The following is a 144,179-nucleotide window of genomic DNA, read 5'->3' as shown; positions in this document are numbered from 1 at the left end:
TGTTTGGGCCAAAAAGCCTAAAGTAACAGCTTGGACCCACCTACCTCAACCAACGAGTTCTACAAAGAGCAAGATGACAAGGCAAACAACTCAAATAGGAGAAAGAAAAATAAAAAAAGGCACAAGAAAAGACCTTTAAAGCAAGCAACACAAGAAATTTGGGTACCAAAGTCAGACCTCAACGAAGCTACCCAATTCAAACTGGTGCAGTAACGGATTTCCAGTCAAGGTACTTGAAGTGCAAGGATTTTATGAAGGTAACACTCAAATATGGTTACCAAAAATTGTAGCTCAATATGGAACAAGTAAGAGAAATCATGCAGCACAAGCTTCTACCCAAAGGCAAGCAATGACAACCAAAAGCCAGCAGAAGCCAATTACAACCAAATCTGCTGCAATCTGTAGATGAATACCTCGTCATCAACTATAGAATCAGGGCTTCTACAACGGAAACAATCAATTATGGATATCGAAGCCTAGTGTCCATCAAGTCAACAAGCAAAAGGAGAAAATACAAAAGACGGTCACACAAGGTCCAAAAACAAGATGGGTTCCAAAATCGCTCGTGGAAACTCAATCATAGAGAACCCATGCAAAGATTCAACTGCTTCATAAAGCAAAGGCTCCGTTAGCCTCTACAACATTTGAAAAACTTGTTTCACAAAGTAGTGACAACATACAACAAGCAAGTCAAGAGGAGCCAAAATATGCCAACCTAGTCGACAAAATGGTGGCACCCAAAGACCAACGCAATGGAAGAGGCCTAAATTTTCAAAACTTATGGAATTGCATTTCTGGCCTTGAATAGGTAAGTCCAAGTCACCATTAAAAATACATGGCATAAAAGTTAGAGTTGGGAAGCTAAGCCACTAAATGAGCGAGGCTTTAGTCCCAAACCTTCATGTAATATTCTCTGTGGTCTAAGCATCTTAGTTATTCTAGGTACTGCTCAAGCTGGAAGAGTTGAGCATAATTATGTTGTGTCGCTCATGCTGGTATAGGTGAGGATAAGAGTCAAAGTCATTTTAGTATAGTGGTAAGTGAAGGAGGAAGTCCAAAGGACACTCACACACTCAGCACAGTGAGGAATGAGTGGAGAAGCTTCTACATTGAAAACCCTTCTTGGAAACGTGGAAGCTATTGAGACGTCCTTTGATGTCACATGTGCTACATTTGTTCCTTGAAGCACCCATCATCTCCATCTCTTACACTGCATGCTTTTGTTCTATAAATTTTCATATGCATATAGAGTGTCTCATAATTGGCAGTTGCATTAGACACTCTTTCTTTGTTTCTCCAACGCACTCACCTTGCATGACAGGTACTTCAAGTCCAAGTGCTCAACTCCAATAAGAGCGTATACCAAAGAAACTTTTTTCCCACTGGGTTTTTTCCCTTTGGTCATCCAGGTTTTAAGACCCTAATCTAGAAACCCTCATCATCAAATTCTTGTATATATTCCTTCTACATCAACAATAAGAAAATAGCTACCCAAATCAATCGACAACAACTTGGAGCAAACACAGCAGGTCTCCATATGCTTATCAAGAGCATCTTTTATCTTCAAGGGTGACAAAAAGCTCCATCAAACATGGCAAGTCAAAGAATGGCCTACAACGACAAGCAATGAAAAATTCAACAAGTGAGCTATCCACAACAACCATACGTAGCTCACACAGTGCTTCAACATTGGCTACCTATTGTGGAAAACTCAAGTTACAGTGGACCTTGAAAGAAAATCCATCACAAAGTCCACGCCCCAAAGAGGTTTGGTTCTACAAGCTCAGATACATCAACATCCATCTTCTCGGTGGCCAAGACATTTCTGGCATGTTTTGTTGCAATTTTCAGGACATTTCTGGTATCAACAACACGCCAGTTATGAATCACTCTACGAAGGGGGGAGAGTCACCAATGACAAAGCACTTCCCAACCTGAAGTCCAATCTTGAAGACAAAGCTGAAGACAACCCTATGACAAGGTCATGTCAAGGGACGACAGAAATTAGGAAGGGGGAAATGTTTGAGAACGGATCAAACAGGCGTCCACCTGAACGGACACGTAGCTGGACACCACATTTGTAGTCTATTAATTGTCCGAGCTAGAGTAGTGATACTCTATGTAAATACTAATTCTAGAGTTGCAGGTCAATTCCCTGAGTTGTAATGATGTCATGATAATTGTAAAGGCCCGTGTGAGCCGGCCACTGGCCATTTAGAATGCCCTAGGTATAAAGGTCAATAACTTCAATGTGAAAAGAAGGCTTATCTTTAGAAGAAGAAGGGAGCTCAAAAAATGTACGCTCAAGCTACGAGCTGCTCCAAACTTGTAATCATCACAGCTAATGATTTGGTAATCCATTTTTGATTCAAAAACTTGCATTGTGTTCCTCTCTCTTTGCTCTTTAATTCAAGTGTAAGCATTGTCAGTTTTGTTGAGGTTCGTGACTACGTGTCTGTGAGCTGTAAATGCAGATTTGAGTGCTTGGATCATTGTTTATAGTCGTTTTGACCATAGAAGAGTATTCTGGACGACATTTCTGGCATTTTTTGTTGCAATTTTCAGGACCTTTTTCATGATGGGTCGTGATTTTGGTACCTTGTTGGATTGCGACCAAATTTTCTAGGATAGTGCCCCTAGGTGTCCTAGACATCCTCCTAAAGTTTCATTGCATTTCAAGTCCGTTCGAGTGCCGAAATGGCGTGATGACCTAGAGTTTTGAGAAAGGACATAGGCAAATTTCCGTGATCATTGAGTGTTGGTTTGCTTGTAGAGTTGTTGTGTTTGCTTGTTTAGGTTCACTTCGTCAGATTGACAATCTCATAGAGTCTCCGGCCCCATCCGAGTCACTTTCCCTGAGTATTGACATTATGTTAGTGCTAGAAAGCTATGCTGCAGATGTCCCTCGCGGCAACCCGCTAACACTATATCCTATGCATGTGTCTGAGGTTCGAGACAATGTAGTCTTGGTTTTATTGTTGGCATGCTTTGAGCGAGAGACGAGATGTGTCTCTTTCGCTTCATCATGCTCATGAGACAGAGAATTTGGTTGTGCAGGACGTGCCAAAAGATTATATAGAGACAAAGATAAAGCGGCAGTGCTCTCTTGAGACACAACAGGTGCTGTCAGACTTTGTGCAGGTAGAGATAGAGCAGGTCTCCTCCCTAGAGGCACATGTAGAGCTGACAGATATAGAGTTCTTTGATATGCTCATGCTAGAGGCTGATGAGTGTTGAAGATGATGAAACAGGAAACAGAAGGAAGACAGCAACTCAGAGTAGGAAGAAGATGGAGAAGGAGAAGACACAGAGCTTGTGTACGAGATCTCTGTAGTCTCTCTCTTTGTATTGGAATAATAATTGTGTGTATACAAACTCAGAGCTACAAAGCTTATATGAAACCCTAAGAGATAAGGTGTCCTTTCACACCAGATGTCCAGGGGGAAAAACCCAGTGGGAGAAAAGTGCCCCTGGTGAAGCGCGTATACACACTAACACTACTACATGTCTACAAATCCCCCCTGTAGTGATAGTGTGAATCCGTACAAGGTAGCAGATCATCATGTGTATGAGAGTAAGCCCAAAGCTTTTCGGAAAGCTTCAAACTTTTCTCGTGATAACGCCTTCGTAAATAGATCTGCAATGTTATCCTGTGTAGGACAGTAAGTTAGTGTGATCTCCCCTGCATGTAGCCTTTCCCTGACATAGTGGTAGTGAACCTCTATGTGCTTTGTTCTTGCATGAAATACTGGATTCCTTGCAACTGCAATAGCACTCTGACTGTCAGTGAAAATGGTAGTGGGTGCCTGTTGACACTCACAAAGATCTGCCAATAACCTGCGTATCCATACACAATCAACTGTTGCCGTGAAAGCTGCCCTGTACTCAGCTTCACAAGTTGATGTAGCCACTGTGGGTTGCTTCTTGCTTAGCCAAGATATACATGCATTTCCCAAGAAAAAACAATTGCCACTTGTGGAATGTCGTGTGTCAAAATCACCAGCCCAATCTGAATCGCTGTAACCAAGAAGCTGCATAGAACTGTGCTTTCCATACATATCCCCCCTTGGAAAGAACATGGCAAGATTAGGGGTACCTGAAAGGTAACGAAGTATGCGCTTCACAGCCTGCCAATGATGCATACCTGGGCTGTGCATAAATCTGCTTGCTTGTGAAACCCCAAATTGAATGTCTGGACGAGTGTTGCCTGCCAAATATATCAAGCAACCAACGGCTGCTGCATAAGTATGTACATCAAAAGGTTCTCCAGCATCATGCATGCTCAACTTTGATCCAGTTTCTACGGGTGTAGAGATTGGCTTACAATTTTGCATACCAAACTTGTCCAAAATTTTATGCAAATATTTTGCCTGCAACATGTATATGCCATCCTCTGATTGCACAAACTGAATACCCAAGTAATAATGTAGCAAACCAAGATCAGACATCTCGAAGGTTTTTCTCAAAGCATCTTTAAAGGCTTCAATTTCATCTGCACTATTGCCTGTAAGAAGCATATCATCCACATAAAGTGTTAGCATAATGAGAACTCCATCTCTCTTTTTGACATACAAAGTACTTTCTGTTGGACTATTCTGAAATCCCTGGCCAATCAAATAAGTATGTATCTTCTCATACCATGCTCTTGGAGCCTGTTTGAGACCATACAAAGCTTTACGCAATCTACATACCTTTTGCTCTTGACCTTTTACAACAAAACCACTTGGTTGACTTACATAAACTTCTTCCTGCAAATCACCATTCAAAAAAGCAGTTTTGATATCCAACTGATGCACTTTCCAACCATGATGAGCAGCAATTGCAACTAGTGATCTAACTGTGGACGCACGAGAAGTAGGAGCAAAGGTTTCATCATAATCTATGCCTTTCTGTTGCGCATAGCCTTTTGCCACAAGCCTTGCTTTGTACCTGTCAACAGTACCATCTTGTTTCCTTTTTACCTTAAAAACCCACTTTGTACCAATAGGCTTTTTACCTGTAGGCAAGTCCACTAGATCCCATGTATGATTCTTATGAATAGAATCAATTTCTTGCTGCATAGCATCTTTCCACTGAACACACTCTAAAGCTTGTTCAAATGAATCAGGCTCATCTGCATCACAAAGAGTACTAAAGCAAGCCAAATCTACTTGCTCTCTGCCAAAAGTAGTACCAGCACGTGTTTTTCGTGGCAACGGTGCATCCAACTTGCTATCCTGCAAAGTTTTCTGAACCCATTTAGGCAAGGTTCTTTCTTCCCTGAGAACTTCTTGCTCTTCACGCACAATTTCCTCTACATCATGAGGTGTCACATGCTGATCAAAAGATTGATCAAGATTATCAACCTGTTGTGATTCTTGATTCTCCACAAAAGAAGGAAGCAAACCTTCAAATACATCATGTGTCTGCATATGAGGTACATCAAAAGCAACCATAGGTTGAGCAGTAGTTTCTGCAAAAATTACATCACGACTTTCAAAAATCTTGTTTGTAGCAGGATTGTAAAGTCTATAACCTTTACTTCCACTACTGTACCCCACAAATATACATTTGATTGCCTTATCATCAAGCTTCCCACGTAATTGCTGAGGGATGTGAGCATAAGCAAGACAACCAAAAACACGAAGATAACTGACTGAAGGTTTTTTGTCATACCAAGCTTCATATGCAGTAATGGTCTTCAAGGCACGAGTAGGACACCTGTTCAAAACATGTGCTGCACAAGCAACTGCCTCCATCCATAGCTTATGAGGCAAACTCTTAGCCTTGAGCATACATCTAGCCGTCTCCATTAAAGACCTGTTCTTCCTTTCTGCAACACCATTCTGTTGTGGTGTGTACGGCATAGTGCATTGGTGTTTAATGCCTTTCTTTCCCAAAAAATCCTTAAATGCACCTGACATGTATTCACCTCCTCGATCGGTACGAAGAGTCTGTACTTTGCAACCTGTTTCATTTTCAACCATGGCGACATAATGTTGAAAAACTGCAAACACATCTGACTTTGCTTTGAGTGGATACACCCAACAAAACTTGGAAAAGTCATCAATGAAGGTCACAAAATAAAGGCTGTTTCCTATAGATGGCGTCCTCATAGGACCACATACATCACTGTGTACAAGCTGCAACTTTCTTGTCGCTCTAACTGAACCATCCTGCGAAAATGCAAATCTGTGCATCTTTCCAAGAACGCAACCTTCACATACATGTCTTGGTGGCATCTCCAATAAAGACAAATCATGCACCATATTATGACGTTGTAAAGTCATCAAACTGCCATAACTAACATGCCCAAATCTAGCATGCCACAACTCAGCATCCTGCATGGCCTGAGTCTTTGTTTCTGCAATACATACCTGAATCTGCTTTTCATAACGATCTAGCACAAATAGTCCATTTTCCAGCGTACCTGTAGTGATAAGAGAATAACCATTCTCTCGATCTCGTACAACACATCTGTCATCCTCAAAAATGACCCGAAGACCATTTTTTGCAAGAGAGGATACAGACAACAAATTCTTCTTGATCCCTGGAACATATAAGACATCTGGCAAGCATAAATCTGAACCATCTGAAATGGTAATCAAAATCTTACCAACGCCTTTGATTGGATAAGAAGCATTATTTGCACATGTCACCTTCTTTCCTGCTGGAGTTGCATCCAATGAACAAAACAAATCCTTCCTTGAAGTAATATGCCTGGATGCACCACTATCAAAGTACCAAATCATTTGTGTCTTGTCAACACTGTAAGCAGAAAAATTTGAACATACTACAAAAGCATAAGAATCCTGCACAAAGTTTGCAGACTCTTCTTTAGCTGTAGAAGAATCACCAGAAGCTGAAACAACCAAACTTGACTCTTTCTTCTTTTCTTTAGCAATTCGCTTTTTACACTCACTAATGTAGTGACCAGGTTTCTTGCAGTAGTGACATTTACCTTTCTTCTTGGACTTGTCGGAATCACCTTTAGACTTCTCTGAAGATTGTCCTGCACTAGACTTGGAGTGATGAGCACTCTCTTTACCCCTGTTTTTGTTCTGTACAACAAGAGCATGATCCATACCATCCACCTGTAAAGACTTGTTCTTACGTGATTGATCCTCCTGCAATAGCAAAGCCACTAACTCTTCAAAATGAAGAGGGTCAGGATTAGCTCGCAAAGACAGAGTCAAAGAAGTCTGAAAAGTCAAATAAGATGGTGGTAGTGAATTGAGTGTTTTGGAAACCAAGTCCTTCTCTGGAATCACTTCATCAATGCTAAGCAATTGCTCTTTAAGATCCCTGATTTTTGTAAGATGCTCGACAATATCGTCACCTTCGTCCATCTGTATTTTGTCAAGTTGTTTCTTCAAAAACTCTATTCTGGCAGCGTTTCTTCCTCCAAACATAGCTTGCAGAGTGTTCCAAGCATCCTCAGAAGTTCTGCAAGATCTGATATGTGGTGTGATTGTCCTCTTTATGGTTAAGGCAATCACAGCCATAGCCTGTGCATCTTTAGTATCCCATCTCTTTTGCTCTGGAGTGACTTGTGAGGGTCCTGCACCAACAGCTGCACCACGACCAGGCGTGGCAGATGCAATGCTACCTGGACGAACTTCATCTCCAGATACATAATCCCACAATCCTTTACCAACCAAAACATTTTTGGCCATAAAAGACCAAAGAGAATAGTTGGTACCATCCAATTTGTCTTCGGATGTAAACGCACCAAAAATCTCTTTCTCCGTAGATTGAGCCATACTGTAGATGCACACAAGAGAGCAAAAGAACCTCCAAGAGATTCACAAATCTCCTCTCCAATCCAAGCAAAACTCTACACAAAATCTCAGCACAAAGCTAAGACAAGCTGCTTCCCAAAAGAACTGTTTACCTGAAGAAAATCTGTCAGAAAGCACACCCTCTTGATCTAAACGCCTCGGAAAAGTAACTTCTGCTACGCTGCTCAGAACGAAATTCTGAGGGCTCGAACGGCTTCGAAAGGGGGGTAAAACCCCAGGTCGCCTGTTCAGAATACTCCCGGAACGTCGAGGATGCTCCCACGAACAAATTTTCCGAAAACTGCCTGAAAACTGCGATTGCGCGCGCGGACGCGAAAACGCAAGTAGAGGCTCTGGAAATCACCTTGCTCTGATACCAATTGTTGAAGATGATGAAACAGGAAACAGAAGGAAGACAGCAACTCAGAGTAGGAAGAAGATGGAGAAGGAGAAGACACAGAGATCTCGTACACAAGCTCTGTGTCTTCTCCTTCTCCATCTTCTTCCTACTCTGAGTTGCTGTCTTCCTTCTGTTTCCTGTTTCATCATCTTCAACAATGAGTTGGTACCAAGACGCATAGTTTTGCCTGTGGATGAGAGGGACGTAGCTTTCCCAGTGTTGAAGTTGACACATCTATACGCGATGGGTAGTTCTGATGATGCAGTGATTGTAGATAGTGGAGAGGAGGCAAGTACAACCAGGTTTGCATAGATTTTGTCAGTGTTCTGGTATCTCATGTTCGACTTGTTACTATCGAGGCATGATCTAGCAACTGCAGTGGGAGCATTTGCAATAGAAATTGTCAGTCGTACGGTGGTTGACACTAGCTTGACACTTTGTGGAGCTTTGCAGACTATATAGAGTTGTTTGCAAGATTTACATGCAGGCTCTAGCATGGGCACGGACACTAGCCTACCACGGAGCCGATACGACTATATGTAGATCAACAGAGTGAGCCAATTGGCATAGGTCGAGAGACTCTTTCACCTGTTTCCTTGTACATACTAGTAATTTAGCTAGTAGGTCTCACTTATCACCGTATCGCCTTTAAGTAGGAGATTGTTGGGGTAAAGGCGCTCCACCTTCTGCCCGCCCAGACGTCCAGTGTTCAGCCGCCCGCCCAAGTGTGTACACCAGAGCCGATACGACTGCGTGTAGATCGACAAAGTGAGCCAGTGGACATAGGTTAAGAGAGTCTCTCACCTAGTTTTCTTGTACATACTAGTAGTTTAGCTAGTAGGTCTCACTTATCGGTGCATCGCCTTTAAGTGGGAGACTGTTGGGGTAAAGGAGCTCCGCCTTTTGCCCGCCCGGACATCTAGTGTCCGCTTGCCCGCCAACGTGTGTACATACCCTTATTATTCATTACATATGAGAATAAGGAGCTCCTCATCATTAGTTCCTGAGACTGCTCCACCCACATCATGTGTTCTCTCTCTCTCTCTCTCTCTCTCTCTCTCTCTCTCTCTCTCTCCGCGCACACGCACCGCATTTGCGCACTCACAGGAAGAGAGCATCTTGCCTAAGAAAGTTCAAGGAAGGAGGTAAAAGCATAACCTTCCTCTCCTTTGATGGAACTTTTGGCAATGTGGACAAATTTCTAAGCTTTATCTAGCAATTTGGTGCAGCCTTTGGCAATGAAATTTTTTGGAATCATCCAAATTCCAACATGTTGCTATGCATCTCTAGAAATCAACCCGTCAATGGTGGTCAAGCCTACGCTCCAAGGGAGAATCTTGAAAGACTTGGGAAACATGCCGAGTTACTATCATGAAGTAATTCTTATCTAGTGGGTCTTTCAACCAAGTGTTGATGGCATGGTGAAGCTTGAAGCTTGATGATGGAGAGAACATGCAAAGATACGTGGAGAAGTTTTGGGAACTACATCTCAAAGCTACATTATACAAGCACATCAACTACTCGGGCAAAAGCAACAATTCTCTGCTGTGCTTTCTCAAGATTGGAGAAACTATATAAATACACAATGATTTTGGACCATTTTGGAGGTTATCCACCACGCAATGGTAGCCTCCAACATCAAATTCCAAGATTTGAATGAGGGTTCAAAGCCAAGAATGGGAGAGACAAGCCATAGGAGGTTATCCACCATGCAATGGTAGCCTCCAACATTGAATTCCAAGATTTGAATGTTCAAAGCCAAGGAATGGGAGAGAATGCCATAAGAGAAAGGAAGAAATTCAAATTAGAATGTTCCTACCAAAACTGGGAAGCCTAAAGAAAAAATGATATCTATTCAAGAAGAGGGATGTCTTCCACCTAGAAGTCCCTTATAATGTGCATGGAAAAAAGTGAGAGAACACGATGCACTCATCTTCTTTGATTCTTGTTCCACAAACAATTATATCTCAGTGGATTAACATTAAAGCTAGGGATACATACTAATGGAATGGAGAAAACATATGCTGATGAAGGATACTTTGAAGGCCAAGAGACTCCAATCACACCTTTGATTGGAGAATTAAGGGTTCATGTTCAAGGGTATGTGGACAAAGAGGATTTTTTTGCATCTCTCCACTCAAGAATGAGGATGTGTTGCTTGGAGCACCATGGCTCAATCGTATGGCTGCTTCCATCAAATTCCTAGAGATACTGGTAGCATTTTAGCACAAGGGTAGAGACATTACTCTGTGAGTCAATGAGAAGGGGCACACCATTCCCATTGTATCTCATGACTCCTTCACAAATCAATAAAGAGTTCTATTTCGCTTACATAATATTTGTCAAGGATGTTCCTAAAAATAATGTCTCTTCTAATTGTTCATTAAAAGTAAAAAGTGATCTGTATTTATTTCTAAATGAACATGTTGATCTTTTTATCGATGACATCCCAAGAGAGTAACCTCCTAGAAGGGGGGATGACGATCATAGGATTGAACTCATACCAGAAAACTTTCCTCCTAACAAGCCTCCTTATTGAGTCTCACTGGCTGAACAAGAGGAGATTATGTCACAAGTCAACGAAATGGTAGTACCTAGCTCTTTGCCATTTTGTTCTCCAGTCTTATTAGTGCACAAAAAGGATGGTACATACAAAATGTGTGTAGACTATCGTGCATTAAACAAGATGATATTAAAGAATAGATTTTCACTCCAAAGGATTGAGGGTTTGCTCAAAAAGCTAAAGGGATCAACCAACTTTAGTACAATAGACCTTAAAAGTGACTATCATCAAATACAAATTGTACCAAAAGATATTTACAAGATAGCCTTTAGGACTACCTTTGGTCGTATGAATATCTTGTCATGCCCTTTGGGCTAACAAATGCTCTAGCCACATTCAGTCGAATGATGGAAATAATTTTTTTGTGTACATAGGGCTTACACTAGAGCATTCTTTGATGATATCATAGTCTACTATAAGTCCTTATAAGAACACAAAGAGCATCTCAAAAAAATCTTTCAAGAACTGCAAGAGAATAAGTTATTCATTAATCACAAAAAGAGTGAATTCTTCTTAGAGAAGAGTCAATATTTAGGTCATATTATCTCAAAGGATGGTATCCATACGGATCTACAAAAGCTTGAGGTGATAAATGAATGACTTGAATCAAGGAATCTACATGAACTATGAAGTTTTATTAGAATGTGCTCATACTATAGAATATTCATTGCAAAATTCTCACCCATAGCAGGACCATTACACAATTTGACCAAGAAGACTGTCAAGTATGTATAGACTTAAAAGGAGAGAGAAGCCTTCACTAAGCTTAAAGAGAGAGTCATGCCTTAACCTGTCTTAGTGCTAGTAGACATCTCAAAGCTATTTGATGTCCATTGTGGTGCTAGTAGTGATTGCCTTGGAGTGGTACTACTTCAAGAAGGGCATGCCATAGCATATGAGAGTCGCCAATTGCACTCTGATGAGATGATTCTTGGAATATATGAAAAAGAGCTTCTAGTTGTCTTACATGCCTTAAATACATGGAAGTATTATGTGGGACACCCTTCATCATTCAAACGGATCATCAGAGTCTCAAGTGCTTCATGACACAAACCAAGATTACTAAAAAAACAAATGAGGTGTGCAAATTTCCCTCACATTACTGGCAAGCACAATCAAGTAGCTAATGCACTATCATGTAGACCTCAATGCAATGTTGTGTCAGTACCCTCTCACAAAGATCTAACCTCTATGGTAGATGAGTATGCTACTGAACTAGATTTTTGAGATGTTATGTCGGCCCATAGCACTAGGGAAGATGTAAGAACCATATGTGGTTCAAGATGCCTATCTTCTCAATGGCTCTTGACTATGTGTTACTAAAAGCTTAAGAGAGAAGGTCATGTATGAATTGCATGCTCTACCATATGCCCACCATATGTTGGGCATATAAGGATTCATGCAACAAATGCAGTTGAGACATATTTCTTTTGGCCTACAATGAAAAAGGATATACAAGAATATGTGACTCAATAAATTACTTGCCAAAAAATCAAATATGATCATGGGAAGCAACGTGCTTTGCTCCAGCTATTCCCAATTCCTAATTCTCCATGGGAGAGTATTGCTATGGATTTTATCTTTGGCTTACCAAAGTCCATCCATGGGAATATAGGAATATGGACAATAATAGTATACATGTTTAGTAAGCAAGCTCATTTTATACCTATCAAATAGACTATTAAGGCTCCACATATGGCACAACTATTCATCTCTCAAATATTTAAGTATCATGGTTTGCTACCAAGTATTGTCTCCGATAGAGATCTTTAGAGAGACTAGTAATTTTTGGAAGGGACTCTTTTAGAATCTTGGAGCAAAGCTCAATTTCTCTTTAGCCTATCATCCTCAAACAGATGGGCAAAGTGGAATTGTGAACTCCATCATGCTTCATCCACTCAAAGCTTATGTAATAGAAGTAGACCAACACAATTAATGGGAGAAGTATCTACCTTTAGTAGAACATGTATACAACAATACTGTGCATTCTTCTACAGGTGAAGCCCCTTTTGAGGTAATCAGCTATCTTTATTGCACAACAAAAGCACAAGGCTAGTGTTGACAAGCATAGAGAACTCTTCAGTTCAAAGAGAATAATTGGATGCTCTTAAAGTTTCCCAAAGCTCACTTAAGGCACACTACGTGAAAACGTTGGCATGAAGAACTTACAGGTCATCAAAAGTACTATGAAAGATTAGCGCACAAGTATTATGGACCATTCTAGATTTAATGACCAAACAATGAAATGGATTATCAACTTAAGATACCCTCTCATTGACTTATCTATAATGCATTCCATGTAAGTCTACTAAAGGGCTACAAGGGTAGTAGGGGAAGATCCTCCAGAACTTGAAGGGGCTGAAGAGATATTGCAACCCAAGCATATCATCTACGATGAAGACAAGGTGCTACGCAATGGTAAGGTACTTTCTAAGTATCTGCTTTTCTTTCCCTATGATAGTTGCAAGTGCTTCAAACTCCTTGGCAACTTTGGTAATCCTTAGTGTTTGGGAGCACATTGCCAAGTAGTAGTATCTTCTAGACCCAGCCACATCCTAAGTTGAAGTAGCCTGAGGTTGGAGAACCAATCTCTTGGACTATCATCGATGTAAATAAAGAAATGATGAAAGGATTCTTGATGACGAGTAAGGTAACTACGATCAATACTCCTCCAATATGTTGTGTTTCCTGTCATTGCAAAGACTTTGGTCCCGATTTCTAGATAAAAGAGTTCCCTCACATCCCTCGATAATTGCGTTGCCATATTGTTGAATACTATAGCCAAAACCTTGTTTCCTTTGTTAAAGCATTTAGACGTCACCTTAGGAGCCATTTGTTACTACAAAACAAACATTCAAATAAATCCTTAATAAACTTGAAGAATACAATCACTTCTTCATAACTTAAGACCACATAATCCCATACAAGAAGAAAAGTGAAACAGGGATCACCAATCGATGTCACTTGTAGATGCATCATGAATACAACATCCTTTCTCAAGCAGCATGCATGAATGCATGCAGGATGCATAGCTAACCCAACTAGTATCAAGCTTCATGATATCCCCATAACCTTAAACAAATGCTCTGATACCATGTGAGAGATACCCCTCCCCAGGGGTCTATGCACAAAATACAAAATTTATATTTTTAAAATAATTTTCAATATACAATCCCAATATACAATAGAGTTGTGGAAGCATTTGCATAGGGAAGGAGTTCTCAGTGGCCGACCTAGCATGGAGTTTTTAGGCCATGAGATGGACTATCTATAAAGGCACCTAGCCACTAGTGCTATCTCTGAATGAGTGATATGAATGAAAGCGTACTCAAAAAAAAAAACGTACTCAAGAAAATTAACATTGTGGAGGGTGAATATATGTGTACACCGCATTGCGAGAGAGAGAGAGAGAGAGAGAGAGAGAGAGAGAGAGAGAGAGAGAGAGAGAGAGAGAGAGAGAGAGAGAGAGAGAGAGAGAGAGAGAATAGAGGAGGATAAAATAGAGTACACATAGACACAAGAGAATGACAAAAAAGAATCTTTAAATGTCCCATCTAAATGAAACAAGAAACTGTGTATTAATGCACTTACAAAATTTGGATATATCATAGCATCAAAATATAACAAAATGACTAGCAAAGCGCCGACCCCTATGTAGGGATCAACCAGTCCACCCATCCACTTTTGCTCTACTATGGACAAAGAGATTTTCATTTCACCGAGAGTGAGCCAGAACACTTCCAACCTACGTGATCCAAACATAGGTTGAGGTGGATTTGCCTCCCTTCACGAACTCGAGCTATGAAAGGATCCCAAATAGTAGTAGGTGGTAGGGTATCATTAGCAACCATACCAGTTTAGGCACCATGCCTCTTCGATACCCAGCATTGGGTGTGGGTGTTTAGGCAAAGTCAAGGAAACCCCCAATCCAACAAAGCCCCATGTCAATGACCCTTATATCTGAGGCTAAGCGATGTAGGTGATCATAGTCTTGTAGCGATGTAGGTGATCATAGACTTGTAGCGATGCTACCATGAGAAACAGAACACATGAGTCCAATCGCAATAGCATCTTCCATATGCACAAACAATCTTTTCCAAGAAATCAGACTGTAGAGGGTCTCTACTCTTACACGTCCACCATAAACCATCAAAACCACTTTATGACCCAATCCAAAACCATAAACCAAAATCCAATCACATCACATGGGTGAGCTCTCCACCCAACTCATAGTGATGCACACCTATCCCTACAAAAACCACTTTAGCTAATAACATGGATGGAAAAAATTTGGCAGCATAACCATATTAAAAAAAATATCCAAAAGACACTGGCTTCCATAATCAAAACCACAACCATAATCCATGAGGGATCCTAGCTCTTGATCATAAACCATATTCCATACTGAACCAACTCCCACACTTGGAGGTTGACATATCCACTGCAATCAAACTCAGTTCACAGACATGGCCCTTAAGACATGAACCTTCTATGCATAAAATAATTTGAAATAGCGACTAAACATGCTGTCAAAATCCAATTCTGACAATATTTGATCATGTATAAGTGATGCACTATGGCTATACCTCACCCCCCCTAGCACATAGAACTAGTTTTGACCTAAAAAGGATGAAAAGCAACATACACATGCACATGAGGAATCCACTTCCATCCATGAGGTTCCACACATCATATGGCATCATTCCATCAACATAAACATGATGCAAAATAGCTCAAAAACTTGGGTCGACCATAAACCATAACTTCACACATATGCAAAAAACAACTTTTTGCCATTTTCGGGTGCATACAAAACATGCAAATGAAAGTGCTTGACCTAAAACCAATGGATCAAGCTCAGATCCATAATATTTACTAACACTTTATCACATCACTTTTCCCATATGATACTCATGCAACAAACGATAACACGAAAAGAAAGCCACTTCATCCATATCTGTCCGTACTGACCATATATCCTCATATAAGGTTATGGACATCTAACACTTGAAATTAGCTCACCAAAAAAACCCATAAATCATATATAAATAGCTCGACTAACTCATGATGTCATATGGTACTCCCCTAGGTAGCACCCCTACACGTAGGTAAACACGGTTATGGAATAATTAATAACTTGCACTCATGAAGTGGTTACGAAGACTTAAATACATTTATCATCAAGTTTAATCAAGATTTTTAGTTGGCTAAGTTGGTTTTCTCATTTGATGAGTCTATATAGTGGTTCTCCAAGGAGCTTGGGCTCCCAAAATTTGACCAGTGTAGTGGGTAGCAAGCTGTTTTTTGACCATAATTCTTAGCTCATACGAAATTTTCACATAACACCCAAGAGAGAAAATGTTATAAATGATGTGTTTTATGTCTGCTATAATTTTTTTGGCTTGATTCATAATGGTGTGTGAGCTATGATCAAAACAACGTTCCTACCATCTACGTGATGTGAAAGAAAAGCGTTTTTTTTGTTGGAATTAGGGTTGCAGAGAAATGCACACAGCTTGGAGAAGACAAAGGAAGCTCAAGGCACACAACTGAGAGTGTGTTACTTAGTGTGCAATAGAAATATGGATAGCCCTAGAATGAATGGGCGTATATACAATGCATAGGGGAAAAAACCTCCTAAAGAGGGAAAAAATGCCCCAATGGTCCTAGTGTGTTGACACACATCACTACCACATATATATGATAACAAATCCCCCCTGGAGTGATGCGGTGAACGAGAGCTGGCACATGAATAAAGGGAAGTGCCATGCCCTGAGGACATGATCAGCCCACAAAGGGGAGTAAGCCCAAAGCTTTGCGGAAAGCTTCAAACTTCTCACAAGACAATGCCTTTGTGAAAAGATCTGCAAGGTTGTCCTATGTTGGCACATAAGCCAAGCTGATCTCTCCTGCTGAGAGCCTCTCCCTGTCATAGTGGTAATGCACCTCAATATGCTTTATGCGAGCATGAAAAACTGGGTTCCTCGCAACTACCAATGCGCTCCGAATGTCAGTGTAGATAGTGTTGGCAGTGTCCTGTCCAACACCCAAAACACTTAACTGTAGTTGTGAAGACTGCTCCGTACTCAGACTCACAACTCGAAGTGGCCACAGTCCGTTGCTTCTTGCTCAACCATGATATACATGAACTACCAAGCATGAAAGAAAAACCACTTGTGGACACTCGCGTGTCAAAACAACCAGCCCAATCTGAGTCCGAAAAAGCATGTAAGTCTGGCAGCAATGATCCCCCCTTGGGATAAAACAAGCCAAGATGTAAAGTGCCACTAAGGTAGCGGAAAATCCACTTGACAACTTGCCAATGCTTAGACCCGGGGCTATGCATAAATCTACTGACCTGTGAGACTGCAAACTGAATATCTGGCCTCGTGTTGCATACATAAATGAGGCAGCCAACAATAGTTTGGTAAAGAGTGACATCAGCAGGATTGCTAGCATCATGTAGACTCAACTTCAAACCTGTTTCCATGGGAGTGGCAATAGGTTTGCAATCCTCAAGTCCAAACTTACATACCAATGTCTCTATGTAACTTTTCTGACACAAGGCAATACCACCATCACACTGCTTAAACTGTATGCCCAAATAATGAGATTCAATAGCCCTAAATCTTTCATCTTGAAAATAGCATTCAAATCAGCCTTAAATGCAGCAATATGTGCCTCATTGGGACCAGTGGTCAGCAAATCATCCACATAAAGAACAACAATGAGAATTCATCGCCCTCACACTTGACATACAATGTGCTTTCTGTTGGACTGTTACGAAAGCCTCATTTGACCAAATGAGTGTCAGCTTTCTCATACCAAGCACGAGGAGATTGCTTCAACCCATACAAAGCCTTCTTACATCTGCACACTTTGTCCTCTTGTCCTTTCTTGACAAAACCGCGAGGCTGCGCTACATAAACTTCCTCAAATATGTCACCATTCAAGAAAGCAATAACAATGTCTGTATGATGAACATCCCAACCAAAATGAGCTGCCAATGCACATAGAAAATGCACAGTGATCATACAACAAGTGGGAGCAAAAGTCTCTTCATAATATATGCCTTTTTGTTGTGCATAACCCTTTGCAACAAGTCGAGCCTTATGGCAATTGATCTCACCATCCGGCTTGCGTTTTAACTTGTAAGCCCACTTTGTACCAATGGCCTTTTTGCCAGGAGGCAAATCACATAAAGTCCATGTGTCATTTTCTATAAGTGCATCATCTTTTGATTGCATGGCAGCCATCCAATTTTTTGAATTCCGTGCTTCATCAAAAGACAGAGGTTCCTCAACATCATGTAAGCTAGACACAACCAAAGCATAACAATCTGATGCATAAAATGCATGGTGAGAGCCTGAACGAGTACGACTAGACAAAGGTGCATCCAATTTACTGTCATGCAAATTATGCACAACCATTTTGGCATACCTCTAGCTTGCTCATTTTCAGCCCTTTACTCATTAAGTACATCATGTACATCTGCATTAGTAATAGGCTGATCTGTAACATTTTTGAAAACCCCCATAGGCTGTACATTTGCCTCATTGGAATTTACATTCGAACTTCCACCACTGAAAAGAGGCGACAAAGTGTCATAAATGTCCTGTGAGCTTACATTACTGTCTCTAGTACATGACAACAAGGGCTGAACATAATCTTCCGCAAACACTACATCCCGTGAAACCAAAATACACTTTGTTTGCAGATGATACAACCTGTAACCTTTGCTTTCAACACTATAACCAACAAAAATACATTTGATAGCCTTATCATTCAATTTTTTGCGTTGTGTTTGTGGTACCAAAGCATATGCCAAACATCCAAAAACACGCATGTTCTCAATAAATGGTTTTCTATCATGCCATGCTTCATATGGAGAATAGACTACAAAGCTTTTGTAGGACACCTGTTAAGTACATAAGTGGCACACATGATGGCCTCAAGCCAAAAAGAATGCGGCAAAGCTTGACTTTTGACCATACATCGTGCCATTTCTGTAAGTCACCTATTTTTTCTCTCAGCAACACCATTTTGCTGAGGCATATAAGGCATTTTATGGTGGTGTTTTATCCCATGACTAGCCAGAAATGCATTAAATTCATGAGACATATACTCCCCCCCTCGATCAGAACGGAGGATGCCCATAGTACATTTCGAGAGATTTTCAACCATAGCCAGAAATTGTTTGAAGCACATAAAAACTTTGGACTTTGCTTTAAGAGGAAATACCCATGCATGCCTGGAGTAATCATCAATGAAAGTCACGAAGTATAGGTAATTGCCCAAGGAAGGAGTTTGCATGGACCCATAAACATCACTATGCACAAGCTGCAACCTGCATGTGGCGCTAACTGAACCATCCTTTAGAAACTTAGAACGCTGCATTTTACCCAGAATACAGCCTTCGCAAACATGTTTGACAGGTGCTTCAAGAGGTGGCAAAGAAGCAACCATATTAGATTTCTACAAACGCAGCAAACTGGCAAAATTCAGATGACCAAAACCTGCATGCCAAAGTTTTGAATCTGAAATAGCCCTTGAATCTGCAATTGCATTTGCAAAATTTTGTCCACCCTTGTATACAAAGTGAGCTTATACAGCCCATGTCACAAAAGGCTAGATGCAACAATTTTATCACCAAAACTGAGATCATGAATTGTACATCTGGCATCCACAAATTTGACTACAAGTCCAAGTCTAACAAGTGCAGATATAGACATGAGATTCTTCTTAAACCCAGGTACATAAAGTGCATCAAGAAGTATGAAGAAACTGCCATTTGCAACAGTAAGCACAATCTTTTCAACTCCCTGAACCGGATAAGAGGCATTGTTGGCACAAGTGACTGAATTCCCATGAGGAACAGACTCAAGAGATGTGAACAATTCATGATGTGAGGTAATGTGCTTTGTAGCACCACTGTCAAAATACCACACATGTGATTTTGCAGCAACTAACATGCATGCATCATGGACAACAGGATTGTAAGTGTACTCTGCGCTAAAAGCCCATTCTGCATCAACATCAACAACACAGTCTCCTTTCACAGAAGACTAAACAATGGTTGCATTTCTATTGGAACCAGCATTTGCATTGGAACCACCCTCTTTCTTCTTAGTCTCTTTGGCCTTCAACTTAGGACATTGTTTGATCAAGTGATCAGTAGCTTTACAATAATGACAATGCATCTTCTTTTTGCCCTTATCACCAAAATTTTCAGGCAAATTGCTACCAGTAGAAGCATTACGAACAGAAGTTTTGCCACTTGTAGCAGAACCATAAGAAGTGGCTGCATTGCTGTTACCACCCTTTCTTCGAGAAGCTATAAAAGCCTGTTCAACTGCACGTTGCCTAGTCTTGTTTTTTTCTAGAAAGTGACTCTTGCAACAACAATGTGCATAATGCATCAAACTTGATAACATAAGGATTTCCTTGAGTCATAAGTCTCCAAGTACTAGAAAAAATCTGGTAAGAATCTGGTAAGGCATCAAGAACAATCTGCACAAAGGAACTGTCTGAAATGACTTCACCTACAGAAATAAGTTGCTCATTGATATCCTTGACACTGGCAAGGAAAGTGTCCATATCATCTTCCTCACGCATAATCTTCGACTCCAACTCTTTACGCAGCAAAGCAATTTTAGCCTCATTGCGACTTGCATAAAGACCAGCCAAAATATCCCAAGCCTGTTTTGCAGATTTTGCTGAACGAATGTGACGAACAATGGTGTACTTCATAGACAACACAATCAATGCATGAGCGTGTGCATCCTTTACATCCCAACGAGATTGTTCTGCTGTAGGCAAAACAACTCCTAATAGCAGCAATTCTTGCAGCAAGACTTGCAGCATCCTCAACATCGCCTGCATCCTCAGAACCTGGACGTACATCAATGCCTTGCACAACATTCTAGACGCCCTTTGACACAAGAACATGTTGCATCATGTAAGCCCACATAGGGTAATTGTCCCATCCAATCTGTCCTCAGCAGCACGAAACATCTTGAACACATGTGTGTTGTTGTTAGCCATGGTAAATGTTGCACCTGATGTGAAAACTGTCCCAAAAGAGGAGAAATGAAGCGAGAACAACACGTGCTATATAGCACAAATGGTAGAAGACTGTAAGACACCTGTTATGCACAAAACAACACTGACAAAAGTACTGCACAAAATGACAAAATTGCCTGTGCAGACCTGCCTGTAGTGAAAATGGAGGCCGAAATGATCCCGAATCAAAAATCTGAGAACGCTCACCAAAGCTCACAGAAATAGAAGAAAGTGAGCAGGCGTGTGCTGGAGCTGCTGATGACTAAGCCCGGGAGGATGCAACCTGCTTTGATACCAATTGTTGGAATTAGGGTTGCAGAAAAACGCACACAGCTTGAAGAAGACGAAGGAAGCTCAAGGCACACAACTGAGAGTGTGTTACTTAGTGTGCAATAGAAAGATGGATAGCCCTAGAATGAATGGGCGTATATACAATGCACGGGGGAAAAAACCTCCTAAAGAGGGAAAAAATGCCTCGGCGGTCCTAGCGTGTTCACATACATCACTACCACATGTTTGTTTGTCCTTGTATTGTTGTTTTTTTGGGATACTTGTTTTGGGAAATCAAAAAGTTTCTCCAACACTGTTTTAGACTCAATTTATTGACCCTTTGATCTCTCATCATCCACACAAAAGTCAAAATTTTCTAGAGCATCCATAGTTTCATTAAAAGACTCCTCATCTTGCTCTTTATTCCCATCTAGAATACTTCTCGTGTCATAACCCATGGTAAGATCCCTATTAGAAATTTCATTTTGTATGTGAAGACATTGCACACTAGTCTCTAGGTACAATGCTACACCATCATCCATTTTTTCTTCATGGTTGTCTTGTTCTTGAATTTTGTTTATTATGAAAAATAGAATTAATTCTAGACCATTTGTCACAAAACTTTGTCAGGGTGATCTCATTGACACACACATCTAAGGTGGCCAAAGTTTGAGTCCACTCCAAGGGTTTTGTTCTTTCTTATGGGAAAGGTTTAGATATATAATCGCAGTCTTCAAATGACCTATATATTTACACTCCTCTTTTGTAAGGTTTTCACATTTAGAAGCTCCACATATCCATAGGGGAGATTTAGAATTCAACCATGCTGGTATTTCAAGTTTTGTAGCTTTGGCCAAATCAAATTCTTCTACCGGTGTAAGGTTCCCAAATTTTTTGTAATAAAGAAGGGATATACAAAGCCAATTAAAGAGCCTTAATTTTGAAAATCAATAAGGACTTCTCCAAATATATCAATAATTAGTATTTTTATAATCTTAAGCACAACTTTACTTCAACCAAAAATTTATGAGTCAAATTTTAACAAAAACCGACCCTTGAATCCTTACTGTAAGTTTTCACGATCATTTTGATAAAATAAAAAAATTAGAGATCTTTGACAATTATTAAATCACATGACTTTTCACATGGCCAACTAGGTATTTTTCCACATGGACCAAATAATTCCAGCTACAGTAGAAAATTGAACCGAAGGTAGCAAATTTGAGAATTTAAGTGGAGCAGGTGCTAGGGGTGATATTATGAACCTTCTAGGGACAAAAAAAGCAATAGGGGTTGCTAGGGGCAGTTGGGAGATTGCTTGGGAAGTGGGAAACTGCCAAATGCAGGTGTTAGGTGCCATAAAACCTAAAATAGGTCCCTAGGATTCACCTTTTGCATCAAACTCAAAGATCCTGGAAAATTCTCTCTAGCGTAGAGAGAATCTCTCCAAAAATAACTAGAGAGAAAAAACTCTAAGTGATTAATTAAGGTAATTAACGCTATTCTCCTTAGATTAGTGAAAGACATATTAATATATGCCTTTTTTTCTAATTATCTTATTAATTATGAAGCAAATGTACAAATTTCTTTTAAATGACCAATGTTTTTGTCTTATAAGACTGTGCACAACTTTAAGTAGTATGCATGCTTAGAATCATGTTTGTGATGACGACGTCTCTCAAACACCAAGTAGAAATTGTCACTCTACTTTGGGAGAATAAAATGGACTAAAGAGGAGACATGATTGCGACAGCTATGTCTACCAAGCACCAAATGGTTTAGTCATCCATCTTGGAAAGATGTCGTAGGGTAGAAAGGGATCCTCTACCCACTAAGAAACATTGACTAATGACTAAGTCTTTATCTCTTCTACCTCATAGTCGAGGACGACTATGATTTCAAGAGAGAGATAATGTCATAAATTCTAGTATTCAACCAACCCAAATGATTTTCTCATATTAAACTGATCATTTAATGTGGGATAATAGATAGGAACAAGGGTTAGAATATAGACATGTGCTTATGGGTCTATCTCAACACGGGGCCAATGGTAAAGGGGTCCAAATAAGAGGTGATCTGTCAAAGAGCAAGGCTAGCCAATGGAGATTATAGACCTTAGGGTTAGCTTCAGTGAAGACCTACATAGGTTAGTGGTAAAAGTTCTTTGGACTTAGTTAAGCTAGGGTTGTGCTTGAGGTGGGAACTCAAACCAAGATTGAGGTGCTTGTCGTGCTTGCTGACTAAGGTGCTTGAGGTGCTTAATGACTAATGTGCTAAGGTGATCCATGACTAAGGTGCTTGAGGGGGTAAGGTGTTCAAAGTCAATGCATGTCCTACACAAGGGGGCAATCCCTCATTCTAGGGGCTAGAGAGAGAACACACAAACCCTCACACAAGGCAAGCTTGGTACCAAGAAGGCAAATAGGACACTTGTCAAGCTCCTCCTCATGTTGCCCTCATAGTGTGCCTAAAGCCTATTGGTTAGCCTCCCATGGGGTCCAATGATATTTTAGTTGATTTAATTAATTGTTTTGCATTTATCAAGTCCTCTCTCTCAAAGGGGAAAGGGGGACACTTGTCCCAAGACTACCCTAGTTGATTGATATGCACTAAGCCTTTGATTGACCAAGCTTGAGGAGGTCCAATCATATGCAAGATAGTGCTAGAAGTGGGGGTTGACCAAAGCAAGGAGGGGGGTTGCTTGGGAGGTATACTCCCCCCCCCCCCCCAACACACACACACACACACACACACACACTCTCTCTCTCTCTCTCATTGTGTGAAGTGCAAAGTGCAAGAGCTCCATCTCCTTCTCCAAGCTAGTAGGGAAGTTGAGAGCCTACACCAACACTCTTGGCTATGGAATGCAAATCCAACCAAGAGCCATGCTTCAATGCTTAAGCTTACCATCTTCTCCAGCTTCATTACTATGCTATTATGTATGCTAGCAAGAAGAGTGATGATAAGTGAGGAACTATTTCTTTCTCCTACGAATATTTCTTCTTCCTATTTCCTACCCTCATTCCCCGCTAGCTCTCTCCAACTTTGAAGGTATTTGAGGCCTTGGGACTAAGGTTGGGGATAATTAATGCTTTTTACAAAGTCTATGTTATGCTTGTGATGCATGAAGCTTTCCATTTTCATTGCATTACCTAGGTCACAAGGAACACAAAGATTGTATTGTACCAAGTCTCTCTTGATGGGGGAATCTATAATACAAAAGCCTATTGGAGGGGGGATCAGCTCCACATAAATTTGGTCGTCAACTATTGTCAAGTTCTCTAAACTTTCTATCTGGCAAAAGTATTGTTCATGCCAAGTTAATTAAGTACTAAGATTATGTTGCTACTGTCAATTAAGTTTGCCTTCTATGTTCTCAAAGTAGTCTCACAAAAATGTTTCTTTAATTCTCCTAATTCCACTATTCTCAAAGTTCATAGGCCATTTACATATATCAAAATTTTTAACCTAATTTTGGTATTTATACTATCTATTTTTAGTCTAAATTGACAAAAAAATTAGAAATATAACTTAATAAATCATGAGATAATTTTCAAAGGTAGATTATAGTGTTTGTAATGGAATTAGGCTATTAACATTGATTGTAGAGGAAATAGAATAACAATAGTGAGCATTTCATTAAGAGAATTCTTTATGAAGATAGAGAGGGAGTACTTGATTAAAGAAGCAATATAAACATGACACTAGTTAGCTTGGCATGAACAATACTTGTAAAAGGGAGAAAATTAGAGAAATTGACAACAGATGAGGACATGATTTACTTGGAGCCGGTCCCTCCTCCAAAAGGCTTTTGTATTATATATTCTCCCATAGAGAGAGACTTGGTACAATACATTCTTTCTGTTCCTTGCGACCTTGTTGATGCCATGAAGATGGAAATCTTCATGCACCAATATTATGCCCAAAACAACAATTAAACTTACTTAAAATAGCATAAATTTGTCCCCGGCCTCAATACTAGACCCCAAACACCTTCAAAGGTGAAGAGAGAGAGCAAGGAGTGAGCAAAGTGAAGAGGAAGAAGATGTAGCATACGAGAAAGAAGTATTCTCCTCACCATAGATTACTCTAAGAGCTTAGCTTAGCATAGTAATGAAGATGGTACAGAAGATGAGCATGCCATCAAAGCTTGACTCTTGCTTGGATTTGCATTCCATAGGCAAGAGGTGTTGGTTTAGGCTCTCCACTTCTCAAGCTTAGAGAAGGAGATGGAGTTCTTGCTCAACACATGACTTGTGTGAATGTGTGTGTTTGAGTATGCTAAAAATGAGAGCCTCCTCTTCCCTTGGCCGATCCCCCCCCCCTGCTGCTGCAAATACTCATACTTGCATCCTATTGGTCCATGCCAAGGTTTAGCCAATGAGAGATAACATCAATGTGTGTAGCCTTGTGACAAGTGTCCTTCTTTTCCCTTTAGAGAGAGCTTATATAATTATTTAAATGAAGCTAGATTCTTATTGGACCTCTAAATCAATTGGCCAATAGGAATTAAGCGAGCTTATGTGGGCTGCTTAATTCTCATTAAACCCCTTAGTAGACTGTCCAATAGGAAACATGATGGTCTCATTTCTCGTTGGTCCTTTTAATAAGATTTTCTAAAATGTTAAAGCTCAATTTACACAAGCTTAATTCTTGTTGGTTCTTGCCATAGGCCATCCAATGGGATTAAGGCTTCATTGGGGAGCACCCTGCCTAAGAGATTGACATGTGTCCCATATGCCTTATGTAAAAAACAGGAGCTCTTATAGTGTGTGTGTGTGTGTGTATTCTCTCTCATCCCCTACAAAGAAGGCTTTCCGCATGCAAGTGGGAGTGTCCACTTGGCCACTTGCATCCACTTGGTGACCATAGTCCAAATTTACAAAGGTTTAAAATCCCTACCATAGGCAATAGTCACCCCTTTGGTCATAGTCTTAAAGGCTTTTAACACTAAGCTTTGGAGGCTTTAATGAAGCTTAACCCAAGGACTTTTAAATCTCTATCAAGTGCACATTTCTCTTTGGTGGACCTCTCCCCTTTTGGACCCCTATTGAGAGGTAACTATCCCTCCTCCTCTTGGCCCCTTCCTGGGATAGGTCTAGCATCACATATCCATATTCTAACCCTTGTTTCCTTCTATATTCCCATATTAAATGATCAATTTAGTATGAGAAAATCATTTGGCATAGGTAGATATTAGATTTTATGACATTACCTCTCTCTTGAAATCATAGTCGTCCTCAACAATGAGGTAGAGGAGGTAAAGTCTAGCCATTAGTTCATGCTGTCCTAGCGCGTAAAGTGTTGTGTGCATAGTGCGCGAGTGTGCAAGAGAGGAAGAAGAGAATGGGGAAGGGGATGATACACAGATAGTCTCTGTTTGGGTTAGTGGAGAAGAGTCAACACTCTCTCTTTTTCTCCCTATATTGATTAGGTGACATAAACTGTACAAGGGTGGTTTCCCACGGCCACCTGGCCTACACTCCAACAACCTCCCACTTGAAGGTCATGGTGGCCAATAGTGGCTTTAGTATAGTTAGTCTGTACAAAGTTGATGAAGCATCACTGAGGCTTCATCCTACACCCATAAGTTCTATACAATGTGTAAATCACTCCGAGGCTATGCTCTTTGTGAGAGCATCTGTGGGTTGTCATCAGTGTGAACCTTGACAAGCTCGATCGCTTGCCAGCCAATGCATCTCGTATGACATGCTATCTGACCTCTATGTGTTTTGACTTTGAGTGAAACACCGGATTCTTTGCCAAAGCAATGGCACTCTGACTATCACAATGTAGTACCGGAACCTCGTGAATGCCCAAATCTCCCACTAGACGAGCCAACCATATGGCTTCCTTGCTGGCGTCAGATGCAACAACATATTCTGCCTCAGTGGCAGATGAAGACGTGCAATCCTGGAGACACAATCTCCAAGAGAGAGCTGCTCTAGCAAACATGAACACATAGCCATATGTGGATCTTCTACAATCCACGCAACCGGCATAATCCATGTAACCTACAATAAATGATCACTATTTTCGAAGCGTAAACACTTGTTAGTTGTACCTTTCAAATATCTGAGGATTTTCTTCACTGCTTCCCAATGCTTCTTGCCAGGGTTTGCCATGTACCTACTACCCACTCCCACTACATGTGCAATGTCTGGTCTTGTGGCTACCATAGCGTACATCAAACTGCCAACTGCTGAAGAATATGGCACTTTTGCCATTTCCTCTTTCTTAGCCATTGTCTTGGGATAATCTTCCTTGCTAAGTTTGGAGTATGCTTGCATTGGGGTACTCAATGACTTCCCCCCCTACATACTAAAACGTTGCAATACTTTGTGGATGTACTTTTCTTGAGATAATTCAAGAATTCAATGTTGCCTATCTCTGTTGATGTGCATACCAAGAAAGTGATTGGCATCTCCCAAATCCTTCATGGGAAACTGAGTGCTTAGCATCTTTTTCAACTGATTGATCTCATCAATTGATTTTCTTGCGATAAGCATATCATCTACATACAAGATCAAGATGATTGAAGAACCATCATTCAATCTTTTTGTGTATAAGCAGTGATCCTCTTGACTTCTTATGTAACCCGGAGACTGCATGAATTTGTCAAATTTTTGATACCATTGCCTTGAACCTTGCTTGAGGCCATAGAGTGCCTTTTTAAGTCTACAAACCAATTCTGCCCTCGTTGGCTTTTGGGTTTCACATACGAAGCCCTCTGGTTGTTTCATGTAGACATCCTCATCTAGATCCCCACGAAGAAATGCTGTGTTCACGTCCATTTGGACAAGTTCCATGTCATGGATAGCAACCAAACCAAGCACAGTGGAAGTGTAGTCATCTTGACTACTGGAGAGAAAATATCATCGAAATCCATACCTTTTTAATGCTTGAAACCCTTGGCAGCTAGAGGAGCCTTATATCTAGGCTCGAGATCCTCCGCTATATACTTCTTCTTGTATACCCACTTGCAAGGTAAAAGATTTTTGCCTTTTGGTAATTCAACCAAATCCATGTCTCATTAGCCATAATCGAATTGTATTCTGATTGCATAGCGTGCTCCCACTTTATGCTATTAGCCATTTGTACAACTTCTTTGTAGCAGGTTGGCTCTCCAATGTCAGTGACCAAAATATGGTGTATACCCGGCTCAAACCGCTCGGGCGCACATGATACTCTCTCAAAGTGTCTCAGTGCCTGACTGCTGGACTCTGCTCTGTCTAAAGCAATAGTAGTATCTTGCACTTGAGGAGTAGGTGCAACACTACTAAATTGAGTTGGTTCGGAGGCTACATCCTCAAAATGAACGCGTCTGTACTCAACTTCTTTGATGGGCTTCTTGTGCATTTTTGATTCATTAAAAATCACATGTGAGCTATGAATGACTTTGTTTGATTCTGGGTGCCAGAGACAATATCCCATCTCTCCATTTGCACCATAGCCGATAAAAATCATTTGTGTGACCTGGGGTCTAACTTGCGACAAAGTTCTTTCGACACATGTGCATTTGCCTCACCTCCAAATACACGTAAATGCTCATAGCTTGGCGTTTTGCAAGTCCATAATTCCTTTGGAATTTTGAAATTCAAAGGAGAACTAGGTGACCTGCTGATGATGTGCACTGTTGTTAGAATAGCTTCCCCCCAAAACTCTGGAGTAAGCTTCGCCATAGATATCATAGAGACAACTTGCTCTTGAATCATGAGATTCATTCTTTCAGCTATCCCATTTTGTGCAGGTGTGCATGGAGCTGGAAACTGCCGCCGAATGCCTCTTCTATTGCAAAAATCCTTGAACTCCGTGGAGATGTATTCTCCACCATTGTCCGTGCGAAAGCTTTGAGCTTTTTTTCTGATTGGTTCTCAATTATGGCGAGGAATTTATTGGAATGTCAAAAAGACTTCTTCCTTACGCTTAAGGAGATACACCCACATCTTTCTAGTAGAATCATATATGAACGTGAGAAAGTAGTTTGCCCCCCCTAAGAGTTTTATGTGGTATTGGACCACACAAATCATTGTGCACCAAGTCTAGAGGTTCGCCTAGTTTCTTATTCATTGGTGAAGATGTCAATCTAGTCTGTTTGCCATATAGACAATGCTCACACAATGGAAAGTCCGTGTAATCTAACACAGGTAAGTAGGCAAAACACTGAAGTGTTTTCATTCCCTTTTGGCTAATATGCCCTAGCCGGCTATGCCACAACTCAGTAGATGACAGCTTGTCAACATAGATAGAGTGTTAATCGACACTCAAAACAAACAAAGAGTACAGGGATCCGTTTTTACTACCTTTCATCATGATAAGGTTGTTCTTGCGTATCATCCAAGAACGATTACCAAAAACTGTAGTGTAGTCCAGATCATCCGATTGCCCTATAGAAAGCAAACTCTTTGTAAGCTGCAACACAAAAGTAGTGCCATTATGCATTTGAAGTTTCACATCGTCAATGCCAATAATGTCAAGCTCATAGGAATCACCAAGCTTGACTATTCCATGCATGGATGCATAAGAGGAAAACCACTCTCTATGTGGTGTGACATGAAAACTTGCACCAGAATCAAGAATCGAATTCTGTGCATAACCCTTGTCCTGTGCAACTAAAGCATCTGAAGTGAGATCTGAAGTGAAAATAAGAACATGTGAGGCATCTGCTATCACCTCGGCATGAATCTCTGTGGGCATAATGATCATCATTGGAGGAGTAGCATCCTCTACTACAGTGGTAGGTATGGGAGACTCAACAACATTGAGCTCTTCAATCTTTACCGTGCTTTTGCCTTTGCCAGTATTATCCTTTTGCATGTTTTTTTGATCTCTTAGGAAACTACGACAATCCTTTTTGTAATGACCCTTCTTGTGGCAATAGTAACACTCGACATTTCTGGTATTGTGGTATCTACTTTGGTTACTGTGTCTGCTAGGACTACGAGTACTTTGCTCTCTACTTTTGCTTTTGTATTTGTTCTTGTCATGGCCTCTTGCCTTTGTTGAACTGCTAGCTATATATGCATCTCCATGGCTAGCACCATCAAGAGATTTACAACGAATCTCTTTAGTGAGCAATGCATCTATGACAGCAGTGAACTCTAACTTGCCATTCATAGCCGAATTGCTAATGGCTGTGCAAAAGATATCCCATGAACTGGGTAGAGAGCATCACAAGAATATTGACTTGAGTTCGTCGTCAAACTCCTTAAAGCCCTGAGATGTCAGCCGACTGAACAAGGGGTTGAACTCATTTAAGTGACCAGAAACTGTGCTACCTTTTTTCATGTTGAGCTTCATAAGCTTTTTCATTAGAAAAACTTTGCTGGATGCACTTTTGCTCTCCCATGCTGAACATAAGCTATCCCAAAGTTCCTTGGTTGTTGTCTTCCCTATGATAGTGAAGAACACTGATTCGGCTAGATGTAGACGTATTGTAGCCATGGCTTTCGCATCCGAAAGCTCCCACTGAGCTTGCGTATAGTCATCATCCTCTGCACACTCTTTTAATGATTCTGAGAGGTCTTTGTTTATCAAAACATCTTTCCTACGCTCTTTCCACATGATGAAGTTGCTGCCATCGAACTTCCGAATGAAATACTCTTCCTTTTCTGAAGAAGAAGCCATAACTAACAAGAGGGTTTAAGAGGTGCCGAGCTATGGCGAGAAGCTGCAAAAATTTGGGCAGAGTAACCTTTGTATCGGGAGTAAAAGCTCAACCGAAATAGACTCAAAAGTGCCAACAATGAAAGTCATGACTCGCGGGAAGGAAATCCGACAGAGTCTGCTCTGTATGAGGAGTCAAAACTCAACTCAAAATACACATAAATGTGCCAACTGCACTAACTGGGCATCTGCTGCACAAAACCACTACTGTGTGACCACCAACTCAGCGTCAAAAGCATAAATAACCGTCCAGATACATATCCTATGGTGAGGGTATCGTAACGGGGAACTCCAGCTACTTGTATCACCAAAAGTGTCTCAACATTCAAGCACACCCCAGCTCAAAGAAAACCTCACGCTATCGACCCTCCAAAGGCTAATGCAGACACAAATGGACTAGCCACAGTCTCATAAAAGGCCTCTTCCGGTCTGAGTCTCAGAAACGACCAGGAAACAAAAAATGGCTCCACACGTAGTACAATGGGCAGTGTCCGCAACTCAACATACATGAGTAAAACCGTGCTCAAATAAGTGCCAAGAACTGTTGCATTCAATAAAAGTGATCCCTGGGGGGATATTTGCTCTCAAAAGAGCTCAGTAACACTAGGTGTGCTCACAACAAAATACATCTGTCAACGCATCTGTCTGCAGAGAATCTACTGTCAAAATGATTGCCAAATTGTCGTGTCTGGTAACTTGGAGAATTTGTGAGTGAATGGGTTGAAAAACCCCTTGTAACCTGTAACTTGCGTGTCGGTGTCGCTATGTGCCGATCTTTGCCGCCGACAGAAATATGCTAGTCGAATAGCCACCAAATGTGTCATATCCGTAAACTTATGTCGTACAGTGCGCTCGGTGCGCTCGGTGCTGATGCCGTGTGTCACTCCTCTATGATAGAGGTACCTCATCCGCGCATGTCACAAGCATGATCGTCGATCGCAAGAACGTGCTCGTCTGGGGAAACGCCCGGTGTTTTGGTCGGATGTTGGAGATCCACCGCAATGTGTAAGTAATGCCGAGCCGGTGCGCTAGAAATGGTGTGTCGATGCGGAGCAGCAAATCGTAGATGTCGATGACGTCTCCCGCCGCCGAATGGGAGTGGCTAGCCGGATAGCCTCGAATGCCTATGCTCGAAGCCGGTGTCTAGCCGTAAAAGTCAAGTCGGACTGGTGTTGAAAAACCAATGCGCTAAGTTCTCAAGACTCAAAGCGAAAGCCGATGTCAGCCACTCTCATCGATTTCGATGCCTATGTCAAAGTCGGTAAGTCCTGTGCTCTCTCTCTCTCTCTCTCTCTCTCTCTCTCTCAGGGTTAGTCGTCGAGGATGTTGAAAGGGTAGTCGGGGCTGTCAAAGGCTTTTGGTGGTCTCGTGGGACCGATCCTTTGCAGACACTTAAAGTGTGCAAGCAAAGTTTAAAAAAATAATCAATTGCAATCTCTGTTGAATGCTGGCTCTGTCTGAGGAGCGTGCAAAAAGGACGAGCTATGTGTGTGTGAGAGAGATCGACTTTCCCTGCTTGCTACTTCCAGCGATGTCAGAGTTGCTGCTCGGCAATCTCAATCGGCTGCTGCCGATTCACTTGCTGCCCGGATGATCCAAGCAATGTTTGTGATTGCTTGCTTATACACACACACACAGAGAGTGTGTGTGTGTGTGTGTTTTTGCTTGCTTCAAGCCTCGCTGCAGCCGATTGCCCTCAATACCTTCTTGATTGAGCAGCACTGCTTGCTATTTGTATGCTCGCATTCTTTGCTACAGCCCGATTTGCCCGTCTATGCTTGGACTGCCGACTATTCCCACTGTCATGAGTCCTGCTCCAAAGCTCGTTGCCAATAGGCTCTCAAGCTTGCAAGCCTTTGCTTGATTCTAATTGTGCCTCTGCATATGCTCAAAAGCTCCAAATTTGCTCAAGGTTCCTACTTGCCTTGCTATCGGCTGCCCCTTGCTCGATGCTCTGCAAGCTCAATTTTTTTTTGCTTTCAAGCTTGCTTTCGAGCTCTTGTTCAACATGCAGATCTTGCTTCTTTCCTGCTCCGATTCTCAGTGAATCTTTGAGATCCCCTCTATCGGACTCCGCAAGGCTACACTTGTAAGCTCATTGCAAGGTTTTCTTCAAGCTTTTGTTTCCTGCAGAGCTTCAAGCTCTACCTTGCCAATCTTTCCAAAACCCGATAGCGTTCGCACGTGTGCGATGAGCCGGGGCTCGGGGTTGGATGCCCTGAGCTCTGATACCAGTTGTTGTGTGCGTAGTGCATGAGTGTGCAAGAGAGGAATACGAGAATGGGGAAGGGGATGATACCCAAACAGTCTCTGTTTGGGTTAGTGGAGAAGAAAGAGAAGAATCAACACTCTCTCTTTTTCTCCCTATATTGATTAGGTGAAATAAAGTGTACAAGGGTGGTTTCCCACGGCCACCTGGCCTGCACCCCAACATAAAAGATCCCTTTCTACCCTACGACATCATTGCAAAATGGATGACTTATTCATTTGGTGCTTGAGAGACTTAGCTTCCGCAAGCATGTTTGCTCTTTAGCCCATATCACATTTCCAAAGTAGGGTGGCAAATTCTACTTGGTGTTTGGGAGATGTCGTTGCCACAAACATGATCCTAAGCATGCATACTTGTTAAATTTTTGAACAATAAAAGAAAAAGAGAGAGTCTTATAAGACAATAACATTGATTGTTTAAAATGCATTTACATTTGCTTACTCTAGGGTAGCATTGTAAGCATTGACAAGGTTCATATTATCATTAAGTTGTGCTCCTTGCATCATCGTCAGATAATATTACAATGTCTTAGCACCTTGTCTTCATGTCAAAAGATGGATTCGAGTTGAAGCACCTCTTCTTGATCCTCAATCTCTGGAGGGGCTTCATTTATTCGTTTTGTTGGTGGCTCTCTTTTGTAAGGCTTGAGTAGGCTCACATGAAAAGCATTGTGTATGAGCCAATTATTAGGCAACTTTAGTTGATAGTACATCTCGTTGATGGGCTTAAGAATTCAAAAAGGACCGTAGTATCTTTTTGCTTCTTATTTAGCATAATACTTCTGGTGGCCCATAGGATTCTTGCCCGTAGTGTTCCTTAGATGAGCCTTGGGGAATTTTAGCAAGACCCAACCATTTTTCTTAAAAGCTAAGGCTCTTCTATGCTTATTAGTAGCAGTCTTTTGCCTTTGTTGTAAGATGGAGGATTTCACAAAGGTGTACAATGATGATGCATGGACTGATGCAAATGGGGTCTATGTCGATGACGACGATGATGACTTTGGGGCTGAATTGGGTCTTCTTCTATCTGCTGCCCACAAAGCCTCTTTACTCTTTCAAAAAGATTCTTGTAGATCATGGCTATACTCAATAGCCAATATCTTCCCATGTACCTTAAGTCACAAGGTACTTTTAGATATTCCCTCTATGACCTCAACAAGTACTTTCCCTATAGAAGTGTGTACGGTGTTATTGTATGCATACTCTACATACTTTTCCCATTGTGAGAGTTGATCTACTTTTGTGACATAGGTTTTTAGTAGATCTAGGATTGTAAGGTTAACTATCTCACTTTGGCCATCCATTTGTAGGTGATAGGCCAAAGAGAAATTTAACCTTGTGCCTAGGTTCTCAAAGAGACCTTTCCAAAAATTACTGGTGATTCTAGGATCTCTATCCGACACTATAGGTATTCAAGCAAGACATGGTATTTGAAAACTTGAGATATGAAGAGGGTTTCCATTTGGTGTGCCTTAATAGTCTTTTTGACAGGTATAAAATATGCTTGTTTGCTAAACTTCTCGTTTATTGTCCATATTCTTGTATTCCTATGAATAGACTTGGGTAGTCCAAATATAAAATTCATGGATATGCTCTCCAATGGTGAATTAGGAATTGGAAATGGCTTGAAGCAATCCAAGTTGCTTCCCTCTATCATACTTTGTCTTTTGGTACACACACACATTTGAAAACATACTCTTGTATGTCTACTTTTGGGCAAATATAAATAGGCCTCTACTCCTTGAAGAGTAGGTTGAATCCCTTTATGTCCTATTGCATAAGGAGGAGCATGGGACTCATACGTTACTTTCTCACGAAGTAAGTTAGTAACTCATAGCCTATTGCCATAGAGAAGGTAACCATCTTGCAAGGTGAATGGTTCCTCTTTCTTCCCTAAAGAAAGAACTGAAATCACATCTTTGAAATTGAGGTCAGTAGCATACTTATCTATCATGAAAGATAGATCATTGTGAGTTGCTATAGATACCGCATTTGCTCTTGGCCATTGTGATAGTGCATTGGCCACTTGATTGTGTTTGCCAGCAATGTGAGCACTATGAAAATAAATTGCGAAAGAAAATTTGCCCACCTCATTTGTTTGTCAGAGAGCTTGGTTTGTGTCATAAAATACTTGAGACTTTGGTGATCCGTGCGTAGGATGAATGGAGTCCCTAAAAGATAGTGCTTCCATGAGTCTAGGGCATGTAGAATAACTAGTATTTCCTTTTCATATATGCCCAATACTCGCTCATAAGAGTTAAGTCTTTAACTCTTGTATGCTATAGCATGCCCTTCTTGAAGCAAAAATGCTCCAAGGCAAGTGCCACAAGCATCACATTGGATCTCAAATGGTTTTGAGAGATCTGGTAGTGTAAGCAGAGGTTGAGAGATAAACTTCTCTTTAAGCTTGTCAAAAGCATTTTTCTCTTTTGCAGTCCATGTATAATTAATGTTCTTTTTTGTTAAGTCATGTACTAGTCCTGCTATTAGCGAGAATTTCTCTATGAAGTGTCTATAGTATGCACATATACCAATAAATCTTTGTAGCTCGTGTAGATTCCTTGGATTAGGCCATCCGTTTATTACCTCTAACTTTGATGGATCCATTTGGATGCCATCTTGAGAGATAATGTGACCTAAGTATTGAGTCTCTTGTAGGAAAAAATCATTTTTCTTTTGATTAATGAAAAGTCTATTCTCTCTCAAAACTTGAAAGATTACTTGGAGATGTTGCTTATGCTCCTTGATAGAATTGGAGTAGATAATGATCTCATAATGATATCATCAATACTCTAGTAAACTTACGATAGGGTCTAAAGATTTTCTCCATTCAACGATTGAATGTGGCCGAAGCATTTGTCAAGCCAAAAGGCATGACGAGGTATTCATAAAGACCAAATGTCGTGCAAAAAGCGGTCTTTACGATATCTTCATTGACTACCCTTATCTGATGATAGCCACTTTTAAGGTTAATCCTATTGAAGTAGGTAGAGCCTTGTAATTTATCGAATAAATCTTCTACCATGGCACGAGAAATCTATTTTTGATAATGATTCTATTTAGTGCTCTACAATTGACACACATACGATATGTGCCGTCTTTCTTTTGTACTAAGAGAACCAATGAACAAAATGGTGAAGAGCTAGCCCTTACTATCCCTTTTTCTACCAATTCATGGATTTGCCTCATGATCTCCTCTTGTTGAGCTTGTGAAACTCAATAAGGAGGCTTATTAGGCAGTGAGCTTCTTGGTAGAAGCTCTATTGCATGATCATCACACATCTTCGAATTTACTTAGGAGATTTGACAACTCTAATTCCTCTTGATTGCGACTATTTTTAACTAGTAAAACATTAGAATCATTTAAAGATTCTGTAACAAAAATCATGTACACAAAAATTAAGCTTTTCATTGACTTATCAAAAGCAAGCATATTTACAACGGGGATGGTGTTACCCGACTCATTAGCATCTATGTGCATGTTCTTTTCCCTATACTTGAAATATATTCTCCTTTCAAGGAACTTCATATTGGCAGCCATGCGATGGAACCATGGTGCCCCTAGGATAACATCTTCATTATGGAGATGGGAGATGAAAATGTCCTCTTTGTCGATGTAGCTTTGGACATGAAGCCTCAATTTCCCAATTAAGGGAGTAACAGAGGTGTTTTGTCCCTTGAAATCCCCATTGACAGTCACATTGTCTCCCATCTCAAACGCTTGTATGCCTATAAAACTGTGAGTTGAGCTAGGGTCAAAAATGATAAAGGCATCATGCTCTCCCACTTTTCCCCAAGCATAGGAAAGGGAAGATCCTTTGCAATGAGTGGCCCCTTTTGGAGTTTCAATCATAGAAACTCTGGGTGGTTCATTGCATGCGTTTATTTGGGGGTAAGTGTGATAGCCATGTCCTTGCTCCCTGCACTTGAAGCACTTGTTGTCTTTGCAAAAACTCTCTAGCTCTTTAGGGGAAAGTCTATTCTTACCTTTGTAGACCCCTTTCTCCTTAGCTTTTCTGTTGTTGTTGCTAGAGTTGCCTTTAGAAGAATTTTGAGCATTATTCCTATCTTTAGGCTCATTTCGGTCTTTAGTTTCCATGTGCTTAGAATTCCTCTTAGCCCATTGTTAGAAATTGATTCGTGAAGCAACCATAGTATGATGTATGACCGTAGAGATGGTCCTAGGCCTTTGAGAATTGACATATTCGGCCATGTCTTCAGATGGACCATCACAAAACTATTGTTTTTGTTCTCCAAAGCCTATCTTTTTGTAAATAGTGGCTTTGATATGCAAATTCCAAAACTTGTCCACATACTTGTGGTGGATAGACTTATAGGAATAAAACTTCAAAGTTTGCCAGTCGGCAAGAACTTTGTCTTCGGCGTCACTTGTAAGAAACTGCTTCATTATGGAAGCTCTTAGGGCTTTCCATGTCCTTGGAGCTTTGTCATTAGCGTATAGACTAGTGCACCATTGTCTAGAGGACTTTTCAAAATTCATAGCTACATGTTGTAGCTTAGAGGACTTTATGAAGCCCTCATCTCCAAAGGCCACATCAAATTGCTGGTTGAAGGCTAAGACTTTGTCTGTAGCACTATAGGTGCCATCATAGGTGAGAAAAGAGATGTTCTTTCCTCCCTCCTTGAACTTCTTGAGCTTCTTGGACCTTTTCCAAGCAGCGTAAGACTTTCGATGCCCTCCTTCTAGGCTCTTTAGCGGATAAGCCGTTACTTTCATCAGAAGAAGAGGAAGGTCATGAGGATGAATAAAAGGGTGACCTCTTTCTCTTTGAAGAAGAAGGTGATGAAGATGGAGAAGAGGGTAACCACTTGTTCTACTTTTTCTTCCTTTGATTCCTCTCTTCCTTATTTGGATTGCAAGGAGAAGGACTATGCGATGATATTTTCCTCTTAGCTGGAGATCTTTGTTGACCACCATCGTTGTGGAGCCACATCTTTCAAAGGGTTAACGAGTCACGTCTTTCTCTTTTTGTATGGTTTCTCCTCTTCTCTCAGTGGAGAAAGTCTTCTTTGGGAAGTCTCCCTAAGAGGCTTTCTTAGTTCTCTGTCTTCTTGGGAATTTTGGAGAATCCCATGGGTGTGAAGGTGTTGGGGACAACGCCACCTTGTAGATCGGGGTTGCCTATGGCTTGTTGTAGCTCGGTAGCAAGATAATTCACAATCATAGGGTCATCATTAGTAGCACCTTCATGTGCAAAATAAAAGTCATCAATATTCATTCTACTCTCTTTATTATTGCAGCCATGCTAACAAATTTTAGGTGTATACTAACTTATTCTTTGGTAGCTTAAAAACCTCTTGTAAAAAGCTTTTTAGGAACTTTCCTCTCAAACAAGAAAAGAGAAATCAATAGCTTTGATAGAAATGTAATGGAATTAGGCTAATAATGTTGATTGTAGTGGAATTAAAATAACAATAGTGAGCATTTCACTAAGAGAATTCCTAATGAAGATAGAGAGGGAGTACTTGATTAAAGATAGCAATATAAACATGACACCTAGTTAGCTTGGCATGCACAATACTTGTATAAGAGAGATAATTAGAGAAATTGACAACACATGAGGATAGGATTTACTTGGAGCCAGTCCCTCTTCCAAAAGGATTTTGTATTATATATTCTCCCATAAAGAGAGACTTGGTACAATACATTCTTTGTGTTCCTTGAGACCTTGTTGATACCATGAAGATGGAAAGATTCATGCACCAATATTATGCCCAAAAAAAAAATTAAACTTAATTGCAATTGCATAAACTTGTCCCCGGCCTCAATCCCAAGACCTCAAACACCTTCAAAGGTGAAGAGAGCTAGCACGGAGTGAGCAAAGTGAAGAGGAAGAAGATGTAGCATACAAGAAAGAAGTATTCACCTTACCATAGATTAATCTTAGAGCTTAGCTTAGCAAAATAATGAAGATGGTAGAGAAGATGAGCATGCCATTGAAGCTTGACTCTTGCTTGGATTCCATAGGCAAGAGGTGTTGGTGTAGGCTCTCCACTTCTCAAGCTTGGAGAAGGATATGGAGTTCTTGCTTAGTACATGACTTGTGTGAATGTGTGTGGTTTATGCAAAAAATGAGAGCCTCCTCTTCCCTTGGTCGACCACCCCCTCTTGCAAATACTCATGCTTGCATCCTATTGGTCCATGCCAAGGCTTAGCCAATGAGAGATAACAAGCAATGTGTGTAGCCTTTTGATAAGTGTCCTTCTTTTCCCTTTAGAGAGAGCTTAGATTATTATTTAATTGAAACTAAATTCTTATTGGACCTCTAAATCAATTGGCTAATAGGAATTAAGCTAGCTTATGGGCTGCTTAATTTTCATTGGACCCCTTGGTAGACTGTCCAATGGAAATTAGGAGGTCTCATTTCTCATTGGTCCTTTCAATAAGATTGTCTAAAAAGTTAAAGATCAATTTACTCATGATTAATTTTCATTGGTCCTTGCCATAGGCCATTCAATAGGATTAAGGCTTCATTGGGGGGCAACCTGTCTAGGATCTTGACATGTGTTCCATATGCCTCATGTGAAAAAGGGGAGCTCTTGTAGTGTGTGTGTGTTTGTGTGTGTGTGTGTGTGTGTGTGTGTGTGTGTGTGTGTGTATTCTCTCATCCCCTACAAAGAGGGCTCGCCCCATGCAAGTGGGAGCGTCCACTTGGCCACTTGCATCCACTTGGTGACCATAGTCCAAATTTACAAAGGTTTAAAATCCCTACCATAGGCAATAGCCACCCCTTTGGTCCTAAGCCTAAAGGCTTTTAACACTAAGCTTATTGAAGCTTAACCCAAGGTCTTTTAAAGCTCTATTAAGTGCATATTCCTCTTTGGTAGACATCTCTCCATTTGGACCCCTATTGAGAGATAAGTGTCCCTCCTTCTAGCCCCTTGTTGAGATAGTCTAGAACCACATATCCATATTCTAACCCTTGTTCCCTTCTATCTTGCCATATTAAATGATCAATTTAGTATGAGAAAATAATTTGGGATAGGGAGATATTTTTTGACAATGTTAGAAACTCAAAATTATTTGTATTTAATAGAAAATTAAGTAAAATAATTAGTAAATCAGCTTAGGAATTAACGGGATAATTTTAAAGATAGACTAAAATCTTGAAGACTTGTGATAATTATGTCATAATTATTTAATTAGTTTTCCTAATTACTGTTGCTTAAATGTTTTGTTTTTAGCAAAGAAATAAGTAAGATAATTAGTAAATTAGCTTAAAAGTTAATGGGATAATTTCTAAAGGTAGGTTATAGTGTTCGAAATCCATGAAAATTATCTCATAATTAGTTAATTAGTATTTATAAGTAACATTTTTGAAATTCTCTAATTTAAGCAAAAAATTAAGTAAGATAACTAATAAGTCAAATTAAAAGTTAGTGGGATAATCTTCAAAGGGAGATTACAATGTTAGGAACCCGTGATAATCATCTCATAATTAGTTAATGTTGGACGGATACGCCGCGACAGACGGTCAGCACAGCGAGAACTCACCTACCAGATTTGTCAGCTAAGGACGAAGCTCGACCCGCAGGCGCCTGGAAGCAAGCATAGGGTGTCAATCTACACTCGACCGACTCTCGACTAATTCCTACAGAGGTCTCTACCCAGTGTCTAAGCTACAGCCTTCAGGAGTGCATAAGAGGAGATTTCCTACAACGCTTCCTAGAGCAAACACCCGTCAAATAGTCTCGAAACGCCATAGAACTTGAAGGAGACCCTACTAACACCAATAGGTCGCTCTCCCTAAGGTTCATGAACCAAAATCCCAACTAAACACCCGGTGCAAAATCACGTAGGATGTCTGGCCAAAATTTATAGGTCATCGTTTTCGAAATCTAAAATGCATAATGTGTATCTCTACTCAATGCGAACGCGTGGATATGCTGAAATGCAAAAACGGATAACGTATGCTCACTGAATCACCAGATGAAGCTCGTAGGTCGAGCTCGCAAAACCAGACCGTACACGACCAATGTAGGTATCGGCATGTAGCTCTCATCGGGGTCAACACGCTGCACTTCTCCGCACTCGATTTCGACCAGCGGTGCGCGCGTAGCGTCAAGATGAAGCTCTCACTCTCTCTCGTACACAGTACGCTCACTCAAAGACTTCAACTTTTTAAAAATGACAAAGGTCTTTCATTAAGGTCAAAAAGTGGTATATATACCTTACAAAAACCCTAATGTTCCAATGTAACCATCTACTCCATCTAAATGTCAAAACTGGGATACAATCTGGAAACTTCTGTAAGCCCTAATATTTACAAAGGTGAAATGTCGAGTTTTCTCAATAAATGAATAATTATGAAAAATAATAATCCGCCGAGCAGTCATTTTTCATAGGGTGTGTCCAGCTTCTAACACTCCCCCCCTCAATAAATGAATAATGTCGAGTTTTCTCAATAAATGAATAATTACGAAAAATAATAATCCGCCGAGCAGTCATTTTTCGTAGGGTGTGTCCAGCTTCTAACACTCCCCCCCTCCTTGTTCATGTCGTCCCCGACATGGCTGTTGAGATGCTTCTTCATCGTAGGCTTTCTCTCATCTTGAGCAGTGACTCATATCTTGCATGTTGAGCTAGTAGCATCGGGCCCAATATGTCAGTGCTGATTGTGAAGAAGCCGGTGTAGAAGGCTTCTTCAAAGGCCTGGAGGTGATAAGATGGCAAAAACATGATCCTTTGATACAATGCATGTATCACCTCGTAGGAAGGTTGACCAGACAGATCGTATGCACATCTGTATGTATCTTGAAAGAAGAAGATACTGCCTGTCGCCTGGCCTGGTTTGAATGTCTCGAAGACTGCCAAAAGTGTTTTGCAAATCTTTCTCAGCATAATGCAAGATAGGTTAGGCGAGCCAGTGAACAATTTCATGGCGCCCGTTAGGGTTTTCACCATGTATTGCTCAGTTATTCTCTCGCCTGCCTTCGAGCCTGGCAGCTTTGGGTAATTTAGCCAAGTAGGTTGGCTTCTTTGCAATAGCTCATGGGCCTTCCACGTCCGCATCCTTGGTAGAGGGTAGGAACTTAGGTTACCTCTGATGACTTTAGGTGCCTCTACCAAATGGATTAGATACTGTGGATACTTTGTCAGCCATGCCTTTCTCCACCTGGGTTGAGAGTTGACTATCAACTTTACCCCTTCAGGCTTGCAGATGTCTGCTTTGTACATTGGCACTGTTGGCTCCTCTAGGATCCGCTTGTTGATTGTGGCAGCTGCATATTTCAACAGAGGATATGGGAGAGAGGGCTGTAGCCATTAACACTGAAGGTTGCTAGCATTTATCTTCTGAATAGTCATTGATTTAAAGACCCTCTGCTCCCATTCCAAAGCTTCTCTGGCTGTGTCTTTGACTGCTGCTTCTATTGCCTTTTGCAGCTTCTCTTCTTCTTCTTCCTGTGTCAGATCATGTGGCTCTTGTGAGGGTCCTACAAGGATTTCCTCTTGCATGGTGGTGTCCACTGGATCTGCCACATTCTCTATGTCTATTCCCTCCATGGCTACTGGCCCGGTGCTAAACAACTCTTCTGTTTGCTGCTGGCCTCTCAGCTCTTCTTTTGCCTGTGAAATGTCTTCTTTTCTGCTTCAGCTTGTTCTCCCATATTCACAAGGAGGTCGTTTAGATCCGCGTTTATCTTTTCCGCCTCCTCGAGCTTTCTCTTGATGGCTTCTAGCTCATTCTTGATGCCTGTGTTTTCTTCTTCCATGCGGTTTTGCATAACCACTGAGCCCTCAACCAACATCAGTCTTTGCCGCTTCTCCAGGGTTAACTCCTTTTGGAGCTCCTTCATTTGCTCTTCATATAAATCCGTTCAGAAGTAGTGTGAGTCGAGCTAGTAGCTCTGACTCTGGCAAGAGATGCCCGTAGCTGTTGGATGGTTTGATCTTTGACTTTCATCTGGTCTTTAAGCTCTATTACCTCATCCTGGCTCGCCTCATTCTCTAGTTCTACCTTTTCCTTGGCATTTCTCAGTGTTTCCACTTCCTTGGATTCTTCAGCAAGTTGTAGGGTTAGGTTGTCCCTTTCCCTCTCTGCATCTGTCAATGCCTTGCTGAGTTTGCTATATTCTTCTTTAGCTCTTTGCAGCCTTTGAGCTGCTGCTTGATTTTCTCGTTCCATCTCCTGGCATCTTTTTACAATGTCGTGGCCAGACTGGCTTGCAGCTCTGCTTGTTTCTCTATCTGCTCTTGGCTCTGTCTTTGTAGTGTGTCTACTTCAGATTTGATCAGAACTTCATTGGCTTTGAGATTGTCAATCTCACTTTCCGTGGCCAATGATTTTGCCCTGTGCATCACCACGTCCCAGTCATTGGTGGGTGGCTGTAGGTCCATAGTACCAGTGGCCATCTCTTTCAGTTCCACTAATCACACGCTTTGCATCTGTTCTTTGGGCCTCGTGCTTGCCAGCTCAAAGGCCACTGTAGCTGCCTCTTCTCTTGAGTAACCCGCAGCTAGTAGATCAAGGAATGTGCTAAACTTTGCTTCCTCTGGCTCTGGCTGCTCATCTTTGGGCTTAGCTTCTTCTTTTTGCTCTTGCTCTTGGATCTGTTCTTGCCTTGAATCTTCTTGACATCAGATTTGTCTAGCTCCTCCTTTTGTTGGGTTTGTGGGGTGCTACGAGGAGGTGGTGATGGCGGTGGGCTGGACTCCGGGCTTGACGATGGAGTTGGTGGCTTCTTCTTGAAGTCCCGGTCCGCCTTGGTCTTCCGCTCTCTTTCCTGGCCTTCTTGCTCTTCTAGCAGTTGCCGTCGTACTTCATCCACTGCTTCTTCTGTAAATTGGATGTTAGGGATGTTTTCTGAGCATCCAGGATCTCAATTTTTTTGATGTAATCTTCAAACCTATTTTGGTGCACCCTTTGGGATGATCCTGACATTGCTTCTAGTGAGGGCTTCCACAGCTCGCTCAAATCTCCTTTCAGTGCTCTCTCGGCTCTGAAGCTTTCCATTAATCTTTCAAGCCGTGCCGCTTTCTGTGATTTGGTTTCTTTGATAGGCACTTGTACGCTTTCTTTCTTTCCTTTCTTCGGCTCTGGCGGCTCTTCTAGCACGGTCTCTAGCCGGCGCTTCAACCTTGTGGCAACTCTGGGTGCTTTGGGCGGTTCCTCTTCTTTATCTTCTTTGAGCCTTAGCCAGTCATTTTGTGATGGAGGGTCAGGCCAGTTTCCTTTGGCGTGCAATGCCCGATAAACCACTTTTGTTATCAGCTCACCTCGCACAATGTAGGTGGGATTCTTGTTTCCCATCTTCACCAGATTGTCATGTATATAGGCAACATAGTTGATCAACTTCGGCTTGTTCTTCTGCATTGCCCAGGTGAAGGTTGTGGCAATTGCTCCAGGCGGCATTGTGTACTTCTGTGGCCGCTTTGTACACATGTGGAAATACTGGTTGTAAAGCTGGCTCATGATAGCCACTTTAGGGTTTACAATGTCTTCAAAGGTGTAGTTGCTCTTCTTTTCAGAGTACACCTTGACTTCACCTCTTCTTTTGGTTACACTATCTCCCTTGTTGGAGAGGTCTAGTGCGGCTGCCACCACTCTCTCTGTGCTTACAATCATAGTGTCTGGCTTTGCCCTGCAGATCAGTAACCCTGGCAACTCCATCTTCTTTGATAGTAGTTACAAACTCCCAAACTCTTTTGATGTCGATTCCTGCTGGCAGAGCTTCAAAGTAGTTATGGAGATCTATCTTCTCCAGGTACTCCCCCATCTTGCTTCTGACAAACTCATTGAGCTCCCAAGGTAGCATGGGTAGCTCTATTGCATTTCATTCAGTATCTTTGAACACGCCTTGGTAGATCTTTAAGTCATTGGACTCTAGCAAGTCCTCCTGAATCCATGTGCTAGTTGGCTTCAGTGTTCCTTCTGGGATGACAAACGGCTCTACTTCTTCCAAATAGTCTTTTATTGTCATTCTCTTCTTCTTTTCCGGTGATTTTGCGGCTGCCATGGATCCTGTTGCACTCAGTAGTCTGAAGTTAGCGTTTTTCCCTATCAGATGAGAAACTGAGTTTTAACTATCCAAATGACTTGAAAATTGAAAATAAAACTTAAAAGGACCTTGGGAAACCCTGCATGTGCTCACAGTGGATTTTTGGCTAAAATTTATCATTTAGACATCCTACGCGTAGGATGCCTTTTTCATCAGTTTTTGGTGAAACTTGGCAGGCTGGTGGCCCTTGGCCTGTGCAACATGGATATATGATTGGAATTGGGTTTGAGCATCAAAAAGTGCATTTTTGGGCAGATTTAGGCTTTAGGCTCACAAATTGAGTAGGATGTCCACAACAGGTGGCAAATGATATTCTAATGGGTTGAAATTTGGTATATGGGCTCCTTGCACCATGGTAATGGCTCCCATGAGGTCATTTCTTGCACAGTAGGTCAAAATCATGCTGGAGACATCCTACGTGTAGGTTGTCTTTTTCATCAAAATTGCTTGAGATTTGTTCTGTGGGTAGCTCTTGGCATGTGGAACATGGTCCTGCTCTTGGATTTTGATCTGGACAAGAATTGGTGTTGGTAAGACCATGTGTAGTGTTTTGGGGCTCAAAAAAGTGTATCTTGGAGGGGTTGGGGGCCAAAAGTGATGGGAATGGCTTGAAACTTGATATATGAGCTCTTGTAGGTGATATGAAGAGATCTGGAATTGAAAAACACCATCTGTGGGCCAAAAATGTCATTTAGACATCCTACGCGTAGGATGTCTAGTTCATCATTTTTTACATGTGACCACACAGATAGGTTGGCACTGTGCTCATGCATGTATTGTGCAAGCTTCTTATGATTTGGACACGTTTTGGTAGGTCTATGGCCCATTATTGCCTCTATGCCCCGACTTTGCATTTTTTGGTGCACATGAGGTCAATTTTTGTCCAAATGTGATGAAACTTGGTGGCTAGCTTGTACAGGCTATTCAGAAACTTTGTGTGATGAGAGATGTTGGGGTTGGTGCCCAGAAATGGCCTTGAGACATCCTACACGTAGGATGTCTCCTGATGAAATTTTCATGGTGACTGCTACTGGTGCCTGTCCTTAGTCCCCCTGAGTCCCTTTTAAGCCCTATTTCAACAAAAAAGTCAAATAGATAGAAAGTAACTCCCTGTGTCGATTTTAGAGCCTCCGAGCCGTTTTTTGACTTTTGGAGTGCTTTTCGGCGATGAAATTTCTTGATGTTGATCTCCATAGCTTCCCGATCCCTTGGGGATCCTTGCCGTATGGTTTTTGTCGACTTTGGCTTCCTCGACTTTGGCTTCATCGGAGCTTTGTTTGGCAATTAGTTGCTCTAGAAGCACCCGTGGTTGCGTTTACATGTCATCAATGACTTGTGGTGGTCTACTACCATAGGACTTGGTTGTTGATGGTCTAGGAAAGCCGCTCGTGAAGTTTGGTGGCAAACGGACATGCGGTTTGGCCGCGAGAGCTATTTGACGCTTTGTGTGTCTGATGCCGTTTTTGAATTTTAGTGCCGCTTCGGGTCACCGTATGGTTATGTGGGCTATATAGACTTGTCGAGCATCTTGAGATGCTCCTACCCATGAGTTTTGGTAGTATTTGGGCGCCTTTCCGCCGATTTCCCATTTGGTGGCTTCTTGCGGGGCTCTAGGAATTAGGGTTTTTCCCGATGTTTTTCTACTGCCTTTGGTCATCCAAAAGTGGTCTCCTATGCTAGGGTAAGCCGCCGATGAAGTGTCATTGCTTTTGGGTTAGCCGTTAGGTGGTCACTTCTACTTGTAGGTGTCTACTGCTCGCTTTCTCTGTGAACCCTACGCTAGTTTTCGCGACAAAACGACAAACATGCACGAAAAGCTCAAGGTGGTGAGCCTACCTCTCATGTCTGGAGCCTGTCGGGTAGTCGTGCGTGTCTAGAAGCTGCTGGAAGTTCTGTTCGCTCTAGGTGGCAGAAGCTCTCTCTCAAAAGTCAATAGTGGAAATGAGCTTAAAATGAAGTGAAAATTTCTTATAATGGGGTTCCCCGAACCACTTTTCATGAAATTTGACATGTGCTCCCAACTTCTTGCGAGATGCGGTTTAGGCTCAAAAATTTCTTGATTTGGACTCTATTTGCCCAGTTTTCGAGAAATTTGACGTTTCGGTCAAAATCTGGTCAAATCACGCTTTCCGCTCCATTCACATAATTGCACCCCCACTGTACCATAGGTTGTCCTATAGTCACTGATCATCCCCATATTTTTTGTTTTTCATTACGACCGTTTTTCACCTGCTTTTTGTATTTTTGAAGTTTTTATGCCGAAAATTAGTAATATTAAAAGAAAAATGGCAAATTAAACCCAAAAAATCCCCAAAAATCATAATAAATAAAAAAAATCACTGCAAAATGTTATATACACTCACATGCAATTTTTATGGCCGGATTTCTCTGTTTTTTCAATATTTTGCTCGAAAAATGGCTATTTTTACTTATATACACACACCTAGGGGCTTGATTTGGCGTTTGGTCCCATATACTTGTAGGTTCATGTTGTATAAGGACATATGTACTTGGGTTAGTCAAGAAAATTTCACAATCAAACGACAACCCTTAAAAATATTCGAAAAACATGCCCTTTTTTGCTCTTTCTGCCATTGGGTCCGCATTTGAGAATGCCTCCCCCCCTCCTAGCCGGAGTCCTCCCGGACGACAATGTATTGCTTTGGAGTATGTGCCGTGCATGGGTTGTAAAATTGTGCTAATTCTTGGTCGTGTAATGTGGCCCTATAGATGCATACTCGGTCAATGCATGGAAAAATTAATGCTGTGCAAGAGGAGGGTATAAGCAATATGCTTATTGGCATTCGCCATAGAGGTTTCCTGTTTGTTGTTGATTTGGTCAGCAGATTTTCTTTGCAAGTAAAAGTTGTAACTCCACCGCTCTCTGTTTGATCGTCTTTCTTGCAAAAGTCACTTGGTTTGCCGCTATTGTCGATATGGCCATAGTCGTCTCCTTGGAGAGAATTGTCGTGGCAGAATTGGCCATAGACCTTGTCTCTTTTTCTTTCCATTGGTAGCTTTGCTTTGCCGGTTTTTGTACGTTTATTGTTACTTCCGCGGTTGTCAGTGTGTTGTTGCTGATTGGCACCCACATAAATTGGTTGGCCGGTTTCTTGTTGCTTCGGTTTCGGGATCCAAATGCGAGTAGTATTTAAGTTGTTGCTGAGCATTTTCTTTGGGATCCATATCTGTTTTATTCCCTTGGTGTTTGGTTGAACTATCTGCTTCTATTGACTTCTTCTGTTGTATTGTGGTTTGTCTGCCATGTCACTTCTATCCTTCTTCACCCATACTTGTTTTTCTCTTGTTGCTAACTCTGATCTCTTCACTGCGGTCAGTGACTTTTTATACTTGTAGTGAACATGGTTGGCATGTTCCTGTTTGTTAGCCTTGGGTATCATGTTGTTCTTTAGTGTCACCCTTCCTTTTGGCTCTTTATCCAGTGATTGCATTGCTGGCAGCTGATTCTTCCGGGGTTGCTAAGCAAAAGCTACCACCTGTTGTTCTTGTGCATGCTGAATTTTGACTGCATCCGCATTCCAATCTATCTGTACATTGTACTCTTTTTACCAAGGTTGTCCCAAGAACATGGGTGTTGTGTGCTTTCATCCTCGACCACATAAAACTTGTGTGGGTAAATATATTGAAGTACTTGTACATGCAATATAGTCCAGCCCAATGTTTTTAGCGAATGTGATGTACTACTCTTCAGCACTTGTGGAGTAGGATGTAGCTGACCTGTGGGCTTGAGTTGGTTGTATAATCTGTAAGAGATTAGGTTTGCTTGAGCTCCAGAATCAAGAAATTCCGTTGATTCAACTTGATTGCTACCTGCTTTGACTGCAATTATTGGCTCCACTGTGTCTTCATGAAAATTCGCTAGTCGAATAGCATTTATTCGTAACGGTGATCCACATTGTTGTTGTTGTCGTAGAAGCCTTCTTTTTGCAATGCGTTCTTTTGCTTATGCTTGGGCTTCTTCTCGGACCCTTTGTTTCTCCTTCATCCGTTGTTTTTCTTGATGGATTTGTTGAAGCATATCCTGTGTTAATGGTAAATGATATTTCTTTAATCGACACCCACTGATCCATTTTGGCATTTCTTCTCCTGCTAATGTAGCAAGCTTGATAGCTCCGCTTTGTGATAGGTCACTAATCACAAAGGGTCCCATACCGAGCTCGCTTCTTAAGTTTCTTGGCATGTTGCTTCAAGGTATAAACAAGTACATAATCACCTGTTTTGAACTCTTTCGTGCGTACATGCTTGTCAAAAAACTCTTTTTGTCTACTCTTTTTAGCATAGATCGAAGCTACAGCTCGTAAGCAAAGTTCATCTAGCTTTTCAAGATCATCTATTCTTGAAGAGAGCTCATGCCCTGTCCATTCTAAGCGTTTCGCTACTCGTAGAGTTGGAATTAAAAACTCTATGGGTAATATAGCATTTAGGCCAAACACCATGTTGTACAATGTTGTTCCTATTGATGTTTTGTAAGCTACCCTGTATGCCCATAGTGTTGAGTGCAGCTGCTGATCCCAGTCTGTTCTTGACTCTGATACAATTTTAGTGAGAACTGTGCATAGTGTTTATTTGTGGCCTCAGCTTGTCCATTTGCCTGTGGATGATATGGAGCAGATTTTCTATGTATGACCATGAATTCCTCTAGCAGATATTCAATGACTTCATTCAAAAAATGTGTTCCTCGATCACTGACAATTTCTATTGGTAAACCGTATCATACAAAGACATTCTCATATAGAAATTGTGCAGTGGTTCGTGCATCTGCTTTTTGTGTTGCCTTGGCTTCCGCCCATTTTGTGAGATAGTCCGTAGCCACAATGATATATTGGGTATGGGTGCGATATGCAGGGGGTGAAATAGGCCCCACAAAATCAATGCCCCATTTTGCAAATACCCTTGCTTCCATCATGGTCCATAGTGGCATTTCATCTTTCTTTATTAGCACCTTGGTGCGCTGACATGCGTCACAACGCTTTACAAATCCTTTAGCATTTATATGTAATGTACGCCACCATATTCCTACGGTCAAGACAATTCTTGCCGTCTTATCGCCTAAAAAATGGCCTCCACTTATTCCGCCATGTGCGTGTTCTAGAATCAGCAGGTATTCACTTTTACTTGCATAGATTCTAAGTTGATTGTCCTTTCCTCGCTTATAGAGTTGGTTCCCAATTAAATTATAGTCGCGACCCTCCAGCTCTATAGCCCTTTTCCGTGCTTTTCTTATGTTTTCTGGAAACGTCCTTGTGCTTAAGAAATCAATGATATAATGACTCCATGCAGGTGCAATGTTTACCTGAAACAATGTCGCGTGATCCACTGGTCGTTTGGCACTACCTATAGTACAATTGTTAACATAAGCATGTGTGTCAGCGTACATAGTTGGCCAATAAACCCCTAACTATTTCAGTCTTTGGTGTGTTTTCATTGTTGAACAATAAAATACACAATCCTGGACATGTGCTTCTTCAAGATAACACTCGAAATTCCTCTGGATTTATACATAATCGTAGAATTTGGTCCAATCCAAGATAATACAGCCGTCCTGCAATCAATTGGAGTTTTTTGTTTGACAAATTTTTTGCTGTTTGGATCTGTCTTCCTTGTCATCAAATCTAGCTCCAAAGGAAAGAATGCTAACAATTTCCTGAGACCATTTGGGTATCATTTCAATATTGAAGAGATACGCATCAGGTATGTCATCATCCACTCCTTCAGAAGCTTCCCCGTTTTGCAGCCTTGAAAGATGATCCGCCCATAGATGAACTTTACCCTTTTTAACTACCATTGTGAAATCAAACTCTAGTAATATAATAAACCAGCATACAATTCTCCCGGTATTGCATGGTTTATTTACTAGATACAAAAGAGTTTGATGATCTGTGAAGAACACAAATTTGTTTATGAGCAAATAATGCCGAAATTTCTTTACATCATAAATCATTCCTAACCCCTCTCTTTTGGTGGTTGTGCAGTTCTTTTCTGCACTGTTTAACTGTCGACTTGCATAACAAACTGGGAAATCCATTGTTCCGTCTCCAGGTTGAGCCAGAATACTCCCAATTGTATATGCAGATGCATCAATGTGTAATGGAATATCTTTTCCCAATATGGTGCCTTAAGTACCGGTGTTGATACAAGGTTTTCCTTCAGCTTTTGGAATGAAGTTTCACACTCCTCAGTCCAGTCAAAACTGACTAACAAACGATACAGAGGTCGTGCAATGACTGCATACATATATATGAATGTTTGATAATATCCGTAGTGTCCCGTGAAGGATTGCACTTGTTTCGCATTAGTAGGCCTGGGCAGGTCTACTATGACTTTGATTTTATCTAGGTCAGTGGTTATGCCATTTCTTGAGACAATGTGTCCTAAGATGCGGCCTTGCCTAACCATAAAAATGCACTTTTCCGGGTTAAGATAGATTCGATATGTTATGCACTTCTCAAATACCTTTTGTAAATGGTCAATATGTTCATCTCGTAGAAGAGGGTGTACACAAAGATCATCCATGTATATTTCTAAGAATATTCTCAGGTATTCTTTGAATGCGTGCGTCATTAACCTTTAAAAGGTAACTGGGACATTAGTTAAGCCAAAAGGCATAACTCGATACGCATAAATTCCCCATGCTGTGGCAAACGTTGCTTTGTGTTGATCCTCTATTGCAATTTCCAGTTGGTTATACCCTGAAAACCCATCTAAAAAGGAATAAGCCCGTTTCCCGGCCACCCTCTTAAGTACATGTTCTGTGATCAGCAAGGGATAATAATACAGATTGGCTGCGTTTACCTTTTTGAGGTTCACACACACTCACAACTTTCTGTTCTTTTTGGGGACAACCACAATGGGTGACATCCAATCTATATGTTCGATTTCATAGATGAATTCAACATCCATCAGCTTGTCAATTTCCTCTTTGATTCGTTTAGCAAATGTGTCATTATATGTATAAGGACGCTGTTTGCTAGGTTTGGCATCTGATTTCAAAGGAATTGTATGTTGGCATATGGATGGATCAACTCCTTTGAGGTCTTTGTAGGACCATGCAAACACATCTTTATACTTCTTGAGAAGTTGTGTTAGCCGTTCTTCTTCTTCAGGCTCTAAATCAGTTGCAATATAGACCGCCTGAGGCTTCTCACCTGGTTCAGCAAGGTCTATCCGTTTTGCATTTTCCGGCCCATCGTAAGATTCCTGGTTTATTCTTTCGCTGACTGGTGGTGTCATTATGATTTTTCTATCCTGGATGGTGAATTTCCGATAGTGTGATGGTACATTAATGTTTCCTTTTTCTGACTCCTCCTTACCATCACTTTCTCCCTCAGTAGTCCATACCTCTTGTAAAGACCGTTTTAGTTCTTGGTATTTCTTGTTACGTTCCAATTTGGTCCACTCTAGGTCTTTTGTTGTTCCTTGTTTTGATTTTTGAGATTTGTTTGATTTTGTTTCTATTTAAGCTTTCCGTACTTGTTTTATTTGCTCTTGTGTTCTTTCCCTTCGCACTCTTGAGAATCTTCGTGATATTTGGTCTTTTACACAATCCTCTGATTTGACAAGCATTAGATAGTTAGTTTTATCTTTTATCCTGGGCATCAGGTTCTCTCTCTTTTTGTTTTCTGCTCATTTTTTCCTATAGCATTCCTGGCGTCTAGGGTGTTGATTGGCAAAATCATAGAACTTGATATCCGCTGTTTTCTCTCCATGCTCGCTTGAGCTGTCTGAACACTCATTATCTGCATCGTCATTTACTTCCAAATGCTCAGGGGAGTTATAAAACTCTTCTTGTTCTGGTGGTGCTACAATCTCATCTCCTTCTGGTATAAGGCTTACCATATAATAGGGTAGCACATCACAACCATCCTTATCGCAAAATTTTGTCGTTGGGCTATCTGTAATGGTACAGACATCCAATGTTGCTAGTATGTGTTCCCATTCTAAAGGTTCCAAGGCATCTTCAAGAAAAGGCTCCGGAATATAATCCTTGTCCTCAATCGCTCTTTCTAAGACGCATTCCTCTCTTTTTAAGCTCCCACAATGTGAATTTCCGCACATCCATAGCTCTTTCTGTTGCCCTAACCATGCTGGGAGTTCGGACCCTGCTAGTGTAGCTTAATCAATTTCTTCCACAGGTGTCTGGTTCACATCTTTGTAACTATGGTCTTTCAAGTGAATTTTGGTTGTAGTCTCACCATGTCTGAGGTATATGTGATCGTAACCCCAATCCTGGACCATTTTTAATTGTCTCATGAATGGTCTTCCCAAGATGATCTCATAATTGTTCTTTTTGTCGAAATCAGCCATTGCAAATGTATGCTCATACTTGATTCTCCTTGAAGTGACAATTTCTTTTTCTAAGAGTCCTAGAGGCTTTTCCATGAACCCATATGCCAATTGCAATTTCATTCTGGTAGCTCTCAAAGCCGGTTTTTCCCATTTTTTCCAGATTTCCTTGGTGGCAATAGCGACTCCTACTCCACTGTCAAGAATAGCTTTGGAAACTACTCCTTGGAATTCTATTGGTAGCGTGGTGTTTCCATCTTCTCCCTCGCAATATTCTCCAACCTTGTTTAAAGGTACTGGCCTAGTGTTTAGTTGAGGCCTCTCCAATTCTCTGATCCCTTCTTGAAGCTTTGAGGTGGGGTCTTTCACTCCGAATTTCTCTAAGCATTTGCCTACGGTGGTCCACATGTTTGGTCGTAACCTTAGGAGTTTGGCTAATGTCATTGTGCATGCCACAGGGGTGGACAATAACTCAATCAACCCTTGTGAATCCATCACTTTGTTAGAAGAAAGTTTTTGAGATGGGATTGCTCTCACCTCAGACTTGGCTTCATACTCTCCTAGGTAAGAGGGTAGAGTTTTTAGTGAGCCTGGTTGGCTGTGCCCCGAACTAATTGATCCATGGTCTCCCCCCTGCAAATGTATATCAAAGTTCATTTGTGATCTTGCCTCAAATTCTTCAATAGGAGATAAGATCTCATTTTTCTCTTTTCTCGTGCTGTTCATGTGGTAACTCACCGTATTAGCTTTGTTGGCATCACGGATTTGCTTCCGCATGTCATCTAGATCGTTACAATCCTTATCCATTTCTACCAATGTTTTAGGGTGGAACCCGTCACTTGCCTCATCTGTTGTATTTGGCATTATGATAGGCTCTCCCATATACTCAGAGGCATTCGTGAGTCTTTCCTTTGTTTCTACTTGTTTTTCTAAAGTTGTTTTGATAGGGGTTGGAGCTAGTACTTCATGCCAACTTGCAGGTTTACCAAGCGGATTTTCTACCAAGGATTGAGCTGTTTCAATCATCTTTTTACACATTTCCAACCCCTGTTTTTCTATTTCAGCATATAGATAAGTCATCCATCTTTGCTCTTGGGTTTGGTTGTTTTGAGCCTGGCTTCGTAAGCTTTTAAAAGTGCGTGTAACTACTCGTTTACCTTTTCTGCCAGCATTGATCCTCCTGATCCTGCACTTTTGGATTCTGCTATTTCCTTGGGTGCTATGATTGCCGCACTGTGTGAGCTTAGACTAGCTAGATCTTCTAATCGCTCTAATCAATCCTTTGTGTGTTTTAACTCCTCGGATAGTGCAGTTTGCTCTCGTTCTCTCCTGGCTTTCATACGTGCCTTTCTAGCTTTCCAAGTGCTTCTATGATTCTTCACTTCTGAACTTGGGGCATCCGTTTTTGGCTCTTCAATTATGGGTTCGTTCGTCATTCTTTGAGCTTGGGCTCGTGTTACTGCCTGAATAGGTATTATTGTCTCGTTTTCTAATCCTCCACTGGAAGGCACTGCTTCCAGCATGTTCAAGGTAGTTTTTGCTCCTTTACTCGAGTTCTTAGGGCAATTCGGAATCAAATGAGTAACTCCACACTCGGTGCAATATGCGTTGACTCTAATGATTTAATCATGAGGACAGTCTCTTAGCCAATGGTCTTCACCACACTTGTAGCAGGGTCCTTTAGGCTGTTGAGGTGCTCCTTGAGCTCCTCTTTGTTGGTATGCATGTCTTTGCCCACCCATGTCTCCGTTGGCTATGAACAACAATGTTCGTTCATCCAAGCTATATCTTCCTTCTCCTGCTGCCTATGCAGCTGTTGGTGGTCCTGCACCTCCTATCATGCTCCATGGTTCTGGCGTTGAGGGTGGGTTCTTCCGGTGGATAATAGACAGGATTTGCAGCATATCCATTGGGATCTTCGTAATATGCATGCATAGGCACCAAAGCCTTCTTTTCTGATTCGGTTACAATTGGTGTGTATCTTATGCCGACTGGTCGTAATCCTGGTAGGGGTGGTTGTTTCCCCAACACTGGTTGTGGTCTTTCTACACCTACAGGTCCTGGTAGGTTGCCTGCTTGATACCTAGGCATCGGTGGAAGTTGAGGAGATGCTACCTGGGCCTGGGGAGCATAAGGTCTCTCTCGCACACCTCCCTTGTTATAATAACATTCCTCCATCCCATGGTTTGTCCATTTTTATTCAATAGCATACCATTTTGGCAGTTTTGCCTGGGGTTTGGCGTACAAGTTAATCTTCCTTAGCACTTCCTCTACAAGCTGCTCTTGGCTTACACCTACTTCTCCTTTCGGTGCTGTCTTAGAAGACTTGCTTCCACTTTCTTGTGAGGATGAATCATCGTCGAGATCCTTGAATTCACCCTCCTTGTAGACCGCACAATTGTCTACAAGATAAAGAGCCTCCTTAGTCAACTCATTTAACGTCGTGCTCCTCTTCCTATGTAAGTCCTTCTGGAGATCTTCATTCCTTAGTCCTTGAATAAATATGAGCATATCTGGACTAAGTTGGCAATTCTTCCACATGATAGAACTTAACATATCTTTTTAGTTGCACAAATTCCCCTTCTTTCTGTTTGAATTTATGGATTCGTGAGACTGTATTATGAGCTATCCCCCTTTGTGAGAATTCCTCAATAAACTCATCAAACACCTCCTCCATAGACTCAAAGTCTCTATGCTCTACAGAGTCAAACCAAGTAGCAACATCATCCTCTAGGGTTAGTCCAAACCCTGCAAATGGGTAGGGAAGTCTAACACCTCTTCAGCTCTAATTACACGCACAAAGGCTGTTGCATGATCTCTAGGATCTCTGTTTCCCGTGTATTTCTTGTTTACCCATTTTTGCACTTAGAAGGTCTAATTCTATGATGGTCTACAAATCTCATCATTGGATCTCCTCGTCCCAATCTATATACTTCCTCTGGCCTTCTGTAGTAGGCGGGTTCCTCTCCCAGTGGTGCTCCTAAGCCGTAATTTCTGACAGTTCTTGCAAGAGATGGTTCATCTCTTCGAACTCGTTCTATGGGTGGTCTTCCAGGCTCTGTTGACCCTTGAGTTTTTGGCTTACTCTCTCCATGATACCGGGAATTGAGAGGTGGTTCTTGTACATCCCTTAGCCCTCGTGCGGCTTGATAACCATCTCGATTTCGGTCCTATTCTAATGTTGCACTCTGTCAAAGCCACGCCTGCAATGATGGCTGAGTTGCTGGTTGGTTTTGGTTGTTGAATATCTGCGGTTGGGTAGAATGTGAGATCGTGTCATACTCTTCTGAAAAGGGATTTGTCGACTTGCTGGGGGTGTAGGTGGCTCTTGGCACTTCATCGGGGGCATATGTTGATGCTTCTGGAACTGTTGCCTTTTCTACCTCCTCTGGGAGAATACGTTTGTATTCTCGCCCGTACCTATCCACGAAAACAATATCCTTCCCCATAGCAATCTGATAAGAGAATAAGTAAAGAACCTTGTCTTTGCTTAATTCGTTTGTGTAGGGTTCTTTGCAACAGAAGTAAGAGACTATTCCCTCGCTCTCATGCTTGTAAATTCCCACATTCTCATTATAGGTTGATACCCTGGTTGTTTTCTTATCATACATAAAAAGCGCTCCACATCGATCAATGTTTGGTGGCGGTTCTTGAGTTTCTGAAACCATTTTTCCTTTGACCACGTTATCTCCATATCTATTGTAATCCTTAGGGTTACTAACTATCAGATAGTGGTTCCCCTTTTTGTCTCGGAATCTATCTCCATCATCATAGACTCGAATTATCTCCAGTCTCTGAGCCGGTCTTTCTTCAATACATATACACTTGCGTCCTCGATAGTCAGAATAAACTAGGGCTCCCCTCGAGTTTGTTCCTTCTAAGAAGATTACAGTGAACTTGGAATCGTTCAAAGGATTTAGGGAGGTGCTTCCTCCTGGCATTGGTCCGTCATAGGTGAAACCTCCTGGCTGTTGACTACCCATCATGAAGAAGGACTTATTTGATGAAGTGTCAGTATCACACTACCCTCCTCAATAATCGGTGCTAGTGGATCTAGCCTTGCCTGAGTTACACTCTCCTCGGTAGACACTAAGCTACCTTGATCTCCTGCCACATTTTGGTCTCTAAAAATGTGTCTTCCTGATCTTAAATTCATCAAACTTAGCAATGCAATTTATCACAAATCCAACCACTCACTTGGCAAAGGATCAGTTCTGCACAACTTCTTGCTTTGCCGTTGAATATACATGTACACAAGCGTTTAATTTCGGCAATCGAATCAAAGCATCTAACTGCTAGAGGTGATTTTAGTAATGATTGGTATAACTGGAGAGTTAACCTCAACCACTACTGTATTTTATACACTTCTGATGTTTTGGATTAGGTCTGCTAATCTGGAACTGTACTTCCCTCGGATGTTGGTCAATTTACATGAAAAATCTTAATTCCATCTTTGCTCCGTCAAAAGGTCAAACAAGGTCCAAACTCACTTCTGAAAGAAGTTCTGGAACTCTTAAGCCAAATGGAACATCACTGTATAACCTCAATCAAATTTTCTCTTCACTAAGCCCTAGTAGACATCCTACATGTAGGATGTCTCCTACTCTGGTTTGCTTGGTTTTTTGCACTATGGATTCCCCTTGATGTGCTGAGTCCACAACTGTTTTTACTTTTTGATTTGGACACCTATAAGCTGGTCAATGGATCAAAAATCTGTTCCGACAGCCTGATGTTGGTCTGACCAGTCAAATCAACTTCAATTTGGACCAAAATTGACTAGGAGGTTTGCCTCAGGCTATACAACACCCTGCTATGCCTACAGTCAGTTTCTGGCTTCTAATTCATGCTTTAGACATTCTACACGTAGCATGTCTAATTGATCAAAATGGCTTCAAATGCAAAGTACATACTCCTCTTGACGTGCTGATCACTTTGGTATGCTCAAATCAGGGTTTAGAGTGCCAGAGCACCCAAAACACATCCTACGTGTAGGATGTCTTTTTGGCCTGTTTGACCCCAGACTTGACGCACAGCTTCCCCTTGATGTCAGCACCCAGTGGTATGCTTAGATTTTGGTTTGGATTTCAAAAGTCCCCAATTTTAGCCGTTCTAGCCTTTTTCAGTCAAAAGTGCTAAAGTCTGCTTAGAACCCAATTTTCTCACCCAATTGAAATGAAACCTCTCTTAGTCACTCAATATATCATGCAGATCATGCTCATGCAGGCATCCTATGGTTTTGGTCTTAAAATAATGCCTTGGCACAATTTGGGTAGGATGTCTGGCAATTTCTATCTATCTGGCCTTATCTTGCCAAGATATGGTCTAATTTCCACTTTCCAGGTGAAAGTAGGGTAAACCCTACCTTCTGAACACACTGGTCAACTCAAAATTTCAAAATTTCCACCAGATCACCTTGTAAACATCCTACGCATAGGATGTCTCTTGGCTTAAAATGTAATCTTTTTCCTGACAAAAATGCTCCTGATGCTTTGCAGCTCTATCAGAAACACTCACAGTAACTTTTGAACTTCACTTCAGCTTTCAACCACTCTTTTGCAGCTTTTACAACCTTGTGATGAACCTAATAAGCAAGTACAACATGCATGAAGTGCTTTAGATCATGAATCATGATGTCCTACTTACCCTACTCCTACTCATCATGTGAAATGGTGATAATGATGTTTTGGTTGCTTCCTGGCCTCTCCGGACTCTCAAGCTCTCCTTTCACCGCTTCTACTACTCAAACTCCTACTCTCTACAAGCCAAAAAAAATGTGGCAAAGCTTGATTCTTGTCATACATCATGTCATTTCTATAAGCAACCTATTTTTGCTTTTAGTAACACCATTTTGTTGAGGTGTATACGACATTGTATATATGTGTTTTATCCCATGATTAACCAAAAATGCGTTGTGCTCATGAGACATATACTCCCCCCCTCAATGTAAACGGAGGGTGCTCATAGTACATTTAGAGACATGTTCAATCATAGACAAAATTTTCTTGAAGCACATGAACACTTCAAAATTAGCTTCAAGCGGATACACCCATTATGCCTAGAGTAATCATCAATGAAAGTCACAAATTACAGGTAATTGCCTAAGGAGAGAGTTTGCATAGGCCCACAAAAATCAGTATACACAAGTTGCAATCTGCATGTAGCCCTTACTGAAACATCCTTTGGAATCTTTGAATGATGCATCTTACCCAAAATACATCCTTCATAAACATGCTTTGAAGATGCTTCAAGAGGAGGCAAAGAGCAACCATGTCAGTTTTTTGCAAGTGCATCAAACTGGCAAAATTTAGATACCCAAAAGGTATATGTGAAAGTTTTGCATTTGAAAAAGCCTTTGAATCCACAAATGCATTTACAAAATTTGGCCCACACTTGTATTAAAAAGTGAGCTTAAAACAACCCATGGTACAAAATGCTAGATGCAACAATTTCATCACAAAAATTGAGATCATGAGATGTATATCTATCATCCACAAATTTGACAACAAGACCAAGTCTAGCACCAAGTGCATACATAGACAAAAGTTTCTTCTTGATCCCAAGTACATAAGGTGCATTAAAAAGTGTAAAAGAAATTCCATTTCGACAATAGTCAGCACAACCTTTCTAACTCCGTTAATTGGATAAGAGGCATTGTTGGCACGAGTGAGTGTATTTGCATGAGGAATAGACTCGAGAGAGATCAACAAGTCATGAAGTGAAGTAATGTGCTTTGTAGCACCACTATCAAAGTACCACACATGTGAATCTGCAAGAATTGACATACTTGCATCATGGACAGAAGGATCATACGTGCACACTGCACTAAATACCCACTCTGCATCTACATTGGCATCACAATCTCCTTTCATAGAAGATTCAACAATAGTTGCACTTGTAGTGGAGCTAGCCTCTTTCTTCTTGGCTTCTTTTGCCTTCAATTTAGGGCATTGCTTTATCAAGTGATCATTAGCCTTGTAATAATGGAAACGAAACTTCTTTTTGCCTTTTTCACAAGAATTCCAAGACAAGGTGCTGCTAGTAGAAGCATTGGGAATATGTGAGTTGCTATTCACTCAACAACCATGAGAAGTGGATACATTGTTGTTACACCTTTTCTTTAAACAGGAACAAAAACCTGGCCAATTGCATGTTGTTTAGCCATGTTCTTTCTTTAAAGTGTCTCTTGCAATAGCAATGTGCATAATTCATCAAACTTGATAGCTTGAGGGTTCCTTGGGTCATTAGTCTTCAAGTACTAGTAAAAGTTTAGTAAGAATCTGGCAAAGCATCAATAACAGATTGCACAGGTGAACTCTCAAAAATGACTTCACCTACAAAAATGACTTGCTCATCAATATCCTTGATATCAGCAAGGAAGATGTCCATGTTGTCTTTCTCATGCATAATCTTTGATCCCAATTCTTTACATAGCAATACAATTTTAGCCTCATGGCGACTTGCATAAAGAAAACCAAAATATCCCAAGCCTATTTTGCTCATTTAGCTGAGCAAAAGTGAGAAGCAATAGTGTGTTTCACAAATAATGCAACCAATGCATGAGCTTGCACATCTCAACATCCCAATAAGAATGATCAGTCATAGGAAAAACAACTCTAGTAGCAATAGACTTGCCACTAGAACAACCTGCACCATCCTCAACAGAGCCTGTATGCATAGAAGGCAGGCGTACATCAATGCCCTACACAACATTCTAAATGCCCTTTGAAAGAAGAACATGTTGAATCATGTAGGCCCCCATTGGGTATTTATCCCCATCCAAGCTATCCTCAACAATAAACATCTTGAAAACATCAGTGGATTGGTAAGCCATGGCATTTTACTGCACCTAATCTAGAAACTGTTGACCCAGTCAAGAAAGAGGAAAAATGAAGTAGGACCAACATGTTTTGCATAGCACAACCAAAAGAGCATTGTAAGCGACTTGATCTTCAAAAAATTACACTGAAAACAATTGTGCACAAAAAGACAAAATTGCATACACAGTACTGCTTGTAATGGAAATGAAGGTTGAAATGCGTGCAAATGAAAAAAATTGGTTGACCAAGCTCTATAAGCACCCTAAAATTATTTTCTAACCTACTCATGATCACCAATGCTCACCCAAATTTTAAAAAAATAGGTGGATACTAACGATCTTGGTGACTATGCTTGGAGGACATACTTGATTTAACACCAATTATTGGAATTAGGGTTGCAGGGAAACACACACAACTTGGAGAAAATAATGGAGCTCAAGGCACAAAGTAAAGAATGTATCACTTAGTGCACAAGATGGAAAGATAAGTTATCCCTAGAATGATGAGCGTATACACAATGCATGGCGGGAAAAACCTCCTAGTGAGGGAAAAAATGACCCGGTGGTCCTAAGTGTGTTCACACACATCACTACCTTGTATGTGATAACATAGTCTATCATTTCAAACATCTCAAATCTTTGTGTGTGTGAGTATCCAAAAAAGCATGCAATTTTCCAGGACAAATTATCTTTGAAGCATCAAATGAGCACCTGTGTCCAAGAAAAATTCAAAAATTGAATTTTCGGAGTTCTCTTTTTTTCCTCTTTTTTTGATATGGTGCCTCTTTCAAATTTTATTAAGCACATATATGGTATGCATTCTATTTTTTTCTTAACAATTAGAGTCAACAAGAATATGACCTTACTATCACTAAGTTTCTTGGCTCTTGCACAAAAACTATGCTTCCTTTTGCTAAAAAACATCTTCTTTTTTGAAGTTGGCATCTATTGCTATTGGAATCTTCCAACAAGGTGTATGCTCGCAAATTTCAAATACACAGGCATTTGCAAACCAAGTCCCTACTTCATACGTGAAGGAACACTTGTGGTACACATCCCAATGTCTCCAAACAAGCTTTTGTAAGAACTTCGATAAAACATGGTAGTATGCCTTTACTTTCTTTTGACTACCTTGAATAGGCTTAAAAACATCTTCCCACTCCTTCTCAAAATTGTCATTGCTCCATGTAAAGGAACAATGATTGACCCTCTCCAATGGAAATTCCCAATGTCTCCACACAAGATTTTGCTAGAGCTTCAGTAAAGCATGGTACTATTCCTTCACTTTCTTTTGACTACCCTGAACAACCTGGAAGACATCTTCCCACTTCTCCTCAAAAATTTCATTGCTCCATGTAAAGGTACTAGGTGAACACTCTCTAATGGAAATTCATGCTCTGTATAAATTTCATTGACAAGTTGATAGAACTTTGTGTGCACAAGTGGTTCGATGTTCTTGACCGCTACTTGCCTGAATTAGGTTCCTTGAGGAAGGTACCATTATGTAATCTACCTACACATGAGACAATTAGTTCTTGTATAATAATGAGACATGGTGTGGCACACATGCACAACTAAATGTAGCAGAGAGAGGTGTGGAACTTATGAAACTACATGCAACAGAGAGGGGTGTAGAGCTTGTGCAAAAGACATGCAACAACCCATACCCTTGTAGTAGAGAATGTGCATGCAAGTGTGTATAGAGGGAGACATACCTTGTAGAGAGGGGTGTAGAGCTTGTGCAAAAGACATGCAACAACCCATACCCTTGTAGTAGAGAATGTGCATGCAAGTGTGTATAGAGGGAGACATACCTTGAAGACCTACAACAGAAGCCCTTTTCCCCACAACCTCCTTGAAGCATAGTAGAAAAGTTGTTCGGCCTCAAGCACAATAGCTCACTACAAATCTAAAGTCCTTCGATCATAATAGTGGGCATAGGTATTTGAGCATGTTAATTGAGCTAATGTTAGTTAACAGAAGCTATTAAAGACCAAAGCCTTGCAAAGGCATATCAAAGACAAATTCAAAGAATCAATAAATATTGGAGTTAAACATTTTCTACATTTTTCTAAAATGGCAATGTATTGTAAATTCTTGATTTCTTCCAAGCCATTGTAATATTTATAATGTATTATGGGCTCAATGAGAGTTCCAAGATGTAAAGAATAGGTCAGTTAGTGTGCTTAGGTTGTAGATTCTGTAAGTTGTGGAGCCTTAAAGGCCTTGGGCACCCAAACATTGCATATTTTTACCTTAGGTATATAAGGCAATGTGAAAGAAATTAGGATTGTCAGTCTCATTTGTTGAGACCTCTCTTTGATGAGAGCTCATGAGATGTACGGTTATGGAGTTCTTGAGCTTCTCCTTGCTCATGTGACTTGATTAACACTAATCAAGGCTTAATTCTCTTTCACTATGCCTCTCTTATACTTCTTTGTGATTGCTAATGATGCTTTGATTAGCTAGATCATATCTAATTAGTGTTTAATCCCATTTTAATCTTGTGTGATTTCCCTCTAATCTTTGTGTGTGTATGTAGGTTTGATTGGATTGCGGATGCTCAATAGATCCATGTGTGTGTGTGTGCTTGTGATTAGTGTGTTGCATGATAGATTAGTGATGTGTGCGTCTTTGCAATCATTGGTGTGTGTGATTGGGTTGATTTGAGGTGAAGAGAAGTGGACGTGGAGATTGCCAAACATTGTGGCTTAGCTCCTCCATAGGCCAAGAAGCCCACTTCATAGAGTTGTTGTTCATGTTGCCATAATTAGCTCACTAATCGATGAGTGTTTCCATGCCCTAACTAGGTAGATCATCCCTCCGGATTGACAATTATTGTTGGTCATTGAAGCTATGCTATGATGGTACACCCAACATTTGGCACCATTGCTGGGGAATTGCAAAATTTCTTTGACACAAGCAGTTTTGTCAAGTCAAAGCAAGGGAAATTTGACAGTGCAACAATAGCATATTCTAGGAGATAGTTTCAACAGACTGAGCCCGCATGGACTCAAATCAAACCAAGAGTTCAAGTTGAGCAGAGCTAGCCAATAGCAGTGGAAACATAGACAAACGTGCACCAGAGCAAATTTTACAACTCTATGGCTACAATGGAGATAAAGTCTTTTATGCAAATTTAGAAGGCCATAAGTATTTGATGAGTAGCAAAAGCAACACAATAAGCCAAGATCCTATTGATCTGAGTAAATCTAGATCCAAAGAACTTTCAGATGTTCACAGCATTCAATGGAGCCAGATATTGCAAGCTCAAAGATGAAGTGCAAAAATAGACCCAAATGTTTATCTAGAATTCTACCCAAGCCAGCAAACCATACATTTGGTGCATATGCAATCAAGGTCATTTTACATGGATTATAGTGGTCGAATCTACAGTCAAGAGCCAAAAAAGGAAGATCCAATAAATCAATTGATAGAAGCAAGTCTAATTAGAGAACCAAATCAAAGACTATATAAAGGTCAAGATACAGCCTGATGCTCAGTTTTTTGAAAGAGGTTGTCAACAACTTGGCAAGTACATAAGTAAATACTCCTCTACAAGAGTTTGACATGACAAAACCAAATAAAATACCACCAGTCATGGTGTATTGATCAGATTGTGGAAGAAAAGGTGGATATTTTTCCAAGGATTGTCCAAGAAATCCAGCCAACAAGGACACAGGAACTGCAAAGCAACACATGGAGCAAGTTGAAATTGCGAATCCCAATGTAAGTGTATTCTAACTCGTCAATTTTGATGCAATCATATAATTTTGCATTACCATTAGAGGCACCAGTAAAAGCACGACAAAGTCAGAATTTGCATAAATATGCACATGCACTTGAAAAGCCTAAAATTGATCCTTTGAACAACAAATTCCTGCATGAATTTGGTCAAAGTGTCAAGATATCACCTAAGGTTGAAAAGAGCATTAGGTTTGCAAATGATTTTGCATCCACTGCTATTAGTGTAAAATCATTCACGAGTATGAGTAACACATCAATGTGGATGATGTTAGCATTGCACGATACACATAATTCATATGCACACTATGTAGATTGAGAAGGGAAATTGTACAAAAAGGATCGATCAGTGTTTGAACGGCCCGCATACGAGCTCATAGAATTGTGCCCAGTGATAGATCAGAAAGGATGGTTCATTTTAAAGGAAAGAATCTATTATACCCCATCCTCTCTAGAGCTGAATGAAATTACACCAATGAACCCAAAAATATGTTTAGAGCCAAACTCTCCTCCATTGGAGATCAAACTTTGACTTTTTGATTGGATGAGCATCTACTTTGACCAAAACAACTGAAGATATAGATAAGAGTGTAAAATCTATGATGCCTTGGGTCCTGAAACCACAGAAGCTCATAGCATAGGAGACCCATGGGATAGACAATATTAGGGCGAGGAGAATGCTATTTACAGCTTGACTTGGGGAATCATATGTCATGTTTCATAGAGATACATAGAAAATTATGCAAAAGGCTTACAAGTACAAAACATCATTAGTGCTACCCACAATGTGCCTTCACAGTCCCAAAAAGATGAGATCAAACCAAATTCACACAATCTTGAGCCCAGCTCATAAAGAAATCTTTAGCGATCACACTAGGAAGGGGGGAGCTGCAAACCCATCAAGCTTAGCTCTAGTACCAGGAAGTGTAGCATCAGCTAGAGTACCTAGAACTTCTAGCTAGTAGACCCCTTCAAAGCAGAAACCATTGAGAGATCATATGGTTGTTGGAAGTTACCACTTGACTTAGATTCCATCAAGATCTGATGAAAATGCTTCTATGAAGATCATCAAAGGACAACAATTTTAGTTGATCTCCAAAACTCAAAGTCAAAAGACGACAAACCTGATAGTGTTCAAACAATTTCATGTAACCAAGCTCAAACATGCATACATGAATATAGATGGCAATGAATATCAAAAAGTTCATGACCTTGTACAAACCCCTATGGATGGCTAGACTGAAGTCAAAGATTATCTCAAGATGATGCAAAGCCTCAAGCTACCAAAACATGTGAAGCATATTTCAAATTCAACAAAATCTAAAGCTTAGAAGGCTACACAAAGGTCCACTAGAATCTCCTTCAAAGAGACAGATTCTACCAGAAAGTACAGTGGATCTTCTAAGATCAAAGGTTACTCTAATGAAGGTAGGCAATGCTCAATAATTGCAAGCAAAAAGTATAGTATTACAGCCAATGGAGTCAACATTGACTGAGGTAGGTGATCAAAGCAAGAAAGTTACAGAAAAAGTTCAACCCAAGGACACAACCACAACAAAGTGAGTCAATTCAGACACAAATCTTGAGAAGATCAAGTGCAACGTTACTAGTGAAAATGAAGAAAAGCTATCAAGTAAAGTAAAACTAGATTTTTGGCTAGATAAGAACCTCATGTCTTTTTGCACTTGGAAGAAATGTGGCCAACCACAACTAGAGAATGCTCCTGAATTCATTAGCATATATGTAAACAAGCAAGGAAAATGCTGGGGTATCATCTTCACCACCATTGAAGTAGGTTCACAGATCATCATAGCCCAATTTCATGTGATAACAACAAAAGATATACCAGATAACATCATATTGGGAATGTCAATGACCCAGAAGGTTTTAGATACAAAGTTCAAACAAAATGGATTCGTCATAGAAAACAAAGAATAAAGACCGGGACTGGTCAGACGACAACACAAAGTCCTCGAGTAAAACTCAAATGGAGATCGATGCCAAAGCAAAGATTATTGAAGACGATTCATCTCTATTGAATGGAACCTCAGAAGAGCTTAAAGCAAATCAAGCAATAGCAAGTGCAGATCAATCAGAACAAATGGTTACCATGAAAGCTATTGGGTAGAGAATGCCACCAAAGCCAAAAGTTAAGAAGATCAAGATTGTAGACAACCAAGAAGCACTAGGAAGTCCAAGGATGCCAGTGGAATTGACCGATGGAAGTTTAAGTGGAACTCAAAGTCTCAAATCACCTTTCACAGAGACACAATTAGATCAAGATGACACCATGGAAAAAGTAGGACAAAGATCTTTAATGGAACCACCAATGAGAATAGCTATAGTCCTCAGTAGTGAAAATGGAGCTAGTGTCAGATGCAATGCTCTACTGGATAAAGAAGCAAAGTGAAATATGGTTTTAGATAGAATCCAAAGAATGCTCGAGATCACTCTAGGTAAATAAGATAGTAAAGCAATGCTAAGTAATGCTACACGTCAACAAGAAATGGTTACTACACTTAGCAACCGGAAGCATGAAGAGCAGGTAAAGTTTCAAGTAAAGTCTTCAAAATACATGCTTGCAGATGTCATCCTTAGACATCAGTGGCTAGATCTACACAAGGCCTACACAGAAGAAACAATGCTACTACTCTACTTTCCAAGAGATAGCAAGCAACAGATACAAGTACCATTGATGTTAGATTCAGACTTGCAAAAGTCACAAGAAGCAAAGAAAATTCTTGGCGAAAAAGGTAAATCCAAAGTGGACCTTCCACCCATTAACACAAAAGGTACAACATATACCTCAACATCAAAAAACCCTCACGGATCAGCTTCTTCTAGCAAATCAGGCTTTCAAAACTTCAAGTCAATTGCTGACCCAGCTGAAACCTCTAAGGAGACACCCAAAAAATCAAAGGTATATCAGCCCAAGTACTCAAGAAAGCAAAAGATATTCAAGAAAGTGTTTGTTCTGAGTAGTTTAGTAAAACTTAGTGATCAAGTGTGGATTAAAGACAATAGGTCAACACAAAAAGACAATGGGATGTATAGCATAAAAAAGGAGCTTAAAAGAACATGAGTATTATAGAGGTAACAGACATCTATGGGTACCAAAACTGTAGATTGGAGCATATGAAGTGAAATCAAGAACCTCCCAAGAAAGAAGGCCCATGCTAGGATATCCAAGAAGCAAGTGTACAATAGAACAACATCAAAAGCTGCTAAAGTCTACCACTACTTTCAAGAGGATACATAACAAAGATGGACTTCAAAGAATCTTCCTATCCACGCGCCATATGAAGGTTTGGATACCAATCAATCAATGACCAACTACAACTAAAATAGAAGTGCATGAAGATCTCAAGAACTCAACAAGACATAGTGCCAAACAAAGTCAACAAAGAAGCTATGAATGTAGAGATTTAGACTCCTAAGTCTTCCAATTCTCCAAGTCAAAAGCCAGATGTTGACATCAAAACAAAGGCCTACAACAACCTCAAAAACTCCTTAGAACATGCCTAATTGGAGAATCAAATGGACAACGGAGTCTTCACATTCAAAGAAGGACAACTCAACCAACAAAGCTGCAAATTCCAAGATGAAACATGTATGGCAAAATAAACCTTCAATGCCAACTTGGTTCTTCACTAATCCACTTTTTGAGGATTCAAGCTTACTTTTACCTGAAGAAATGTTTGTAGTAAGCTCAAGAATGTAAAGTCAAGTCTTTGGGGTGCAGAGAAAAGTGTTAGTCCCAAAGCTTCAAGTCTAAATAAACTTTGTGTTATGAGTCATATTTATTAGGCTTACACTCAAGCTGGAAGAGTTGAGCATATCTAAGTCATGTCTCTCATGTTGGATGAGATGAGTATAAGAGTTAAAGTCTATTAACTTAATCGTGGTGGAGTGACATAGAGTCTAATACTCACGCATAGTGCACAATAAGATGAGAGCACATATCCTTGACAACAAAAAACCTTCTTAAAGGGATACGAGATTGTAAAGCCACATCATATGCTTTTATAGATACACCTTCTTACTAAAGAACCCCTAAAAAATCTTTCTTGCATAGCATACTATTTCCCATCCATTTTTGTGTATGTATATATAGGATGTTCCATCATTGGACTTATGCATTAGACACTCTTTTTGTTTCCACCTATGCACCTTGAGTGGACTACATCATGCAAACCAACTTCTTAATCATGCTACCCTCTGGCAATTATGTTGGAGATATTTTCTAGCCCTTTAATTCTATATCACTCAACAAATAATCCCTTTAGTACTTTATTAATATTTTCCATGCTAATAAGTACTCTAATAATGCATGTATCCCAAAGGAACTTTTTTCCATTGGGTTTTTTTCCTTTGGTTACCCAAGTATTAGACCTTAATTTAGATCCTCATCATTCTAATTCCCTTGTACATACTCATAATAAATAAACAAAACCTCCCCATATGTTGCCACAACGGACAAAAACGACATATCTCTCACATTGGAAACAAATTTGGACAAATGCAGATGCTACAGTAGATGGAACCTCATCAAAAAAATCAACGACACATGAAACCATACAACCCATAAACAACCAATCAAAAACCTTCCATAGCCTCCACGGACACTTTTCAATAGTGCTTGAGGACGGGTACTATAATCGGAAGGGGGGAATGTTAACTGAGCCAACGTCAGTTAACAGAAGTTGCTAAAGACTAAAGCCTTGCAAAGGCATTTCAAAGATAAATGTGAAGAAGCAATAAAGATTGGAGTTACATATTTTCTACATTTTTCCAAAATGAACATGTATTATAAGTTCTTGATTTATTCCAAGCCATTGTAATATTTATCATGTGTGAAGGGCTCAATGAGAGTTCCAAGTTGTAAATATTAGGTCAATTAGTGTGCAAAGGTTGTAGATTCAGTAAGTTGTGGAGCCCTAAAAGCCTTATGCACCCAAACGTTGCATATTTTACCATACATATATAAGGTAGTGTTAGCGGGTCGCTGCGACGGACATCTGCAACATAGCTTTTTGGTACTAACATAATGTCGATATGCAAGGAAGTGCCTCGGGATGGGGCACGGAGACTCAATCAGATTGTTAATCTCATTGAAGTGAACCTAAAGGACTATTCATATGTCTACAATAGCAAATCAAACACTTCCTAGTCAAAAAATCAGTCTATGTCCAATCTCACCGCTCTAGGTCATCACGCCTTTTCAGCATCCAAACAAATTTGGAATGCAACGTAACTTAAGGAGAGGTGTTACAATGCCTAAGGGAATATTCATGCCAAGTTTACAGTCGTCTGGGAAGGTACATAAATCATGATCCATCACAAAAAATGTATAGAAAATTAAAATAGAACTACACGGAAAGGTTCCCTTTAAGCTTAGAAACACTCTTCCAAGGTCAAAACATATAAAAAAACCATTTAAGACCTCAAATCAATGCATTTAGCTCACAAACAAGATGTCATGAACTATAACAGAATTGAGAATGGTTACGCTTAGATTAAAGAGCAAGAGACAAGGAACACAATGTGCTATTTGGAATTGAATCATGGTTACTAGACAAGGAGAAAGATTGATTACAATTTGCAGCAGCAATGAAGCTCTCAATTGATGTCCAACAATTCCCAAGATAATGATAATGTGTGTTACAAAACTAAAGGTTTTGACTTAAAAACTTGGGACCCTTTCCCACGGTCATTCGGCTACTTACATTGTTTGTAGGATCAAAGAGACTAAGAGGGACTGATAGACTATATTCCAATTTGAGAATCATAAATAGTAGAATTACACAGCTTCTTTTGGTAAAATGATTGAACACAGTAAAGTTTGGTGTGTATCTGGCTTTTAAGTGACATTCCGATGTATCCACCAAACATTCCCCCCTTCCTATTCATTGCACGTCCTCGTGAAATCTGCTTTTGACTGTCGCCTTTAATAGTTGATCAGCCTCTTTTCCAGCATCCCTGTGTGTGGCCTGAACCTTTTTGCCCTTGCCTTGATCTCTATCTTTGTTGCTAGCTCTCTGAAAGGATTATTGCTAAGAGTGTTCTGATAAGCGATATGCCGAGCTAGTAAATCTTTGGTCATGGGATTAAATATGGAGGAGTCAACTTCAAAGAATCCTGTCATGAATGCCTCCTCAAAGGTTTGTTGGTGGTGGGAGGGCAAAAACATGACTCTTGCATACTATCCCATGATGATGTTTTTGCTGGGAACCTCTGTTTCCATATTCCAGCATAGTCTTCTTGTGCCTTCCACAACGACCTGCCAAGGATGCTCTGCTGCTTCTATATCATTGAATGTCGTTATGCAAATGTTAACATCTTTGCAATTTTGACAAGCATCTAGCATGCGAGATCTGGTATATCTTTCATCATGTTGATGACTCCTCTGAGCGTGTGAATCATATATTTTTCCAGAAGGGAGGATGCTATTGCTTGGCTTGGTTATGACCGGGTAGTTTAAAACTACTGGTCTCTTACTTTGCCATGAATAAAAGCTTTCCCAAGATTGTCGTCTGTTAATGGGATGATAGGTGGGGTCGATCCGGAGATGCTGTGGAGCATTTCTATAATAGGTTTCATCGATGGGGCACTTCTCAAACCATTTCCTTCACTAGATTGGTTGATTATCTTTAATCATCTGTACCTGTATGGTAGTGACAAGAACATCCCTGTAATCTTCTTTTGGGTTGGGCTCGAGGGCAGGTAGCATTTTTCTTTTCCATAAAAGAGCCTCCTATCTCATTAGTGAGAGTGCTATCATTCCATAAAAGAGCCTCCACCTCATCAAGAGTGTTCATGAGGAGAGCAGCTGACTTTAACACCTTTGACTTTTAAAATCCACCGTTGAATTTCATCCTTTACAGTGTCAAAGATTGACGTCATGGCTAGATCTTCAAAGTTGTGCAGTGCCGTTTCTGTGCTTGTACCTGGCATATCTGCATGGTGAGCTTCAAAAGTGAACTATCCTGTCCTTCTGTTTTTGTGATTTCTACAGGGATTGTTTGTACTCACTTCATTTGAGTTTAGCTTTGAGAAATCAATTCTTCCTTTTACTCTGTCAGTTGCTTTCTTAGATTTTTAATCTCCTCATTGTTAGCTTTTTGCAAAGCTCTGTGCTCGGCTGTCATGATTTGCCTGTCGTACTACTCTTGAGCCAGGGCATCCTTTAGATCCTGGACCTCTTTTTTCAGCGAGGTTGGTTTAGCTAATGTGCTTGCAAAAGTTGGCATTCCTTGTAAGGCTAAAAGCTGTGTCAGAGTCTTGATGACCATTGAATAAGACTCTAGCAGCTTCTCATTTTGTTCCTTCTCCCTGGCTAGCTCTTCTTCTAACCTCTATTGCTCAACCTGCATATTTGTGTTCAACTCATTAAATGCTTGGACTTCTTTCTCGTAATTCTTGTTCTCTCTATAATTTTGATTGGAGTTGTAGTTGTAGTTTCTCCAACTCCTCTATCTTGGCTTGTAGCTTCATTGTGTTTTAAACCGCTTCTGTTGCCTCTTGTTTTGTGTACTCCAACACTAATTTTGGCAAGCTGTAGAGTGCTCTTTGGCATTGAAACTAGAGCTTGATCTGGTCTAGATGCACATCAATGTCAAAGGACTTAATCATTTGTGCTCCTTCCTCTACCACAGCGTGCAAATGAGGCAACCTTGGTTGTTTTTTACTTCCTTATCCTTGGTCAAAAGTACCTGCTTCATTCTTCTTTTTCTTGTCTGTTATTTGTACTTCACGAGCAGCCAAAATTGTAGTGATCTTTGACATTGCTGCCTCTGTTTCTTGAACTGTCTGCTTTGGTGACATCACTTTGTCTATCATTCGATCAGAAGGTCCATGGTGTTTTCTCTTCTTTTTGTTTCAGCCTCCTCTGAAGGTATTTTTTCCTCTTTTGGTGATGGAAGGTTTTCTTCTTGATTGTCAAGGTTGTGTAGATCACCTTCTTCTTCTTGGCCTTCTACTTTCTCCCTTGCCTTGGTAGATTTGTCTAATGATTCAAGATCATCGACATGTGGACATTTTTGTCCTCTCTTTCTCTTTGTTCCATTTTGTGCTTAAGTTCATTCTGAATACGTTGCCGCATTTCACTGAAAATGTTCAGATTCTCTGCTACCTCCTTTCTTCTATGTTGTTTGATTCTCTCCAACACTTCAAACTTTTTGAATTGTAGAGGCACATCATCTTTGTCCTCGCTTTCATTACATGCTTCCATTCCCAGAATTCTCTTTTCCTCATGCTTTTGCATGGGGGATTCACCATGGAAAACTTATCGCACGAGGTAAGTGCAGGGGAAGGGGGTTTTTTTACAAGTTACATAAGCGTACAATTAGGGGTAAGCCCCCAGTAATTTATCTCCCAAGCTAAAAAATAAGGGAGGGGGGTATCATATTTATGGGGGGGAGGGGGAACCTGACCCAGGTTGATTACTTGTAACGATTGGACACCAATGTGCGCTAGAACTGGGATGAATTTAGGGAAAGTTTTTTATCAGGTCACTCATGAAATTTTGCATCAAGCCAGTCATAGATAAGGGTTGATTTGGAGCAGGTCAAGGGTTGATTTACACCAGCTTTGGATGGGTGAGAATTGGAGAGTAGCTAGAGTGCAGGTTGATCGGGCACATGTTTGAAAATCAAACTAAGACACATTGAGGGTACATCTAATTATCAATAGAAGTGGTTCCTTAGTACATTGCCAATCACTATGCTACACACTCTTTGACTAATTTCACTCCATCACATCATGTGAGACCTAAATTTTATATGTAACATAGAGGTATGATAGTTTCCTTTATTGATGGTCGTATAAGCGTAGAAAGGGGGGTCAAATTCCCTAATATGAGTCGTATATAGGGGGTTTATCAAAGTTGTCTGCTCTCAAGGGGCATCCCGGTTTGTATATAGAGTGAATCGCTCGGGTGATTTTGTTGCCAAAGTCTTTTCCTCTATGCCCATGATTCTTCCATTGTCCTTCATGCTTGTGTGATAGGGATTGCTTCTACCACCCGGGTTGGCCTTTTCTTCAGTCTTGTGTGTCTAATTGTAAATTCACTTTCATGTTCCTCATATGAAGACTGAACTATGAAGGAGTCTCTTTGTCCTTTGACGTAGCTTCTTTGTTGTTTGGTGCATCTGATTCTGTCTTCTCACTGTCCGTGTCTTGTTTCCTTAAGCTTTGCCTTGTTTGCTTGATCTTTGGTTGTGGCCTCGTAGATGGTCCGACTACTGGCTTTATTGCTATGTTAGATTTGTGGATTAGATCCAGTTGAGCTTCAATAGGTGTTAGTGCATCAATCATACCTAATGCCTGGTAAGCAATTCAAGTCAACATTGGTCCAACGTTCATATATGACTTGCTCTTTTGGCGTCCCTTGATGTTTGCTTCCACTATATTTTCAAGAAGGTAGTTGCCAAAATTGCAGCTGACCACCCTTCTTTTTGCCAATCCCATTTCCATCACCACTGTCATGTGCAAAAGAGGTTTCGTGTAGCGTGATGGCTTTTGTACTTTGCAATGTTGCAATATGAGTCATAGCAATAGCTCTATCTCTGAGTAGATCAAGTCTTGATAGGTTAACTTGTGTCCTCTTTGCTTTAGAAACACTTTGCCATTATCTATTGCCTTGGTTTTTTGCAATAGATTGTGTGTTCCTTGTTGTAGGTGGAGAGAGTCGTTGATTATCTCTGCAGTGATTTTAACCTTGACCGTAGCTCCATCTTTGTCGATGAGGGTGGCTTCCCCATTGTATTGAATAGAGCTGATAAGTTCATGGGCTCTTCTAAACTCTGTTCCCCATGGAAGTAATCGTAAAAAACTGTCTAGTTGTAGACATCTGGCCCCTTCAAGCACTTCGGGCCTTTGGTGTGTAGTGTCCACAATTCCTTGGAAAAAGGGTGGCCTTTACTATCACTCCATCCGCTATTTCGAACTTTCCAATGAATATGTTTGCATGGATCATTTCTAACACTTGTTCTGTGATGTGAGCTTTCTCATTTGAGGAGATATTTGTGATCTTGTATGGAGCCACTTCCCACTCCCTTTGTGCTTTTTTGTGGGGCATCCTGAGGCCAGTTTCAGATTGAAAATAGGGTTAAGCAAAAGACCAAAGACTGTCGGAAAGTCGGAAAAAAATGCAAACTTTGATCGTAAATTGAATAATGAGCATAACTTTGTCAAAACTACCCCAAGATTGACTAAATTTCACAAGTGCATCTAAGATTACTATAGTCATATAGGCATGAGGTCACATAGACATCAGGCTATGAGGTAATGTCATAATAACTAATATCTAATTCTCCCAAATGATTTTCTCATGTTAAACTGATCATTTAATATGGGGAAGTACCAGGGGAGAAAAAGCTAGAATATTGGTAAGGCTGGCAGACCCGTCTCAGTAGGGATCCAAAGGAGGAAAAATAGGGATCCAAAGAGGGACCATTTGTAGAAGAGCAATGTGCATCAATGGGCTTCAAAGACCCTAAGGTTCAGCCCATTAAGACTTCCAAAAAAGCTTAGGTTCCAAAATTAAATGAAATGCTCAATGGTCAAACCTTAGGGAAATTTGGATGCTTGTGGGAAGACTCAAAAGTCTTCCCACATCCCTATCAAGGAGGGGATGAGCCATTTTTGTAGGGGATTCTTGTGTAAAGGTAGTCGCAACTGCATGATTGGGTGAAGTGTGGGCTCATTTGAGTGCACATGGTGAGAATGATGCCAGATTGAGGCTTTCTGTCTCCGAAACAGTAGATTTAAAGGAATCTTGAGATTTTGAGCTCTAAATTTTTTCAAACTTGGTTAGTGGGCTTAGGAAATCATGTGGTTTGGTCCCAAGAAGTCAAAGTTGCAAGTTCCCCCCATCTTGGCCAAAAAGTAAATAATCACGATTATTAACTTTTTCATCAAAATGGACATTTTTTGAAGCAACTTGGTTCTAGGCTTGATGTAGACTGTGTGTGAGATTTGAGGTGATTTGGATTAAAAAATGTGATAGATAACTCAGAAATTGGTTTGAAAGGACTTCTTTGCATTTTTTGGCAATTTTCCAAGTTATCATTGATCATTTTGGCTCATACTTGAATGTGGCATGTAATAGGTGTGCACAAGTGATAGGTGAAGTGATGGTATCATTTTATTTTCAAGCCAAAATATTGCAAAAGTAAATAATTGTGATTATTTATAGCAGTCAACTTTTTCTTGTAAAACTTGAGAACTTTGACATAAACATATTCTATACACCTAAAACAAGTCCTAATTGAATTTGGTAAAGTTTTATGTTGCCGGCATCACTTCGTGCTTTGTTGACTTTGAAATCACCGATTTTTGTGACTACATGGCCTGTAGAGTTGGTTAGTCACTTTTGAGGCTATGGATTTGTCTGCTACATAGTCCTGAAGCAACTCATCCAATTTTGGTCCATTTGGAGTCAGTTTGACTTCGTATGTCAGATTTGACGCTTTGTAGGCTTTGAGCTATTTCCTGCTTTCCAAGAGCATGCCTTGATTGATTTTATGAAACCAACCATATACATCGTGTATAGACCCTGTACATAAGATGTCTGTGGAGTCAGAATCCAATTCTGGCATCTGCCAAAAACCTAGCTTTTCTACTTGGGACCCCCCTCGACCCTCGCCGAATGGTCAACTGTTGATATAGAAGTGTTCTATCATCTAGGGGAATGCTATAGTAGTTCAAGTCTCGTCTGATTTGGTTGAGCTGACAGGCCACTATGGTCAATTTTTGGTCGTAGGTCTTCGTGTACTGCTCGGATTCTAGAGTTTTTTTTCCAGGGGTTTAGACTAGCTACCGGCCATACAGAATGGTTCATTGATAAGTATAGAACTTACCCCTCATGTCTTGTATGAGACGACGCTGTAAACAAGCGACTGTGGACTCCAAAAAATGCGCACGAAGAAGGTCGAAAAGCTCTCTCTCCAAACGCAACAAGTGGAAATGAGGTGATTTTAGCCTACCTTGGATATCTATACTAGGACTTCCCGAACCATTTTTCCCCAAATTCCCCTGGTTAGGCCTACTAGGCCGTGAAATTTATGCTAGACTCAAAAATGTTCCCAATCCGATTCCTGTAGCTCATTCTGCAAGAATTTTGCAAAAGTAGGTCTGGCCGCCTAATGTAGGCTTCCCGCTTCCGTCTGCCTATTTGATCAAAATTTTTGTGTCTGTCTGTCTTTTCCTTTTGATCATCAGTGTGTCTTCAGTTTTTCCATCTCAACTCATTTGCTATTTATTATTAATTTTTGACCTGTTTATTAAAAGAAATCAAAGAAAATAACAAAATACACTAAAAAACAAAGTGAAGATCCAATAATCAGGAAAATCCATTAAAAAACATAGCTTTATTGTCTTTTGTTGGATTTCTCCATTTTCAAGTGTCAATATCAAGAAAAGGGATGAAAAATAACAAAAAAGGACTATTTTTTTGATGATTTTCCGATAGTATTTACACTATCTACACTCATCGGGAAGATATTCTCACTTAAATTTTCCCTGTTGATGATTTATAAGGGTATTATTAGGTAATTTTGCAAAAAATCACACGTTGACATCAAACTTTTTCCTCCCTCTTCAAACATTGCCCTTAATTACTTAGTGCCCTTCCAGCCCTCCTAGATGGCGTACTTCGAGACGACTGTGTGCATGGGTTGAACAGTCGTGTCTATGCATAGCCTTGGTTGGCTCTACCATGATTTAAAGATCAATGCAATTAATATCATTATGCTCTGCAAGAGTTGGGTCTTGAGTAATTAACTCAAGGGTTTCTGGTGTCGAGGTTTTCTGATGCTGTCTTCCAAAGAGAAAATCTTGTAGCTTGTGTGCTCTTTGTTTGATTGTACCATCAAGATGCTTTAGCACGCTGATTTTTTGAGATGTTGATATCACTAGGGACTGTTGTCGAGCTTTTACCCGCCATTGATATCTTGTATTTTTTTTGTGAAGAATGATGTGGTTGAGTCTTCTGAGGCTTAACTCTCCATTGTTTGATCGGTTTTACAGTTTGCAGAGAAGATAAGAGCTCCTTTTTCTTCCAAATCCATTTCATGTTAGGTTGCTTGCTCGGAGATTCTCCTCTTTTTGCTTTAAACCTTGGAACCGTCCTTGGTACTGTCGATGATGTTTTGGGCACCCATATTTGAATCGGCTTGTCCTTAAGCTGTGCTTTTGGTACCCAAATTTGCCTGACTCCTTGCATGCTACTTGTAGCATTTGCCTGTCGATAGGATGGAGAATATAGATTGCTTCGTGGTTTACTCTGCTGATAACCTCCTTTCCATTCCTCCTTGCTTGGTGCAATTGGAACAATGAGTTGTCCGCCTTTAGGTGATAGCTTGAGCTAATTGGTATCCCAATTTGGTACTGCCTTTTACGTCCGCATCCATGTGATTCCCAGAATCATTGTCTCAATCATGTGTTCATTTGGTACGCATACAAACTGATGAGGGCATGAACATCCATGTACTATCACATTTAAGTTGACTACTCCCAATGTTGGTGTTGGGTTCTTGTTGCATCCTTTGATAGTCACTATTTCTCTTTTCAAAGACTAATTTTTTGCTTTCTTGTACGTGGAATAACTGAGTCGCATTTACTCGAGCTCCTGTGTCGACCAATGTATTTGTGCTATGATTGTTTAGCTGTACTTTGATGTGAAGGTCCATTCCATCTAACCATTCATCATCTATTGACACTGCATCTTTTTGCAATTCCCATTGTCGGTCATCTATTTCCAGAGTGTTGGTGGGAATAGGTATTTGTTGATTCTTGAGAGCAGCTTTCTATTTGAGTACTCAAAGCCGAGATTCCTCTTGGGCTTCATCACTAACATGCTGTCGTTTTATCTTTCTTTGCTTACCTGCATGCATCCTTTCGAAGAATTCATTGGTTAATGGCAAATTGTGCTTCTTTAATCCACTAATCCAATTAGCCATTGGTTCACCATCTAGGGTGGACAACTTAACTGCTCCACTTGGAGATACATCTTCAATGATAAACGGTCCGTTTCCCTTTTTCTTAAACTTGGGAATGTGTTGCTTACGGGAATAGACTAAAACCAAGTCCCCTTTTTTTTTTAGATTTTTGTAATTAGATGGGAATCAAAAAATTGTTTTTGTTTCTGCTTTTGTGCATAGATGTGCGCTACAATAGCTAGCCTTTCTCATCTAGCTTTTCTAAATCTTCAAGTCTTTCTGACAATTAATGTCCAGTCCTCTCACTACCCTTAGTGACGTCAATAGGAATTCTATTGGTAGTATGGCATCATGACTATAAACAAGGTTAAAAGTGTAGCATTTAAAGCTGTGAGCCCACAGAGCAGCATGGAGATTCATTTCCCAGTCTGTCCTTCCTAAACTAACCACTTTAGTCAAAACCGAGCTAAAAATTTTATTCGTATGCTTAGCTTGTCCGTTTGCTTGTGGGTGATAGGGAGCTGATTTGTTATGGATGATCATAAAATCAATAAGTAGATACTCGATTACCTCATTGAGGAAATGAGTTTCCCTATCACTAACTATTTTTATTGGCAATCCATATCTTGTGAACACATACTCATATAAGAATGCGGCAGTGGTTCTGGCATCATTCTTTTGAGTTGCTTTAGCCTCGGCCCAGTTGGTCAAATAGTCCGTAGCTACAATGATATATTGAGCTTGGATTCTATAAGTAGGTGGCTGTATTGGCCCAACAAAATCTATACCCCATTTTGCGAAAGCTCTAGCTCCCATCATTGGTCTTAAGGGCATGCTATCTACACGGGTTGGCATTTTTGCTCGTTGATAAGCATCACACCTTCAAACATATTCTTTGGAATTTGCAAAAAGTGTTGGCCACCATATGCCCGCCATTAAGATTGCTCTTGTGGTGGTCTCACTAGAAAAGTAACCTCCAGCTAATCCAGCATGTGCTTGTTCTATAATGGGAATATATTCGTATTCATTTGCACAAAGACGCAAATGTTGATCCTTACCTCTCCGATACAATTGGTTTCCAATAAGAGCATAGTCTCTTGCTTCAGTTTTAATTGCTCTTTGATGATGTTTACTCATATCCTCAGGAAATGTTTGGCTCGATAAGTAAGTAACTAGATAGTTACTTCACTTAGAAACATGTGACATTTGGAACAATGTTACATGAGGTATGAGTGTTTGTTTTTGACATTGAGGACAATCTTTCACAAAAGAATAAACATCACTCCTCATATTTGGCCAGAATACTCCGAGTCTGAAAATCCGTCGCATAGTTTGGACTTTTGCAAAGTGAAGTCCTACTATGGTAATATGTGCTTGACTTAGGTATTGGGATTTCTCCTCATGATTAATGCATAAAAGAAATATTCCATCCCGATTTTTGTTGTATAGCATTCCAGCTAGTAACTAATATATAGCCAATTGCTCAAATAATCTGATTGTAATAGGAAGTGGTACTTGCAAATCCACTTGAGCTATGGTCATCAATGATACCATATTCTCTGACCATCGAGGTATCATTTTCACGGGGAACAAATATGCATCTAGTAGATCATCATCTACTCCTTTGGGGGGTTCCCCTGAAACAATCCTTGACAAATGATCTGCTCTTTGATGAGTAGTGCCATTTTTTACAACTTTAGAAAATCAAATTCCAGAAGAATGATGAACCATCTCACTATTCTTCCTGTGTTGCATGGCTTATTGACTAAGTACAATAAGGCTTGGTGGTCCATAAAGGATACAAATTTGTTTGCTAATAGGTAATATCTATACCTTTTTATGGCATAGATCATTCCTAATCCTTCCCTTTTGGTGGTGGTATAATTCTTTTTTGCCATGTTCAAGTGTCGCCTAGCATAAGAAATAGAAAAATCAATTTTCTCGTCTCCTGGTTGAGCTAGTATACATCCGATGGCAAAATTATAAGCATCTACATGTATGTGATTTATCTTATTCCAATCTGGTGCTTTCAATATTGGAGTTGAGGTGAGAGCTTGCTTAAGCTTCATGAAGGATTCTTCATACTCATCAGTCCATTCAAAGTGTGTAATCAAGCTATACATGGGTTTTGCAATTATAACGTACATGTAAATGAACCGTGTATAATATCCACAATGTCCCATGAAGACTTGAACCCCTTTGATTGTTGTTGGTCTAGGCAAATCAACAATAAAATGAATTTTATCCATATCAGTAGCTATGCATTTTTAGACACTATATGTCCAAGAATTTTTCCTTGTCTAAATGTGCACTTTTCAGGATTTAAGCAAATCCTACAAAGTCTACAACACTATATGTCGAAGAAATTTTCCTTGTCTAAATGTGCACTTTTCAGGATTTAAGCAAGTCCTACAAAGTCTACATTTTTCGAATACCTTTTTGAGGTGTTCAAAATGATCAGCCCGGATTGATGAATGTATGCATAGATCATCCATATATACTTCTAAGAATTTCCTTAGATATTCTTTAGAAGAATGGCTCATCTTTTTGGCAAATGTTTCATTATATGTGTATGGCCTTTGTCTACTTGGTTTTGCATCATCTCTCATGGGTATGGTCTGTTGATAGATTTCTGGATCAACACCCTTGAGATCCTTATAAGACCAAGCAAAGATATCTTGGTATTCTTTCAGTAAGCTTAACAAAAGCTCTTCTTCTTCTTTTGTCAGGTCATTTGCAATGTAGGCAGGTCTAGGCTCTTCTCCTAGTTCAACCAGATCTATCTTTTTTGCATTTTTAGGTCCTTCATAGGACTCGCCCTGTTTTCGTAGTTCCCTAACAGGTTGTTCGACTATGATTTTTTGATCTTGGAGAGTATATTTATTATAATGGGATGGAACGCTCATTACATTTGTACCATCCTCTTCTGTGGCTTCCATTTTGGTTAAATATATCTCCTTTAGAGCTTTTTTAAACCCTTGATACTTCTTTTTCCGCTCAACGCGTGTCATGGTTGAGCCCTTGTCTTGGTTTTTAGGTTTTGCTTGAGTTTTCTTTCTCGTTTTTCTCAATGTTTTGTCATTTTATGTTCTTCGTTCAAATGATATCTACCAATGATTTTGTCCTTGACACAATCATGTGCATCTATCTGCATCAAGAACTGTGTTCTATTGGAGACTCATGGCATAGGTCTAGATTCCATGTTTCTGGTGTCTCTTTTTGTCTATACCATTTTTGTCTTCTCGATTTCTGGTTTGGACAGTCAAAAAACTTTTCATCCCCTCCTTTCATGAACAGTTTAGCTCTCACATGTTCTTTTTCCGACGCGAATCATCTGAGGTAGCTGAATATTGTTCTAACTCAACTGTTGCATCAAAGTAGAGGTCTGAAAAGACTTGTTGAGCTTTCATCAAGTCCTTGGATTCTTGAATTTTGTCTTCAATGTAGAGGGTTGAGATCATTTGTTTGGGAACTATGTCATAGCTGTCCTCATTGCAAAATTGAGTAGGCATAGACGTACTTACATATACATCCATTGTTGCTAAACTTTGAGTCCACTCAAATGGCTCAAACAAATGCTATGGAAAGGGTTCAGGTACATAGGCTTTATTTGTGCAATCCCTTTCTAAAATACATTCTTCTCGTTTTAAGCTCCCATTTTCTGAAGCTCCACATATCCAAATAGGAGTGTCTTTGTTCAGCCAAGATGGACGCTTAGTTTCAGCCGAAGAGACTGAATCGAATTCTTGTATTGGAGCTTTTATGACATCTCTATAAGTGTGATCTTTTAGATTAACTCTTGTTATTGATCCCACTTGTTTCAAGTACAGGTAATTGTTTCCCCAATCTTGGATGAGTTGTACTTGACGCATGAAAGATCTTCCCAAGATGATTTCATAATTGAGTTTCTTCCCAAAGTCTACTATGGCAAAAGAGTGTTGATATTCAATCCCACAGGAATTAACTATCACTTTTTCAAGCAATCCTAAGGGTCTTTCAATATGTCCATCAACCAATTGCAATTTCATTCGAGTTTGTCTAATGGCTGGTTGTTCCTAGGATTCCCATACTGCTTTCATGGCTATGGCTATGCCTGCCCCAGTATCCAGTATTGCCATGGTTTCTATATCATTATACCTCACTAAAAGGGCCGTGTTTCCTTCTTCCCCTTCGTAGTATTCTTCGACTTTGTTCATTGGAACAAATAAAAAATCTCTTTGTTATCCAGTTTATTTTTCAAATTTTCCAAAAAAATTTGCGATTAGCCTTGTTATTCCCACCTTCTCTAGAGTTTTCTGTAGATCATTCCATAAATATGGTCTGGTTTTTAACAGTTCTCCTAAAGTAAGAGTGCATTGAATGGGTGTAGAAATTATTGAATGAATATTGTCTACTTCTAGGGTCTGTTCCGCTCTCTTTACTTGAGTGGTTTTACACACTATGGATTCATCTTTGTTATCTCCCAAGTAAGAGGGTAATGTTTTCTACGTCAATGGTTTAGACATTCCTGAAACTTCAGATCCGCAATCCCCATACAAGGATTTTACATACATGTCCATATCAGGAGGTAGGTTGTCTAACCAAACTTCCTGTATAGGATCTGACTTCAAAGTTAAGCTCCCATCATTACCCTCTCTAACTTTTTCCCATAAGTGTCTTGGCTAGTCTTCTTCTACGAATGGAATTCAGTCTAAGGCATCTTCGCTGGCCATCACTATAACTTCTGGCTCTTTTGTTTCAAGGTGGGGTTCTACCACCACTTTGGATTTTTCTTTATTGGTTCTTATCACGAGCTCTTCAGGTTTTGCCATACTTCCGATCTTGGGTTTTTGTTTTTTTAGCATCTCTTGCATGATTCTTATCAAATTTCGATAAGCTTCAAACTTAGCTGCTTCCATGTCTAGAGAAGGATAGTTTTTCCATTTTTTTTCCTGTGTTTTGGCATGCTTTAAGTCCCGCTTGGTAAGCTTCCAAGGCTACATTAATAGGCTCAAAAAATTTAATAAACCAAAATTGATCCTCCAGATTTCACGGTGGTTTCTTTGATTTCACTTCCAGTTTCTTTCACCTTTTCTTGGAATAGTTTTTTTGCTCTCTCCTCAATTTTAGCCCGTTGTTTCTGTTTTCTCATCTCATACCTTTTGTTTCTGCTTCTTTTGGTCTTTTGAGAGGAAATTTTTGTATTCCCGAATCATCAGAGGAGTTATGTTTCTTTTTCTTAGCTTGGGCTCTAGTGATTACCTTGATTGGAACAATCTGTTGGCTAGGTACCACTTGGACTACATTCATTGCTGTTTTACCCTTGTTTAAGGATTTTTTGGACAATCCTTTGGAAAATGTCCTCCCTTTTTGCAACATTGTATGCAATAAGATTCAACTGGCTTGAGGTTTTTCTCAGGCTTTGGGCATTTATTTTTCCAATGATCATCTGTACCACAATTATGACAATTTCTAGTTCTCGGCTTAATCATGGGTCTTACCATAGAAGGTCTAACACCTTGATTAGCAACATAATACATTGGTGCAAGCTCTGGTGTAGTATAATTCATAGGTTCTTCCATTGGTGGTGGATGTGAATTATACCAATCTCTGTCTACCATTATTGTAGATGGACTAGGATTAGCATAGGGTGTAACATGCACTAGTGCTTGTTCATCTATGACTCCCTCTGGATGCATGTACTTTATAGGCACTACATTATGTTTTGAATATGGAGGTTGTTGGCCCAACACAAGTTGAGGTCTTTCCATACCCATCGGTGGTCTTTGAGCTGGGGCCATATTAAGCTGATATTTGTACATGGGTTGTCCTTGTGGCCTCATAGGCACGTATTGAACATTCCCATCATATTTTGGTCGGTAATAGCACTCATTGGTCTCATGGTTGGTCCATTTTTCCTCGGTTGCACACCATTTGTGCAGTCTAACTGGTTGTCCCTATTGAGATATCCCTTGTCCTGGTCACCTCGTAGGTGATTTTTGCATGTTATTCATCATGTCATTCATCCTTTTGAGCATGTCTTCTATAGTTGAAAGTGGTGCTGCAACAGCCGTTCCCACTTGTGCTGGTTTGGTGGATGCTATTTTTTCGTTTTGGTTATCCTTAGGGACATCTTCTTCATTAAAAATATCACAATTGTCTCCTAAGTCAATAGCATCTGACATACACTCTTCTAGGGTTATATGCTTCTTGCTATACAGTATAGCATGAAGTTCTTTGTTTAGAGTCCCTCTAGAAACAATGATATTAATCTTTCTTTCGTAGGTATCTCTAGCTTTGGACATCTTGCAATGTATTGTTTCATTTTGTTGCATAATCCCTAACAGACTCACCTTGTTTCTGTTTAAGGCTATAGATTTGAGCTACCGTATTGTGTTTGATCCCTGTTTTAGAACATACAGCTACAAATCCTTGAGCTAATGTATTCAAGTCCATGATTGACCTTGGTGGAATGTTTTGGAACCATGTCAATGCTTTTCCTTCTAATGTCATTTCAAACCCCTCGAATTGAGTATGGAAATCAAATATGCGTTTTGCTCTTAGCACTTGCTTAAAGCTTGCTAAGTGGTCGTATCGATCCCTAGATCCACTGTATTTTTTGACACATTTCTGAAAATTAGCTGGTATGACACATCTATTTGGTTCAACTCCCCGTCTCCTGGCAATTGGTCCCGTTCCGAGTCCTTCAAACCAGTCTGTTGGAAATAGTGACTCATGTAGCCCTGGACTGGCTTTAGTGTGACCCGGTTTTCTTTGAGATAAGGTGGTTTTTGGTTTCTTAACATTACTCTTAGAAGATCACTCATGGAGTTCTTCTCTTGGAATAGTTTCTGGTCCTTGGCCCAATATCCAATCCCGTATGGAGTACCCTTGGTATTTGGTTGTTCCACCTCCTCAAGAGTCATCATAACAAAGTTGTTGTTATAACAATCCCTAAACAGGTAGGTTGGTGGATCTGTTGAACCCTTATCTTTGATCTTGAAGATATAGATGATCTTCATGGGCGTTAGTTGTCCTGATTTGGCATGCAAAGTCCATAGGAGATCTTTTACATTTCTATCCTCCCAACAATAGACCCCGATCCTAGGATTATCCATACGAAGCCATTTCAAAGGCTTCAAATCAACTTGATTGTATCCCTCAAATTCTAAAGTTGGTGGCCCCTCTTTTGCTGCCATCTATGGAGTTATGGTGTTTACTTCTAACCCCTATTTGTCTATCACATCAGGGTTTTCGACTTGTAAATATTGAGTTTCGTTTCTATCCATGTATATTTTTTCTTATTTGTTTGCCCTGATTTCCTCTTCGAACTCAATACCATGGTCATCAATGTGAATAGCTTACTCTTTGTTAGGATCCAGGTAAACCTGAGCTCCATGGCGATTAGTCTTATAAAGTCGAGTAGGAAGACATTTGGAATGTTGAATTTGAAAAAGTGTCTGAGACTTTCTCAAGGATAGTATGCAAGGGATTGTCTTGATTCACACTTTCTTCGGTGGATACTCTACTAGAGGTTTCTTCAAATGTGCCTTGGTTTCCTAGTATACGACCAGATCTAAGGTTCATATAGACTTATGAAGCCTTGGATAGAGTACCTACCATCGGATTGACTTGTTGTCAATTTCTTCAAACTTGATTTGAGTGCAACTTCCGTTGAGCTGTTGATTCCTTGTCTGCAACCTGATTCCTATATCAATTTTAATCAAGTTAGCTATTCTTTCACAAAGACTGTATAGTTTTTGCTAACTATTGTGACTAGTCTATATGTATCCCTTCAATTCGAGCTAATTGAGTCAGCACTTGAGACTTTCACATTCCACTTTTGCAAAAATCAAAGGACTAATCTGCAACCTGAAAACTGAGTGAACATGTACCAATTTGGATCCGATTGAACCCAAAATTGCACACTGTACAAGTTCAAAAGTAAAAAATAGTGTCTTTGTGTAGCAGTAGTAATTAATTGTGATTATTTACTTTTCTTAGATTTTTGCACTTTTTGGCTTGATTTGCCAAGTATACAACCTGTTAAGGTCCCTGGACAAGTTTCACTAAGTTTGGAAAAAATCTGTTCAAGTTTAGCAACTTTTCGTGTCCGTAGACTCAGTTTTCAAGAATCTGGCTTAAGTCTCACTTTTGTGATCCAAATTTCACCAAAATTGATTTGTGTGGTCTACTTGATGTGCTTGACCTAGTGGTATACTCAAATGTGCAAGATTATCAATTTTTGAAGCAGATATAAATAATCGCGATTATTTACTCCAACTATTTTTTTGCAAGTTTTTGTTCCAATCTTGAATCAGATCTGTTAAGTATCTCAACTTAAGCACCCTAGCCAAGTTTCATCAAGTTTGGATAATTTTTGATTCAAATGGTCATTGGTTTTGTATCTTCAAATTGACTTTGCAAATTTGGTCACAATTTTCAATCCAATGATCCAAATCTTACCAAATTTGATTTGTGGGCTTATTATAACATGGTAAAACTAGTGGTATACTGACTTGGTCAAAAAAGTTAAGAAATGAGGTAGATGTAAATAATCACGATTATTTACTTCTGGTATATTTTGGCATCTTTTTGGTCAATTGAGCATATACACATGTCTATCACATCAATATAAGCCTATGAATCAAGTTTCATTGAGTTTGAACAATTTTTTTTCCAATTTATACTCAAGTTTCCGAAAGTGAGTACAGACTTTAGTTTTGACTCAATTTTTGGTCAATCTGGTGATCCAAACTCTATGGTCCTTTACAAAAGTTGTTTGTACACATGCATAGAGTCATTGGTATCAACTTTGGTCAGTTTTGAGCTGAAAGTAAATAATCACAATTATTTATTTTAGGCCCAAAATGAACACTTTTTTGCACTTTTTCAATGGACAGTCTTTTCATGAGCTATGTCAAGTCAAAACTTAATTTGGCCTAAAATGTCAAGAAAAAGTAAATAATCTGAGTTTTTGCAAACTCTTAAAATTTTTACCTCAATGTGTCCTTGAGCTTACCCACTGGTTCATACAACTTTTAAAGCATACTCTCCACTCGGATTGAGTGGTTGGTAGTCTTTTCGTGCTATTTCTAGCCGTAGACTTGAAATTTTGCAACTTCAAAGAACAACTCACAATTGATTCTTTTGGAGAGAGCAATGTTTTGAAATCCACCTTGGATTTTACTTACCCTACTCTTAGATTCTACTGCAATGGGGTTGTGGAAAGTGTCTACAAACACTTGTTTTCTTGTTTTTTATGGTTTTTTGAGCCTTGATCTTAAGACTTGTCTCGTCTATCAATCATTCTCAAAACCCTAGTCTAATTGTACAATCCTATAATCCTAAAGGCACTCAACAAGTACAATTACTTTCAAATACCTCTACACAGCAAAAGACAATAATCTTAAGCTATACGGTTTTAAAAGAAAGTTTCTACTCTAGGAGATCCTAGAGGATAACTTCACAAGACACTCGTGTTTTTTCCTAGTTTAAGTCTCTTGGATCCCCGGCAACGGCGCCAAATGTGGGACGGGTGTCAAACCTCACTCCTATCTTATTGCAGACATAGCGAGAACCACAATTAAATTGCCAATCCATGGGAAGAAACTAACTCGACTAGTGCATAGAGGCTACAAGAGGTTGTCAATCTCTTGGAAAACAACAAACAACTCACATCTAACTCAAGCTACACTCAAGTGACTGAAATCACCAAAAGCCAATCGCTCATCAACAAACAAATCACATCTGTTACAACATCAAATGACATCCAAACGTAACGAAACTTCTCGGACATGTTTATAAGACCTAAGCACACGTGCTTATGGTCTCAAATCCTACTTTAGATCAAGTGCAAAAATCACGATTATTAATAGCAGTGGATTTTTAACCTAGTCGTTTTCGATCCAGAATGCATCTAAATGCTTAGCAATGATGCCCCAATACCCCGCCTATGCTTAGTTTTTGATTTTGAAGTGTAAATTCCTACTTATGATGAAATTACGCCGCGGGTCGGCGATGTCAAAAGCTACAAAATACTATGAAATGCTTACGTCAATGCATAGAGCTCTAACCTGCGATTGCAACGCAACAGACGCGACTGCAATGTGACAACCGAGGAGGGAGTAGGAAGCGTGAGAAGGAGAGAAGTGAGCGCCGTTAGCTCACGTTGTGTATTTCATTATCCAAAACTTGAAAATAACTTATAAAAATTGGCTTTTATACCTTAGCCAAGGTTTTTGGTGGTCATAACTAATAATCTGAGAGCTCTAACAAAAGATAGGTAAAAACAGGCTGATACAATATGGAAGCCTGTAGCCCTGGCTCATCAATTACAAGGTTTATCGAGAAAATAGGAGTTAAATATTCTCGATTCATCAAAATAATAATTGTTTTTACAATGGGAGCTCTAAAAAATGATATCCGAGTTAGCTTGCTGCTAACAAGTCTTTTTTGTAGCTGTGGTCTTATTGATACAGTCTTACTCAGTGATTGTTTGCATGTACAATTTTGTAGTGCTTATGTTTATAGTTTTGCATTCCCTTTGCGATTATGATTTGTTTCGCAATTATTGTATGGCACTGAGGTTATGGTTATGGTATGGCACAGAGGTTTTGGTCATGGTTTGGCAATCAAGTTATGGTTATGGTTTTGCAATGATGGTATGGAACTCATGGTATGGTCAGGTGTTAGAAGCTGGACACACCCTACGAAAATTGACTGATTGACATATCATCATTTTTTTGTAATTATTCATTTATTGAGAGAACCCGACATTTCACCTTGTAAATATTGGGGCTTACAGAAGTTTCCAGATTGTATCCCAGTTTTGACATTTAGATTGAGTAGATGGTTAATTTGGAACTTTAGGCTTTGAGAATTGTAAGGTATTTATATCACTTTTTGACCTTAATGAAGAACCTTTTGTCATTTTTTAAACGTTTGAAGTTTGTGAGTGAGCGTACTGTATACGAGAGAGAGTGTGAGCTTCATCTTGATGCTACGTGTGCACCGGTGGTCGGAATCGAGTGCGGAGAAGTGCAGCGTGTTGCCCACGACAAGAGCTACGTGCCGATTACCTACATTGCACACGTACGGTCCGGTTTTGCGAGCTCCATCTACGAGCTTCATCTGGTGATTCGGTGAGCATACATTGTCTGATTTTGCATCGCAGCATGTCCACGCGTTCACATTGAGTAGAGCTACACATTAGGCACTTTAGATTTTGGAAACAAAGACCTGCAAATTTCGGTCAAACATCCTATGTGATTTTGCACTGGGTGTTTTGAGTTGGGGTTTTGGTTCATAGACCTTAGGGAGAGCGACCTATTGGTGTTAGTAGGGTCTCCTTAAAGTTCTATGGTGTTTCGAGATTGTTTAATGGGTGTTCGGCTCTAGAAAGCGTTGTAGAAAGTTTCCTCTTATGCACTCTTGAAGGCTGTGACTTAGACATTGGGTAGAGACCTCTGTAGGAATTAGTTAGGAGTTCAAGTGTAGTTTGACATCCTATGCTTGCTTCCACGCGCTTACGGGTCGAGCTTCGTCCTTAGCTGACAAATCTTGTTAGGTGAGTTCTTGCTGTGCTGACGTCCGTCGCGGCGTATCCGTCCAGCATTGGCGCCGCTACTGGGGACGAAACCCTCACGTAGGTGACCAAGACTAGTTCTTGAGGATAGGGATTCTTTGGCTTGCCAAGAGTCTCATTTTACAGTTAGATGGGATCAGAGGGTGGAGGACTCTCTAGGTCTTAGAGGGAGTCTATGGAGCGTGTGTCTGGCCTAGATCCTTCGACTTAGGTAGATTTAGGTAGACTGAGATAGTTTTAGATATTAGTTGAGTTCTTGAGTAGGAGTTGGAGTGGTAGAAGCGGTGAGAGGAGAGTTTGAGAGTCCAGAGAGGCCAGAAAGCAACCAAAACACCATTATCACCATTTCATATGATGAGTAGGAGTAGAGTAAGTAGGACATCATGATTTAGGATCTAGAGCACTTCATGCATGTATACTTGCTTGGTAGATCATCATAAGGTTGTGAAAGACGCAAAAGTGTATTTGAAAGCTGAAGTGAAGTCCAAAAGTTACTGTGAGTGTTTCTAATAGAGTTGCAGAGCATCATGAGCATTTCTGTCAGGAAAAAAATTAATTTTAAGCTAGGAGACATCCTACGCGTAGGATGTCTACAAGCTAATCTGGTGGGAATTTTGGAATTTTGAGTTAACCAGTGTGTTCAGAAGGTGGGGTTTACCCTATTTTCACCTAGAAAGTGAAAATTTGACCATATCTTGACAGGATAAGGCCAGATAGACTGAAATTGCCAGACATCCTACCCAAATTGTACCAAAGCATTATTTTAAGACCAAAACCATAGGATGGGTGCATGAGCATGATTTGCATGATATATTGAGTGACTGAGAGAGGTTTCATCTCATTTGGGTGAGAAAATTGGGTTCTAAGTAGACTTTAGCACTTTTGACTGAAAAAGGCTAGAACAGCTAAAATTGGGGACTTTTGAAATCCAAACCAAAAATAAGCATACTACTGGGTTGCTGACATCAAGGGGAAGCTGTGGGTCAAGTTTGGGGTCAAACATGCCAAAAAGACATCCTACACGTAGGATGTCATCTGTGTGATTTTGCACTCCAAACCTAATTTTGAGCAGACCAAAGTGATCAGCACCTCAAGGGGAGCTTGTGATTTGAATTTGAATCCATTTTGGGCAAAAAGACATCCTACGTGTAGGATGTCTAAAGCAAGAAATTGAAGCCAAATACTGACTGTGGGCATAGCAAGGTGTTGTATAGCCTGAGGCAAGCCTCCTAGTCAATTTTGGTCCAAATAGGAGTTGATTAGACTAATCAAGACCAGCAGGAGACTGTCGGAACAGATTTCTGATCCATTGACCAGCTTATAGGTGTCCAAATCAAAAAGTAAAAACAACTGTGGACTCAGCACATCAAGGGGAATCCATAGTGCAAAAATCCAGGCAAAACAAAGCAGGAGACATCCTACACATAGGATGTCTACTGGGACTTAGTGAAGAGAAAATTTGACTCGGCTTAGACAGTGAGGTTCCATTTGGCTTAGGGGTTCCAGAAATTCGTTCAGAAGTGAATTTGGACCTTGTTTGGCCATTTGACGGAGCAAAGATTGAATTCAGACTTTTTTACGTAAATTGACCAGTATGCGAGGGAAGTACAGTTCCAGATTAGTAGACCTAATTCAGAACATCAACAATGTATAAAATACAATAGTGGTTGAGATTAACTCTCCGGTTATACCAATCATTACTAAGATAACCTCTAGCAGTTAGATGCTTTGATTCGATTGCCCAAATTAAATGCTTGTGTACAGGTATATTCAGCAGCAAAGCAAGAAGTTATGCGGAGACTGATCCATGGCCAGGTGAGTGGTTGGATTTGTGATAAAATGCATTGATAAGTTTGATGAATTTAAGATCAGAAGATACATTTTTAGAGACCAAAAGGTGGCAGGTGACCAAGGTAGCTTAGTGTCCACCGAGGAGAGTGTAACTCAGGCAAGGCTAGATCCACTAGCACCGATTATTAAGGAAGGTAGTGATACTGACACTTCATCTGAAAAATCTTTCTTCATGATGGGTAGTCAACAGCCAGGAGGTTTTACCTATGACATACCAATGCCAGGAGGAAGCACCTCCCTAAATCCATTGAATGATTCCAAGTTCACTGTGATCTTCTTAGAAGGAACAAACTCAAGGGGAGCCCTAGTTTATTCTGACTGTTGAAGACGCAAGTGCATTTGTATTGAAGAAAGACCAGCTCAGAGACTGGAGATAATTCGAGTCTATGATGATGGAGATAGATTCCAAGCCGAAAAGGGGAACCACTATATGATAGTTAGTAACCGTGAGGATTACAACATATATGGAGATAACGTGGCGAAAGGGAAAATGGTTTCAGAAACTCAAGAACCGCCTCCAAACATTGATCGACGTGGAGCACTTTTAATGTATGATAAGAAAACAACCAGGTTTTCAACTTATAATGAGAACGAGGGAATCTACAAGCATGAGAGCGAGGGAATAGTCTCTTACTTTCACTGCAAAGAACCATACCCAACCGAGTTAAGCAAAGACAAGGTTCTTTACTTATTTTCTTATGAAACTTCTATGGGGAAGGATATAGTTTTTGTTGATAGGTACGGGCGGGAATACCAACGTATTCTCCCAGAGGAGGTAGAAAAGGCAATAGTTCCAGGAGCATCAACATATGCCCCTGATGAAGTGCCAAGAGCCACCTACACCCCTAGCAAGTCTACAAATCCCTTTTCTGAGGAGTATGAGAGACCTCACATTCTACCCGACCGCAGTTATTCAAAAACCAAAACCAACCAGCAACTCAGCCATCATTGCAGGCATGGCTTCGACAGAGTGCAACATTAGAGCAAGACCAAAATCGAGATGGTTGTCAAGCCGCACGAGGGCTAAGGGATTTACAAGAACCACCACTCTATTCAAGGTATCAAGGGGAGAGTAAGCCAAAAACTCAAGGGACAACAGAGCCTGAGAGACCACACATAGAACGAGTTCGAAGAGATAAACCATCTCTTGCAAGAACTGTTAAAAATTATGGCTTAGGAGCACCATTGGGAGAGGAACCAACCTACTACAGAAGACCAGAGGAGGTATATCAATTAGGACGTGGAGATCCAATGATGAGGTTTGTAGACCATCGTAGAATTAAACCTTCTCAAGTGCAAAAATGGGTAAACAAGAAATACATAGGAAACAAAGATCCAAGAGATCATGTAGCAGCCTTTGTGCATGTAATTAGAGTTGAAGAGGTGTTAGACTTCCCTACCCAATTTGCAGGGCTTGGACTAACCCTAGAGTATGATGCTGCTACTTGGTTCGACTCTATGGAGCATAGAGATTTTGAGTCTATGGAGGAAGTGTTTGACGAGTTTATCAAGGAATCCTCACAAAGGGGGATAGCTCATAATACCGTCTCACAGATCCATAAATTTAAACAAACAGACGGGGAATCTGTGCGAAAGGCAACCCTAAGACTAAAAAGATATGTTAAGTTTTGCCCAGTGGAAGAACTGCCAACTCAGTCCAGACTTATGCTTATATTTATCCAAGGACTAAGGAATGCAGATCTCTAGAAGAACTTACATATGAAGAGGAGAACGACGTTGAATGAGTTAACCAAGGAGGCTCTTTACCTTGTAGACAATTGTGCGGTCTACAAAGAGGGTGAGATCAAGGATCTGGACAACGATTCATCTTCACAACAAAGTGGAAGCAAGTCTTCTAAGACAGCACCTAAAGGAGAAGTAGCTGTAAGCCAGGAGTAGCTTGTAGAGGAAGTGCTAAAAAAGATTAACTTGTACGCCAAACCCCAGGCTAAACAGCCCAAGTGGTGTGCTATTGAACAAAAATGGACAAACCATGGGATGGAGGAATGCTATTATAACAAGGGATATGTTAGAGAGAGACCTTATGCTCCCCAAGCTCAGGTAGCTTCTCCTCAAGTTCCACCGATGCCTAGATATCAAGCAGGAAATCTACCAGGACCTGTAGGTGTAGAAAGACCACAACCAGTGTTGGGACAACAACCACCCCTCCCAGGATTACGACCAGTCAGCATAAAATACACACCAACCGTAACCGAATTAGAAGAGAAGGCTTTGGTGTCTATGCATGCATATTATGAAGATCCCAATGGATATGCGGCAAACCCTGTCTATTATCCACCGAAAGAACTCTCGACACCAGAACCATGGAGCATGATAGGAAATACAGGACCACCAACAACTGCACAGGCAGCAGGAGAAGGAAGATATAGCTTAGATGAACGAACATTGTTGTTCATAGCCAACGGAGGCATGGGCGGACAGAGACATGCATACCAACAAAGAGGAGCTCAAGGAGCACCTCAACAACCCAAGGGACCCTTCTACAAGTGTGGTGGAGACCATTGGGTAAGAGACTGTCCTCATGATGAAATCATTAGAGTCAACGCATATTGCACCGAGTGTGGAGTTACTCTTTTGATTCTTGATTGCCCTAAGAACCCGAGTAAAGGAGCAAAAACTACCTTGAAGATGCTGGAAGCAGTGCCTTCTAGTGGAGGGTCAGAAAATGAAACAATCATACCTATCAGGCGGTGACACGAGCCCAAACTCAAAGAATGACGAACGAACCCATAATTGAAGAGCCAAAAACCGATGTTCCAAGTTCAAAAACGAAAAATCAGAGAAGCACTTGGAAAGCAAGAAAGGTGCGGATGAAAGCCAGGAAATAACGAGAGTAAATGGCTCTATCCGAGGAGTTAAAACACACAAAGGATAGATTAGAGCGGTTAGAGGATCTAGCTAGCCTAAGCTCACACACTAGCTTTGAGAGCTACTAGAATGAAATTGAAATTGGCAGATGGGTTCATGGAAAAGCCTCTAGGACTCTCAAAACAAGTGATTGTCACTTCGTGTGGAATTGAGTATGAGTATACATTTGCAATAGTCGATTTCGACAAAAAGAACAATTACGAGATCATTTTGGGAAGACCGTTCATGAGACAATTGAAGACGGTCCAGGATTGGGGTTACAACCACATATACCTCAGACATGGTGAGACAACAACCAAAATACACCTGAAAGACCATAGTTACAAGGATGTGAACCAAACACCAGTGGAAGAGTTTGGTTCAACCTTCGTCGCAGGATCGGAACTCCCAGCATGGTTAGGGTAACAAAAAGAGCTATGGATGTGCGGAGCTTCACATTGTGGAAGCCTAAAAAGAGAGGAATGTGTCTTAGAAAGAGCGATTGAGGACAAGGAGTATATTCCGGAACCTTTTTTTGAAGATGCCTTGGAACCTCTAGAATGGGAACACATACTAGCAACATTGGATGTCTTTACGATTACAGATAGTCCAACAACAAAATTTTGCGATAAGGATGGCCATGATGTGCTACCCTATTACATGGTAAGCATTATACTAGGAGGAGATGAGATGGTAGAACCACCAGAACAAGAAGAGTTTTATAACTCCATTGAGCATCTGGAAGTAAATAATGATGCAGATAATGAGTGTTCAGACAACTCAAGTGAGTGTGGGGGAAAACAGAGAATATCAAGTTTTATGATTTTGCTAATCAGCACCCTAGACGCCAAGAACGCTATAGAAGAAAACGAGCAGAAAACAAAGCGAGAGAGAACTTGATGCCCAGGATACAAGGTAAAACTCACTATCTAATGCTTGTCAAAGCAGAGGATTGTGTAAAAGATCAAATATCAGGGAAATTCTCAAAAGTTCGAAGGGAAAGAACGCAAGAGGATATAAGACAAGTACGGAAAGCTAAAGCAAAAACAAAATCACAAAAATCAAAGAAAAAAACAATGAAAGGCCAAGAGTGGCTCAAACTGGAGTGTAAACAGAAATACCAAGAACTAAAACGGTCCTTACAAGAGGTATGGACTACTGAGGAAGATAGTGATGGTAAAGAGGAGTCAAAAAAGGAAAACATGAATGTACCATCACACTATCGGAAATTCACCAACCAGGACAGAAAAATCATAATGACACCACCAGTCAGGGAAAGGACAAACCAAGAATCTTACAATGGGCCAGAAAATGCAAAAAGGATAGACCTTGCTGAACTAGAAGAGAAGCCTCATCCGGTCTATTTTGCAACCGATTTAGAGCTTGAAGAAGAACGGCTAACACAACTTCTCAAGAAGTATAAAGATGTGTTTTCATGGTCCTACAAGACCTCAAGGGAGTTGATCCATCGATATGCCAACATACAATTCCTTTGAAACCAGATGCAAAACCTAGCAAATAGCATCCTTATACATATAATGACACATTTGCTAAACGAATCAAAGAGGAGATTGACAAGCTGATGGAAGATGAATTCATCTATGAAATCGAACATACATATTGGGTGTCACCCATTGTGGTAGTCCCCAAAAAGATCGGAAAACTGCGAGTGTGTATAAACCTCAAAAAGGTAAATGCAGCCACCATAAGGGATACTTATCCCTTGCCAATCATAGAACACATACTTGAGAGGGTGGCCGGAAAACGGGCTTATTCCTTTCTGGATGGGTTTTCAGGATACAACCAAATGGCAATTGCAATGGAGGATCAACACAAAACAACGTTTGCCACAGAATGGGGAATTTATCCGTATCGAGTTATGCCATTTGGCTTAACTAATGCTCCAGCTACCTTTCAAAGGTTAATGACGCATGCGTTCAAAGAATACCTGAGAATATTCTTAGAGATATACATGGATGATCTTTGTGTACACTCTCTTCTACAGAGGAACATATTGACCATTTGCAAAAGGTATTTGAAAAATGCAGGACATATCGAATCTGTCTTAACCCGGAAAAGTGTATTTTCATGGTTAGGCAAAGCCACATCTTAGGACACATTGTCTCAAGAAATAGCATAACCACTGACCTAGACAAAGTCAAAGTCATAGTAGACCTACCCAGGCCTACTAATGCGAAACAAGTGCAATCCTTCATGGGACACTGTGGGTATTATCGAAGATTCATTTACGTATGCAGTCATCACACAACCTCTGTATCGTTTGCTAGTCAATTTCGATTGGACTGAGGAGTGTGAAACTTCATTCCAAAAGCTGAAGGAAAACCTTGTATCAGCACCTGTACTTAAAGCACCGGATTGGGAAAAGATATTCCATGTTCACATTGATGCTTCTGCATATGCAATCGGGAGTATTCTGGCTCAACCTGGAGATGGAACAATGGATTTTCCAGTTTGTTATGCAAGCCGACAGTTAAACAGTGCGGAAAAGAACTACACAACCACCGAAAGAGAGGGGTTAGGAATGATTTATGCTACAAAGAAATTTTGGCATTATTTGCTCGCAAACAAATTTGTGTTCTTCACAGATCATCAAGCTCTTTTGTATCTGGTGAATAAACCATGCAATATAGGGAGGATTGTACGCTGGTTTATTATATTGCTAGAGTTTGATTTCACAGTGGTAGTAAAAAAGGGTAAAACCCATCTACGGGCGGATCATCTTTCAAGGCTACACAACGGGGAAGCTCCTGAAGGAGTAGATGATGACATACCTGATGCGTATCTCTTCAATATTGAAATGATACCCAAATGGTCTCAGAAAATTGTTAGCATTCTTTCCTTTGGAGGTAGGTTTGATAACACAGAAAACAGATCCAAACAACAAATAATTTGACAAACAAAAAACTTCCAGTTGATTGCAGGATGACTGTATCATCTAGGATCGGACCAAATTCTATGATTATGTATAAATCCGGAAGAATTCGAGTGTTACCTTGAAGAAGCACATGTCCAGGATTGTGCATTTCATTGTTCAACAGTGAAAACACACTAGAGACTTAAACAGTTAGGGGTTTATTGGCCAACTATGTATGCAGACACACATGTTTATGTTAACAATTATACTATATGTAGTGCCAAAAGACCAGTGGATCAGGCGACATTGTTTTAGGTAAACATTACACCAGCATGGATTCAATATATCATTGATTTTTTAACCACAAGGATGTTTCCTGAAAACATAACAAGAGCATGGAAAAGGGCTATAGAGCTGGAGGCTCGTGACTTTCAGTTAATTGGGTACCAACTCTATAAGCGAGGAAAGGACAATCAACTTAGAATCTGTGCAAGTGAAAGTGAATACCTGTTGATTCTAGAACATGCACATAGCGGAATAAGTGGAGGCCATTTTTCAGGCGATAAGACGGTAAAAATTGTCTTAACCCCAGGATTATGGTGGCCTACATTGCATATGGATGCTGAAGAGTTTGTAAAGCGTTGTGACGCATGTCAGCGCACCAAGGTGCCGATAAAGAGAGATGAGATGACACTACGGCCAATGATGGGGGCAAGGGCATTTGCAAAATGGGACATTGATTTTGTGGAGCCTATTTCACCCCCTGTATATCGTACCCATACCCAATATATCATTGTGGCTACGGACTATCTCACAAAATGGGCGGAAGCCAAGGCAACACAAAAAGCAGATGCACGGACCACTGTACAATTTTTGTATGAGAATGTGCTTGTACGATACGATTTACCAATAGAAATTGTCAGTGATCGTGGAACACATTTTCTTAATGAAGTCATTGAATATCTGCTAGAGGAATTCATGGTCATACATAGGAAATCTGCTCCATATCATCCACAGGCAAATGGACAAGCTGAGGCCACAAATAAAACACTATGCATGGTTCTCACTAAAATTGTGTCAGAGTCAAGAAAAGATTGGGATCAACAGCTACACTCAACACTATGGGCATACAGGGTAGCTTACAAAACATCGATAGGAATAACACCGCACAACATGGTGTTTGGCCTAAATGCTATATTACCCATAGAGTTTTCAATTCCAACTCTACAAGTAGCAAAACGCCTAGAATGGACAGGGCATGAGCTCTCTTCAAGAATAGACGACCTTGAAAAGCTAGATGAACTTCGCTTGAGAGCTGTAGCTTCGATCTATGCTAAAAAGAGAAGGCAAAAGGAGTTTTCTGACAAGCATGTGCGCACGAAAGAGTTCAGAACTGGTGATTATGTACTTGTTTATACTTTGAAGCAACATGCCAAGAAACTTAAAAAGCGAGGGATGGGACCCTTTGTGATTAGTGATCTATCACAAAGAGAAGCTGTCAAGCTTGCTACATTAGCAGGTGAAGAAATGCCAAATTGGATTAGTGGGCGTCGATTGAAGAAATATCATTTACCACTAACACAGGATATGCTTCAACAAATCCATCAAGGAAAACAAAAAATGAACGAGAAACAGAGGGTACAAGAAGAAGCTCAAGCATAAGCAAAAGAACGCATTGCAAAAAGAAGACTTCTATGACAACAACAACAATGTGGAGCACCATTGCGAATCAATGCCATCCGACTAACGAGGTTTGATGAAGACACAGTGGAGCCAATAATTGCAGTCAAAGTGGGTAGCAATCAAGTTGAATCGACGGCATTGCTTGATTCCGGAGCTCAAGCAAATTTAATCTCATATAGATTATACAAACAGCTCAAGTCCACAGGTCAACTTCATCCTACACCACAAGTGCTGGAAAGTAGTACATCACATTCGTTGAAAACATTGGGCTGGACTATATTGCATGTACAAGTACATCAATGTATTTACCCACACAAGTTTTATGTGGTCAAGGATGAAAGCACACAACACCCCATGTCGCTAGGACAACCTTGGCAAAAAGAGTACAATGTACAGATAGATTGGAATGCGAACGCAATCAAAATTCAGCAGGCACAAGAACAACATGTGGTAACCTTTGCTCAGCAACCCCAAAATAATCAGCTGCCAGCAATGCAATCACTGGAAAAAGAGACAAAAGCAAGGGTGCCACCAAAGAACAACATGATACCCAAGGCTAACCACCAGGGAACTGCCAACATAGTTCACTACAAGTATGACAAGTCACCGATCGCAGTGAACAGATCAGAGTTACCAACAAGAGAAAAAGCTATATGGGTGCGGAAGGATAGAAATGACATGGCAGACAAAAGACAATACAACGGAACAATTCAACCGAAGCAGATAATTCAATTAAAAAACCAAGAGAATAAAACAGATATGGATCCCAAAGAAAATTCTCAGCAATAACTCAGTGCAACTCGCATTTGGATTCCAAAAACGAAGCAAAAGGACCTCCCTTCAGTACAAGCAACATCGGAAGGCAGACAGCTGCATATGAAACCAACAAAACGATTTATATGGATGCCCATCAACATCAAAACAATGGCACCCAATGTAGTAGCAATAAACCCTAAACCGGCCAAGACAAGCTACCAATGGAAACCAAAAGAGATACGGTCTACGGCCATTCCGGCCAAGCCAATTCTCTCCAAAGAGACAACTATGGCCATATCAACAGTAGCGACAAAGCAAGCGACTTTTTCCCGAAAGACAATCAAACAGAGAGCAGTAGCGTTACAGCTTTTACTTGCAAAGAAAATAGGAAACCTCGATGGCGAATGCCAATAAGCATCTTGCTTATACCCATCTCTTGCACAACATTAATTTTTCCATGCATTGATCGAGTATGCATAAAATAGGGCCACATTACACGGCCAAGCATTAGCACAATATTTTCAACCCGTGAACGACACATACTCCAAGGTGATATCTTGTCATCCGGGAGGACTCCGGCTAGGAGGGGGGGAGGCATTCTCAAATGCGGACCCAATAGCAGAAAGAGCAAAAAAGGGCATGTTTTTCGACTATTTTTAAGGGTTGTTGTTTGATTGTGAAATTTTCTGGATTAACCCAAGTACATATGCCCTTGAACATCATGAATCTATAGGTATATGGGGCCAAACGCCAAATCAAGCCCCTAGGTGTGTGTATATAAGTAGAAATAACCATTTTTTCGGGCAAAATATTGGTAAAACGGAGAAATCCGGCCACAAAAATTGCATGTGAGTGTATATAATGTTTTGCGGTGATGTTTTTTATTTATTATGATTTTTGGGGATTTTTTGGGTTTGATTTGCTATTTTCTTTTTAATTTTGCTAATTTTTGGGAAAAAAACTTCAAAAATACAAAAAGCAGGTAAACAACGGTCGTAATGAAAAACAAATAATATGGGGGTGATCAGTGACTATAGGACAACCTATGGTACAGTGGGGGTACAATTATGAGACAGGAGCAGAAAGCGTATTTTGGCCGGATTCTGACCGAAATGCCAAATTTCTGGTAAACAGGGCAAATGGAGTCCAAATCAAGAAATTTTTGAGCATTAACCGCATCTCGCAAGAAGTTGGGAGCACATGTCAAATTTCATGAAAAGTGGTTCGGGGACCCCCATTATAAGAAATTTTCACTTCATCTTAAGCTCATTTTCACTATTGACCTTTGAGAGAGAGCTTCTGCCACCTAGAGCGAGCGGAACTTCCAGCAGCTTCTATGATGTGCACGACTACCCGACAGGATTCAGATATGAGAGGTAGGCTCACCACCTTGAGCTTTTCGCGCATGTTTGTCGTTTTGTCGCGAAAACTAGCATAGGGTTCACACAGAAAGCGGGCAGTAGAGACCTACAACTAGAAGTGGCCACCTAACGGCTAACCCAAAAGCAATGAGACTTCATTGGCAGCTTACCCTAGCATAGGAGACCAGTCTTGGATATCCAAAGGTAGTAGAAAACCATCAGGAAAAACCCTAATTCCTAGAACCCCGCAAGAGGCCACCAAATGGAAAATCGGCGGAGAGGCGTCCAAATGCTACCAAAATTCATGGGTAGGAGCATCTCGACATGCTCGACAAGTCTATGTAGCCAACATGACCAAAAGGTGACCCGAAGCGGCACTAAACTTTAGAAACGGCATCAGACACACAAAGCGTCAAATAGCTCTCGCGGCCAATCCGCATGTCCATTTGCCACCAAACTTCACGAGCGGCTTTCCTAGACCATCAACAACCAAGTCCTATGGTGGTAGACCACCACAAGTCATCGAAGACATGTAAACGCAACCACGGGTGCTTCTAGAGTGACAAATTGTCAAATGGAGCTCCGGTGAAGCCAAAGTCGACAAAAACCATACGGAAAGGATTCCCAAGGGATCGGCGAGCTAAGGAGACCAATATCAAGAAATTTCATCGCCGAAAAGCACTCCAAAAGTCAAAAAACGGATCGGAGGCTCTGAAATCCACACAGGGAGTTACTTTCTATCCATTTGACTTTTTTGTTGAAATTAGGCTTAAAAGGGACTCAGGGGGACTAAGGGCAGGCACCAGTGACAATTTCCATGAAAAAATCATCAGGAGACATCCTACGTGTAGGATGTCTCAAGGCCATTTTTGGGCACATAACCCAACATTTCTCATCACACACATTTTCTAAATAGCCTTTACATGCTAGCCACCAAGTTTCATCACATTTGGACCAACATTGACCTCATATGCATGAAAAAAACTCAAAGTTAGGGCATAGAGGCAATAATGGGCCATAGAACTACCAAAACTTGTCCAAATCACATGAAACTTGCACAACACATTCATGAGCACATAGACAACCAATCTGTGTGATTACTTGCAAAAATTGATGAAGTAGACATCATACGCGTAGGATGTCTATTTGACATTTTTGGCCTACAAGGGGTATTTTTACATTCCAGATCTTTTCATATCATCTTCAAGAGCTCATATATCAAGTTTGAAGCCATTCTAATCATTTTTGACCCCCAGCACCTTCAAGATACACTTTTTGAGCCCAAAAACACTACACATGGTCTTACCAACATCAAATCTTGTCCAAATCAGAATCTAAGAGCATGGCCATGTTCCACAGGCCAAGAGCTACCCACAGAACCAATCCCAAGCCATTTTGATGAAATAGACATCCTACACGTAGGATGTCTCCAGCATGTTTTTGAACTTCTGTGCAAAGAATGACATCATGGGAGCCAATACCATGGTGCAAGGAGCCCATATATCAATTTTTAACCCATTTTGATACCATTTGCTACCTGTAGTGGACTTTTACCCAATTTGAGCCTAAAGCCTGAATCTGCCCAAAAATCCACTTTTTGATGCCCAAATCCAATTCCAAGCACATAGCTATGTTGTACATGCCAAGGACCACCAGCATGTCAAGTATCACCAAAATCTGATGAAAAAGACATCCTACGCGTAGGATGTCTAAATGAAAATTTTTGGCCAGAATTGCACTGTGAGCACATGCACAGTTGACCAAGTTCCTTTTAAGTTTTATTTTCAATTTTCAAGTCATTTGGATAGTTAAAACTCAGTTTCTCAACTGATATGAAAAAAACGCTAACTTCGGACTACTGAGTGCAACAGGATCTATGGCAGCCGCAAAGTCACCGGCAAAGAAGAAGAGGATGACCATAAAGGATTATTTGGAAGAAGTAGAGCTCTTCGTCATACTAGAAGGAACTCTAAAGCCAACCAGCATGTGGATCCAAGAGGACTTGCTAGAGTCCAATGATCTAAAGATCTACCAGGGCGTGTTCAAAGACACCGAAGGAAATGTGATAGAGCTACCAATGCTACCGTGGGAGCTCAATGAGTTTGTCAGAAGCAAGATGGCAGAGTATCTGGAGAAGATTGATCTCCACAATTATTTTGAAGTTGTGCCGGCAGGAATCGACATAAAAAAAGTATGGGAATTTGTGATGACAATCAAGGAAGATGGAGTGGCACGAGTTATGGATCTGCAGAGCAAGCCAGGCACGGAGATTCTAATCACAAAGAGAGTAGTGGCAACTAAACTAGACCTCTCCAACAAACGGGATAGTGTAACCAAAAGAAGAGATGAAGTTAAGGTGTACACTGAAAAGAAAGGAAACTACACCTTTAAAGACATTGCCAACCCTAAAGTGGCAATCATGAGTCAGCTGTACAATCAGTATTTCCATATGTGTACAAAGCGTCCACAAAAGTACAGAATGCCGCCTAGAGCAATTGCCACAACATTCACCTGGGCGATGCAGAAAAGCAAGCCGAAGGTAATCAATTATGCAGCTTATATACATGATAATCTGGTGAAGATGGGCAACAAGAACCCCACATACATTGTGTCGGGTGAGCTAATCACGAAAGTGATTTATGGGGCATTGCACGCCAAGGGAAGATGGCCCGACCCTCCATCACAGACGACTGGCTGAGGCTCAAGGAAGATAAGGAAGAGGAACAGCCCAAAGCACCAAGGGTTTCCACTAGGTTGAAATGCCGGTTAGAAACCGTGCAAGAAGAGCAGCCAGAGCTGAAGAAGGGAAAGAAGGAATCTGTCCAAGTGCTAGTAAAAGAGATGAAATCACAGAAAGCGGCACGACTAGAGCGGCTAATGGAAAGTTTCAGAGCCGAAAGAGATCTCAAAGGAGATTTGAATGAGCTATGGAAGCCGTCTCTAGAAGCAATGTCGGGATCATCCCGAAGGGTGCACAAAGACAGATTCGATGACTATATTAAGAATTTTGAGATTCTGGATGCCACAGTGGAAAATATCCCACATATACCATTTACAGAAGCAGAAGTGGAGCAAGTCAGACGGAAACTGCTAGAGGAGCAGGAAGGCCAAGAGAGAGAGAGAGAAAGACAAAGGTGGATAGGGATTTCAAGAAAAAGCCAACAACTCCACCGTCCAGCCCTGAGTCAAGCCCACCGCCCTCACCACCTCCTCATAGACCTTCAGAGACTCAACAGAAAGAGGCGCAAGACAAACCTGAAGATCAAGAGGAGTCAAAGCAAGAACAGAGCCAAGAGCAAGAACCAAAAGAAGAAGCTAAGCCTAAAAGTGAGTAGCCAGAGCCAAATGAAGCAAGGTATAACACATTTCTAGACCTACTGGCTGCCGGATATTCAAAAGAAGAGGCTGTCACAGCCGCATTTGACTTGGCAAGCACGGGGCCCAAAGAGAAAATGCAGAGCCTGCGGTTAGTGGAGCTAAAGGAGATGGCCACAGATATAGTGGACCTGGTGATGACAAAGCTAACCGGGCTAAGGGCACAGTCAATGGCAACAGAAAGTGAAATGGCAACTCTCAAATCCACTGAAGTGCAGAGAAAACTTGAAGTCGACACTTTACAAAAACAAAGCCAAAGGCAAATAAAGAGAGAAGCAGAGCTGCAAGCCAGTCTGGCAAAGGCATTGCAAAGATGCCAGGAGATGGAAAGAGAAAATTAGGAAGCAGCTCAACGACTGCAAGGAGCTGAAGAGAAATATAGACAACTCAGCAAGACATTGACAGATGCAGAAAGGGAAAGGGATAACCTAACCCTACAACTTGCTGAGGAGTCCAAGGAAGTTGAGGCCATGCGAAATGCCAAAGAGAAGGCAGAAATAGAGCAGGAGGCTAGCCAGGATGAGGTCCTTGAGCTCAAGGACCATCCACCGGCTATGGGCATCTCCTGCCAGAGTCAGAGCTACTAGCTCGACTCACACCACTTCAGAGAGCCAGATCTATGAAGAACAAATGAAAGAGCTCCAGAAAGAGTTGACCTTAGAGAAGAATCAAAGGTTGATGATAGAAGAAGGGTCAGTGGTTATGCAAACATGCATGGAAGAAGAGCAGAAGGCAATGCAAGATGAGCTAGAAAATATAAAGAGAAAGCTTGAGGAGGTGGAGAGATAAACGCCGATTTGAACGAGCTCCTCGTCAACATGGGAGAACAAGCTGAAGCAGAGAAACAAACATTCCAAAAGCAGATAGAAGAGCTGAGAGGCCAGCAGGCACAAGAATAGGCAAGCACAGGGCCAGCAACCATGGAAGGCATAGACCTAGAGAATGTGGCAGATCCTGTGGACACACCCATGCAAGAGGAAATCCTGGTAGGACCCTCTCAAGAGCCACAAGATCTGACACAAGAAGAGGAAGAGAAGCTGCGCAAGGCCATAGAAGTAGAAATCAGAGAAATGACCAAGGAAACCTTGGAATGGGAGCAGAGGGTTTTTAAATCCATGACCATTCAGAAGATAGACGCCAGCAACCTTCGGCGTGAATGGCTACAGCCCTCTCTCCCATATCCTTTGCTAAAGTACGAAGCCACCACAATCAACAAGAGAATCAGAGAAGAGCCAATAGTGCCACTCTACACAGCAGATATCTCCAAGCATGAAGGGGCAAAGTTGATAGTCGACTCCCAGCCCAGGTGGAGAAAGGCATGGATGACGAAGTATCCACAATACCTAATCCATTTGGTAGAGGCACCCAAAATCATCAGAGATAACCTAAGCTTCTGCCCTCTACCAAGGATGCGGACGTGGAAGGCCCAGGAGCTACTACAAAGAAGCCAACCCACTTGGCTAAACTATTCGAAGCTGCCAAGCTTGAAGGCATGCGAGAGAATAAGTGTTCAATACATGGTGAAAACCCTAACGGGTGCCATCAAATTGTTCACTGGCTCGCCTAACCTTTCTTGCATTATGATGAGGAAGATTTGCAAAACCCTTTTGGCAGTCTTCGAGACATTCAAACCGGGCCAGGCGACAGACATTATCTTCTAGATACTTATAGATGTGCATAGGATCTGCCTGGTCAGCCTTCCAAGGAGGTGATACATGCATTGTATCAAAGGATCATGTTTTTGCCATCCTATCATCTCTAGGCCTTTGAAGAAGCTTTCTACACCGGCTTCTTCACCATCAACACCGACTTTACATGCAAGATACAAGTCGCTACTCAAGATGCGAGAAACCATAAGATAAAGAAGCGGCAGCTCAACAGCCATGTTGGGGACGACATGAGCAAGGAGGGGGGGAGTGTTAGAAGCTAGACACACCCTACGGAAATTGACTGATCGACAGATCATCATTTTTTTGTAATTATTCATTTATTGCGAAAACCCGACATTTCACCTTGTAAATATTGGGGCTTACAAAAGTTTCCAGATTATATCCCAGTTTTGACATTTATATTGAGTAGATGGTTAATTTGGAACTTTAGGGTTTGAGAATTGTAAGGTATTTATACCACTTTTTGACCTTAATGAAGGACCTTTTGTCATTTTTTAAAAGTTTGAAGTCTGTGAGTGAGCGTATTGTGTACGAGAGAGAGTGTGAGCTTCATCTTGATGCTACGTGTGCACCGATGGTCAAAATCGAGTGCGGAAAAGTGCAGCGTGTTGCCCCCGACAAGAGCTATGCGTCGATACCTACATTGTGCGTGTACGGTCCGGTTTTGCGAGCTCCATCTACGAGCTTCATCTGGTGATTCGGTGAGCATACATTGTCCGATTTTGCATTGCAGCATGTCCACGCGTTCACATTGAGTAGAGCTACACATTAGGCACTTTAGATTTTGGAAACAAAGACCTGCAAATTTCGGCCAGACATCCTACGTGATTTTGCACTTGGTGTTTTGGGTTGGGGTTTTGGTTCATAGACCTTAGGGAGAGCAACCTATTGGTGTTAGTAGGGTCTCCTTCAAGTTCTATGGTGTTTCGAGATTGTTTGATGATTGTTCGGCTCTAGAAAGCGTTGTAGGAAGTTTCCTCTTATGCACTCCTGAAGGCTGTGACTTAGACATTGGGTAGAGACCTCTGTAGGAATTAGTTAGGAGTCGGTCCATGTAGGTTGACACCCTATGCTTGCTTCCACGCGCCTGCGGGTCGAGCTTCGTCTTTAGTTGACAAATCTTGTTAGGTGAGTTCTCGCTGTGCTGACGTCTGTCGCGGCATATCCGTCTAGCATTAGGGTTGGGCAATCAGATTATGGTTATGGTTTTGCAATGATGGTATGGTTGTTATGGTTATGGTATGACAAGAAACTTATGGTAATGTTATGATATGGGAAGTGGGTTATGTTTATGGTTTTTGCAGTTTTCGAATCATGTTTTAATTATGGCTATAAAATCTTTATGTCGTTGTGCCTATGGTTTGGGAGTCGACGTTATGGTTATGCTTTTGAGAACTTGTCATGATTAAGTTTCTGATTTTGTGGTTTTTTTCTTTTTATAGTTTTGCTAATCTGATACACTTTCTCTTTAGCGTCAACTTGTAGGTGGAGTGCGGTTGCTTGTGCACTCTTCCTTTGGGTAGAGAGGGCTGTTTTTTGTTGCTGCAGTACATGCAACATCAGTTCTCAACCTCTCCGCCCAATTCTTTTTTTGCAAGCTTGGTTGTCGAAACAAAATTCGGTACACGTGCCGGTATGGGCCTCGAAACAAGCATCAGTATATGAAAACATTCCTGGCTTAGATAACTGTGTTTATTTCGATGCAAATAATAGTGCGTATTCTGGTGTATATTGCAGCGTGTATTCCTATGGGCTTTACCAGTGCATATACCGACTCTATGATACCGGTGTTTATTATGATGCTTATTCCATGGAATTTTACTTTTAAAAGAAGCTTTGTCTCGTTGGTATCTACACCGATTTTTGCGAGACGTGTTATAGTGCTTGTAACTGCTTGTCAACAATCTTATGAAATAGTGTGAGAGACTTAGGTTAACTTAAATAGTCTTCACTTGGCAACGTGAAGAATCAGATTTGAAATGCATCAACCAACGAGGGACTAAGGAGAAAATAGAGTTTGCAAATACATAGACACATTGTCTTATGCTCAAGACATTTTTCTCATTAATAAAATATTATTCAAAATGGTTGCAAAAGTAACCTTTATACTTGGGTCAAAGTTTAAGAATTGGGTTCATGGCCATAAGTGACTTACACTTGGTACAATACTGATGATAGGGATGGGAATTACAACTTGGAAGATTGTAACCCTAGCTTCATTATTACTGGCTCATATTTACATCCAAAATTATGAATATTATATAAGTTGGGTGGTGGAAAAACAACCAAATACTGGCCTCATTATATGATGTAAAAATGACATGAGATAATACAAGAATTCCATCTAGTACTCTAATATGCTATATTTGTTAGCTTGCTACTAACATTCCCCCAATTCTAGGTCATGTTGTCCCATGGCATGTGCTCAAATGGTGAGTCAATGGTCCACTCTATAGGCTTTGTTTCTCTTTTGAATTTGCTCCAAATCCCCTTGGTATATGGATATTTTTTTCCTTCTCTGGCATTAAATTCCTTTGTGCTTGGAGTTTGTTACTTGATGGTTGCATGAGAAGGATGGTAAGATCATAACTTTGGCATAAATTCCAAAGAGAATGTCATCAATTGGTTGCCTTGAGAGGTCATAGAACAAGCCCATGTTGCTACCTTTGAGGAAGAACATCCAAGGTGCATTGGTCTACTCCACCCTATGGAATGTTTCTAAGAAAGTCAGTAGCATTTGGGATATCTCTACTAGCATGTTGCAAGCAAGATCAAGGGATTCTCTTATAGGATTGTATGGCACCCGTCAGATTTTTCACCATATAGTCTTCATTTAGTGCCCCATCTTCAAGTTTTGTGGGCAAGGGTGATTGAACCATGTTGTTCTTGTCTTGATTGATCAGTCTTTGATGTGAATTTAACCATGTGGTTCTTGTCTTGATTAGCCTTTGATGTGAATTCCACCTCTAAACTTTAGGTGGTGAGCAATAAAGTGGATCTTTATGGATCTCATCTAGAGCTTTGGTAAGGAAGATATAATAACTTGGGTGCTTCTAGATCTATCTTACCTCCATGTGGGCTCTATTTCCTTTGTGGTATCTTCAAACCATCTTTTCCTCTTGTAGATCCTTAAGCATCTTCGCTTTCACTCCTAGATACTCAAGCAACATAAGTGGAGAGGGAAGTGAACTTTGATGCCAATATTTCTCTATGTATTGGGGATAATATGGTGACATTCATAGAGTGAATCACTTTGTATGCCCATTCCATGGCTTCTTTTCACTCATTGTTCATCTTCTTCTTTTAGCATAGCCTTATGGAGTTCCTTTTTGACCTTTATGTTTAAGGTAGTGACCAGTACCATGGTACTAGCCACAACATATATTACTGGTTCTTCTATTGTGTCCACTACATCTTCTTGTGTTGTAACATTTAGGTCCAAAACATTTAGGCCAACTATGTCTATTAGGATAGCCTCTATAGGTTCATCTTCATTGTCCATATCTTTGCCCTTGATATCTTCTTTGTATTTTTGCAATTGAGCCTTGAGATCCTCAATCTCCTTGTGCATCTACTCTTCTCTTATCATTTTTTGAAGGGTAAGGTCTCTTTGAATACTTTATTCAAGCTTTAGCACCGTATCTAACTCCTTGTTTATGTACTCTATGGCTGCATAAGCTTCATCTCGCTAGATAAATATGCTATCGTATGGTTTTTCTAGGTTTTCTTGAGAAGGGAGCCTTGGTCCTCTAATCTATCTTCTCTCTTTTGTAATTTAATGTTTTCCATATTCAATTGGATATTTAGTGTTGGGTGTGTGACACATCCGCACCATAAACTAGTAGAACCCCCTCTACTTTGAAAGCCTCCACCTTGACATGACTAATTATGTCATTGGATGTTCTCTTCCTACTCAATAAAAGAGCCCTAGGCTACATAATTTTTATCTAAGAATATCCACTCATAGCCCAAGCATTTGATCCTACTTTGTATCCACAATTTTCATCTACTTTGTTATCAATCTACTTATGTGTTGCTACTCTCATTAGCAATAATCACTTTCTCTAATCTCTTATGATTAACACACTAATTACACCATGAATGGATCAATCTTGTTTCCACCATAACCCAATCCCTTGCATGCGGTATCAGAGGTGATGGTTCCATACCTAGTCCTATCTATCAATTTTCCTATCTGAATGCATGTGCTTGATTAGCTCTCCATTGGTTAGTGTGAGCACGTTCTTGGGTTTAAGTCCTGCAAGCCACTACTCTCCTAGCTAATTAGGCGGATAATTAGCATTACTCTCAATAAGTGCATTTGTGTAAGAACATTGCATTCATCCCCTTCTATGCTAGATTAATTGGTATTGCTCTTCTCAATCTCAATTAATTGCTTAATTAAACTTTCCCTCATTTAGATGCGTATATAGAGAGCATTCTTTAGGTGATTTTTCATAATAATAAGTGGAGTTTTAGAGCTACATATCAATTGTGTGTGTGTGTGTGTGTGTCAGAGAGAGAGTGATTTTTTTGATGCACAAGCTCTCTAATGAGCTCTTAATCACAAATTCATTATCACTTTTAATTAATATCCTATTTATATGTGTGCATAAATTTTTTGCTTGTGTGTGAGGCAATGTAAGTTTGAGCTTAATTTTTACTTTTTTTTGCCTCCCTCCATGTGGAAAGCTACATAGTGTGGTGGTTTGACCATTATTTTTTGTTGGGAGGTTGTGAGCTTGATCCTTGGGATAGTGGGCAAACATCAAGCAAGCTCTAAAGCACTTTGTTTGCTTGCATAAGTTTGTGATCAAACGGGGTCATTTTGCTTAGCCACGCATTTCCATTGATTCTTCATTCATCTACCATTTTGAAGATTGCAATTGGCTCACAATAAGGTTGCGCTGCTTGGCCTCACATGTGCTAATGCTTGTGTTTGTTCGAGAGGAGGTGGGGAAGGGTGAGTTCTCAGTAGAGTTATTTACAAGTAGCCATAGTGGCTTATTGAATAAAAAGTCTAAAATATTGTGCAAAGGTAAAACAGTCAAGTGGGTTATTATTTTTCAGTGCCTCCTTTTCAACTCCCAAAATTCCAATCTACAAATCATCATCGACTCACTATTAAAAATCAAATAGATAGCACATAATTAACCATTAAGCCATCTATCCAAGTTGCAGTTAACCACATACAATAAGAGGGCGTCCAATCTTGTAACCTCCCTCCCATCACGGATAACAACTGTCCTCAGTTGCTCAATAGAGAATCAACTGGACCGTGAGTGATGGAAAGTGTGGAGAAGGTTTGAGAAGTTGCAAAAACACTTTTCAGGCATCCTCTCTAGGGTAGCCTTTGAAAGTCAACAGCTAGCAACTATAAACCATGTCAGTGCGTATGGCAGTGGTCTCATGATCAACTATTTGTGCAGGGATCATTTGTTCTTCTTGGTCCACAATTGAAGGTGGATGCTCACAAATGTGATGTGTAGATAGGGGTCCTCTGAAAGGTCTTAAAAAACTAATGTGGAATGCGTTGTGAATGTGCCAATGTGAAGGTATCTATACGAAATGAAACATCATTGATCACAACAAATTTTTTGAATGGATCGTAAAAACGTGGAGCAAGTTTAACAAAAACATTAGTATCAACACTTCTGATCTTTCGTTTTTCAATGCAAAGCATAACATAATCACCTTCCTTAAATTGGTGTGCCTTGCAGTGCTTGTTAGCGTGCTTAATGTAAAGTTCCTGTGAATGTTCAATGGAAGAATGCACACTTGCATAAACATCATGAAAATTAGCAGTAAAATCATCAATGGCAGGCACAACATTAGAAAGACATGAAGCAAGAGTAGGAAGAGAACGACCATACACAATTTCAAATGGAGATTCACCTATGGTAGTGTGAATGGTTTTGTTATATGAAAACTGTATAATATGCAAGTAATGATCCCATTTCTTGGGTCGAGAAGAAACATAAACTTTTAGCAAGTCAATGATAGTACAATTAGTGATGTTGGTTTGACCATTAGACTCGTGATAAAATGCAAAAATAAAATCAAGTGTAGTTCCAAGATTTTTAAAAACAGTAGTCTAAAAAATAAAATAAAATTGGAATCTCAATCAAATATTATGACATTTGGAAAACCATGATGTGAAAAGACGTCTTTAAGAAATAAAAGTGCAGCTTGATATGTTGTGAGTGTTTTCTTATAAGGAATGAAGTATGCTTGTTTAGAAAAGCGGTCAATAAAAGTCCAAATCATGTCATGCGTGTGAACAATGAGTGGAAACTAGTAACAAAATCCATTGAAATATGTTTCCAAGGTTTTTCAAGAATGGGGAGAGGGTGTAAAAGTCCCAATTTCTTACCTATTGTTGCTTTGATCTTTTGAAAAATCAACAAGTTGAAACATACTGTTTAACATCACTTTTCATAGCAGGCCAATAGAAATCATGACATAAGTTTTGAAAAGTAGCAGCTATGTCCAGCGTAGGGTGGTTTGTGAAATTCTTCAATTATCAATGTACAAAAAGGTTTAGTTATACACAATTCTTCAATTATCAATGTACAAAAAGGTTTAGTTATACACAATTTTGTTTGAAATAAAGAAAGTTTTCTTGAATACTGTATTCCAAAAATGTGTGCCTAGAATTGCCAAACATATACAACCATGTGATTTTGAAATCATCATCTTGTGCATAGGTGTCTCAGGAATTGAATCAAATGAAGTACCCATAGGGTGGATAGATTATTAAGAGAGGGTCTTTGACTCAAAGCATCAGCTACAATATTTTCCTTACCGGGATGGTATTGAATATTGGGTTGAAAACTTTAAATGAAGGTATCCTTAACAGATTATCCACTCTAGGAATAGGGAACCTATTCTTGGTGATCTTGTTGATACACATATCAAAGGTTCCATTTTTCTTCTGAACAAGAAGTACTGGAACTCCGTATGGTGAACTACTAGGCCTTATAGGTCCTCAATCAAGCAAGTAAGTGATTTGAGTTTGTATCTCCCTGTTTACAATCGGATTTACACGATAAGGTGCTCTACAAGGAGGTTCACTACCCGGTGTAATATTTACTTTGTGGTCTTCTTGGCATGAAGGTGGAATTCTAGGTGGCAGTTTATGCATGAAACAACTTTTAAATTGTGAAAGAAAATCATCATGAGACGAGTTTTGTGAAGTTTCAGTTTTAGCAAACCAGCACCATATATATTTTTCCTTGTTTTTGAATTGCTCTTTTGGATTGAGTGTGAGAGATAAGTGGAACTTTTTGATGTGCTAGTGTTGCTTGGATGGAGAAATTTTGATTATTACAAGTGAGGGACATGGTACGCGTTTTATAATTAATCAACGTGTCAAATTCATGACGAAATGGCATTCCCAAAATCACGTCAAGACCATGCAATGCTACCAAAAATGTACGTGCTTGTGTAAATTCACCAATGAAAACTTCAATAGTGACTTGGGTTTTGCAATTAAAATGTTGAGTATTAAAAACAATTTTGAATTTGTGTGGTGAAGAAATCTTAGAGAGAGAGAGAGAGAGAATTGTTGTGCCAATCATGCAGAAATAAATCATGGCTATTGCCATCATCTAAAAGAATGGTGACATTTTCACCCTTGAATGTGCCTTGCACTTTAAACAAAGTGCGAGGAGATATAGGAGTACTTGAAGATGGGTTGACATCGTGATCATACTCGGGATCATATCCCTCACAATAATTGGCTTCTACTTCATTGTCGTTGGGATTAGCATCTTTGATGAGGTTATGTTACCATATACATGTGGTAGTGATGTGTGTGAACACATTAGGACCGCCGGGGCATTTTTTCCGTCTTTAGGAGGTTTTTTCCCCCGTGCATTGTATATACGCCCATCACTCTAGGGCTATCTATCTTTCCATTGCACACTAAGTAACACACTCTCTATTGTGTGCCTTGAGCTTCCTTCGTCTTCTCCAAGCTGTGTGTGTTTCTCTGCAACCCTAATTCCAACAATTGGTATCAGAGCAGGTCACGCCCTCCCGGGCTTAGTCGCCAGCTGCTCCAGCACACGCCTGCTCACTTTCTCCGATTTCAGTGAGCTTTGGCGAGCGTTCGCAGGTCTGCTCAGAATTTTGATTTGGGCTCATTTCGGCCTCCGTTTCCACTACGGGCAGTACTGCACAGGCTATTTCGTCATTTTGTGCAGATTTTCTGTCAGTGCCATTTTCTGCATAACAGGTGCCTTATAGTCTTCTACGGTTTGTGCTATATAGCACAAGTTGTTCCCGCTCCATTTCTCCTATTTTCGGGCAGTTTTCACATCAGGTGCAGCATTTACCATGGCTGACAACAACAACACAGATGTGTTCAAGATGTTTGCTGCTGAGGACAGGTTGGATGGGGACAACTACCCTATGTGGGCTTATATGATGCAACATGTTCTTGTGTCAAAAGATGTCTGGAACATTGTGCAGGGCATTGATGTACGTCCTGGTTCTGAAGATGTAGGCGATATTGAGGATGTTGCAGGTCTTGCTGCAAGGATTGCAGCTGTTAGAGTTGTTTTGCCTACGGCAGAACAAGCTCGTTGGGATGTTAAGGATGCGCAGGCTCATGCATTGATTGCGTTGTCTGTGAAGCGCACCATTATTCCTCACATCCGTTCAGCAAAATCTGCAAAACAGGCTTGGGATATTCTAGCAGGTCTTTATGCAAGCCGCAATGAGGCTAAAATTGCTTTGCTGCGTAAAGAGCTGGAGTCGAAGATTATGCATGAGGAAGATGATATGGACACTTTCCTTGCTAGTGTCAAGGATATCAATGAGCAACTCATTTCTGCAGGTGAAGTCATTTCAGACAGTTCCCTTGTGCAGACTGTTCTTGATGCCTTACCAGATTCCTACCAGACTTTTGCTAGTACTTGGAGACTGATGACCCAAGGAAATCCTGAAGTTGTCAAGTTTGATGCATTATGCACATTGCTGTTGCAAGAGTCACTTTCTAGAAAAAACAAGACTAGACAGCGTGAAATTGAACAAGCCTTTATTGCTTCTCAAAGAAAGGGTGGTAACAGTAATGCACCCACTTCTTATGGTTCTGCTGCGAGTGGCAAAAATTCTGTTCCTAATGCTTCTACTGGCAGCAATTCGTCTGGAAATTCTGGTGATAAGGGCAAAAAGAAGATGCGTTGCCATTATTGTAAAGCCAATGATCACTTGATCAAGTCGTGTCCTAAGTTGAAGGCCAAAGAGGCTAAGAAGAAAGAGGGTGGTTCCACTGCAAATGCTGGTTCCACTACAAATGCAGCCATTGTTGAGTCTTCTGTGAAAGGAGATTGTGATGCTGATGTTGATGCAGAATGGGCTTTTAGCGCAGAGTGCACTTACAATCCTGCTGTCCATGATGCATGCTTGTCAGTTGCTGCAGATTCACATGTGTGGTATTTCGACAGTGGTGCTACAAAGCACATTACCTCACATCGTGAATTGTTTACCTCTCTCGAGTCTGTCCCTCATGGGAATTCAGTCACTTGTGCCAACAACGCCTCTTATCCAGTTCAGGGAGTTGGAAAGATTGTGCTCACTGCTGCTAATGGCAGTTCCTTCACACTTGTTGATGCACTTTATGTGCCTGGGATCAAGAAGAATCTCTTGTCTGTATCCGCACTTGCTAGACTTGGACTTGTAGTCAAATTTGTGGATGACAGATGTACAGTTCATGATCTCAGTTTTGGTGATGAAATTGTTGCATCTGGGCTTTTGTGCCGTGGGCTGTATAAGCTCACTTTGTATGACAAGTGTGGACAAAATTTTGCAAATGCTGTTGCAGATTCAAGGGCTATTTCAGATGCAAAACTTTGGCATGCACGTTTTGGTCATCTGAATTTTGCCAGTTTGCTGCGTTTGCAGAAATCTGATATGGTTGCTTCTTTGCCGCCTCTTGAAGCACCTGTCAAACATGTTTGTAAAGGCTGTATTCTGGGTAAAATGCAGCGTTCTAAGTTTCCAAAGGATGGTTCAGTTAGGGCCACATGCAGGTTGCAGCTTGTGCACAGTGATGTTTGTGGGCCCATGCAAACTCCGTCCTTGGGCAATTACCTGTACTTCGTGACTTTCATTGATGATTACTCCAGGCATGCATGGGTATTTCCGCTTAAAGCGAAGTCCGAAGTTTTTATGTGCTTCAAACAATTTTTGGCTATGGCTGAAAATGTCTCAAAATGTACTATGGGCACCCTCCGTTCCGATCGAGGGGGGGAGTATATGTCTCATGAATTTAATGCATTTCTGGCTAGTCGTGGGATAAAACACCAATGTACAGTGCCTTATACACCTCAGCAAAATGGTGTTGCTGAGAGGAAAAACAGGTCACTAACGGAAATGGCACGATGTATGGTCAAAAGTCAAGCTTTGCTGCATTCTTTTTGGCTTGATGCCATCATGTGTGCCACTTATGTACTTAACAGGTGTCCTACGAAAGCTTTGCAGTCTATTACTCCATATGAAGCATGGCATGATAGAAAGCCTTCTATTGAGCACATGCGTGTTTTTGGCTGTTTGGCATATGCTTTGGTGCCACAAGTGCAGCGCAGAAAATTGGATGATAAGGCTGTCAAATGTATTTTTGTTGGTTATAGTGCTGAAAGCAAAGGTTACAGGTTGTATCATCCGCAAACAAAGCGTATTCTGGTTTCACGGGATGTAGTGTTTGTGGAAGATTCTGTTCAGCCCTTGCTGTCATGTACTAGAGACAGTAATGTAAGCTCACAGGACATTTATGACACTTTGTTGCCTCTTTTCAGTGGTGGAAATATGAATGTAAGTTCCAATGAGGCAAATGTACAGCCTATGGGGGTTTCTGAAAATGTTTTAGAACAGCCTATTACTGATGCAGATGTACATGATGTACTTGATGAGGAAAGGGCTGAAAATCAGCAGGCTAGAGGTATGCCAAAATGGCTGGTGCACACTTTGCGTGATAGTAAATTGGATGCACCTTTATCTAGTCGTACTCGTTCAGGCTCTCGCCATGCATCGTATGCATCAGATTGTTATGCTTTGGCTGTGTCTAGTTTACATGATGTTGAGGAGCCTCTGTCTTTTGATGAAGCACAGAATTTAGAAAATTGGATTGCTGCCATGAAATCAGAATATGATGCACTTATAGAGAATGACACATGGACTTTATGTGATTTGCCTCCTGGCAAAAAGGCCATTGGTACGAAGTGGGTTTACAGTTGAAACGCAAGCCGGATGGTGAGATCGATCGCCATAAGGCTCGACTTGTTGCAAAGGGTTATGCACAACAAAAAGGCATAGATTATGAAGAGACTTTTGCTCCCACTTGTCGTATGACTACTGTGCATTTTCTATGTGCATTGGCAGCTCATTTTGGTTGGGATGTACATCAATCATACATTGTTACTGCTTTCTTGAATGGTGACATATTTGAGGAAGTTTATGTAACGCAGCCTCGCGGTTTTGTCATAAAAGGACAAGAGGACAAAGTGTGCAAATGTAAGAAGGCTTTGTATGGGTTGAAGCAATCTCCTCGTGCTTGGTATGAGAAAGCTGACACTCATTTGGTTAAACGAGGCTTTCGTAATAGTCCAACAGAAAGCACATTGTATGTAAAGTGTGAGGATGATGTATTTCTCATTCTGGTTCTTTATGTTGATGATTTGCTGATCACTGGACCAAATGAGAGACATATTGCTGAATTTAAGGCTGATTTGAATGCTACTTTCAAGATGAAAGATTTGGGGCTGTTGCATCATTACTTGGGTATACAGTTTAAGCAGTGTGATGGTGGTATTGCCTTGTGTCAGAAAAGTTACATAGAGACATTGCTATGTAAGTTTGGACTTGAGGATTGCAAACCTATTGCCACTCCCATGGAAACAGGTTTGAAGTTGAGTCTACATGATGCTGGCGATCCTGTTGATGTCACTCTTTACCAAACTGCTGTTGGCTGCCTCATTTATGTATGCAACACGAGGCCAGATATTCAGTTTGCAGTCTTGCAGGTCAGCAGATTTATGCATAGCCCAGGGTCTAAGCATTGGCAGGCTGTCAAGAGGATTTTCCGCTACCTTAGTGGCACTTTACATCTTGGCTTGTTTTATCCCAAGGGGGGATCATTGCCGCCACACTTACATGCTTTTTCGGACTCAGATTGGGCTGGTTGTTTTGACACGCGAGTGTCCACAAGTGGTTTTTGTTTCATGCTTGGCAGTTCATGTATATCCTGGTTGAGCAAGAAGCAACCTACTGTGGCCACTTCGAGTTGTGAGGCTGAGTACAGGGCAGTCTTCACAGCTACGGTTGAGTGTGTATGGCTCAGACGCCTTATGGCTGACTTGGGTGTTGGACAGGACACTGCCAACACTATCTACACTGAAAGTCAGAGCGCATTGGCAGTTGCGAGGAACCCAGTTTTTCATGCTCGCACAAAGCACATTGAGGTGCATTACCACTATGTCAGGGAGAGGCTCTCAGCAGGAGAGATCAGCTTGGCTTATGTGCCAACACAGGACAACCTTGCAAATCTTTTCACAAAGGCATCGTCTCGTGAGAAGCTTGAAGCTTTCCGCAAAGCTTTGGGCTTACTCCCCTTTGTGTACTGATCCTGTCCTCAGGGCATGGCACTTCCCTTTACTCATGTGCCAGCTCTCGTTCACCGCATCACTCCAGGGGGGATTTGTTACCATATACATGTGGTAGTGATGTGTGTGAACACATTAGGACCGCCAGGGCATTTTTTCCCTCTTTAGGAGGTTTTTTCCCCCGTGCATTGTATATATGCCCATCACTCTAGGTCTATCTATCTTTCCATTGCACAGTAAGTAACACACTCTCTATTGTGTGCCTTGAGCTTCCTTCGTCTTCTCCAAGCTGTGTGTGTTTCTCTGCAACCCTAATTCCAACAGGTTAACTGTAGCACCGTTGGGTTGGTTGTTGTTGAAATTTTTTTGGTTTAGATTTTGGGTAACTCCATTGGATTAGCCATTGGGTTGGCCATTGCTCTTAGCAAGACTATTTGGGCACTTATCTGCATAGTGGTCATACTAGAAACATTTAAACACTTCACCTTTTTGTTACCATTAGAGTTTTGAGCAGGACTTTGGTTGGAAAAATTTAGGTTTCCCTCATTGTTGTGTGTTGCTGTTGTTGTTGCTATAGGGTTGAGAAGTTGTAGCAGGGTTGTCAAATCTGCATCTCTTGAAAAAGGTACGGCTTTGATGTTTGTTCTTATAAAAGTTAGGAGAGAGAGGAGCTCTCTTGTTATGGTTAGTGTTAGCAGCTTGTTTAGTGTGAGAAGGTTGTTTCGTATTAAGAGAAAAATTAGTAGCCTTTGACAGTGAATCTGGTTCAAACATATCTACCTCAGCACCAATTTGTAGTGCTAAGCTAGATATATACTTATGCTTCAATTTCCTACAACTGACATGTTCAATAGCTTGCAATTGTATTAAATAGTTCCAAAAATGATCAGTGTAGCCCTGTACATCTTCATTTTGACTTGGTCAAATTAAATCCCACTAGCGTTGTGCTTTAGCTTTATACATACTATCACTACAAGAGGCTCTTCACATTAGCGACGCTCACACAGCGACGCTCAAAAAAAAAATTCCCGGCGTCGCTATGAGCGTCGCTATGAGCGTCGCAAATTTCTTTGTAAATTTGCGACGCTCATAGCGACGCTTATAGCGACGCTCATAGCGACGCCAGCTGGGGTAAAAAAAATAACCGAGCGCGCCCAAAAACTCAGATCTCAGATCTGAGTTTTTCGACGCCCTCAAGCAAAGAGCAGGTAACGCTCTCCCTCACTCTCTCTCTCTCTCTCTCTCTCTCTCTCTTTTTCTTTTACACACACACACACACACACACACACACACACACACACACACACACACACACACACACACACGAGGAGAGGAAGGAGAGACAGGTATGCTCCTTCCCTCTCCTCATTCTCATGTTCCCTTCCTCTCTTTCTCTCTCCCTCGCTCTCTCTCTCACACACACACACATACACACACACATATAGTGTTTTTGAGAGAGAGAGAGAGAGAGAGAGAGAGTGCAAAAACGCACACACATACATAAACAAAGAATGCACACACACATTGAGAGAGAAAAAGAGAGAGAGAGCATGCATAAACAAAAAACGCACGCATTGAGAGAGGAAAAGAGAGAGAGAACATGCATAAACAAAAAACGCACACATTGAGAGAGGAAAAGAGAAAGAAAACATGCATACGATCCAAAAAAACGCACACACATTGAGAGAGAAAGAAAGAGAAACTAAGGGAGCGTCGTAGGAAACTAATTAAAATTAAAAGACCTAAAGATCTAGCCGACGAGGAGTTGAACTGAAGACCTATTATTCAAGAGAGAAATGGCATAATCAATCTATCATACTTGGCATGGGTGATAGAAAGGTTATACCATTTATCTCTTTTTATTGGCACACACATCCACACACGCGCACACACAGAGGAAGAAGAGAGTTATAACGTCGTAGGAAACTATTTTAAAAGACGTTAAAGATTAGGTTATATGTAGACTTACATTAAATTAGATTTAGGTTTATTTTTAACTAGATTTACATTTATTTAAGCTAGATTTAGATTTATGTTATATTAGATTAGATGCGGGTCTCCATAGACTGCGATGCCTGCATGAAGCGGGTGAAGAAAGCCCTCAATGGAATATAGGGTATTGCTGCCTTCACTCATAGTGGGCTCCGTCGATCCAAAAGTACTGGTGAAATGTCTTCAGAAGATAGGGAAGAAGGTGGATCTTCAGGGCGGCAAGAGTCACTACATCCCCGACACAATGACCATCTAGACAACCTCTAGTCATTAGACTTACGTTAAATTAGATTTAGCTTTATTTTTAGTTAGATTTACGTTTATTTAGATTTACGCTTATTTACGTTAGATCGAGTCCACGCAAGAATTACTTACGGTTTAGGGTTTAGAGTTAGACGAACAGTGAAAAGATCTACTGTGAAAAGATGTTAAGATGAAGTGAAGTGCTACAGCTAGAGAAGAGGCAAAGGGATTTTGTCCACTACATGCAGTATCATGTAGACGTGGGTGTCTAGATTTCTTGTACCCACAAATATAGGTATTGACCAATAAAGACGAGATTATAACCCGGTGGTTCTGATCTCCGTGCACCTCTAGACCGAGGTGTGCGGGGATTGGACATGACTAGAGAATGTGAGGTAAAGAGAGAGAGAGAGAGAGAGAGAGAGAGAGAGAGAGAGAGAGAGAGAGAGAGAGAGAGAGAGAGATAAGACGAAGAATGCCAATAGAATATTAAATTTGTTGTCTAGGTTATAAGTTTTTTATCCTCATTATGAGTAGCGACGAGGATGTGGGACCGTCCAACCGAAACACCTATCTCTCAACGAGGGTCTTATGTCCTTGTAATCAATGCAAGCATGCTGTGCGACGGACAAGACGTGTTTCTTTGCAGCACGTTCGTGAATTTGGCGAGTTCGATCCATCTATTATAGATCGAGTTGTTGCCAATTATAACTCGTCGGACTCTGACGCTGGCCAACAAGCAGCAATCTTGCAACCCAATAGACGTGTTCGCAGGCGCTTTGGTCAAGCAGCATATGTGAGGCCACAAGATGTAGCCTCTGACAGCTCGGGGGATGATCATGCAGAGCACATTCCCAACGAGGCAATGTTTGAGCCCGAGATTGATGAAATGATCGAGACGATCATGGATTCAGAAAGGCTTATCTATGATGATATGAAAAGTGAAGCCGATACATCATTGTATAATGGAGCACGTATGTCTAGATTGAAAGCACTCCTGGTTCTTCTCAACATGCAGGCAAAGTTTGGATGGAGTGACACTAGCGTCACAGCGCTTTTCAGGTGATCTATTACAATTAGTTTACTTTAATAGAACTCATGGTGTATAATGATCTGATAGATTTTTACACGACTGTATCATATTTTTATGTTGTGTAGATTGCTGAAAGAGCACATTCTACCAGCTGACAATGTGATGCCAGATTCCCGAGATGAAGCAAGAAAGATTTTGCGAAACTTGGGGATGGATTACAATTCTATCCACGCTTGTCCTAATGACTGCATTCTTTTCAGAGGGGAATACACAGACATGGAGAAGTGTCCGAAATGTGATTCCGAAAGATATCGAGTAGATCTCCACGGGACAAAAATTTCACAAAAGGTTTTGCGACATTTTCCTTTGCTTCCTCGCATCAAGCATTTCTTCGAATGTAAGTCCATGGCCGCCCTAGCATCATGGCATGAGGAGAATAAATCTTCGGATGGTGTGCTACGAATTCCTGCAGATTGCGCAGCCTGGAAACATATAGATGGAACATAGTCGGATTTTGCCAGGGAAGCTCGAAATTTGCGCTTAGGCCTGGCTATGGATGGCGTAAATCCATTTGGTCAAAGATCAACATCTTACAATGTATGGCCCGTTGTCATCGTCAACTACAACATTCCCCCGTGGTTGACTACGAAGAAGGGGCACCTATGGCTAAGCTTGATTGTGCCAGGGCGATATAAAGTGGGGAATATGGATGTGTATCTTCGTCCACTATTGGAAGAGCTACAACAATTGTGGATTGGCATAGAGGTGGTGGATATGAGCCGACACACAGGACGACGGAATGCTTTGATCAGAGGTATTCTAATGTGGACCATGCATGACTATCCCGGGCTAACAGAATGCTCAGGTGATCTATTGACACTCCTCTCTCAGACACTGTAAATCTGGTTTTTCCCCATAGTTGATCTATTATCATGTGTATACATGCAGGGCTTCAAACAAGCGGATACAGAGCATGTGTCACATGTGGACCTAGACTGAATGCACGTAGGGCACCCTCACTGAAGAAGCAAATCTACGAAGGTCATCAAGCGTATCTTCCGGAGAATCATGTGTTACGCGACGGCTTTTTGGGAAGAGAGCCACCAAGGATGTCTGCACAAGCATGGTTAGAGCAGAAGGAGATGTGCGATGACGGATTGCCTCCAGGGATGAAGAGACTATCTCTATGGTACGAGTTACCATACTGGCCTCGACTCGTGATCAATCACTTGCTCGATCCAATGCACATATTCAAGAATGTGGGTAATCTACTATGGGACCATTTGACCGGCAAGAAAGATACTTTGGGAGCCAGAGTTGACCTTAGAAATGTGGATCGTATGGAGCAATATTGGCCGCAAACAGCGTCTGATGGATCGATAAAACTTCCTAAAGCACCATGGATTTTCACAGGAGCCCAAGAACGCAAAGTAAAAGAGGCCATTCGATCTTTGCGGACCCCCACTGGCGTAATGCACTCGCTCCGAACGTGTTTTACTAAAGAAGGAAAGCTTACCGGTTTGAAGTCACACGATTGGCATAAAATGTGTCAGGTACGTTCATAGTGGACTTTAATATCATTGCATAAAATGTGGACTTTAATATCATTGCTGCACATACTTTACAGTTTATCTTACCGGTTGCCATTGAGGGATGTTTGTCTCTCGACATCCGTAACACAATCTACAAACTTGCAAAGCTGGTGCAATGGATCTCACAAAAGGAGATCGACGTAGACTCCATACCATTCGCCAAACTAAATGCTGCGGAGCTTGTGTGCATGTTTGAGAAACATTTTCCTACTACAATGCTAACCATTCAGGTGCATCTTCTTATTCACATAGTTGATGAGGTGGAAATAGCTGGCACAGTTCATTCCAGATGGATGTTCTTCTTAGAGCGTTTCATGAAAACGCTTAAGGGATATGTGCGTCAAAAGGCACGTCCGGAGGGTAGCATGGCAGAAGGTTGGTTGGTATCAGAGTCCCTAGTGTACATTGGAGAGTGGTTAGACGGATTTGATAAATCCCGGGACACGCTATGGCGAACCATAGATGATGAGCGCATATCTGGGATTGTCATGTGCAATCTCGGTGTTGAGAAGAAGATGACGGAAGATCTAGAGGCTAAAATCAACCGATTTTGCATGCTTCACAATCCAGTGATGCAAAAGTGGATTTCACAATATGAGGATGCAAAGCAAGAGCGACAAAGGGCACGAATCGAGTGGAGACGGGGAAGACGACCACCGATGCACTATCCAGCGGTTCTGGAGAGCCTACCAACCTTCATGAGCTTAAGATGGTTGCACAACCAATTGAAAAGCGCACAACAATGCGGTGACGAAGTGACTGAAGAAGAGTGGGAGTACTCTCGGGGTTGCGCGACCAAGGTAAGTTTGCAATGTACGACTAGCAAGTGACTTTATTTATAAACGTTTGAACGGCCACTCATAATCTTTGTTCGTTGTAGTATAAGTCATACACAGCAGCATGGTGTAAAGGTCGACATTTTAGGGTGGAACGAATCGACAAAAAGCGTTTTACTCAAGATTGTGGAATCATGGCAAAATTTGAACAGTCTAGTCGACGACGTTCCTCTGATGCAGATCCCGTGGTGGCGGAACTCACTTACTTCGGCACGCTGCAAGAGATTTTGAGGATCGATTACAGAGGATTTTTTGTCGACTTGTTCGACGTGCAATGGTTCAAGATAATCATGGAGGGTCGAAACGCTACTGTGCGTAGAGGAGAGTCTGGTTTTCTTGAGGTGGATTCTACTAAGAAATGGACTGACCTAAGAGACACTTTCGTACTACCCGAGCATTGTGAACAAGTAAGTATATAAATAGTTAACATCCCCCTTTTACAAGTTATGTGCTTGAAAGCTCTCATGTAAGTTATGTGGCTCTGGCAGGTAGTATTTCATCCTACAAAGTCTACATCAAACTGGTGGTACGTCATAGAGTTACCCCTCGTAGTGCAAGGACGTATGAAGGCTACCATGTGCCAATCACAACGACATCAATGGAGGAGATCAGAGAAGATGCTCAATCAGAAGCCGCTGCGGTGGTGCCAGACGAGCATCAAGATGCTACTGCTCTATATGGGGTGCATGCAGAGGAGCTACAAAATGAAACAGAGGATATGTGTTTAAACGGAGAGCTCTATATAGATATAGGAAGTTATGCTGAGTTATGCGAGGATGAGAGAGAGATCTCTTAAAGCCACAAATATTGTATTTGAACAATTTTGCTCCGTGCTGTAAAAGCTCTAGCTCTCTAAGTAGCTTCCATGGTGTGTAACGCTCTTTTCTACTCGCGCTCACATCTTTTGATTGAAAATTCTGAGTTTTCGACTTGCCTCTTCTACCACTCGATTCATTGCGTCATTGTATTTATATGCGTCATTACGTCATTGTATTTAATGGTCTTTGCGTCATTGTCTACTCTATTCATTCAATATTAAGTTTAAATATTCGTGTGTTTAATGCAGGTATGGATGATGAGGAGTTTCTTTCTTCTTTGTCACCGCAGCAGAGACAGTGGTACGTGGAGCGTCATCGCTCTGGCGCATCATCGCGCGTTCCTACACCATCCGCATCTCCCTCTCTTTCGGAGCATTCGGCGCGCTCCGAAGCTTCGGCGTCGACGAGACGAGCGTCACACTCTTCTAGACACCGGCGCTCTAGTGGTGGCGGTGGCGGTTGTTGTGGGGATTCCGCCACCGATGCCTCCACACCGCCTCGTGTTCGACGAGGCTCTTTACCCTCCCCTTCTTTGCCCGCCCCCACACCAGCCACAGCATCGCCGTCTACGCCAGGTTTTGCACGGCTGACTGTTCCTAGAAGCTACACACCTCTACCTACTCCGCCAGGAGCCACCCCACTCGACACTCCTCGCTTCGGGGCCCAGACGCCGGTGGAGACACCTGACGTCCGTACCCCCATCGACACGCCGCTAGAGACCCCTGCCGGGACACCCAGGTTCACGCGTCACCGGCCAGAGGGCTTGCCTTACTCCGTCGACATCAGCGGCGGCATCATCATGGATGATGACGGCAAGAAGGTGATCTCGCGCATGCGTGGTCTTTGCTCTCAGCTGTTTAGACACTATATACTAAACAAATGGAGTGAAGTACCAAGTGATTTAAAAAACAGAGTCATCAGCATACTTCATGATGAGTTTCCCGTTCCAACACGGGATCAGCGCTTCAATGAAGACCTGATGAAGATTCGAATGCGCGAATACTGCAAACACAAGCGTTCCGAAGTGCAAAAAGCAATCAAGAATGGGTGGAATAGGCCAGATTGGCTGGCCAAAGAAGATTGGAAGAATGCGAAGAAAGCAGCGCGCGAGAATCCCGACAAGTGGAAGCAACAAAAGGATGCAGCCAGAGCGCGAGTAGAGGCAGGGAGCTCGCACCACTTGGGGAGCGGTGGATGGGCATCATTTGAGGCCGATTTTGTAAGTCTTTTCACATTGCTCTTTATGCATGTTCGATAGTTTAGGGTTTATGAGTTTTTTAGTTCTAACATAATGAAATCTTTGTATGTTTTGACAGTGGTCGATGACAGGACGTGATCCCACACCGTACGAGCGCGAGTACGCAGGCAGGAAGGGCTTAAACGCCCTGATGGACATTCTCAGTTCTCGCAGCGGCATGGTTAGTATTAGGGTTTACTCTTTTTTATTTTTTGTATTGTTTTATAAATGTCGTTATATGTTTATACTTACTGAAAACTGTCTTATTGTCTTTTTTTGCAGAATCCGACAGATACGCCGCTTGGACGCGATGAGACGTCTGATTAGACGACGTCAGTTTAGCCGTAGCTAGATAGCATTAGTTTAGGGTTTCTCATAGCTTATGTATCATGAGACGGATTTTATACGTCTTTTTGAACCATGTATATTATTACATTTGTCACCGCAATTCCTTTTGCCAATCAATTCTTTATGCCTATGATGTTGTACAATTGTCATTATTACATTTGCCAATCAATTCAGTTTGTCTATGATGTGTACAATTGTCAATTTTGCAAACAATGCGTCTTGTGGGTGACTATTTTGGGTCTATTATTTACCTTTGCACTTTTTTTAAAAAGTGAATCAAGTACAATATGGTTGATGGGTGGCAGGCATTCAATGCCCTGCCACCAAAAAAATATTCTCTCAGGCGTCGCTATATGCGTCGCTATTTATGGCTCTGTAGCGTCGCTATATGCGTCGCTATACTCTTCTGTGGGAGCGTCGCTATAAGCGTCGCTATAGGCGTCGCTATGAGCGTCGCTATATAGCGACGTCTATAGCGACGCCTATAGCGATGCCTATAGCGACGCATATAGCGACGCTCTCGTAGCGACGCTTTTAGCGACGCTTTTAGCGACGCTTATAGCGACGCCGGGGGTTATAAAAACCCAGTGTATTTCCGTCGCTAAGAGCGTCACAAGAGCACATAACCTCTTGTAGTGTATGTGGGTAAAAATTGAGGTAAAAATATTTTGAATGCATGATAGGTACGTGATATTCTACCATGTTTTTTGGTGGTGTTCCACCACAATGTAGCGCTACCTGGTGAGATGATTTGATGCACACTTTACCATTTCACGTTTGGGAAAATCTTCATCATGAAAATAGTCATCTAATTGACTAAGTCAATGTAGAACCGTGCTAGCATCTCTTTCCTTTGGAGCAATTGTAGATTCGATGCATGCAGAATGCAATGATTTATCTTCAAGTTCTTACCTTCACATGCATTCATACGTGAGAGATTGTTGTAGATTAGAAAGTTGTTCATCAATTGTGGGTGCCGTGGAAGATGTGCCATGTTTGTGTGCTTTTATTTCTCCCTTTTTTTTCTTTTTTTAGTCTAATTTTCTTTTCTTTTTCTTATTTTTTGTTTTTCTTTAAATAAAAGAAAAAGGCTATGTAGTAATATATATATGCTCGACATGCAAAATTAATGAGAAAATAAAGTAAATAACAAAATAACTGGTACTTAGCTCTATTTTCACTGCCTTGTCGAGATTCAAGGCCTTCAACCAGCTATGTACTCGGTGCTTTGAACCTGCTCACCCTTGCTCAAGCCTTGTGCTCCAAGATTTGCTTCCCTACTTCTTGCTCTTGTGCTGACTCTCTTGCAAAGTTTGTAGAGTTCTTCCAAAACCTTTGACAGGGGTGGCTACACATGCGGTTGGGACGAGAAGCCATCGAGGTCTAGGAGCCAATGCTTCTAGGCTCTGATACCAATTGATAGGGCTGCTGTGGAGTGTGCTAGAGAGGAAAGGAGCGTGCAAGAGAGGGAAGGAGAAGGGGGAAGGGGATGAAGCACATCACAATGGGTTAGTGGAGAGGAAAGTGAGAGAGTAGTCAACTCTCTCACTTTCTCTCCCTATATTGATTAGGAAGAAAAATGTAAGTAAGGGTGGTTTCCCACGGCCACCTGGCCTACACCCCAACACTGTGTCTCTTGTGCAATCCTTGCCCACTCCTTTGCATCCACCATTCCGGCTTTGGATTGTTAGACTTGTACCTGTCTCTCGCCTTTGATCGATGGTGTGACATTGTGGCAATCACCATGCTCAAGGTCCAGTCATTTGAGACTAGATCATACCCCTTTATTGGCTTGTATTCTCTCTAAATGGCCTTGATGATATAATTCTTTCTCTCATCATTTTGATCATCACAAATCTCCATCACCACAGAGTGGCCAAATTGAAATATATAGAGTTGTTGTATCCTTGGTCGCATGGCCTTTCTGACCCTATCCATGACAACAGCCCCATCCTTGATCTTGTATATCTTGCTAGGATCATGCTCATGTGATCCCCAAGGTGCACATGGTGTGCCAATCAGTGATCTATCTACTCAAGAGAGTGTTGGTCGATGGTGTGGATGCATCGGTAGAACCGCTACCACAACCACTGTCTCCTGAACAATGCCTACCTCGTCTCAAAGAAGAAAGATCCATCAGTGTAGGGGGAACACTCAACTGAGGTGTAGGGGCTGATTGATGTAGGGGGAACACTCATCCTAGGCATATGGCCGGTTGTACTAGGTCTAGAGGGACCAACTCCCCAAAAGTTATGCATGTAAGCAACCTGTTTCAATGTGAATTGTGACAAAAAGAAACCCATCTGGTCAGGTGACATGTGGCTGAAGTGACTAAAAAACTAAAGCTAGGAGAGTCTGTATCATCATCATCGGCCATGGCTACACATACACAAAAACAAAGATACAATACGTTAGTTCACATATCCATAAAATCACAGCTTAAAATCACAGCTTAAGCAATCCAAATAACAAAAAAACAAAGCTGCAACACAACTCATTATATCTATATATCCAATGTTGTAGAATATTTAAAAGAGTATTACAAGAGAGCTCCTAGAAAAAATCAATAGTCAATCTCTCATCTTCCATGAGAGTTGATGCACCAAAGATATCTATCGCAATCTCTACGTTTGCATCTTCGTCATCAAACTCCACTTCCACATCACTCTCTGCATCTACCTGTGGATCTGAGAGCTCATCTGTTGGTTCAGGTTTTTGCTCACCACTGACCACTAGCTTGAAATCATCAATTACATCATCTGCCAACGGTGCACTTTGGCCATGAAGCTCTTCGACCTCAACCTCCAAACTTCACACACTTGTTTGCTCCGTTGAGAAACTTGAACAACAAAGAGCGAGTGTGGTTTAGACAAATATTTTTCATCCTTTTTATCGTATAGTGGATCTATTGTAAACACAACTTGTTCACAATGCTGTGGAAGTACGAACGGATCTTGACCATTTGTCCACACCCGCCTAAATCTCACTTGAATTAGTCCAATCTTATCTTTGCGCACAGTTGCATTAGGCCCACTAGTAATAACTTTGAACCACTTGACATCAAAGATAAAAAATTCAAATTTCCTAAAGCTAATGTTCAAGATGTCTTGGATGTAGCCAAAGTATTCAAGCTGGCTAGTCTCAGTGTTCTCATCCCTAGCATTACTCCAACTTTCTTGGATGAAGCTTTCCCTAACCCCACTGTCAAAGGTGACCCTTTGTTCGTCTATCGTTGCACCGTAAAGTGTCTCCCATGTGACCACAAAGCTTCATATTTGTGATACTACAAGCACATAAATTAAATAATTTTAATATCTAAATTAATGTGGTCATATGGACTTGCAAAAGGAAGTTGCAAAAACCTCTTACATGCCAATCACAACCCCTCGACATCTCCTCTTCTTCTTCAGTAATCTAAACTTTGTTCTTTTTTGCCTCCAAAATTGTTGCATCTAGACACTAATCAATAGGAAAGTCTGGAAATTTTTGAAAATGATCTGAAAAAGGAAGGTTTCTAGTGGCACGATTGCACTTGAATTGCAAGCGAGGCGTGATGCATTGTGGCTTTTCCTCTTCGTACCTCTCTAGCCACTTTTGCATGATTTTTGAGTTGAGAAGACAAAATCTCATAACCTTTTCCCGCATTGTGGTATCCATCTTTCTCATGATGCCTTGTCTTTGTGGCTTGTCCCTTGTCACCTTGACATTTACCTTGATAGTGCACATTTGGGGCATGATCAAGAGAATCCAATAAATAACTGATGAGAACAAGAGACTCCTACACAAGTCATTGTTTTGAGTCATGGGCAAGGCTTGTCGGTCCTATAGGTGCTTGGGTGATCGCCAATGAGAGGCATACCACATATCTCATTTGACAGTATTTTTACTTTGATCGACTAGTGTGGGTGTCCATGTGTGAATGGGCCAAACCCATATAAAAGGGCCATTGTGACCTAAATCCCTCATTCTGAAGGGTGCATACTAAAGAAAAGTGCTCTTGTCCTATCTCCATCTCCTTCTCTATTGTGTGCTCAATAGTGAGTGAGTGAGTGTGTGTGTGTGTGTGCGTGCCCTTGCGCTTGAGAGAGAGAGAGAGAGAGAGAGAGAGAGAGAGAGAGAGAGAGAGAGAGAGAGAGAGAGAGAGAGAGAGAGAGAGAGAGAGAGAGAGAGAGAGAGAGAGTGATTGAGCATTGCGGCGATTGAGCGTGGTGGCAACAGCTCCCTCTTCTTTGTGGCAAGAAATCCTTCACACTGGCAAGCCTAGGGCGATGAGTGACACACCCTTGCTCTCTTTGCTTGCTAGGTTAGCTTGGTTGTGTGCTTATAGCCATCCGTAGCTTGCACACGGTGCTTGGAAAGTCCTTAGCTCCAACAAACGTGCACATTTTTGGCGCCGTTGTTGGGGAGTTTCCATGCACCAAGCTCAAGAAGCACTTTGTGTTGCCTCGTGAAGTCAGTCAGTGCATGTAGGAAAGGTAGAGGAAGGTGCATGCATGTGCTTTTTGTACAAGTTCGTTAGAAATGGCAGGAACGTTTTGTTTCCTTAAGCTCTATTCAATTCTGTTAAGCCTTTTTAAGTTCTATCCATTGGTTCTGTAAGCTTTGTTTTAGTTTTTTCTGCACTCTGTTAGTTTTGTTCTGCAGTTCCGTTTTGTCCTACTTTTGCTAGGTTCACGTGCGCACAATCACTCAGTTCTGCGCACGGCCACAGCCATAGCCACACGCAACTTCGTGCGCATGCGACCAACAACCACACAAACTTATCCGAAAACCTTATCCTTAAGTTAAAAAAAAAACTTGTTAAAAAATTTTTAAAAAGAAAAAGTTTTGAAAAAAGAAATTTAAAAAGAAAAGCGTATATTAAAAAAATGGTCTGGATCAAGATCAATGCCCATGCCCAGGCCTGAGTCCTCAATCTTATGATATAGTATAGACTCAAGACTATATATATAGTCGACCCCCACAAGAGGGAGTGAGGGCATGTGGGATAAGTCCTCCACCCTCCCCTTCACACTTGCACTCTTAGACTTTCTATTTTTAACCTTGTTTCCAACTAGATATAGACTATTTTGAGGATTCTGAGGGTGTAATGTAACCAAATCTTGGGTTGTAAAGCACACCACGTCCCCCTAATCGAGATGCTCATTTTTAGCTATCACACGCTAAATTCCATAGCTTGGTTTAAAAAAAAGGACCAAAAAATCAAAAATTTGAGAGTGAAATCGGGTTGCAAAACACCCAAAAAACTAGGTGAGTGGTCTTCACGGGCACTCACCAACACTTTTGAGGTGTCAAGGTCACATGCACCTATGCTCTATTCGTGTGCTAGAGCACAAGAATATAGAGAGTTCCTCTGTTTACCTGGGCACCATTTATCCCTCCACATTAGGCTCTAGGCCCTCAGTAGGAACCTAAGGCAATACTACTCAAAACCCCCACCTAGTAGTCAGTGACTCTTCCTTTGACTCACACGTGATGGAAGGTTATCCTATACAAAACACTGAGGAAGAAGGACACACGTCCACCAGGGCACCACAACCTAGTGCTAACATGTTTAGCCATTTTATGGAGAGATTTAGTAGAGCTACTTGCTCTGAACCTGAGGCCAATGAAGCGTATGAAGGGGGTGGGGAAGTAGATTCTTTGTTTCCATCTCACGTGGACCTCACACCCCCTAAGAGTGTCCATGTGGATATTTTTCCTAACTCCTTCAATGCAAGCCCTACCGAGCTACTCTCTAACGCACTGATCGTGAAAAAAAAAAACCACGGGGACAAACAATGCTTCCACCTCACAAGGGGCCTCTAACATGTTAAGTCTAGAAGGGTTATTCCTTAATGAAAATTGGAAATATGACCTCCACACTGAGATGTTGATGGATTGTATGATCCGCATCTAGCACCATGAATAGTGAGGAGCAACAAAGAATGATCTGTAATGTCATCCTTGGAATCATCCATTCGGAGAGGCAAAATCAAGGCGTTAACGTACCCTCAATTGGCCCCATGAGATTTTTGGATATGAGCGAGGCCAAAGAGCCTACTCTATCACAAATAGAGACTCCTATGATGAGTCCCATGGACCCCTCATATGTCGTTTTGCTTGGAGTCCGGATGTAGTCTGAGCCCATGAACAACAACTTTAGTTTTCCTAGTTTGTCTCAACTTCCTCTCAGAGAAATCGCGGTGCCTACTCCAGTGATGGACCTTACAGAGAATGCACCCATGACAGCTAGGGATACTATAGTACAACTACCTAATGGCATAGCACCTACCATTGGGCCTCAATTGTATGTGTCTATAGCCACTTATGCACACATGGCTCCTACACCTCAAATTGTACCAATAGCATATGCTCCACGAGTGCCATTCTCGAGCCCTTATCTGAGTGGGCCTATGCCAAGTCATATTTGATATCCTACATTGGCTACATATATGCCAGGGCCATAATCACCCCCATCCCACATATGATTCTAGGAGTGCCTCCACCAACCATGCCTCCTCACATAGGTGATTTGACAACATTTGCTCAAACGATAGGTCGATCTACTGTGGAGAATATGCGTCATGCACCTAAGAGAGAACCTAGGAGTAAAGCGGTACAAATTGCAAAGCTTATGCAAAAATTCAATGGGAACAAAGATGCTCAAAATCACATCAAAGTATTTGAACAAGTATGTGATTCCCTAGGAGAACACAATGAACTACATAAGTGCAATGCTTTAAGCTTGACTTTGAGTGGAAAGGCTGGGGATTGGTATAGTACCTTAAGGATGGAAGAGAAAACAATTTATCCTACTATTGTTCGTAAAGGAGTGCATTCAAGAATGTGTGTTGTGGGGTGTAGCATCTCAGCTACAAAAGGCCGAATGTGAGGAAGGCGAGTCAGTGAGAGACTTTATCAGTCGTCTAAAGCACTTAAACTCTCGTTTTCCTTAAATGAGCGTTTCAACAATAACCAATTTCTCAATAGATTTCTCCAAGGATTGCAACATGAAAATATCTATAACGGCCTAGTCATTAGAGGCATTACTACTTGGGAGGTAGTCACTACCAATGCAATCCAATTGGAAGAAAATTTAATGATTGTAGGTGAAAGAGTGTCCTCTATGCCAAAGTCTAGTAGCTCACAAGCATCGGGGCATGAACCAATGACCATAGATCCTATTGTTAAAGAGCGAAAGATATCTGATATGACTTTAGCAAATCTCACAAAGTCATTTAAGAAATTCTTAGAGATGATCATGATCCACAAAAAAATCATATGTATCCAATAAGGGAACAACGATGGTGCTCAGTTTACTTTGGTCCACATAGCACTAGTGAATGCCCTACATTTAGAGCATAATGTTCAAACGTGTGATGGCAAATAGACCACCTTTGGCCTAGACAAATTCACTTTGAGCTCTTGGATTGATTCTTGCCCCCCCTTGTTGAGCAACTATCACAATACATGGTTCCTAGAAACCAAAATGTTGTTCAAGCAACACCGCTACCACCTCTATTGCTAGGACTGCAACCCTTGCATCCAAGAGTCACCCCTATGAATCATATGGGTTGTGAGCCATCTAGTGCTTGTTTGGATGGTTGTGAGGAAAAAATAGACACTAGTATTTCCTATGGAGAGTGTCCTATATATTACATGGAAGATTGTTAGGGGCAAGTCAAGCCTATTTATCAAGCAGTTGCTCTTGCAGCAAGAGGTCAAAACATCAACCTCATGGCTAGGAGACCACCTCTTCAATGCTACCAGTGTGGTGGACCACATCGGATAGCTAAATGCCCTATTAGGCTAGAAAAGAATGCCACACAAGTGCAAACCAGTCAAGATCACACCCTTGAATTTGGTCAAAATTGCTAGTGGGACATCAGTAATACCACCCGTTGTACCTGCCAATGTGATTAAATGATCAATGCTCCAAAATTCAAACTATATCCTTGAAGAGAGAGAAACTGCATCAATTGCTCGAGCAAAGAAAAAGAAAACACGAAGGAAGAGATTGCTAAATACCGAAAGTTCAAAACCGAGTTCCAAGACAAACATAGGGACATGAGATGATCCCGTGTATATGAACAACCCCAAGGATGATTCAGATTCAATTGAAATAATGGAAACCAAAACCATTACACAAAGGGAAAATCCAACAAAGAACACCATGAAATAAAGCCAAACAGAAACCCCATTGAGTGAGCCATAAAGAATCCCTAAAAATGCAACAAGTGTTTCCAAATCCAATCAGGAACCGCCAAGATAAGCCACAAAGGCCAGAAGAGGAAAACCGCAAGAAGAAGATTGGGACCTACCCAAACCCAATAGAGGAGATTGAGCCAGTTCGGCACCTAAGAGTTTTGGTGGAGGAGAATCAAAGAAAGCTAGAACTAGAACCTAGACATGTGAAGATTTCTGACATAGTGTTTCCCACGCAATTCCATCCTCACCACAAAACCATAGACCGTTAAAAGTGGGCATACACCTTTCTTGTTTGAAATGATGTTTAGTGAGGGAATGCTTGATCCTATTGAGGAAGGGGAGATTCCATCCTCACCAGTTCCTAGTCAAGGATCTACACCTCACGAAATGCCATTGAATGTTGCCAATCTAGTGGATTTCATGTCTTCAAAGGCACGGACCACTATCATAGCAAAGTTATACGAAGGTCTTGAGCTATTCTTTGCACTTTGAGCATTTCTTAATGGGGAGCTATAGTCTTGTTACTGCAGTTTGCGCAAATGAATAGGCATGATTTGATTATGAGTGTTGAGGAGAATCAAGTGCAATTGCCTGACTTAGATGGACACGAGTCTATTGTCGAGGTACCCGTCAATGAATTAATTTTGAAGGTGACTAGTCTAATGCAACTCTACCTATCAATACAAAGGGATTAATTGTAAGTAACCTATGTTAGCTCATCCAAAAGTGAAGAGGACACCAGCAAGGACCAATCTAGTGAGTCAAATCTAGATGCAAATCAAAAGTGGGTCCTAAGAAAGAAAAAGAGGAGCTATAAGAGGCGGCGATATTGAGCAAATGTGCTTGCTTGGATGAAAAAAAAATACAAGCCCAAGCTGAGGCTCGAGAACAAAAACATCATCTTAGATGCCAACAAGGGCTAATTTGGGGATCATGCAAGCATTTTTTGAGGAAACCGATGATGATTCATTAGAATCTGATCCATCTCTATGATACCCATTTGAGCTACAAAGCCCCTATGGGAAAGTGTTGTATAACGCCTTGTCAGATAGGAGAGCTCAACATAATTGGTTGTCATATGGAGTATGGTGCCAGTTAGGAAAACCACCCCTATCTCTGAGTACCATGCAAGTCAAGGGCATTAATAAGAAGAAACCCACTGTTTTTGGAGTCCTTCAAGCACTTGTTGCCTATGAAAATGGGAGTGTAGACCAAAGCTTTTTGGTCATGCCTTTTGGAACCAACCTAAGATGCAAGTGGATGTTGGCAACCAAATGCACTATTGAATGGGGGATTGGGAGTGCCACAATGCAAAACACGGCTCTTCTCCCTACCATTCAAGAAAGGTCACCTATGTTATCGACTCTGGTAAAATTGTAAGATAAACAACGTTCACAAACCAAAGTTGTTAAGTCATCCTCATTGGCTTCCCAAGAACCTAATGTATCAATTTCCATAGTTGCAGCAAGTAGTGATACTACAAGGACTCAGCTTGAGTTACATAAGAGTACATATCATTGGGTCCTAAAGGACTCACTTCCAACTCCTTCAAATCTTCCACCTAATTCAAGAAAAAATTCTTGTAGAAACTCAACAACACGCTCTAAGAAAGTCAAGACCACACCATGTTTGATTCCTAAAACCCTGTTAGACGCTCAAAGATACTATGATGGGAATGATCAAATTTGGGTCCCTAAACGTAAGGTATCTTCCACACCATGCAAATTTGATTTGGCGACCCCAATCTCAGTTGAGGATTGTGGAAAGGGGAAGATTCCAGAATACCCTACCCTTGTTCCATAATTAAACTGGAAACTGAAGCAATTTCAACCTATTACATTCAATTCAGGAAAGGAGGAGTCCCAAGAAGCTTCTAGTTCCTCATCTAATTCATACCTTTTTGAAGAAGCTCCTACACATCCTCCCCATACCATTGTGAACTGCAGGGAAAATATAGAAAACTCCACGATAGCACCTATAGAACCACTGGTTGTTGAAAAATTCCAGGCACGTTCATGAGAGAGTCTCGATGTGGCACTTGGGATAGCAAGAACCTATTGGCCTAAGTCACCTCCCATCACAAACTATGGCCTCATTGAAAATGATTTTGTTTATCTAGATGATGAGGACAGAGGTTAAGCCTTAGGGCTGCAACTCGGTCTATATAATATCCTCTTCCCTTGATTCTGTAAGTGGTGAAAGATATGTAGATTAGGGGTCTAGATTTTGTTTTAGCTTGTTTTCCTTGAATTTTTGGTATTTTCACATTGACGTGCCTCCTAAAGTTATGGTGCCTTGTTGCTTGATATTGTTGTATAGGAGCATTGCGAGAAATTATATGGATCTCCATCCACATGGATGAGGACATCTTCTTCAACGACTTGAGCTACTCCGTATAGGAACAAGTGTATTACTTTCCATGATTCATGCTTGTGGATATTTATATTTGCTGATTCTAGTTTTCCATGGTTTGATTGAGTGCATTTAGTTATGTTTTGTTACTTGCCATTATAGAGGTATAAATTTGTCTTTCTAGGTTGATTGAACTAGAGTTTAGTCTTATAGATGAGCCTTGAGGTTAGGAGGCCGTGACTTTAGGTTAACTCATTTACTTGACCACTAGTCCTAGTTGTGATAAATTATCTAAGTGTTTGAGACCTTATGATTGTTTTAGGCATAGAGAAGGTTGCTCACTTAAACAACAAAAGACACTAGTGAGAATACAAAGGAAATGGAAGCAAAAAGCAAAAGTGCCACAATGTAAAATCTAATCTGGAAGAGAAATTCAGGCTTGATACGATACTTCACTCACATGTATTGTCTATGGTACTAGAGCCCTAGAGGTTCCCAGTGTGGGCGCTTTTCTTTGAGAAGCAAAAAGCACCGAGCATACAAAATAAGGACACATGTCAAATAATTTTGAACCAAAGTGAAATAAAGAAAAATGAAGAAAAAAAGGAAAAATGACATGAAAAAGACTTTCATTGAGCTTAAAGTGAAACATTCAAGCTTTTGTTTGGAGTTGTGAGAGTTAGTTGTCTTATCAAAGCTAAAAGGCATAATTAGAGAATCTTGCATTTAGATCATCTTCCTAACTTATCTAGCACTAGAATAGTTGTTTTAACCTTAGTCATAGCTAGACTCATCCATAAGCCCAAAACTCTTGATTGATTAATTTCATCAAAGTGCAATTTATTTGTCCTTAATGGAAGTGTAGCATTTCATAATTCTTTGCATTTACTTATTTCCATATGTAATTTACATTACCCTCATGCTTTATTGCCATATAATTCGGCTTGCATACTGTCACAATGACTTTGCTTTGTAGACATTCTATCCCACATGCTCTACACCCTCAACAAACGGGCTTCACCTCACTAGCTTCCGAGGATGGAATCTACACCAGGAAGGGGAGCATGTTAATCGATGACGGATGCCTTATCACATTTTTTTGAGTCATGGGCCGGGCTTGTCGGTCCTATAGGTGCTTGGGTGATCGCCGATGAGAGGCGCACCATGTATCTCATTTGACAATATTTTTACTTTGATCGGCTAGTGTGGGTGCCCATGTGTGAATGAACCAAACCCATATAAAAGGGCCATTGTGACCTAAATCCCTCATTCTGGAGGGTGCATGCTAAAGAAGAGTGCTCTTGCCTTATCTCCATCTCCTTCTCTAATGTGGGCTCATGAGTGTGTATGTGTGTATGTGTGTGTGTGTGTGTGTGTGTGTGTGTGTGTGTGCGAGAGAGAGAGAGAGAGAGAGAGAGAGAGAGAGAGAGAGAGAGAGAGAGAGATTGAGCATTGTGGTGGCATCGGCATCGGCGAGGCGATTGAGTGCGGCGGTGATGGATTCCTCTTCTTTGCGGCGAGGAATCCTTCATGACGACGAGCGTAGAGCGGTGAGTGACACACCCTTGCTCTCTTTGAGCTTGCTAGGTTATCTTGATTGTGTGCTTGTAACCATCCATGGCATACGGTGCTCGACAAGTTCCTAGCTCTGACACATGCATCACACGTGCAAAACAAGCCATCCTTTAGCCATGCTACCCTCAGGGCGAGCCCTTTAACGAACGAACCCTTTTAGAGTCTTCATAAATCTTTGCAAGAAGAACATCCACCTGTTGTAGACTGCCCCAAAAATTACAACTTCATCAACCATAGGCACAAGAAAATGCATTTGGTTTTGGTAAGAATGTTTGTTGGGAAGTCTTTCTCCACCATACACACTGCTTCAATAGCATTTAAGAGAGTTGCATTTATTTTGTCTTTTCTTATCTCTTTTGATGAGATCCAACACACTAACTCATTGATTCAAAAGATTGTGCTTATAATGTCATATGTCAAACAATCCTATATGGAAATTGGTAAGATAAACTGTAAAAATTATGCCAATCATGGGACTTAAGACCACTAAGATTGTCATTTTTAATAAAAGCCATTTTCAAACATCGCATGCACCCAGTGGAAGTCTTGAATGAATATATGGTCTTCTTCACTTGTTTATCCTCTATACGACTCAAAACCCATAAACCTTTTGATATAGAAAACTTTCCATTGGGTTTAAGTAGAGGCCACATCTCAAACATTCAACCCACAGCCTGTAGGTCATCTCTTTGGTCCTTGCTCTCCCTTTTTTCAGTGATGGTCTTCCATAAGATCTCCCCTACATTCTGAAAAATGTGCATTGGATCAAATAGATGATTAATAAGCAGGTCACTCTAATATGGAAGCTCATGGAAAATAGAGACTCTCTTCATATCGAATGGCTTAAAATCTCCCCTCTCTAGCCACATGTTCTTCCAATCACTCGCTTTCAGTGGATGCATGTCGTGTTTGCATATGTTTGGTCCACGTAGCTCATTTCCTTCAGGAAAAAATCATACATGCTCTTTGTAAATTGTCTTGCTCAAACTATCAGAGTGGCAGAAGCCAAGTCAAAGGCCACATTTTGGACATGCATGACTGTCCGAGTAACTCCAAGCCGAAAAAATCATAAAAATGAAATAAAAGCGTTGGCACACCCAAGAATAGCATATAGGTGAGAGTTTCAAAGATACTTACCTGAACACTCGCCTAGCCAATTGTGTGTGGTCCACATGATAATGCCTTGCACATGGGCATTTCGTCGTTCGATCGGTTGGGACATGTCAACCACATCGATCCTTGTCCACAAGATTTTGAGCTCTTCTCTTAGTGGTTCCAGATAGATGTCCATGTTCTTTGTCTTGTACTTTCTTGGGATAATCAGTGACAACAACAAATGGCCCTTTTCTTAATGGCTAGCCATGGTAGAAGATTATAATTAACCAAGAAAATAGGTCATATGCTCCATGACAAACTCTGTAATCCAAATGGGTTTACTCCATCCATTGCCAAACCAAAATGTATACAATGAGGCTCACCCTTGAATGTAGGACATCTTTCCTCTATGTGCTTTCATACACGAGATTCATCAGACACCCACATCACATTATCTGTGGATCTAGGTTTGTATGCCATGTCATCAAAGCAGCTATATACTTGCACTTGAAAATGCTCTTTATTCTTGGAATGATAAGAAAGTGTCGAAGGATCTTTACAGGGACAAATTTTCCTTGTGTGTCCTCTCTATACCTGTTCGATCCACAATTGGTTCACTATTCCAAATTTGCATACTCATTGCGAAAGAGTATACAATCATTAGGGCATGCATGTATTTTGTGGTAATCCAAGCCCAAGTTAGTAAGGATCTTTTTAGCGGCTAGATGGATAGGGGGACATGTGATTGCCTTCATGCAAGATTTGTAATCCAAGCCCAAGTTAATAAAAATATTTTTAATGGCTAGATGGATAGGGGGACATGTGATTGCCTTCATGCAAGATTTGTAATCCAAGCCCAAGTTAGTAAGAATCTTTTTAGCGGCTAGATGGATAAGGGGACATGTGATTGCCTTCATGCAAGATTTGCTTGTTCAGTAACCTCTCATTACATCAACAAGTGAACACAATGATTGTATTATTGAACTTTAATTTGGGTTGATTCTTATGATACAGTATATTTACCTCAAAATCTCTGTGACACTCATGTCAGACCACCCATAAAGAGACTGTAGATTAAGCATTGCTAAAGCGGTACGGAGAACTGAGTTTTTTGCATCATTGTAAAGCGGCATATGTGCAAGAGTCTGCATCATATCACCCTCTTTATCGTTGCTCTCATGCCGTAGATATGGATGAAATGACTGAGGTTGATTTGTAGTTTTTCCTTGAATGTTGTTGCCACCTTGGTTTTCAATGGTGGGGCCATTTCAATGAATGCATCCAACATTTGCTTCATCTGAACTTCGTGGAATGTGGCATCGAGTATTGGTGGGGTAGACTCCAATGGTGGTTGTTCGTTACATAATCACCTTCTCTGTGATGAAATTTGGAGCAATATCTATTTATGGGGGTTGATTGACTGCCTCCGGACCATGAGATCGATAACACAGATGTTATAGTTTCTCTATGGGAAAGAGATCGTTGTTGCGTATATGTTGATCACATGTTTTTTATTTTTGAAAGATCTGATGCTTGCATATCACGCAAGGATATGCCATCCTATTGTCCATAATTAATCTACCAATGATGCAACAAATTAATAAATCACTCTTGTCATAAACCATAAGTTAGAATGCTATATTTTAGAGCACTCTAATTTAGAACACACCATGCTTCTGAAGAACATTTTTGTTTCTGGAATCCGTTTACGTTTTTGAAATTTATTACGCTATTGAAGTTCGTTTGCATTATTTTACTTTGTTTGTCGAACTCCTTTTTCATTTCTGAAGTCCATTTGTGTTTTTCTACCATTTTCCGCTAGCTCTAACTACCTCACATTCTCTACCCATACTCAATCCCCGCAGTTCTCGGTCTAGAGGTGCACAGAGATCAAAATCATCGGGTAATAATCTCATCTTTATTGGCCAATCCCTATATTCGAGGGATCGACATAAGTACACACCCATGTCTACATGAATATGCATGTACGTAGATCCAGTAAAAACCCCAATCTAGTACATGCGAATTACTTAAATGGACCGATTCAATATGAATCGATCTAATAGAGACCATCATTTTTGAAGATCATTTGCATTTTTGGAATCTGGTTGCATTTTTGAAGTCTATTTGTGCTATTGAAGTCCGTTTGCATTATTTTAATTTGTTTCTTAAGCTCGTTTGCATTTTCAAAGTCCTCTTGTATTTTTGAAGGCCGTTTGTGTTTTTTCTACCATTTATTGCTAACTCTAACTACCTCAAATTCTCTAGCAAAATTCTCTAGCCATGCCCGATCCCCGCACACCTCGGTCTACAAGTGCACAAAGATCAGGACCACCGGGTTATAATCTTGTCTTTATTGGTCAATGCCTATATTCAAGGATTCGACATAAGTAATCACCTATGTTTACATGACAATGCATGTACATAGATATAGTACAAACCCTAATCTAGTACATGCGGATTACTTAAACGGATCGATCTAATATGGACCGATCTAATACAGACCGCCATTTCTGAAGATCATTTGCGTTTTTGGAATCCGTTTGCATTTTTGAAGTCTATTTGCGTTATTGAAGTCTGTTTGCATTATTTTACTTCGTTTAACAAAGTTTGTTTGCATTTCTAAAGTGCAAAAGCCGTTTCTGAAGTCCGTTTGTGTTTTTCTACTTTAACCATCCAAACACAACCACATCCTAGCAACTAAACCTTGAGCGTCTTTGTACGGACAAACACATAAGCGACTAGCCCTAGAGAAGACCTAAACCCTAAGCGGACTAAAACAACCCAATTGCTTACTCTAAGCGACATGCCATAAGCGGTTAGCTCTAAACGGCCTAAATATCGACTAGAACTTAGCGACTGAATAATGAAGCGGGTAGGCCTAAGTGGCATGGCTAAGAGGTTGATTACCTAAGCGATTAGCACTAAGCGATAAGCCCTCAGCGATATGAATACCGATTTGTCCTAAGCGACTAGCCCTAATTAAGTGGCTAAACGGATAAATAACGAAGCGGGTAGGCCTAAGCGGCGCCACTAAGCGACTGAATACATAAGCGGCTAGCCCTAAGCGACCAACCCTAAGAGTGAATATCGGTTAGCCCTAAGCGACTAGTCCTAAGTGGATATGCGACTAAATAAAGAAGCGGGTAGGACTAAGCGACGTGACTAAGTGATTGAATACCTAAGCAGCTAGCCAAAGGTGGTCTAACACTAAGCGATTAGCCATAAGCGTCTAGCCTTTAAAAGCCTAAATACGGATTAGTGCTAAGTAGATAAGCGACTAAATATCAAAGTGGAAAGCCCTAAGCGGTCTAAATACTGATTAGCCCTTGGCGAGTAGTCTTAAGCAACTAAGCGGCTAAATAACAAAGCGGGTAGGACTAAGCGATTGAATACCTAAGCAGCTAGCCCTAAGCAGGTAGTCTTCAATGACCTAAATATGGA

This window comes from Adiantum capillus-veneris, chromosome 23 (assembly GCF_014529385.1).
Source record: "Adiantum capillus-veneris isolate H3 chromosome 23, ASM1452938v2, whole genome shotgun sequence".
NCBI classification, from domain to species: domain Eukaryota; kingdom Viridiplantae; phylum Streptophyta; class Polypodiopsida; order Polypodiales; family Pteridaceae; genus Adiantum; species Adiantum capillus-veneris.
This window is presented reverse-complemented; position numbering follows the sequence as displayed.